Below are 144,179 nucleotides of genomic sequence, written 5' to 3'. Positions count from 1 at the left end.
AACACTTTAAACATTCTTATTTTTTACAAGTTCCTTTGATCTCCAAGTAAGATAGTAAATTGGTTTTACTTCTTCTTTTTTACTAAAAAGTGTAAATAGTACTCAAACAGTTTTCAGTTGTGTATCCAAGAGAGAAGGGAAACAGAAATGGAACAGAGACACCTTATATTTTATGACTGTACTATTCTATGGCCAACACAATTTGCCATTTAAGTACATGAAGAAAATGTCAAAGAAGTAAATCAGATTACTCTTTCATGTGTATATTCCTTTTTAAAATCTCTGGAAGTCTGCAGACTTCTGAAGTAAGTTGCATATCACACAAATAATAAATGGATATCATAAAGGCATAATGTGCCAAAATTTTGGACATTTGACTCTGTATGATATTGTTGTAGGAAAATGACTGAACAATATTGGAGTTAAAAGCTGCTGGAGAGGTTTACCCGTTTAAGTACAAATTCAGAATACTATTTGGTTTGGCCTCTTTTAGCTCCAAATGAAAACCTTAAGGGTGGACGTTGAAATCACAAGTCTTGGTGCTTCTTCCTGAGAAACAGATCCACTTGAAAGATTTATCCAGCTAAAGTTTAATTACAGGGGAAGCCTTTTATACATGATGGACATGACACAGACATTAACACCAAACGGCTCTATTATGATTACAAATAGATAGATAATGAATAGTTTGGGGAGCTATGATTTTAGTTGCGTCAATTATATTACTTTTTACTGGGCTTTTAAAGACTAGTGTCACATAAGAGTAGTAATAAAATATTCACAATCTAAGTTTTTAAACTTCTCTATAGTTGTCAGTCATTTTCATAGCAAACTTATTGTTGAATGAATTGGAACCGAAAAGGCAGAATTTGCTTTTAATGAGACATCTAGATTTTCCTTTTTGCCATTGTTTTATATTTATTTCAGAAGATAGAAATGATTATTTGAATTTGTAGTTATTTATTGATTACTACTATTTTTTTCAAATATATTACATCAGTTTTGCTTACAAAATAGGTTATTCAAAATAAAAACAAAACTAGAATCATCAATGCAGCATTTTTTTTTAACATCTTTATTGGAGTATAATTGCTTTACAATAGTGTGTTAGTTTCTGCTTTATAACAAAGTGAATCAGTTATACATATACATATGTTCCCATATCTATTCCCTCTTGCATCTCCCTCCCTCCCACCCTCCCTATCCCACCCCTCTAGGTGGTCACAAAGCACCGAGCTGATCTCCCTGTGCTATGTGGCTGCTTCCCACTAGCTATCTATTTTACATTTGGTAGTGTATATATGTCCATCAATGCAGCATTTTTTGAGAATCACTTTTTAGGTTAATTCATCATAACAATGCTTTTCAGATCCCTTCCTGAGTAGAATAAGATTTTCTTACACCTTACCTCTTCCAGTCTCATACGGTAGGTTTGGCACTCTGACGACACTATTAATGTGTCAGTTATAATTAGGTTGAAAATTCTTTGAGGACAAATGGCTTCCACAAAGCAGGTGGGGAGCCCTTATTGTAATATTTCTTGAGGCAGACTTCATGGTAGTCCCTATTTAGGTGCATTGGAAAATTCCATTATCTATGCCTAGGCAAACAGGCAGATCCTTTAGTACCCTCTGGGGTAGTTCTATTTTAAATTTGCAAAAATCAAAAATGTGTAGTAAATTTCTTCCTTTTAGAGTTATATATGTGTATGTGACAATGTGCATGCTCGTTTGTATATGTGACATATGTCAAACAGGAAGAATATATTTACCATATGTGTACCACTTGGAAATAATAATATAAATACCCAAGCCAGTTTAACAAATGGATGAGTACAAATATCACAGCAACCCTCTCTTAATCCCTTCATTCTATAGACTCCTGGAGAACACAATAGGGGTAGCATTTGAATCCAGATTTTAAGGAACAAAACTGCCACTATAACCCAGCCGATTCTTGTAGCTTCTACTTAGAAAAGAAGAGACATAAGGTATGTACTGAAAAGACAAAAGGCAGCCACACGAAGAGATTGATAGTCAAGTATCAAAGCTTATAATAAAGAACATTTTCTTCAAATCAGTGTGTATGAGAGAATTAAAAAAAATATTTGAGATATTCTTTTGTTCTAAATGTTAGAAATTTCTCCAAATTTTCATCACTATTAATTCCAAACACTGGCTCATTAAGTTTTCCTTCTGTTATGCAGTTGTCCTTTTTCTTAACCTTCTAAATGTATACTAATCAGTGAAAGAGATAGTATTTTACCATAGCATATTGTTAACCTCTCTACATGCCTTTATTTATTGTGTTGTACCACCTTATTTATTCCTTTTATTGCACTAATATGCTTTGATGATAAAAGCAAAGAAATACACGCAAAGATAATGAGCTTCTGTCCAAAGGTGAAAAATACACATTGTGTTCTTCTGCCTACCTGACATAGTAATTGTCAGCATTGTAGTAATTAGATCTTATTATAAGATCAGACTGCATTGTTTACATCAAAACAAGATTATATAAGACATCTAAAAATTTGACACATCTTTGAACTTATTCTGTGCCATAGGACAATTTTGCTTTAGAAATCCAATTCCTAATACAGTCTGCAAATGCGCAGTTTACTGATTTCAAGGGAGGCTGCAGGTAACTACTTGTTAACTTAAAAAATGACCATTCACTTGGATACGTTCAAAGATATTTTCTTCCTATGCCATGGAGCTTTTAGCGCCAACATTTTATCAATGTGTTTTCAATGGGAAACTTATTTTACACTTTCTCATAACAACACCTCAATAGCCCACACATCTCCAATTTGATAGGTCAGAATGTGCTGCCTGTGTGCTGCTATAAGGGGAAAATTCCAAAATGCCAGTTTGGATTTTTTCATTCTGGTGTACCGAAGATAGCATTTTTCCCTATCATCACTTATTGGATGTTATAAGTTGAACTGTAGAATAAAGGTGAGCAAGGGGATATTTATGTCAATCAGATCCTCAGAGCTATCCTACCCTGGCCATAGCAGTGTTTAATTAACTAAATAATAAAAATTAAGATTATCAAATCCTCCAGCAAAAGGCCTTTGGTTTTCAGAAAATATTGAGATTAAAATTAATATGGTTCATTGCTGCTGGGTTAGTGATAAGGAAGCTTGGGCTCTGGTCCAGGGTGCTGCTACTCATTAGCTGTTTGATTTTCATCAAGTCATTTAACTTTCCTAAGCTTCATTTCCTTCATGCAAAATAGTGCTACTAACCCCTGCTTTAGGTAATTCTAGACTTTTGTGATTCAAAGAGGTGATATTTACTTGAAAGTCAGGTAGCATATATTGTTTAACTTCACCACATCCAAAAATCAGGTAAGTCATGTGTTTTATCTCATTTAATCCTTAAACTGGAGCCATAGCTGGTAAATGACAAAGTAAGGATTCAAGTTTGATTGCCTATACTCTTTCCTGTCTTTGTGACTGGAGTTAGAATTTAATACCAAACACTGAAATGAAGAAAAAACGTCTCTAAGATCATCAGGAAGAAGAGAATTCTGGGAAAATGTCAACTGACTCTCTTTCATTCTCAATTCCAATTCATCTTTCTCTTCTGAGCCAAAGGACTAAACAAACATCTAAATCTATCTATCTATCTATCTATCTATCTATCTACAAATGCATATATTTTATAAATAATATATGTATATATAAGTTATTTATGCATATATTTATTATAAAACAAATCCAAAAGTTCATATTGATGCCTATAATTCCAACTCAAAGCCTCAGGTTTCTTTCTAGTCTTCTCCCTTTTCATGCTTCTATAATGCTTCTCTAACATTGAAAAACCTGACTCACATTATAATCAATAATTTTACTTAATATTTGATCATTTTACTTATTTGTTCCATGTTCCCAGTCTCCCAGTGAAGCCAGCCACCTCGTTCCATGGCCTCTGCACTCATTGTAAGCTGCTTCCTAGGCTGTCAGAGGCCTCCTTCATGGGTACCTCTCTGTATTCACCTCCCACTTGCCTCCTTGGTCACTGGCCACACTGACGAATCCTCATGGCCCACTCTCACTGTCCCAGTCCTTTCCTGCTAGGCACATTGTTGCCTCTTCACCAACTCCTGCCCTTACCACCCTGCTTTCTTGGTCACCAAGGACACTGATGCCTCAGGACGACATCTCCTTCCCCATCTCCTCTTCCTCGCCTGTCTGCCACCCTGATCTCCTGCTCTGCCACTCTGCTTTGTAGTCTCTGGTGCACAGATCCCTCCAGGAAGGGGAGGACAGCAAAGGATGAAGGAAAGGAAGAGAGAGAGAGCATGGAAGTAAAGAGAGAAGAATAAAGAGGGAAGGAGAGGGAAGAGGGAAGGGAAGAAGAATGGAAGAGAAAAGCAGTAAGGAAAGAATTCAAAAGTGGGGAAAACTGTAGGGAAGGGAAAGGAATGGAGAAGAGAAGAAGAAAAGGAAGGTAACAGACTCTTAAAAAACAACAAATAAAGCCAGAAGTTAAAATTCTAGATGAGGAACATAAATATTCAAGCAAAAGCCCTGCTATAAATGTAGAAATATCTGTTTATTCATGTAAACTTTCCCATGGCTTCTCATCACATTTAGACTGTGAACTAAAGCCCTTATTTGGGCTTATGACAAACTCCAGAGAACTTATAAACTCTAATATCACTTTATAGTAATACTTCAATAGCACTTTAAAACTCTAATATCATTTGATTCAACTTTCAAAGAAGAAAATACTTCCAGTGATTACACTTGGAATTGCTTTAAATACACACACCACTTTTTGGAAAATGGACATTTTTCTAAGTATTTAATTTTAAAATAGAGAATAACTATTGATTTTGAATACTTATTATCATTTCAGTCATTTAATAATTAATTAATTAATTTTAGCAGTAGTATTTTAGGACTGTTACCTTTTACTCATCTAATTATACAAACATATCTTCATTAAATTTTTTTAAATTAAAAACAACATATTTTAAATTGTCTGTGTTTAATTAGTATTAGTTAAAGACTGGTTGGATTCATCTAGCTTAAATTTTTATGTAAAATTATATAGACTAGAAAAGGGAAAACAGTAAATTCTGGTTATATAGTATATCATATATTATAAAACATGGTATAGTATAACATATTATATAGTATATGTTAAAATATCTTTTACATGCTACCTGAGACTTTTTATTACAGAAACTAATTTAGAATCATAAAGGGGATAAGAAAGACATTAAAGGCTTTTTATGACAATTATGTCATAATGGAGGCCTAGAAAATTTTATCAGGGACTAAGGTGGCCTAGAGTACAAGTCTCCTAATTTGAATTTCGATTCTTAGTTCACTGTGACAGCTCATTCTAACATGTAGTGAGATCACTATTTGACCATTTGAAAGACTAAAGTGGAATATATGTACATAATTTACATTTATCTACAGAAATATGACCACTGGGGTCACTCTCACCAGCACCACTCTGATGCATATGTATAACCATGGGAGCTAAAGCTGAAAAAAATGTAAAACAAGAGACACAAGATGCCTGAGAGTCAAATGATTCACTGCCTGACTATAGAGTTTTACATTCTACAGCCAATCCGTGAGTATCTTTGCTATGCCTAATGTTTATCACTGTTTGTGTGGGTGCTGAGGAAGCAAGATGAATATGACTTGTCTTCTCTTATTAGTATTTCAATGTATCTGGAAGATTACCAAAAATAATAGAGAAGCAGTTGGTGTATGACTAGATGCTTGGACTTTGTTTCTAAAGGCTGCTTTCTGGTTTTGCTTCTGTCACTTCAGGCCAAGTACTAATGGTAAAATCATTTACATTCTCCAAGTCCCAGCTTTGTCATCTTCAAAATGAGAACAATAATATTCATACTGATGACTCACAATAAATTAATGAGAATAAAACAAACAATGTGGATAATTATGAGAGAAAAGTAAGATCATTTTACAAGGTGATTTCAAATAGTTTTGGGTTTTAAATTTCAGAAGATGACCCGTTAGCTTACATAGCACTTGGATTTTGCAAACAACTTCAGCATGGGTCATCTCATTTAATATTCCAAAAACTTTTGTAGCAAAATAGGTCTCATTTTCTGAAACGCTTGGATTTGAACACCCAAAGATTAAATATGTAGTCAACAAAGAAACTGGGCAAGACCTAGGTTTTCTTACACCAAACCAACTTCTCTTTTCTGTGCTTCTATTCAGAGAATCATTGTTTTATAGTGTAGACCTTAATACCACTAGAAATAAAAAGTCACTTAACCTAACTATAGTGATTTTCTTTATTCCTCCAGGGAAAACTGATTACTCTGTAAGTACACAATTATATAATGTTAATAACCCCAAAGTACTTCTAGCAATTTCCAAAGAGTTAATTCATTGGCATTTTCACAATTCAAATACAAAAATGTAATGGCTTAATAATTCAGAATAATATATCCTACACTGCTCTATTTCTAATAACCCTCTGAATGTGCTTTCTATTTGCAAATTCATGTTCCATTTCATCTCTCTCCAACTCCCTTCTAAAGCTCTGATTTGAGTGTTTATCTGTCTGTTTCTGCAATGTTTCTTATTCTTTGAAGAAAGAATACATGTCTTATTCATTAACTGGAGTTGAAGGCAGTGAAGTCTCCCTGATCTCTTATTTGTAAACACTCTTTTAGTTTTGCACCTAGGATAATGTTTGCACATAATGAAAAAAAAAAGCTACTATTCATTGAGCAATCATACGTGTAAAGAGATGTTTCATAAATGAACTCAATCCTTATGACAACACTATGAGGGAGATACTGTTGTTATTATTCCTATTTTATAGATAAGAACACTGAGGCTCAGAAAGTTTAAGTAATGTCCCCATGTTCAGAATGCTTGTAAGCTTAAAACAGGATTTTCACCCAGGCCATCTAACTCCAAAGTATTTGCTTTTAGTTTCCATGCTACATTACTTCCTATGGTAGGCAATTATTACTTATTTATCAGATGTAAGAAATATTGTTTAAAACTGAAACTGCTCAAACCAAAGCCATGCCTGGCTGGTTGGTTTCTGCATTTGTTTGATCTAAAAATTTGATTAAATAAAAACTGAGAGCTAAAATGAATAGGGGAATTTGGATACTTTGTGTCAGATTCAATAGAGAGTGTACACATTGCACCTTAGGAGTTGATAAAACACATTTCTAACCTAATGTAATAAGAAAATTGCCTGAATCACAGTATCACATTTTGAAGTTCTCCATATTTCTGTAGATATTATTTATTACCTTAAATAAAGACTACAACATCAGCACCCCACACCCACATCCCTTGAAAGGAGATTATTATCATTTGCATTTATTTTTGCCCTTTTTGTAATGTGCTTACCGATCCTTCTGAGAAACAGATGTGCAAAAATGATTTTGAGTACCCTTCTTCCAATGACAATACTGTTGTTCCCCTGAGTTTCCTTTGCCACAGTTCACACCTTGGCCTCAGAAGTCACATGAATTTATTTTATTTCTGGCTGTGGGATTCTGAGAAAGTGCTCAGGTAACCAAATGGGAAGTGATTCCCTACCTGAGCGTTTCAGTGTAAGAAGTAAAGAGATCTGCCTGCTTCTGCATGGTGTTCCTCAACTTGTATTTTGGGGCCTTTTGGTTTGCTCTGGGTTGTTCTCAACTCTCTTTTTCTTCAGTACAGTTGGGTTTGAAGAATGACTTGGGGCCTTTCCCCTCCTCCAGATCAGGTACACTTCACACAAAAATTCTGATAACGGTTGGAATAAGGGAAGAAAAGGAAGAACACATTTGATGTTCTCCCTCTTTGTGTAGTTAGAAAGACCTGGTACTAATGCTACCTGGCTCTCCTTTTTTTCTTGTGCTTGTGGGAAGGTCAAGATTCAGAAAAATCATAGTTCAATCCCAGCTCTAGTACTTGCTATTCTAACACTATGGGAAAGTTACTCTTAAAAAGGTGTTCTAAAATCCAAATTCATTGAGATTTCTAAAAGTAGGTAACTGCTGGGAGTGGTCCATTCTTGACAGCACACAGTTGATTTTAATAACCTATGAGGATACCTTGCAAGTTTCCAAGTGTGTGATAGGCAGAATCCTGTTGTTAATTTTCTAAGAATAGATTCACCCACCAGTGACTCTACATAGCAAAAATTACTCTTTCCATAAGAAAAAAATGACACATGTATAAAGTATGCTGTAGTGAAAGAGCTTGGTGGAACATAGATTAAATGTCAACTTACTGGCCATGTAACTTTTGGGCAAGTGATACCATCTACCTCCTCCTCTTTTTACACAAATAAAATCACACAATTTTTGAGTTCTCTAGCAGTGCTCCTGCTCTTTTTCTAAATTAGGAATTACTTACACTTGCACATTATAGGAAAATGGTGCAATCTGTTTCACACCTGTAATTTATGTCAGTGCATTTCCATGAAATGCCTTTATGTGCCGATTTAACAATCATAATTTAAGTTTAGAGCTTGCCTTTTAATGCTTTTTGTTATGGTTTCATACAAAATTTAACTCCATGTTTTTTAGCATTTTGAATTAGTCAGTTCTGCAGTTTGCTCACATGTCACTCCCTCTAGCAGGATTGTTTCCATTATCAATGAGACTTTATGGGCAGCCCACAAATCATTATGTGGTTTGGCACAAACTCTTAGGTTAATGAGATAAATTTGATTTCCCTTGGTCTTTTTATATCTAAAATGTCTTTTCTCAGAGTCATATTTGTGAAAATGATTTGGCTCAGAAAATCTGTTTAAAAACATGAAGGTAACATGCCCCTTAGGTGAGGATGATTAGGAATATAGGGATCATGCAATTAAGTTTAATTGGATTAAGTGGAGCAGACTGACTTTCATAATTAATTTAGTCTCATGACTGGTCTTTGGGGGGACTATCCCAGATGAAAAAGATGATTGTGGCAAAAGAGCATGAATTACTGCAAGATATAAGCCAAACCACAGATGATCCAGGTATCAGAAAGAGTAAGCGATTATAGCAAGGGTATAGGATATAAGATCAATATACAAATGTGGGTAGTTTTCTTATATACCAGCAATGAACAATTAGAATTTGAAATTTAAAAATCTAGTAACGTTTACATTAGCACCAAAAAATGAAATACTTAGGCATAAATCTAAAAAAAAATTTGCAGTAAATCTATGTAGAAAATTATAAAACTCTGATGAAAGAAATCAAAGAACAAAACTGAGATATTTTGTATTCATGGATTGCAAGACTCGATATCCCTAATGTTCAATTTTTCCCAAGTTGATCTATAGATTGAATGCAATCTCAAAATCAAAATCAATTTGTGGATATCAACAAATTGTTTTTAAAGTTATATAGAGAAGCAAAAAGGACCCAGAATAGCCAACACAATATTGAAGAAGAAGAACCAAGATGGAGGACTGACACTATCGCACTTCAAGACTTAATATAAAGCTATAGTAACCAGGGCAGCATAGTGTTGGCAAAAGATTAATGACATATAGATCATTGGAACAGAATATACATCCCAGAAATAGACCCGCACAAACACACTCAACTGAGTTTTGGGAAAAGAGTAAGGGAAATTCAGTGGAGAAAGGATTTGGTACCCAAACAACTGGATACTGACATCCTCCCTAAAAAAAGAATCTAGACAAAGATGTTACAGTCGTCACAAAAGTTAACTCAAAATGAATCATAGATCTAAATGTAAAATGCAACACTATAAGACTCTAAGAAAAATAGCATGGTAGAAAATCTCAGCGACCTTGGGTTTAGCAATAACTTTTCAGGTACAATACCAAAAACATCATCTGTAAAAGAAAAAACTAATAAGTTGGATATAATTAAAATTAAAATCTTCTGCTCTACTGAAGACACTGTAGAGAAAATGAAAAGTTAAGCTACAGACTAGAGAAAATATTTGCAAGACACATATCTGTTAAAGGACTTGTATCCAAAATATACCAACGACCCTTAAAACTAATAAAACAAACAAACCACTTGAAAAATGGGCAAAACTCTGAACAGACACCTCCCCAAAGAAGATATATAGAAGATAAATAAGCATATAAAAGGATGCTCAACACTATTTGTCATTATCGACTTATAGGTTAACATAACAATGAGGTACCATTACACAGCTATTGTAATGGCAGAAATCGAGAAAACTGATAATACCAAACGCTGATGAGGATGTGGAGAAACAAGAGCATCTATTCATTGATGTGGGGATGCAAAATGGTACAGCCACTTTGGAAAATAGTTTGGAAGTTTTATACAAAATGAAATGCAGTCTTACCATACAATTCAGCAATCACCTTTAAGTATTTGGCTAACTGAATTGAAACCTTTTATCCACACAAAAAGTGTAGAGTACATCAATGTTTATAGTGGCTTATTGGTATTTCCCCAAACTGGAAGCAACCAAGTTGTCTTTCAATAGGTGAATGAATAAACAAACTGTGATATATCCAGGCAATAGACTACTATTCAGCAATTAAAAAAAAAAAAAAAAGAACTATCAAGCCAAGAAAAAGCACAGAGAAACCTTATAAGCATGATGGTAAGTGAAGGAAGTCCAGCCTGTCTAAAAAGTCTACATAACTGTATTATTCCAATTATATGACATTCTGGTAAAAGCAAAATTATAGATAGTGAGACTATCATGGTTGCTAATTGTTCAAGGGGAAGTGGAAGGGATGAATATGTGGAGCACAGGAAATTTTTAGGACAAACTATTCTGTGTGAAACTGTAATAAGGGATTCATGACATTATGAATTTGTCAAATCCCATAGAACTTTACATAACAAAATCAAGCTTTAATATATGCAAATTAAAAAGAAATAATTTAGGAAGTTGGGCATCCCAGGAAAGAATGAGACTATTACAAGAGAATCTAAAAATATTAAAAACGTACAAAAAAAAACTCATTGAAGGGGGTAGGGAATAAAGTGTGACATAAGTAACTTGGGAAATGAAAGGAGTCTGTAAAATAAGAGGCAGAAGGGACTGCACATAACCACTCTAGTCTGGTTGATATAGTTGTTTCCCAGGGAGTATGGGTTAACAATTCTGATACTGCTATATGCATATACCGGAAATAAACAATCAAGTAAATGAATGGCAGAAGCCAGGTTTTCTACTTTTGGTGTGGAAGGTTACAGTTCAAGGAGAGGTAGGCTAGAATAATCTATGTGGTAATAGAAAATAGTTGGAGACTTCAGTAAGAACTCATGTTTAATATAAATACAAACACAGTAATATTTATAGATATGAGTATATGCAGAGGTTAGTATACAAACATATATTTCTTTGCTCCGACATCTGAGGGGGACTAAAAAGTGACACCCCAGTAGCAAAGAAGACACCTAGCACTCAGAACTTGGTTTCTAATACCATTCCCCAATAAAAAGAAACAAGAATTCTTCAAGAAATGGCTGATTGTAGAATTGGGGCAGAAAATATACAAGATAAGCCTGGAGCATCTTGTAGAGTCTGGAGCATCTTATAATGCCAGAAATAAAGAATTTCTAAACAAATAGGCAAACAAAACATGAGCCAACTGAAAGAGTTCTGTTATGGGTTAAATTATATCTCCCCAAAATTCATACATTGAATTCCTAACACCCAGTACCTCAAAAAATGTGACCTTACTCAGAAATAGGGTTGTTGCAGATGTAATTAGTTAAGAAGAAGTCTTACTGGAGCGAAATGGGCCCATACTTCAATATGACTGTTGTCCTTATAAAAAGGAGATATTTGGATAGCTATAAGGGAACAAACACATGCTACCTTAAAAGAGCAGGGAATTTTGTTCACTTTTAGTTGGCCTAATGGCAAGACCAAAGAAGATACGTATCTTTTTTTTCACCAACAATTCATACTTCCTCAAAAGAGGATTTAATTTGCTCAAAAAGAGCACTCTTATTGTGTAGAGTTTCAACCAAGTCAGGTCAAAGTGGATGTCTTCTCTTATTTCAAATCTATCCTTATTTGCTCTCATCACCTGCATGAATCTTCAGTTGAATAAGCTGTGGCCAAGAATACATGTTTTATTTTGGATAATTAGCAACCTAAAGCCTGGCAGTTTTTGCAGGGAAAAAGCACTTTCTTGAGGTTTCTTGAGGATTCAGAGACTCTTCCTGGAGTCCAGTCAGCAGTATTCAAGCCAAGGAAACACCAAGACAGTCATTTTCATTCCTATTAAACTCTTATGAATAAAATATTATTGCTCAGTTTGATCACTATCTTTGTCAGTTCAATTCAATAAACATGTTTTATGGACTCCTGTATGTTAATCAATGCTCTGTGTCCTGTGGGAAGTCAGAATCTTGCTTGGGAGGTATAAAGTTTGTAAAAAATACCTATTACACAAGCAACATATGAAAATTCTCTACAGAGAAGTATAGTCTTACTGAAAATAGGGTGTAAGCTCTCATAGGATCATAGAGATATGAGGTTCTTGTGTAAAATTACTGGGATTTCTTGAAGTATAATTTTCTAATTGAGTATAAAACCTGAACTCATTTTACTGTGACAAGCTTACCAGAAATTAATATTAAATAATTGTCTCTTGAGAATGAGTTTATGCTTCCAAGGGAATCTAGAGCAGCATTTTTTCTCAGGGAAATGCAAGAATGTCCTTTTTTCCTGTTGCTAAGACAGAAGCTCTTTCTAGCAAGCAATGTCTACTTATTCCTGATGCTATCTTCTATTTTTCTACAATTAACCCTACCTTTGTTTTTCTTATGTGTCTCAGAAAATTCTGGGGAAAACATCTCTCTCCATCTCTCTCTCTCTTCTTAACCCTTTTTTTAACAGGTGCTCTAAAGAGCTATGAAAATAATGTCAGAAAAGTTTCATATAATTGAATTTACCTGCTGGGCATTGAGAGACTATATGAATATCATGAGGTGAAATCCAATATCATGTGGCAGTTTAGCTATAAATAGGTATGCTTCACATATATTTGAGAGTGATTATAGGTATACATAGAGAGATTATAGATACACATAGTGATACAGGATATGTTAGTTTACTCATTCACTAATCCATTTATTCATTTACCAAACCTTTATTAAGCTACTTAGAATGTGTAAGTATCAAGCTAAGTCTAACAAAGATGAATAACAAGATATTGTTCTTATTCAGGATATTCAGTCTACTTAGAAAAACAAAAAATATCAACCAGTGATTAATGTGTGATAAATGTTTGAGAGAACTTTCTTCATAGGCGGTAATACAGACTGAATGTTTGTTTCCCCTCCAAAATTCATACGTTAAATCCTAACACTCAGTATGATGGTATTTGGAGGTGGGGCCTTTGGGAGGTAATTTAGGTCATGAGGTTGAGCCCTCATGAGTGGGATCAGTAACCTTATGAAAGAGACCCCAGAGAGTCTTTGCGCATTCATGTGAGCAAAGGCAGCTATCTAACCAGACACCAAATCTACCAGGTGCCTTGATCTTGGACTTCCCAGCCTCTGGAACTCAATGAGAAATAAATGTTTGTTGCTTATAAGGCACACAGTATATGGTATTTCATTATAGCAGTCTGAATGGGCTAAGACAGGTGGCTTTAGAAGATGTAGAAGGAGGCTGAGTTGGCAGTTAGAGAGATTCTTCAGAAAGAAATAATGCTTTAGATTGAGTCTTGAAAGAAAAGTGTGAGTTGTCCAGGCTGGAGATGGGATGTGGGTGGTGAGGCTTTTGTGGGGCAAAGGATTAGTGCTGTAAAACAGCCTGATGGAGAAAACTCACTAGCAATATGGACTGACACTCTGTCAGAGCACTTGTCATAGTAAGTTGACATGATTTACATCCCTATCCTGCCTGATACCTGTTTCACCTGACTGGTACTGATTCAAGGGTAGTATAGCAGATGCTGCTGGGGGTGTCTTATTCTATTCCCGTGAAGACCCTTCTACCACCGTGATTGATGTGGTCAGTACACAACCTCTCCTCCTTGGTTAAAGGCTTACACCTGCAGTCTTCTTCAGACACTTTTTCATGGGCAACTGAAGATTCTAACTGCCTCATAGGGCAAGATACAAGGTCCTAGCACTTTTACCTTAAGGCAGGACCTACTGTGTTGCAATCCATACCTCAGAGATCCCCCTAAGGGTGAGCCTACAGCTAGGCTTTCTCTAACAGTTCTTTTTGCATAGCTTCTTCCCTTTCCTGGCTTATGCCCCTTCTACTCATACAATTTTTCCCCAAAAGCATTCTTTAATAAATCACTTTCTTAACTCTCCATATCTGGCTCTGCTTCTATAGGACACAGCCAACACGAGTGGAGTCTGTGTTTCATTCATCTTTATGTCAAAGTACCAAAAAGTAGAGACATGTTCTAAGCACTGAAAAATGAATTGTAAAGTAAATGGATCTGAAAATTATATTTGGTAGGATGCAAGCGTAAATAATAATTTGAAATCAGATAATAGTTAACATTTATTAAATATTTACTATGCTTTAGGCATCTTGTTAACTTGTTACATGTACAATCTCATTTAAGCCTCGAAAGATCCCGTGAGGCAGATTGAATATTATCTACATTTTACTGATGAAGAAACCAGGGATTAGAAAAAAATGATTCTTTTGCCTAAGACCGCCCAGGAAGAATGACCTATACAATTCCATTTAAGGTTTTTAGTATGTGTGTGCCGGTGGAAATCTGATAATCTGAACTTCGTTAATTGAAATTTAACTGGTTTTAGAAGTGTTCAAAAGCCCTGGATGTCAAGTGTGTAACATACTTTTTAAGACACTGGCAAAGGAGCTGGATGTACTATTTGAGTTATTAAAAAGACACTTTATTAACTTTATTTACATGGAAATAGTTAACATTTGCTCTAAGATTCATACTAAAAAATTGTCCTCTCCCCACCTCCTCTCCCAAACATGGGGTAACAGCACATTGTTCACAGGCAGAACCCTGAGTGTCAGTTTGGCATCTGGATTATGTAAGGCATAATTGGATTTACTCTATGCAATTAGAATTGGGATTTTTTTGCTGCCAAAGCACTACCTTGCAGTTTTTGCCTGGAAATGAATGTTAAGCATTTTGTTTGGTACTTGGAAAATCTGCCTTGACAGTGCTTCATAATAGAACCAATTATCAGGTGTGCTATTACACATAGCCTTCCAGACCCCAATTTAAATAGAAAGTAGTAACAATTTCTTTTGTAAAATCGTCTCCATAACACTTAAAATCAACCATAATGTGAAGACCTACATGCTTATCAAGGCGACAACAAGGGACCAAGAATACTTGTTATATAAACATGTATTTTGAGGTTGAGATGATTGAATTGCCAACTAAAGAGAATGACAGATATTAACATCCTCTTCCAAAGCCGGTTCATGCTGAATTTATTTAATAGCTATTACCACAGTTAAACTTATATTCTGCCTGTATTATTTCTCTAAATGAGAAAAATAATTTTATTGACAGAAGGCTATTATACTTTTACATTCTGAAAAAAAACATATTTTGATCTTCTTTTGTACATTGACTTATGTGAGCATTTAAAGAAAAACTGCCCATTTACTACAGAAGCAAGTAGAAATGCATGATAGGTACATGAAATTAAACACAATAATGAAATGTATTATTAATTTCTCTATATCATATGCAAGCAACATTCCCCTCAAAATTACTGGATACTTTGTGCATATGATTACTTATGTGTCACAAGGGACTGTAGCATTGAGGAATAGTTCTCAAATGCATATAAGCAAGCCAGCGCTTAAAGAATTATCGGGCCTCACTTTCGGAGATTTTGATTCAGTGGATTTGAAGTGAGAGCCAGAAACATGTATTTTTGTTTTTATTTTTAAACTCTCTAGGTGATTCACATGAATAGCCATATTAAAAACCAATAGCTTAGTGCTTAATATATGAAGTTATAAATTTTTTCAGATATGTTAATAAATATACTACATACTCTGAATACTAAAATATACAATTATCAACATACCTGAAAGTAATTATGAATATATTCATAGAATATACTGCTCAACTTTGAATTGAGGGAAGGCTTTCTTGTTTTTATTTATATATTGAACAGGTTTTGAGTATTGATCTTAGGCATTTTTTAAATAGTATCTTATGGCTGGAAAAGATTCCAAAATCTTGACATGCCAATTCTGATTCTATCACCTCAAAACTATTTTCAGGCTTCAGATGGATCCAGTAAATCCCATGCTGACTATAAGATCCTGATTATTTTAGTGAGCTGAAGTGAGCTGGCTAAGGAAAGCAGGAGAAAATGCAGTTTATCTTAGTGCAATGGGCATAAAACTAGCATATGCTTACACCTGGGAGAACATGAAAACATTCCAAGAGTTTCAGGGATACGAATAGTAGTGAGGGATTCAATGCCCAAATTCTCATCTTCTATAAATACTTTTGCCTACAACTTATCTGTCTCTGCCTACATCGTTATGCAGATTCACATTTTCCATCTCCTCTTTAAAAATCACCATTCTCACACTTCACACAACAATGGAAAACCTCTAATCTACTTCTAATTTATTATAGTAGATTGTGCTGGGATGTAAAAATCTCAGAGGCACCAAAGGAGCAATTCACAATATTGATGTAGGTGTTGAGAAAATGAATGATTAGAATAACTGTGTAACAAATCCTTTTGCAAATCAGTTGTTTTTCAATTTTTTATTTGAACAATATTAATGGAAGATCAAATTGATTTGTCAGTTCAGAGTTCATTAATAATAATTTTTGATGATAGGTGACCATGTAATTTGGGGATATAACAGGGGTAGTTCAAACAACTGAACAACAAATTTTTTCCTATCCATCTACTTGTTAATGTGAACAAGGGATATCATCATTTACATCTATTAAAATCTCTTGACATTTCTTCTTTGATCCATGTGTTATTAAAAGTGTGTTGTTTAATCTCCATGTATTTGGGTTTTTCCAGTTATTTTTTTATTATTGATTTCATTCCATTGTGGTCTGAGAGCATACACTGCATGATTTCTATTGCTTTATAGTTGATAAAGTATGCTTTATGGCTAGAATGTGGCCTATCTTGGTGAATGCCCCAAGTGATTTTTAGAAGAATATGTATTCTGTTGTTGTTTCATGAAGTAGTCTTCAGAAAAATTATCATTTTAAAAATTTCAATTAGTGTTGCTGGTATGTAGACATATTTTTTAAGTTGATTTTGTAGGAGTAATATTTGGAAATTCACTAATTAATGCTAATAGGCTTTTTATGTTCCATATGTACAATTATGTCATCTATAAATGATGACAATTTTATTTTACTTTTCAAAACATTATACATTTATTTCCTTTTCTGCCTTATTTTACTTCCCATATTTTCCAGTAATATGTGGAATGCAATGCTTCCAATAAATGGTCAGGGAAAAGGCTTGGAATATTTTACTACATTAGGGATTTATTTTTGCTGTAAGCTTTTTGTAGATATTTTAATCCAGATTAAAGATTTTATCTCATTCCTGATTTTTTCCAGTAGTTGTTCCAGTAGTTCTAAGAGTTGTTGCTCATTGTGATATCTTTAAGCATATATGGATTCTGCATATTGTCTAATTTTGTCCTGCATCTATCTAATGATCACACATGATTCTTCTTTTTTTATCTTAATGTGGTAAAATACATTGACTGATACTTTGAACTATAGACAAAACTTCCAGGCAATGAATGAAACTATTTAGTGTTGATGCATTATTCTATTCAACTACATTACTTTTTAATATATTTTGTTATATTTCATGTAACGTCTTGTGGAATATTTGTATTATTTCTTTTTTAAAAGTTTGAAAGAATTCATTGTAGAAGCCATCAGGGTCTGAATATGTGATTCCATTTTTATGACATTCTGGAAAAGGAAAAACTATGAGAAAATAAATTATATCACTGGTTGACAAAGACCAGGGAGTAGGGAATGTAATTAACTATTAAAAAGGATCTTGTTGGAATGATGGGAATATTCTATATTTTGACTGATGTGGTGGTAATATGGCTGTATAGGTTTAGTCAGAACTGTACAGTCTATACTATATACTTAAAAATGAATTTTACTCTGTAAATTATCACTACATGTGATTTATAAAAAATGTTCTATGCAATTATACTTCAATATCATACTTTAGTTAATTTAAATTTTAAAAAGTACATTCAACTTGAAGAGAAGTCATTTAGAAAGGAATGTTATGGAAATGTTGAATTTGAATCAAAAAATGAGTTTAATCTCAGCTTTGCTTATCAGCCATGTGAACTTGGGTAAGTCATTTAACCTACCAGAGCAATATAATTTGTTAGAAGAAACTTATATCTATATCATCTAACTCTCTTAAGAACTGCATTAAATACTATTTGAAAATATCAAGGACAAAGTAGGAATGCAACAAATGTCCATCAGGCTTAAATGTGGCATGTTGCTAAGTATCTTCATTATCTTTTCATTTTATCTTGAATAAAAATGTTAAAAACTCTCTTTTTTTTTCTGTTTGTTTCAATTAGCTGGATTTAAGTAATAAGATGGAATATAGCTTCTTAATTTAAAAAGAATTTCTGAAGAGTAATGAAATAGGACCTTATATTCTTTCATTATTTTTTTATTCAGTACATATAAGCTGTCTACCCAGCACCCAACTTAATTCTATTATTTAGTAACCTTATCTATGTAAAGTTTGAGTAGGAGGATATTCTTAGCACATTTTGCCCTGAATATTCCTACTTCAGAAGCCAGGCTAGCCAGATCCTTGCTTTTCTGTTTCTCCTACAACCACAGTGATGTTATTTAGACAACCCTGGATATGGACCTACAATCTAGCCTTCAGATTTCCCTTGATTCCTGCTAATTATCCAATCCTTTTATTGAGTCTAGTTGCCACAAATACTCTTTTACTAAATTTTCTCTTTTTATTTTATACTGGCAAGTTAGTTTATGTTGCCCACGATAATAACCTTGATATATACCACAGTGAACAAGAAACATCATTGTCCTCAAAGAGGTTACGGTTTGAGTTGGTTAGAAAATAAGACAACCTGCTTCACAAAGTGTAATTGATGATCATCTGTCAAGTAAGCAAATATATTGAAAGAAAGATGAATAAAAAAGACTTCCACTTGATCATGATGATGTTTCAAAAACCACATTTACCCTCAAGACTTAAAAACAAAATGACAACTTATATGAAATAATAGTTTTCAGACACTGGACAATGGGCAGTGGAAGACAGTGATCCCAGCAAAAGAGAAACAAATGAGGTGGGCTCTACATGTGCCCAATGCTGACATGCAGGAAAGGCATAACTAAGTAGAACCCAGCAGTCTCCCTGCACGAGGGTGTCAGAATTTGTGGAAGTCAAGTTGTCTAGAACTAATGGAGCAGAGTGCCAGAGAGAGAGAGAGCTGCAGACAGAGTGAGCACCATAGAACCAAAGAGAATTACTCTCAAGCCTTAACCTGTGTATTGATAAGTGCATGTGTATGAGGAAACATGAATCCAGGGAAAGACACATAGGAAGAATAAGGCAGAACAATCCCTGGTGTTCATATGGCACCAGGAATAATTTGTGTTCCGTCTAACGTGGAAAGACCTCCTAAAACAAGGAACATTGCTAAGAGTTCTCAGAAGGAAATTTCATCAGTAGTGGGGCATAATTTGCTCTTAATTAAATTCTGTTTTGGAACTACCTTAAGAAAGTTTAAAAACAAGCTTGGAAATAACGAATCAAATTGTCCCTGAGAAAACCATAATTCAAAAAGAGTCATGCACCACAATGTTCATTGCAGCTCTATTTATAATAGCCAGGACATGGAAGCAACCTAAGTGTCCATCAACAGATGAATGGATAAAGATGTGGCACATATGTGCAATGGAATATTACTCAGCCATAAAAAGAAATGAATTGAGTTATTTCTCGGTGCTTTGTGACCACCTAGAGGGGTGGGATAGGGAGGGTGGGAGGGAGACGCAAGAGGGAGGAGATATGGGAATATATGTGTATGTATAGCTGATTCACTTTGCTATAAAGCAGAAACTAACACACCATTCTAAAGCAATTATACTCCAATAAAGATGTTAAAAAAAAAAAATTGTTCCCAAGTAACTTAACTGCACAACAAAATGAAGCCTCAAAATATTTAGAGAAATAAACACACACACACACGCACACACAAACACAGCTCCAACGCTCAAAACAGAATTCTCGGTTTCATTCAATAAAGTTAACAAGCATGAAAAATAAGAAAATATGACCCATGATGAGAAGAAAAATCAGTTAATGGAAGTGGAACTAGATTTGACACAGATAATAGAATTAGAAAATAGGAATGATAAAAAGGCTATTACAAATATATTCCATATGTTCAAGTAAATAGTGGAAAAGCATGTGCATGCTAAGGGGAGAAATGAAAGATATAAAAATATCCAGATCAAATCATTAGAGATGAAAAATAAAATACCTGAGATGAAAAATATACAAGATCAAGAGACTAGACACTACACAACATTAGTGAATTTAAAGACATGGAAACAAAATATATCCAAAATGACAAACAGAAAAAAAGCTTGAAGAATAAAATAAACATAGAATCAGTGATTGTGACAAAATATTAAACAACCTAAAGTACATGTACTTACAATCTCACATAATTGTGACGTCAGCTGGATGGTAAGCTGAAGGTTGGCTGGTGTAGAATTAGTTCAGATGAGATGACCCATCTCTGGCCTACATGGGCTTTCATTCTCCAGCAAGATAGCCCAGGCCTGCTCAAATGATGGCTCCAAGAGAGTGAACAGGAATGTGCAACACCTTTTCGTGCCTACATTTAGACCAAGTCGCTGTCACTTACGCCTCACTATTTTTGCCAATACAAGTCCAAGGCCATCCTGGACTGAATGAGGTGGGGAAGTGGACTCCAGCTTTTGATGACATCACATTCCAGGAGTTGTTGTTGGTACAACAGCAGATTTGGGACATTTTTAAATAGTCTATCATATATGTTTTAATAATAATAATCACCAAATCCATGTTATGATGAGTGGCACTTTGTGGTCTCAATGTTATTCTCCAGCTTCTGTTTGAAACAATAAATAGGTGGTTCAGACATAGAGAAAAGTCCTGGTCTCAGTGATACTTTCATTTTCTGAGAGTTTATCCTGTGGATACATTTCCACTTTGAGTGGGAACTGTGCTCTCCACATTTTCCCTAATATTTCATATCCCTCTCTACTTAGAGTGTTGTTGTACCCTGAGATACTTTCTAATTTTCGTATTATCTAGCTTTTTTTTTTTTTTAAACATCGGTTTTTTTTTTTTTTTTTAATTTATTTTTATATTTATTTTTGGCTGTGTTGGGTCTTCGTTTTTGTGCGAGGGCTTTCTCTAGTTGCGGCGAGTGGGGGCCACTCTTCATCACGGTGCGCCGGCCTCTCACTATCGCGGCCTCTCTTATTGCGGAGCACAAGCTCCAGACGCGCAGGCTCAGTAGTTGTGGCTCACAGGCCCAGTCGCTCCGCGGCATGTGGGATCTTCCCAGACCAGGGCTCAAACCCGTGTCCCCTGCATTGGCAGGCAGATTCTCAACCACTGCGCCACCAGGGAAGCCCCTATCTAGCTATTTTGTAAACCGAAATTCTATATTGCTCAAACAAACATGCAGCCAATATTTGATTTGGGAATAATCAGATGGCATTTTAGTTTCTTTCCTAAGCAAAACCACTTTGAGTATAAAATACTACAGAAATGAGTTGTCTGAACAATATATAACATTCCAATGGAATGCTGCAGTGAGCTGATAGCTCGTGACTCAGATCTCTGAATGCCAAAACCCTCTAGGCTTGCCTTGAAAAGCTCCGTATAGACTATCATTCATGCACTGTAGAAAGATAAAATAGAAGAGCCCAAGAGTTTCCTATAATTATAAAATTTATTCTCTTTTTCTAAAAATAAAACCATTTAGAAAAGGAGTTTGAACATTTGGGAGAAATAACACATTTAAAGACTTAATTGGTTCTTTATTAGGATGTTACTTTCAGAGCGCTCTTATAATATTTCTTCATTGAGTGTTCTAAAATGGAGAGAACTGACAATCCACAAATGCTGAATAATTTGTCAATGTGGGAGAATTAGCAAAGAGATATTTTAATTATTATTTGAATATATATTACTTATTGTTTAACTTTAAAATATTTGAGCTACAAATATTTCACTGTGATTAAATCTAATGTATCTAATGGATTAATGGATCTAAACTCACATTTCCGACACCCAGCTGCAGAGTGTGTGGACATTCATTTGTTCAGCTACCCATTGCCTTTGAATATCCTATTTTCCTTAATTACCCAGTTTGTGAATCTCTTCGCAAGAGAGAAAACAGAAAGCTCAAGTAGCCAGGCTCCTATCAAAGTGGGATTCACACACGTGACTTAGGTTTTACCATCAGATGAAGTGACAAAACAGATTTAACATGAGAGAATAAATGATGAATTGACAAAATAAATTTAAATATGAGAGAATAAATCTTCTAACAAATGTATTGTAAAATCCACCAGATTCTTTAAGGGAGATAAGTCTATTGTCTATCTGAAATGCAGTTTTAGTTGGTGTCCTATATTTTTATTTGCTAATTTGGCAACCCTATTGCTTGGGCATTTCTGACCATTTAGCCTCAGAGTGGTTTATATTCTGACTCTGTGAGCTACCTAAAATAACTCCACAAAATTGCTTTTGGTTAAACTAGCTAGAGTTAATTTCATTACTTACTAAATAAAGTTGTGATAACAAATACTCTTTGATATAATATAGAAAGAACCTAAAGAGTTACAGAAATAGGAATACTTGAGTAAACTTTGCAAATGCAACCCACTTATCCTCTCTTCATCAGGGCAACAGGAATTACACTGTTCAGTGATGGCTAGCATCATTGAGAAGGGCTGTAGTTTCTCTCCTTTGTAAGCTAAGACCATAGTCGGAAGGTGGTGCCTTGAAATTGACTTTATGATTTTAATGGAGATCATGAACCTTGAGGCAGCAAAGGCCTCTTTGTCACTGTGGCTCTGAAATCTACTTGAGTAATTGTACTCACCTGGCCACTAGCTACTAGCGTTAAGCGCTACAAAGTGGGTGTAGTTATGCACGGAGGTTTCAGAGCCAGGGTGGCAAACAGAATGACCCAGGCCACAGTGATCTTTGGCTGCGGCTAATTAATCATTGGTCCCTAGCACCAAAGGAAATGGGATATAAGAAAAATAAATTTCTAAAAAATTTCTTTCTGCAAAAAGATCTGGCTGGACTCATTATTAAAGAGTCAGAGAATCTTGATAATTTCTAAAAGGCAGTTTGGAAAAGGGCAGTTTGAATAACCTTAAGGAACGAGTCTAGAATAATATTGCACAAACATTTTATAAACCTTCCAGCTAGCTTTGTCCAAAAGGACCTATGCCTATTTCCTAGGGTAATTGTGCTTAGAGTCAAGTCCACAGAATACTCAGTGATTGATACTGATTCTGAACTAACACTTTTTTTCAGGTTTGACTGGGTAAAACTGTGGCTTACAGGTTTCTGGGGGTCAGGTGGTAAATGGAGTTTGGCCCAAGTCTCCCTCAAAGTGGCTCAATTCATCTATAAATAAATTCTGTGTTTATATCTCTATTTCTAATGTACGGTTAGAAGAAATATAATCAGCAACTGATGGTATCTACATTGGCTCTTTGACTTATGGGATGGTATAACTAACCAAGTGGAAACTTCTGCACTATATCTTTTCATATCAAAATAGTAAGCCAAAATCAAGACTGCACCTCTAATAAAATGTAAAAATTGGTGCCAGCATCAAAAACTTGAAAGGTTCAGGGTTCATGATTCTGTTTATTTTCAAGCCTCCATAACTCTGGGATCTGCTAGTTTATAGTACCCAAGGATACAGCACAGTTCCGGTTACTTGGCAGCTAAAACTTCTGCCTGGTTATTTCAGACTTCCTGGCACTGGAATAAAAAGGAATAAAAAGATTATTGTGCTGGATAGGTAATTGATTTTGATTATCAAAGGGATGTAGGCTTTTTGTTAACCCAATCTGGGAAGAAAGACAAGTTAACCCAGAGAATCCTCTGAGGTACCTTCAAGTACTGTCATGTCTTTTGGAAAAGTTAATGGATAGTAAGAGCTTCATAATAAATGTAAAATAGCTAAGGACTTCCATAGGAAATTCAGTTTTGTGTCACATTTCCAGGTAAATAACATTGACCAGCTGAACCATTAGCTGACAGCAAAATGAACATGAAATACGTATTGGAAAAAGTAGTCTCAGTACCAACTATGGTCTTTAAAAAAAATTTATTCAAGTATTGGGTTGGCCAAAAAGTTCATTCGGGTTTTTCGTAAGATGTTATAAAAATCCGAACGAAATTTTTGGCCAACCCAGTATAAATATTACAATATTATATTATTTTCAGGTGTACAGCATAGTAATTTGATATTTTTATAGTTACACACCAAAGTTATAATTATATATATAAAATTGTAATTAAAAATATTGAATATATTTCTTGTGCTCTACATTACATCCCTCCATCCAACTGTCTATTTAAATGTTTCAATTTTCACTTTTTCTTCCCCTTCTATTTATATAGTATCTGTTGGGTAGAGGTTAAATTTATTTTGCCTGTAAGTTAAAATATGTCAGGACTCAGTTATGACTGCTCTGTAGGAGGAAAGGATATTACTCAGAAATCTTGGCCTTGTACATTCAGTAACTGAATTGACTTTATAAAGGGTGATCACTTCTATCTGTATAAAGAACAGTTATGTTTGTTTGGGCGCATGCTATTGTTTGGAAGCTTAAATAGGGAAGAAGTGTATGTATTGTGCATATTAATAATGTGTGGCCAATATTTAGATCTGTGCTCTAATGGACATTCATGATTTGCAGTGATATAACATTTTTATTTGTTGTTATATCTGTCTGTATTTGAAAATATCCTCATTTTGAACCTTGCCTTGCTAAGTCACAAGTCAGAAGATTTTTTTTTTCAAGAATCCCTTGCAGCTGAGGTGCAGGGTGATGATGCATGTTCTGCTAGTCAGATGTACTTAAATAAGATTTGGAGGTGAGCAAAAGGAAGTGATGGTCGCATGAGAGGTAATAATTGATCTTTCAAAGACGTGCTGATGGACATATCTGGTTCTTTGTAAAAGGCAGGGACTGTACTTCTGTGTACATTCTTAAGCATTATGGTTACCAAATGAGAATGGTTAAGAGGTGTGTATAAAGAAACCCAACAGTGACCTTGGCTATGGAGCCTACCTCTGTAGGCCTTCAGAATCTGGAATTTCCAATAATGCAGGTTCTATGAACAAGTTAGTTTCTTCTAATAAATTTCTTGTGTACTACTGTGGATTCTGTTGTTTTAAATTAAGCCAGTTGGTAATATGGATATCATCTGTTAATACTCAAATTCGGTTTACCCTAAGATGACTACACTCTATTATCTTTGAAACTAACGAACCCATGTTCCTGAATTTGCCAGATATAATAATGCCAGCAAAAGTTTAGAGAAAGAGTGTTTTAACTTTCAAATTCAACATCAATTTTTTCTCCTTTTCTGTCTCTCCATACCAATTGATACAACTTGAAGATTTCACATGTTTTTCCCTAAAAATAAGAGAACCATGTCACCATGGTCAACCACGTAGGGAAGTGTTCCAAATTATATATACACAGTGATATTTAAAAATTCTTCCCATATTTGTAAATTAGCACTGGGGTGGGTAAGCATAAAAGTAACATAAAACATAGCTTAAGAAAACGTATTAGGTTAAAGAACACCATGGTTATAAGTTTTGGATTCCATTTCTAGAATTTGTTTCTAATAGCAATTTTGCCACTTATGTGTATGCTTAAACAAATTCCTTAAAATCTTTGTCAATATCCTTATGTTCAATGATACTAATAATATCAACCTCACATAGTTGTCATAAGAATAATCAGATTTATAATTGTATTAGCCATCTAATGTGTAAAACCTAGAAGGAATTTGATAGACTCCTCTTCCCTTTCTCTCCCTTTGCTTTCCCTCTCCTATTGCCAACATTCTTCTTCAAAATCTTGTTAGCTTTTTCCTAGACTGTTGCAACAGGCTCTTGATTTTTTTTTCTGTTTTGATTTCTTTTCATTACTCAAACTATTGTGTCTACTTTTGAAAAAAATAAGCAACTTAAAGTACAGTTGTAATCACATTTCTCCTAGTCATTGTTTCCCCATTTTCTCATAAATAATAGTCAAACTTTTCTCTTTATAATTAGTGATTTCCAAAATATGGTCTCATTTCAAATTTCCAGATAAATTTATTTCTACTCCTTATGATTTGTCAAATAGGTCTCCAAACTTCTAAATTTTGTACCCTTCCTTACCTTCCTCCTTTCCTGGTGCTCTTCAGCTTTGTCTGTGATATATTCCACCCACTATCAAAGGTAAACCTTCAGGAAGCCTTTCTTAAATATCCCAACTCAATGATCTCTTATTCTGTCTTAGTCTAGTATTATGAGTATCTCTGTTTTTGGTTGTCATATCCATTATCTTGCTATTCTACCTTTGCTTTTCACATACAATTTGATGTTAAATTCTTAAAATTCTTAGACTTTCAGAATTAGAGAAGATTTTGAAATCATCTAGCCCTATTCAAAAGTAAATTCTGATCATTTCAAATACTGCATCTAGACACGAGTGCAGAGCTACTATGTGATTTGAGTATGAAGCCTACCTTTGCAATTATTCCAAAAATCATGCCTTTATAAATTCAACTGAAAATCAACACTCACTTTAACATGTATAACATTAACATCACATTTAAGTCCTGTATTAACTGTACAATTAAAACTAAAACATTTTTAAAAAATATAAAATTCATCACTTTACTATACACTCGAGCAGTGGTATTGGGCCCAGGTGGAGAAATGCACATTTTTTTCTGTTAAATGTTCTCTTTATAAAGGCATAAGAGGTTCTTTAAACTATAAAACATTTTGCAAATTACTTAGAAGACAATAAATAAAACACATACACAGATTAAAACCAAAATAAATATAATTTTAGATGAAAGATTAAATTAATTGTATATACTTAGAAAATTCATTAAACTGTGCTTTGAAATAAGATTAAATTAAAACCAAATAAATATAATTTTTAAAGGTATTTGACTTACTTCTCTCAAAAGGTTAGTTTTGAAATGCTCTACTACCAATGTCAATGTATTGAACGGTATAACATACATAGATCCCAGGTATTCCTAAAGGTGGTTGTGCTTGTAAATTTTCCCTCCTGCTGTTACAGTGATTCTTCAGTATACTATAGTTACATAACTATTTGAGAAGTTGAGAAGAAATACAATGGTGTGTTGGCCAGTTAGTATTCTAAATTTAATTCTAAAATTTAAGTTTATGGCTATCTGAGATGCTTTGATTTCAAAAGTTTACTGCATTTTTAGGACCCTCAGCCATCCTCTATTTGCAGGATTGACTCACTCTGCCTGGTCAGAAACAGTGAACCCCAGAAAGTGCTATTATTTTTGAGGAGGACAATAACACAAATGCTTGCATTTGAGTTGGCATCATTTCTGTCCCTGATCAATTCCAAAGGCTCCTGGTTATTAGACTGTTTAGAACTTCCCAGGATCCCATTTCCCAGGCCAAGCTGCAAAGAAAACTCATAAAAATGGAAATTCATAGAAGAATATCATTGTGCTGCCAATGTTCAGTGGGAAAGAATTGCTTGGTCAGCAGTCCAAACACAGGAATGAGCATTTTACAATATTGTATCTGTACTGTCCCCATCAATTTATATCGAGGACAGCTGGAGGAAAAAAAATCCCAGCCACTACCGCAGAGATGCAGGAATCTAGGCATTTAGAACATGTTTAAAGGGCTGAGTTGACTTTAAAAATGTATTTGAAAGACTTTAAATAGTGGCTTATTTAGTTAGCTAATATTTTAGAATTTTAATTAAATCAATGTGGCTCAGGGTTGAAATCTTCCCCAAGGATCCAAATTGGACACAGATAGCTCATCAAATTGACACTCTCTGATTCTTTTTCATTAATGAAAGCCTGTATATATGCTTTAACTGTCATCTGATATTCCTTCTGGGAAAGAGCAATTAGGAGGGCAAAGTAGCATATTTAGTGCTTAAAGGTCTGCCATGTAAAAGAGTGCCTTAATATTTCCTGCATGACTCTAGAGAACAGATCTAGGACCAATGAATTACACTGAGAGGGCAATCATGTTTGGCTTAATATAGAAGATACCCTTGTAATTGCTCATTACCTAGAATAATATGTCTTTCAAGGTCATAAGCTCCCTGTCAAAGAGTTGCTTAATATGTGTAAGATTTTTATATTTTTGAATTATGTGGGGACACTATAAAATTATAAGTCAAAATTTCAAAGATCTACTTTATTTTTAGCATGATTAAGCTAAATATGTGCAATTCTGATGAATGCCACATAACATTCTGATTTCATAAGCATCAAATACTCTTTTATTTGTAATATTAAACAGATTAGTTTTAATGCAATGCCCTTGAATTTATACTGAATGGGGATAAAACTTTGGATAACATTAAGTTATTTTCATGTATTGACCCAATTTATAATTAGGGCAAGATGGAAACCAATATGTTAGATAAATTTGTTTTTATATGCTTAATTATTTGTGGTATTATATGTATTCCCAGTTGTCTTATGATGCAGTCACACTTATACACATATAGAGCTTCCACATTAGTAAAATAATTTGTCATGAAGATCTTTAAGAAGAGAGGCTGCGGTAAGCTAAAAGGAATAAATTGAATGATAACAAGGCAATTATTAAAGGTTATTTTTTTCCCTTGGACTTCAGATTTTTTTTCAATAAGAAGTTATTCCCTTAGAGCTCAATTTCTCCTTTAACTTGGTGATCCTTTGATATCTTAGAACTGGATTCCATTTCTATGTGACTTTTCAGAGTTGCATAAGATGAGAGAAAGATGCATTTGATTTGTCCGTGAACTGGTTTTCATCAAAGGAGAATGACCGATGCATTTACTAAAAAAGTCAGAACAAACTTTGATCAGAGGACCAAAGAAATAGGAAAGATTACATGTAGACAGATTTGCCTCTGGAGGCAAAATTCTGACGGAAACAGCAGAATCCTCACACTGTTGTACATACTTCGCCCTGATAAAGTTATTCATTTTTTGTGTTAAAATCAGTAAAAATGGAAAAATAAAATACTCGATATAGTTAGATGTCTTTTTGGTGAATCAAAGTGAAGTCAAAGGCAGTGATACTGGCCTGTTCATCAGGGAATACAATTTAAGAATGAGAGGAATTCAGTCTCTTTGTGACTTCTCCATATTTCCATCATTTGCAATCATTACTAACTTCGAAACAAATTATCAGTGATTCTATAAAATGTAAAATTTGACTTTGTAATTTCATAGTGACACACGTTCCACATTAACAAATGTGATATTGGCTCATTTGCAGAAGATAAAACTCAAGGAAAGACAGAAAGAATTACTTTTTGGGGTGATAGAATTGTTGCAGATAATATTTATTTGTTTACTAGTTTAACAAACACTTCTACAGAATATACTCTGTGTCATACATTTTCAGCATGCCTTCACAAAGATAGTGCATCTAATACTCCTAACATCCTTATGAGGTAAGTATGATTTTTTGTTTTTTTGCTGGGGTTTCTTCTGAGGTCGTTCTCCTTACCTTGCAGATAACCGCCTTCTGGCTGTGTCCTCACATGGTCTTTCCTCTGTGTTTAAACATCCCTGGTATTTCTTTCTGTATCCAAATGTCCTCTTGTCATTGAGACATCAGTCAGATTTGATTAGGACCCCCCGACCCCGAAAAAAACCTCATTTTAACTAAATCACACCTTTAAAGGCCCTATGTGCAAATACAGTCACATTCCGAGGTGTTGGGGGTTAGGGCTTCAACATGTGAATTTAGTGGATAACACAGCTTACTTATACTCAAGTCTGTATTAGACTCTACTTGTCAATAACACAAATGAGAAAGAGACATGAATCATGGTTTTTAAGATGCATATAACGTAAAATAAACACATATTAAGCATGAATCACATATTGGTAATGACTGAAAGGATTTGTAGGACATGTTAGCGCATTGTGGATTTGGGCCATCATTTCAGCCATGGAGTATAGTTGCATTGGGTTTATGGGAAGTTATTTGCCATTTTGTCACATGGCCATAGAAACCTAAAGAAAAGAAAGGAATCTTAATTACAGCAGGAGAGGTTTTAGCTATGTATAAAGAGAATGACGTAGGTGACAAAATACTGAAAGAATTACTAGAGAAGTTGTGGAATTTTCGTCTTAGATTTTCAAGATCACAGCAAAATATCTACCCGGGAGGCTTTATATGTTTATGAAGTCTACAGATTATCGCTATTACACACTCTTTTGGACACTCTGAACATTTGATTGTATGAATATTAATGTCCACTGGAAGGACTGTAGATTTGGGCATTATCAAGTCAAAGTTTTGATTAATGCAAAAATATGCCAACTAATATGTTATTCGTGTTTCTTCTGATCCATTCTGTTCTCCATATTGTCACTAAAATAAATGTTCACTAAACTGCTTGGGAAATTACAAAGACTCTCACATGTTCCGTGACTGGGACTAAGCTTTACCAGGCACTCAGTTGTCTCTGTAACATGTTTCTACTTTATTTTATCTACCATTCACTCCAAAATCTAATGCCAGCTTCTATCAAACCAGCAACTACACTGTTCCTGAAGCAAATCACATTTAGTTTGTCTTTTGTGTTTCTTTTCTGGCCGCCCCTTCACATTTTCATGTACTCTTTATTGCCTAAACTGATTCTACTGCATTTTATGATACAGTGCAAACCGTATCTCTTTTATAACATTTTTCCTGAATTGTATTGCTATATGGGCATATCTTCCTCATTTTATAATATATTATTTTGCTGCACAAATTAGCACTTATACTATTTTGTATTACTTAATAGTTCATTAAGTATTATTAAAAGAGTTTGAAAGCTTAAAAGACATAATTTAAAATCATACAGACATAATTTTAATACTATTCCTGTCAATGATGAGCAATTTGGGGATATTCATTTAGTATCTCCAAAGCACAGTGTCCTCATAGCTAAAATTTAGAGAATGATATCTGCTTCATATTGTTGATTGGCTAAATATGATCACACAATGCCTGACATCATGTAGTAGTGTTCATCCCTGTTCTATTTCTCCATCTCTATAACTTCCTTCCCATTCCTAAGATTTTTTTTTAACCCACATGTAGCAGACACCCTAAAATTTTTTTCTTCAATATCCTGTTTGCATCAGTCAGATGCAATCTGGGAAATAGTGTAAATGTTTTAATCCAAAAGGGATTTAATATAGGAAATTTGTTATAGAAGTGTTAGAAATTAAAATGACTGGAGGAACAAAAATAAATAAGCAGAAAGTGATGTTACCCAGAGTATACTAAGAGAAAGAGTTGTTACTATCTCCTAGGCTTGCAAGAAAAAATGAGAGAAAGGCAGTGCTATCTGTGGATCACTAACTGTACGAACCACGGTGCTAAAGGTATAGATGAGAGAAAGTGGTATTCCTGGGAAACTTAGAACCCACATTTCTTATGACAATGAAGGAATCTAGGAGCCACAACTGCCGATGCTGTTTCCAGATACAGGAGAAAACTGTATTTTTGTCTTCTTTAAATTTTCTAATTTCATGAAGCACCTCCAACTGGCAGTAATTAATCAGAACCCAGCTGAAGGGTATTAGGTGAAATGTAATTTTTAGAATCTCAGTCTTGCAGGCATAGAACTATGTTTGTCATTTTTTAAGGTTATACTATAGTAACAAATACCCACAGGATATCAGTGGTTTACAACAGCTATGGTATATTCCTATCTCTGTTACATAGTGGCAGCTTTGGGGTGGTTGAAGCTGTCTTCCATGTGTCTTCTTTCTCAGGCTGCAGGAGTAGCGTATATTTGTGGTATGCCATTCTCAGTACAGGGTGGAAGGGCAAGATTGCTGGTGGGACCACACAATGGCTTTAAAAATTTCTGCTTTGAACTGGCCGCTGTCATATAAACTCACTGGTCAACCATGTCATTTGGTCAAGTTTCACAACATGATTGGTGGCTTTATCTTCCCCAAAGAAAGACACTGAAATTTACATGGTATGGGAAAGAATGCATGCTCCTTTCATAGGTAAACAGAGGAGAGCATATTTGGAAATAATAAGTCCATGTCCCACTGTCAACCTTCATGGTCACTAATATTCATTTTCATTCTTTCTCCCTCTTCGTGTAAAGTGAATGCAAGACTATTCCACAGGAGACAGTGTAAAAGCCTCATTCAACCACAGCAATGGGCTAAAGATCAAAGGTGTTGTAATGGTCTCCACATCAGCTGCATCTTGATTAAGAAACCTAAAATTTTTAAAGGAAAAAAAAAAAAATTCTGTCCCAAAACATCTGGGATACTTTGATAAAGCAGAGGTAAAATGGTAATAATGATTTCATTCAGCAACAGGAAGAACTAGAGATACATAGCATTTATATTGTCTATAAAAATTACTAAATCTTGCTCTTGAAAAGCCCACAATCTTGGGAGTAGGGAATGTTTCTTGATTAGGTCTTATTTCTAGTCCATGAGAACCGCTTCCCCCTTGGTTCTTAGCACTTGACTTCATTCTCAGAGAAGTGCTTTCTTTAAGACTAAAGGTTATTTAGTACTAAACTGTAGGTTATTATTTAGGACCTGAGAGATTTTCTTCAGCTTTCATTCTGCCATGGAAACTTGGCAGCCCAAACGTTATTTTCCATCTTGAACAGGATCTTTGTATTCAGGTTGGTAGCTTTTTTGGAAGTACAACTCACTCAAAAACTTTATCAACTACAAATGTATCTGATTGCTATCAGGCTAATTGTCCTAATACCTTGGCCTACAATTCTTTTTGAGACATACTTCTCTCTAAACTTAAGATCTGGGTAATTGGAGTTTATCAGTCTTTGGGGGGGCACCACACTCTGTCTCTTCTCCCTGAGGCATTTTGCTATCCAAAAGGATTTTAAAGGTGAATTAAGGATGCCATGTTTTTTCCTTCCTCCCTTCCTCCCTTCCTTCCTTCCTTCCTTTTCTTTTTCCTTCTTTCTTTCTTTCTTTCTCCCTTTCTTTTTCTTTCTTTTTTTCCTTCATTCCTTCCACCTTTCCTTTCTTTTCTTTTCATTCTTTTTTTTTTTTTCTAAACAAAGTCCTAGATTTGGTTTTTGCCCTGTGACTGAAACTTAATTTATCTTTTACCTATTTCATCTCTCACTTTGCAAGCCCTGAAATTTCTGGATCCTCCATGTTGCCCCTTCTTATATACCAGTCAACTCTCTTCTAAGCCAATCTGTTTCTTGTAGTAGCTTGTCAAACCTAACTAAAAACAACAAAGTCTCATCTGTAACATTACTTACACCAACCTCTTTAACAAAAACTCATTCAGAACATTGTCTGCCTTAACTGTCACAGGTGAGAGTTTCTCATATTATTTTACAATCTTTGTAACAAGGTAGGACTGTTTTTTAAACATTCGATAACAGTTTTGGCCTTATCTTCCCCTTAATACTACAAGCCAGTGCCACATGGTTTAGGCTTATCTTATGAAAGCATCCCGTTTCCAGTACCAACTTTATTAGGTTATGGTTCATTGACAAATTCCCATGGCTTAAAAATATACTGGTATATTTCTCATTCATATTGCATGTTATTAGGTGTGAGTTTCATGTGTTTTGGTTTCATATATCTTTCCTCACTCTGGAACTTGATATGAAAGAACAGGCCCTATTTGAGACATGTTGTCCCTGTGGCAGAGGGAGAGAGCAAGAGGGTTAGCAGAAATACAAGATGGCTAGTTGAACTTCTGCTTGGAATGGATTTGCATCACTTCTGCCTGCATTTTATTGGCCAAAGAAGGTCAAAGGACCACACCTGACAATGGAGTCATAAATGACGTTCTTCCACACGAAGACCTCATAAGTCACATGGCCAAGAGATGGATGCATATTTCTCTTACAAAGGAGGAGAAATAAAATTTTAAGGGCAAAAATGCAAACTTTTATTAGAGCACACTGTAGGAAGGGGCTTGAGGGCCTGAGAACATACAAGCAATAACCAGCATTTGATTTTTAAAATTTTGTGTCAAATTAAAAGTCTTACCAATACTGATTGTTTTGCAGACTGTTTCCTCAAAACTCCATGTGATTTTTGTAATTGGAAAACATTTGGGAAATCAATTTTTCAGTGAGTAGTTTAATGTGTAAGTTCATTTGAGTAAGGTCTTGGTCAAGTGGCAGTCAGTTGAATGAACTGGAAAAGATCACAGAATAGTGTTTGGCTAAAGCCAATTTATTTTATTTTACTGCTTCCATCTCTGGGTTCATAAATATTCATGACATCTGAACATGGAAAGGAAATAGGTTCTGCAGAGCTAGTGTTATAAAGTAAGTACTTCCTGCCATATTTATTCAAATAAAAACAGACAAAAGACATGATTGTGTTTAGATTCAATTCAGTTATTCTAACAGAAAAAAAAGTGAAAGGTAAAATTATGCTGCCCTTAAGGGTAAAAAATAAAGGGAAAATTACTTCTCTGTGGTGCCAATTCCAAGTTACTTTCACTCAAATTTCAATATCAAAATTGGATTAAGCATCTCCACTGGTTTAGTGGAGTTGTAGCAGATTCTATTTGATGGTGAGGTGTTTTTCAAGGTCCAAGGATAAGGGGCTCACTCTTCATTATGTAGCTAGAGCTACATAATATTTTTTTCCAATAAATACATCTACAGTACTACATGATCCATGGTTGGCTGAATCTGCAAATGTGGAGCTGCAGATACAGAGGGAGGGCTGACTGTAAAGTTATATGTGGATTTTCCACTATCAGAGTTGATGCCCCTAACCTTCAACTTGTTCAAGAGTCAATTGAATATCAATTTTAGTTAGTACAGATTCAATGAAATGCAAAGTACATGTATGCAAATGACGTATTGAGGTGGTAAATACACCTAACCTTTCAGCCTTAAATAACATAAGCAACTACTAAAATGCTATTCACATTTTGGGGTCCATCTTAGCATAGCAGGACACATATTTAGCCTATTTCCATCCATATAGGGTATGGATGGTTTTTAAAGTATGAACATGTTTTTAAAGTATCAAAATATTGTTATACTAGCTGGTAGTCATTATCCTGAGTTCCTTGAGTATCCCTGTTCTGGACTGAATGTGTGTGTCACCCCCCAAAATTTACATGTTGAAGCCCTAACCCATAAGGTGATGGTATTTGATGGTGGGGTCTTTGGGAGGTAATTAAGTTTAGGTGATGTCATGAGGGTGGGGTCCTTATGGTAGAATCAGTGCCCTTATAAGAAGACCCTAAAGAGCTTGCACTCATTCTCTTTCCACCATGTGAGGATACATCCCAGAAGGCAGCCATCTGCAAATCAGGAAGAGAATCCTTACCAAGAACCGAACCTGCCAGCACCTTGATGTTGGACTTCTTAGCCTCCAGAATGTTGAAAAGTAAATGTTTGTTGTTTAAGCCACCACTCTATGGTATTTTGTTACAGCAGCCCAAGCTGACTAAAACAGTCTCTTACTTTCAGACTTCTGACCCCATTCCCTTAGGTTTCCTAGTCATTAGCATGATAAAGTATGTAAAGAATGAATGCTTATCCTGGGGCAGGAGGTGGTGGCATCCAAGCTTCAGCTACAGAGCTATGACCAATTGTTATTATTATATTATCAACCTCTTCTGTTGATGTCTATGATGTACTACATTGATACTAAGTGAAGTCCCTTCAAATCATGAGTCAGATTATTCTATCTGTCATGCTCAAAAATCACATTTATTAAAAATGTGTTTAAAGCACTGTTAGAGTTTCCCTCATATTTATATACATTTTATAAATGTCTCACCCTTCTAAGACTGTCAGTTTCTTGAGGGCAGGGTCCATTATTTAGTTGCCTTTTAGTTCTCTCATGGTTAATGCAGTATTTTTCACTTACTTGCTTACTACATCTTTTCTGATTGAGGAAATCCACAATATTGATAATCAATGACATTGTTGCTTTGGCTGCTGAGCTGAAAGTTTGCTCACAATATAATGAATGTAAGTGGGGCAATGCAAATCATCCAAAAAAATGAGAGAATCATCACAAATATGAAAAACAAACAAAACCCATTGTTTCTACTTGCGTCTTTCTCCAATTAGACCAGGAAGTTCTGTGATAAGTTGGTCACAGTTCTTTGGAGAAGACAAGTGGCAGTGACTTGGTTAAAAAAGGAAAATTGTGTATGTGGAGAACGGCTGAATCAAATATTCTATTATTTGAAAAATATAGAGGAGCTTCAAGATGACGGAAGAGTAAGACGTGGAGATCACCTTCCTCCCCACAAATACATCATAAATACATCTACATGTGGAACAACTCCTACAGAACACCTACTGAACACTGGCAGAAGACCTCAGACCTCCCAAAAGGCAAGAAACTTCTCACATACCTGGGTAAGGCAAAAGAAAAAAGAAAAAACAGAGACAAAAGAATAGGGACGGGATCTGCACCAGTGGGAGGGATCTGTGAAGGAGGAAAGGTTTCCACACACTAGGAAGCCCCTTCACGGGCGGAGACTGCGGGTGGCGGAGGGGGGAAGCTTCGGAGCCACAGAGGAGAGTGCAGCAACAGGGGTGCAGAGGGCAAAGTGGAGAGATTCCTGCACAGAGAATCGGTGCTGACCAGCACTCACCAGCCTGAGAGGCTTGTCTGCTCACCCGCCGGGGTGGGCGGGGGTTGGGAGCTGAGGCTCGGGCTTCAGTCGGATCCCAGGGAGAAGACTGGGGTTGGCGGAGTGAGCACAGCCTGAAGGGGCTAGTGCGCCACAGCTAGCCAGGAGGGAGTCCGGGAAAAAGTGTGAACCTGCAGAAGAGGCAAGAGACTTTTTCTTCCCTCTTTGTCTCCTGGTGCGTGAGGAGAGGGTGTTAAGAGCACTGCTTAAAGGAGCTCCAGAGACAGGCATGAGCCGCGGCTATCAGTGCGGACCCCAGAGAGGGGCATGAAACGCTAAGGCGGCTGCTGCAGCCACCAAGAAGCCTGTGTGCAAGCACAGGTCAATATCCACACCTCCCCTCCCCTCCCAGGAGCCTGTGCAGCCCACCACTGCCAGGGTCCCGTGATCCAGGGACAACTTCCCTGGGAGAACGCACGGTGCGCCTCAGGCTGGTGCTACGTCACGCCGGTCTCTGCTGCTGCAGGCTCGCCCGCATCTGTACCCCTCCCTCCCCCCGGCCTGAGTGAGCCAGAGCCCCCGAATCAGCTGCTCCTTTAACCCCGTCCTGTCTGAGCAGGAACAGATGCCCTCAGGGAATCTACACGCAGAGGCAGGGCCAAATACAAAGCCAAACCCCAGGAGCTGGGTGAACAAAGAAGAGAAAGGGAAATCTCTCCCAGCAGCCTCAGGAGCAGCAGATTAAATCTCCACAATCAACCTGATGTACCGTGCATCTATGGAATACCCGAATAGACAACGAATCATCCCAAATTGAGGAGGTGGACTTTGGGAGCAATGATATATATATATATTTTCCCTTTTCCTCTTTTTGTGACTATGTATGTGTATGCTTCTGTGTGTGATTTTGTCTGTACAGCTTTGCTTTTACCATTTGTCCTAGCATTCTGTCTGGTTATTTTTTTTCTTTTTTTTTTTTTAGTATAGTTTTTAGTGCTTGTTATCATTGGTGAACATGTTTTTTGGTTTGGTTGTTCTCTTCTTTCTTTCTTTTTATTACTTTTTAATTTTTTTAACATTTATTTTTTATTTAATAACTATTAAATTATATTTTATTTCATTTTATCTTTTCCTTTCTTTCTTTCTTTTTTTCTCCCTTTTATTCTGAGCTGTGTGGATGACAGGCTCTTGGTGCTCTGGCCAGGCATCAGGGCTGTGCCTCTGAGGTGGGAGAGCCAAGCTCAGGACACTGATCAACCAGAGACCTCACAGCTCCATGTAATATCAAATGGCGAAAATCTCCCAGAGATCTCCATCTCTATGCCAAAACCCAGCTCCACTCAACGACCAGCAAGCTACAGTGCTGGACACCCTATGCCAAACAACTAGCAAGACAGGAACACAACCCCACCCATTAGCAGAGAGGCTGCCGAAAATCATAATAAGGTCACAGACACCCCAAAACACACCACCAAACGTGGACCTGCCCACCAGAAAGACAAAATCCAGCCTCATCCACCAGAACACAGGAACCAGTCCCCTCCACCAGGAAGCCTACACAACCCACTGAACCAACCTTAGCCACTGGGGGCAGACACCAAAAACAATGGGAACTACGAACCTGCAGCCTGTGAAAAGGAGACCCCAAACACAGTAAGTTAAGCAAAATGAGAAGACAGAGAAAAACACAGCAGATGAAGGAACAAGGTAAAAACTCACCAGACCTAACAAATGAAGAGGAAATAGGCAGTCTACCTGAAAAAGAATTTGGAATAATGGTAGTAAAGATGATCCAAAATCTTGGAAATAGAATGGAGAAAATACAACAAACGTTTAACAAGGACCTAGAAGAACTAAAGAGCAAATAAACAATGATGAACAACACAATAAATGAAATTAAAAATTCTCTAGAAGGGATCAATAGCAGAATAACTGAGGCAGAAGAACGGATAAATGACCTGGAAGATAAAATAGTGAAAATAACTACTGCACAGCAGAGTAAAGAAAAAAGAATGAAAAGAATTGAGCACAGTCTCAGAGACCTCTGGGACAACATTAAATGCACCAACATTTGAATTATAGGGGTCCGAGAAGAAGAAGAGAAAAAGAAAGGGACTGAGAAAATATTTGAAGAGATTATAGTTGAAAACTTCCCTAATATGGGAAAGAAAATAGTTAATCAAGTCCAGGAAACACAGAGTCCCATACAGGATAATTCCAAGGAGAAACATGCCAAGACATATTAATCAAACTATCAAAAATTAAATACAGAAAAAAAAATATTAAAAGCAGCAAGGGAAAAAAAAACAAATAACATAAAAGGGAATCCCCATAAGCTTAACAGCTGATCTTTTAGCAGAAACTCTGCAAGCCAGAAGGGAGTTGCAGGACATATTTAAAGTGAGGAAAGGGAAAAACCTACAACCAAGATTACTCTACCCAGCAAGGATCTCATTCAGATTTGATGGAGAAATTAAAACCTTTACAGACAAGCAAAAGCTAAGAGAATTCACCACCACCAAACCAGCTTTACAACAAATGCTAAAGGAACTTCTCTAGGTAGGAAAAACAAGAGGAGGAAAAGACCTACAATAACAAACCCCAAACAATTAAGAAAATGGTAATAGGAACATACATATTGATAATTACCTTAAATGTAAATGGATTAAATGCTCCAATCAAAAGACATAGACTGGCTGAATGGATACAAAACCAGGACCCGTATATATGCTGTCTACAAGAGACCCACTTCAGACCTAGGGACACATACAGACTGAAAGTGAGGGGATGGAAAAAGATATTCCATGCAAATGGAAATCAAAAGAAAGCTGAAGTAGTAATTCTCATATCAGACAAACTACACTTTAAGACAAAGACTATTACAAGAGACAAAGAAGGATACTACATAATGATCAAGGGATCAATCCAAGAAGAAGATATAACAATTGTAAATATTTGTTCATCCAACATAGGAGCACCTCAATACATAAGGCAAATACTAACAGCCATAAAAGGGGAAATCAACAGTAACACAATCATAGCAGGGGACTTTTAACACCCCACTTTCACCAAAGGACAGATCATCCAAAATGAAAATAAATAAGGAAACAGAAGCTTTAAATGATACATTAAACAAGATGGACTTAATTGATATTTATAGGACATTCCATCCAAAAACAATAGAATACACTTTCTTCTCAAGTGCTCATGGAACATTCTCCAGGATAGATCATATCTTGGGTCACAAATCAAGCCTTGGTAAATTTAAGAAAATCGAAATCGTATCAAGTATCTTTTCCGACCACAACGCTATGAGACTAGATATCAATTACAGGAAAAAATCTGTAAAAAATACAAACACATGGAGGCTAAACAATACAATGTTAAATAATGAAGAAATCACTGAAGAAATCAAAGAGGAAATCAAAAAATACCTAGAAACAAATGAAAATGAGAAACAACGGCAAAACCCATGGGATGCAGCAAAAGCAGTTCTAAGAGGGAAGTTTATAGCAATACAATCCTACCTAAAGAAACAAGAACATCTCAAATAAACAACCTAACCTTACACCTAAAGCAATTAGAGAAAGAAGAACAAAATAACCCCAAAGTTAGCAGAAGGAAAGAAATCATAAAGATCAGATCAGAAATAAATGAAAAAGAAATGAAGGAAATAATAAAAAAGATCAATAAAAGTAAAAGCCGGTTCTTTGAGAAGATAAACAAAATTGATAATTCACTAGGCAGACTCATCAAGAAAAAAAGGGAGAAGACTCAAATCAATAGAATTAGAAATGAAAAAGAAGTAACAACTGACACTGGAGAAATACAAAGGTTCATGAGAGATTACTACAAGCAACTATATGCCAATAAAATGGACAACCTGGAAGAAATGGACAGATTCTTAGAAATGCACAACCTTCTGAGACTGAACCAGGAAGAAAGAGAAAATATGAAGAGATCAATCACAAGCACTGAAATTGAAACTGTGATTAAAAATCTTCCAACAAACAAAAGCCTAGGACCAGATGGCTTCACAGACGAATTCTATCAAACATTTACAGAAGAGCGAACACCTATCCTTCTCAAACTTCCTAAATATAGCAGAGGGAGGAACACTCCCAAACTCATTCTACAAGGCCACCATCACCCTGATACCAAAACCAGACAAAGATGTCACCAAGAAAGAAAACTATAGGCGAATATCACTGATGAACATAGATGCAAAAATCCTCAACAAAATACTAGCAAACAGAATCCAACAGCACATTAAAAGGATCATACACCATGATCAAGTGGGGTTTATCCCAGGAATGCAAGGATTCTTCAATATATGCAAATCAATCAATGTGATACACCATATTAAGAAACTGAAGGAGAAAACCATATGATCATCTCAATAGATGCAGAGAAAGATTTCAACAAAATTCAACACCCACTGAGTGTTGCCCACTCTCACCACTATTATTCAATATAGTTTTGGAAGTTTTAGCCACAGCAATCAGAGAAGAAAAAGAAATAAAAGGAATCCAAATCGGAAAAGAAGAAGTAAAGCTGTCACTGTTTGCAGATGACATGATACTATACATAAAGAATCCTAAAGATGCTACCAGAAAACTACTAGAATTAATCAATGAATTTGGTAAAGTAGCAGGATACAAAATTAATGTACAGAAATCTCTTGCATTCCTATCCACTAGTGATGAAAAATCTGAACATGAAATTAAGAAAACACTCCCATTTACCATTGCAACAAAAAGAATAAAATACGTAGGAATAAACCTACATAAGGAGACAGAAGACCTGTATGCAGAAAATTATTACACTGATGAAAGAAATTAAAGATGATACAAATAGATGGAGAGATATACCATGTTCTTGGATTAGAAGAATCAACATTGTGAAAATGAATCTACTCCCCAAAGCAATCTACAGATTCAATGCAATCCCTATCAAACTACCACTGGCATTTTTCAAAGAACTAGAACAAAAAATTTCACAACTTTTATGGAAACACAAGAGACCCCAAATAGCCAAAGCAATCTTGAGAAAGAAAAACAGAGCTGGGGGAATCAGGCTCCCTGACTTCAGACTATACTACAAAGCTACAGTAATCAAGACAGTATGGTACTGGCACAAAAACAGAAATATAGATCAATGGAACAGAATAGAAAACCCAGAGATAAACCCATGCACATATGGTCACCTTATCTTTGATAAAGGAGGCAAGAATATACAGTGGAGAAAAGACAGCCTCTTCAATAAATGATGTGGGGAAAAGTGGGCAGCTACATGTAAAAGCATGAAATTAAAACACTTCCTAACACCATAGACAAAAATAAAAACTCAAAATGGATTAAAAAGCTAAATGTGGGCTTCCCTGGTGGTGCAGTGGTTAAGAATCTGCCTGCCAATGCAGGGGACACGGGTTCGAGCCCTGGTCTGGGAAGATCCCACATGCCACGGAGCAACTAAGCCCGTGAGCCACAACTACTGAGCCTGCGCGTCTGGAGCCTGTGCTCCACAATGGGAGAGGCCGCGACAGTGAGAGGCCTGCGCACCGCGATGAAGAGTGGCCCCCGCTCGCCACAGCTGGAGAAAGCCCTCGCACAGAAACGAAGACCCAACACAGCCAAAAATAAATAAATAAATAAGTAGTTGAGGAAAATACTCCATTAAAAAAAAAAAAGCTAAATGTAAGGCCAGACACTATCAAACTCTTAGAGGAAAACACAGGCAGAACACTCTATGACATAAATCACAACAAGATCCTTTTTGACCCAACTCCTAGAGAAATGGAAATAAAAACAAAAATAAACAAATGGGACCTAATGAAACTACAAGCTTTTGCACAGCAAAGGAAACCATAAACAAGACCAAAAGACAACCCTCAGAATGGGAGAAAATATTTGCAAAGGAAGCAGCTGACAAAGGATTAATCTTCAAAATTTACAAGCAGCTCATGCAGCTCAATATAAAAAAAACAACCCAATCCAAAAATGGGCAGAAGACCTAAATAGACATTTCTCCAAAGAAGATATACAGATTGCCAACAAACACATGAAAGAATGCTCAACATCATTAATCATTAGAGAAACGCAAATCAAAACTACAATGAGATATCATCTCGCACCGGTCAGAATGGCCATCATCAAAAAATCTACAAACAATAAATGCTGGAAAGGGTGTGGAGAAAAGGGAACCCTCTTGCACTGTTGGTGGGAGTGTAAATTGATACAGCCACGATGGAGAACAGTATGGAGGTTCCTTAAAAAACTAAAAATAGAACTATCATATGACCCAGCAATCCCACTACTGGGCATATACCCTAGAAAACCATAATTCAAAATAGTCATGTACCATAATGTTCATTGCAGCTCTATTTACAATAGCCAGGACATGGAAGCAACGTTAAGTGTCCATCGACAGATGAATGGATAAGGAAGATGTGGCACATATATACAATGGAACATTACTCAGCCATAAAAAGAAACGAAATTGAGTTATTTGTAGTGAGGTGGATGGACCTATAGTCTGTCATACAGAGTGAAGTAAGTCAGAAAGAGAAAAACAAATACTGTATGCTAACACATATATATGGAATCTAAAACAAAAAAAATGGTCATGAAGAACCTAGGGGCAAGACGGGAATAAAGACACAGACCTACTAGAGAATGGACTTGAGGACACAGGGAAGGGGAAGCGTAAGCTGGGACAAAGTGAGAGAGTGGCATGGACATATATACACTACCAAATGTAAAATAGAAGGCTAGTGGGAAGCAGCTGCATAGCACAGGGAGATCAGCTTGGTGCTTTGTGACCAACTAGAAGCGTGGGATAGGGAGGGTGGGAGGGAGGGAGATGCAAGAAGGAAGAGATATGGGGATATATGTATATGTATAGCTGATTCACTTTGTTATAAAGCAGAAACTAACACACCATATGAAACATGTATAACTGTAAAAAAAAATAAAGAAAAGAAAAATGGATTTCTGTGATTTCAGAAGCTCATGAAAAACATAAATAAATAAAAAGAAAAATGTAAAGGTTTTTTACTGCTTATTGAGAGGATTTTAATATTTTTTATAAATGAAGACAAAATTCTTGTATTATTTCACGAGATATATTTATCATTCTCTATAAGCTTTAAAATTCTAACCACATACTGTTATTATATTAGTATTACTCATTATAATGATAGTAGGACTATTTCTGTAAAGCATATAGCTGTAGATATGCTATATGCATATTCTGCAGGTGGTAAAATTACGTATTTTAATACAAAAGTTATATTTTGCTTCTTGTAAATAAGCTCTATCAAATAATATTTACATTTGTTAATATTAGAATTGCAAAGTCAGCTTTTCCTTTAGTGAAGAACTATCCTAGAAGGAATTGTTAGGCATTACTAGTTGGTGATAGTTAGGAAATAATTCTTGGCAGAGAGGGTAGAGTCCAGTACAAGATCAGTATGTTTGACTATCTTAACATGACCCAAACCTACTTTGCTCTCTCTCGCTCGTGTTCTCTGTTCTCTCCTTCTCTCTCTCTCCTCCTCCCCTCTCTTCCTTCCCTCACTCTTACATATATATGTTGTAAAAGATTAATTAAAAACAAAACAAAAACCTTGTTTGCACACGCCTGGGAACAATAAAGAAGACTTGGATATCAGAGGAATTCTCAGCCACAATGGTTTATGTTTGAGCGCTGGCCAATGATTTCATCTCAATTTTCTTCCTTCCAAAATATTTGGGATTTAAGCTATTTGTTCATTTTGTATCAGGTGCAGTTGGGAGCACAATAGAGCTATTGTGTTCTAGTTTATTTTTTGTTTAATTTTGTCTTGTTCTTACTTCCTTTAGCCTACAGACACAGAGGGAATTTAAATTTCCTGGACTCATACAAATGCACCTATAGCTTAAAGCAGATTAGTATCCTTACAGTTTATTAACAATGATCATGTTAGAAATTATAAAAGAAACATTTATCTAGAGCTTACTAAACACCCAACACTGTTCTGAGGGTGGATAAATATCGATACATTTTATTCTCACAATAATCCTATCACAGAGTGAGCTACAATCATTCTTAGTTTACAGATGAGAACACTAAAGGAGAAAGTTTGAGTAATTTGCCCAAGTTCACATGGCTGATAAGTGGCAGAGCTGTGATCTGAACCCAGGCATTTTTGCTCTAGGGTTCAGGTTCTTAGTAGCTGTAATATACTGTTTTTGTTTTTGTTTTGTTTTGTTTTGTTTGTTTGTTTTTGTCATGAATGAGCTATGTGTATTCTGTACTCCTAATGTCCTGCTTGCCCAGAAAGCTCTCTTCATGTTGCCTTTGTATCTGAGCAGCAGCCAGAGTTGAGCTCTGGGTCTCCCTGCCTTCTTCAGTCTCATTTGCTCTGCGTCTGCTGCTACCAGCTGAAACTGAACTCTGTACCACCAGAGACAGCACTGCACAGTTTCTTATGCCATATTATAATTTGATTGTTGATTGGTGAGAATCGGTCTTTTCTTCCCTCCACTTAATTGCTAACTCTTTGAAGCAAAGAAGAAAAAAAGCCCTTCTTTTCTCACCATGACTTCTGTTAAAGTGCTAACAGTATGTTTAATGCTGAATGTATACTTATTTACTACATGATTGGGGAAGCATGGATTCCTACACATAATTATAGCATCCAGGCCACAAAGCCTAAAATATTTACTATCTGATCCTTTACAGAAAAAATGCTGACCTGATGCTGAAATGTAGGCTGAGTTCTGTGCATTAGTTGAATTTTGTGAAATTATCAGCTAACACATGCTCTCCTTCTCTTCGTTCAAGACTAAATCTAGACATCTGCCTTTCTATTTACTGCCTTTTCTCCCATTATCCACTTGTTTGTTTTATCCTGAGGTACCATTAGCTCAAAAAATAAGCCTATCTAATAAAATTCAGCTTTACTTGGGGAAGGGGATGGATGCATTAGAACCATTAGAGAAGAGCTGGAACATGTGGGAAATACTAAGTGAAAGATTCAGTCTGTGTTTTCCGGGAAAAAGAGTTTCAGGGTCTATGCTTGCCTTTTAAGGAGAAAAGTAGATATATTGTAAAATGTGCAAAACTGAAATATATATTTCTATTGTCTGGTAATGAATCCAGAAAGTACTAAAAGAAGAGAAATGTCTATTTTCCCATTAAATTTCAATGTACTCACTCTACTAAAAAGCAAATAGGCTATCAAATGATTATTTCAAAGATTTCAATAATCCTGAATAAACTTGTATTGACTGAATATCAAAAGAACTTTGAGCTTTGACATGTATCTATACTTTACCTAATACTTTAGATGGAACTTAACACTGATCTTTAATTGAACATTTTCCCTAAATATAACTATAGAAGATGACATTTAGTAATTGGGATTTAGAGGCAATTATTATTGTAAAAGTACATTGTGACCTAAAATAGAAACTCTGGACAAAGGAAATAATGTCACCTTTAAAGAGTTTGCATCCAAACCTTCACAATATATATTGGGGACTCAATTTAATGTCAAAATTATACCTTTATTTATATCAGTGTGAATTGTTATCATATAAGTTCTAAATAAAATAGGTAGGTAAAACTAGAACCTTCCAAAATCTTGGTCATCTTTAGATACATACAGAGTTGAAAATCTACTTTTTAAATCATATTAAATGTTTGTAGATTTAAAATGGTTTAATCAGAGAGCCATGGCCTTTTTGTTTTGATTCTTTTTTTCAATATGTTGTCAAAATGTATAAATATATATATTTTTCAAAATTCTTTAACATGTAACATTATTACACATTATTTTTATTATTGTGATTTTCATTGGTGGGATGGCCAGTTCTTCTATTTTTCTGGGATGAAGTTCATTTTTCAAATTAATATCTCATGACTTCTTTTTCATAACACTTGGCTCATTTGCTTTTGTCCTTCCATTTCTATGCCTACATATGAGATAACTCAGGACAGAGGAAAAAAGAATAATGAGTCTTTAAATGGCACACTTGACCTAAATGTTAATGTCCAAATGTTAATGAAAGAAACAAAAAATATATACTCTCTGTCTTCCACCAGTGGTACACAAAATTTTATATCAAGTATGTTATAAACTATTTTGCTATAAGATAAACTTACATGAATATATTATTCCATGAAAATTACTCTCATCCCCTCAAAATGAATTTGCATATAATTGTTATTCATTAGAATGTAAAATGTGTTATACTTGTTCAAGGGCATTATATTTTTCTCTTTCTTGGAATTGGTAATAATTTGAGTAACTTATCTGCTATTGATCAAGTTGTTAATTATTATGCTACCCTTATAGGTATATATTTTACCTATAGCTCTCGTATATTTTGTAATATTTGACCAAGGGAAAATAAAAGTGGAAAGGGTTTATCATTCTGAAAGATGACCATATAATAAAAGGATTCATATATTATTATTTTAATGAATATTTTAATTAAATCATGAAATTGCAGAAACATTGTCTGCTCTAAGTCCTCCATGAGTTCTATATGTGGAATCCTGCATTTACCATTTTGATTATTGTATAAAACAAATTGGAAAAATTATAGCTATTAAAAGATTATCTAGCATACTTTGTTGCCAGGATACGCCATGAGCCATGGGTTCATTAATGATAATGCATTATTGTCAGCAAAGGTTTGGGATGGCTTCTAGGAATTTCATCTACTGATCCATGCTCAAAAGAAACAAAAATTTGTCCCTGTATTAGGAAGGCATAGGATATTGATGAAAACATTAAAAGTTATTTAACTTCATGTCTCTCATTTTAAAATTCATTTTAACAAGTCGTCACTAGAGATTTAACTGTAATTTATACAAATCGATTTATGATTTGTATGAAAAGGAAAAAATTTTATTAAACACCTAAAAATTGAAAATAAAATGAAAAATTTTATTAAACACTAAACATTGGGCAAGAAACTGATTATGTCAATACAAGTTGAACCATGTAGGCCCCAAACTTTGGGTTCCTCATGATCTGGTCTCCACCTACATGGGCATTTTCAGTGCCCTCGTCCACTGCTCCCCACCAGATACACATATAGTAACACTAGAAACTCCATGAGTTTCTTGAAATCACAGGCTGTTTGTTACATGATTCCATCTATGCATGATTTGATGCATTTTTTTCTTCCTCTTTGGGTGAACTTGTTTCCATGTACAGCCACCATCAGCTTTCCTATTCTGCCTTACATGTCAGCACCTTCACAGACTTTCAGATTTGCCCCATCCCTGTTCTAGAAAGCCATCACTAGACACCATCACTCCCCTTCCTGAGCCACTCGATTCTGCCTTCTGACTAATTATATGTGTGTAATCTGTTTGAATGTGTTTACCCTATTAGCTTTTGAACTCCTTAGGGCATTGTTGAGTCACATTCTTCCAGCCAGCTAGACCACACAAAGAGTGGGATAATTTGTTTTCATTGAATTTCATAAAGAGCTGAGGTAAAAGTGATTTAAAAAATAATGAGTGAGAAAAAAATAAGTGAAAGCAACAGGTTGATATTGATATGAAATTTTATTCTAAGGAATAGAAAATAAACTAAAACAATTTCTAAAGCAACATCTAAGTCATTGTTGCGATGACACTGCAAAGTAAACCCTACCTCATATGCTTTTCCTTCTATTTCTAACATGTAATATTTAATGTTGGAAACATATAGTGTCAAATATTAAATTAGTCAATCCTACAATTATATCTGAACACTTACAGTGTTGTTAATCCCATGGAATTATGTGCACTGGATGTGAAAATATGTAAGTCTTGAAGGAAATTAATGTATAGTGGGAAGAGATGAATGTGTAGCACAAGTGTAATGAGAGACATATGGACACAGCCATTAGGTAGGAGTAACAAGTTCCTTAGGCAAGGCACAGAGAGGAGGAATGACTCGTGTCCCACTAAGAGACCAGGAAAAGGCTCTGCAGTGGGGTGGTTATTACTAAATCTCTCTGTGCCTCAGTTCCTCATCTGTAAAATGAGAATAGTAATAGTACCTTCCTCAAACAGTGTTGTGAGTGTTAAATGAACTGATAAATGTGGACCTTTCAGAAGAGTGCTTGGTACATAGTACGTCCTCAGCCAAAGTTAACTGACATCATCATTACTACTGCTAAAACTATTATTCAAGAGGGAACTTGACAGGTACAGTCCAGATTTAGAGAGAAATTGGAAAATTTTTAAAATGCAAAAAATCAAGTGTATTTAAACAAATGGTGAAGAGTATAGTTGATAGAAACATAAACTGGAGGAATGGAAAAAAAAGTCTGAATTGGGAACTCTGGTTTGACAAGAATGCAGGTTTTAAAAAAAATGTATTTATTTTAGGTAGCAGAGACCTATGAATGTTTATAAACTTTGGTTGAAGCCCTTAATTTCCTCTATTATAGTACTTCTCAAGGTTCTAGGTGCACACACATCACTGGGGGATCTGATCAGATTCTGATTCAGGAAATCTGTGGTAGGGCCAGAGATTCTGCATTTCTAGCATCCTCCGTGCTGATGTCAGTGCTGCCATCCCAAACCCCACGCTTTGAACCTGCTTATTTACTTGATTGTAGACTGCCCCCACCTGCTAGAATGTAAAGTTGGTATATGCAGAGACTGTATCCATCCTGTTCATCATTGTATCTCTAGTGTCTGACACTGTGCTCAGCATGTAGTAAGTGGTCAGAAAATATGCAATGAATGGGTGAATAAATGGCTGGAAAAATAAATATAAAAATATGAAGACATGAAAATTTTAGATATAAGCGAGAGAGGATTGATAAATGGAATATCTTTCCAGGAGATGAGGAAGTGGAGCAGAATTAAGAATACAGAAAGTGCAGACTTAGTTTTGGTCAGAAAAAGAAAATTCTAACTTTTGTATAGAAAAAAGGAGAGAAAAAATAGAAGGGAACTCTTTTGAAGTAGAAAGGAGGGAAGAGAGTGGAAGTCTCATTGAACATTAGCATAGAAAATAAGATTCAAGGTTCTCACCACCTAAGCCCACTCACAATGCACAAAAGGCAAAATCGTGCTGAGTTTTGTGGTGTGAGCCCAGGAAGCTGATCTCAGCCCAGTCAATAACTAGTTGGGTTTCTTTTGTGTTTAAGTGCATATTCTCAAGCCTACTTCGAATCTACGGAATCAACTGACAGCTTTAGATGGAAGCCTCTGGAATATTTATTTACATAACTTTACAGTGATAGTATTAGCTAGTTTTTAGCTGAGCAGAAACTCAAAGTTATTGAAATGAATCTTTTAATTCTTTTACATTTTGCCTCATTGCCTTAGGAAGTGTTTATAATTTAACTAGTACTACTGCTAATACCCTATTGATATCGCTCCAAAAATTCAGTGTTCAAACCTAATAACATTAATCCAGGAAAAAAATTTAATGAGGGAGAAAAGTTGCATTTTACAAAATCCACTCTAAAGCAGAGATGCCATCTGTTTGTTTGTTTATGAATATTATAAAGCTTTAAGGACACTGTAAGCCATTTGATAAGGGAAAGGATGCCACATTGAAACAAATAATGTGTCTTGATAGAATAATATCTAGACAATAGATATTATAGAATAATATCTCTATTGCATAAAATTAGCCTGATATTTGAGCTTAAATTCTTCTAAATTTAGAAAAAAATAACCTAATCAGTGGAAATTTAAATATCTGAGAATGACTGTGATGTAATATTGAGGGCTGGATTGACATATTCCTATTTCTGAAGGTATTTTATGGCATTCATCTAGTACTGCTTGAAATGAACTTGGAGGAAAATAAAGAAGTTGTAAAATTGGTATATTTCTTGTCATTTTAGCTGAATTAACAAATTCCTGTTCTCAAGGAAATGCCAGGATAATACGTAGATATTGGTTCAATTAAAATGCTTTAAAGAAAAGGAATTGAGGAATAATGCAGGCAGTGAAATTAAAAGTTGTGATGTTTGAAATAATTGATTTAATGTTTTATCTTTTTACCTTTGTCCTAAAAAGAAAAAGTTATTTCATAAAACACAGGTGCTGTATTAGATTACATGTGTTTTACTGACTTTTCTGGGAGAATTAAATTCATACTAAAATTTAGGATCCTTGCTCCGTTTGTAACGTAAGGACACTGAATTAAGAAAATCTAATTAATAAAAACCCTGGCCTTGCCAATGGAGTCATCAGTGTAGATAACTTTCTTTTCCACAGTTTTCTATCCGTTTTTTCATATCTAAAATATACCAGTTTTTCACTAATAATTACTCAATGAGAAAATTTTGAACAGTGAATAATGCTATTTCTGATACTTCATTGATTAAGTTCTCACGTACTGCATCAGTAAAAATAAAATTTTGTATTAGAGACCTTTTTCAAATGTCCTTTGTTTAGAGAGAGTGCTTTATCAAATTTGACTCCAGAGAGTTAAATTCAGAAAACAAATTTAAAAGTTCCTTAATCACTACGAGTATGAAGAATATTTTTTTAAATCATTAGATTAAATTGATGTTGAATTATTTAAATACATCCAACAACTTATTCAGTTTTATCCTTGTTTTTTATCATTAAGTGTTTCATAAAACTACATGATTCCAGTAATTTACACTGTTGATTTTATTCAGGCAAATTTTTTCTCGCCAAAATTCCTATTCACATTATTTACATATGTTGTTTAAATTTGTTGAGTGCTATTTTGGATTTAATATTTTTCCAATGAGAATTACTTGAACAATTAGTGAAGTGATTCATGTTGACAATGCACCTTAAAATATATTTCATGTTTTAAAGAACATTTTGCATTTAATTAATATTTAGTATTTACTTCTCACTATTTCCTCTGTGCATTTAGTAGCTTTGATTGATGATGCACAAACCCAGGTTTTAAGTCATTGTCCATGTTTTCCTAATACAGATGGTACCCAACTTAGTGATGGTGTGACTTAAGATTATTCAACTTTATGATGGTGCAAAAGCGATAAGCATTCAGTAGAAACCGTACATGTACACTAAATGTTAAATATTTCTGGGCTAGTGACACGCAGTACCATACTCCCTTCTAATGCTGGGTAGTGGCAGCAAGCCTGAGCTCCCAGTCAACTGTGTCATCATGAGGGTAAACCATTGATACACCTACAACCATTCTGTTTTTCACTTTCAGTGCAGTATTCAATAAATTACATGAGATATTCAACACTTTATTCTAAAATAGGCTTTGTGTTAGATGATTTTCCTCTACTGTAGGCTAATGTAAGTGTTCTGAGCACATTTAAGGTAAGCTAGACTAAGCTATGATGTTCAGTAGGGTAGGTGTAATAAATGCATATTTGACTTAGGATGTTTTCAACTTATGACGGGTTTATTGGGATGTAACCCCATTGTAAGCTGAGGAAAATCTATATAAAGGGACTAGTAACTTGACATTTTTTCTTTATCGTTTGCTAAAAAATTTTAAATCATTGTATTGGTTTGCTAGGGCTGCCACGACGAAATACCGTAGCCTGTGTGGCTTAAAAAACAGAAATGTATTTTCTCACAGTTCTGGAGGCTAAAAGTTCAAGATCGTGAAGATCGTGATGTTGAAAAGCTTGGTTTTTCCTAAGGCCTCTCTCCTTGGCTTGCAGATGGCCTCCTTGCCACTGTGTCCTCAAATGTCTTTCCTCTCTCTACGCACGTTTGGGTCCTACTCTCTTCTTATAAGAACACTAGTCATATTGCCTCAGGGCCCACCCACTTGACCTCATTTTACCTTTCTTACCTCTTTAAACACCCTGTCTCTAAATACAGTCACGTCTGAGGCACAGGGGCTTAGGACTTTAACATATGAATTTTGGGGGACACAGTTCAGTCCATGATGATCATCTATAAGAGAATCTAGTCTTCTATTTGTTTTCAATATTCACAAAATCAATTTACCTTTATATGCCCAAGTAATATTGATTTAATGATTTTGACAGTGCCAGTAGATGCTTCTGCGGGAACAATCTGAATGTTATATGAAGCATCACGTTGACTGTTATCTGGTATTAATGGCTGTGTTCCTTTAATGACAGTAAAATTAATGGGTACATAGTGAATCTCTAAGAGAAAGGAACATTGAGACTACAGCTAAATGAGGTTTAATGTTGTTAAGTAGAATAACATGATGTAAAAGCAAAGCATTTAAAATGTAATTAAAAATTAGCATCACTTCCCCAGTTATAGGTAATTGTTTCTCCTCTGGAAGAACTGTTCAGAGCTGTTCCATTTTTAGAGTAAATTGTGTTCCACAACTCCCCTTTTTCTGTCTTTTAACACTCTGTACTTCCAGAAAAGGAGCCATTCTTTTGAAAATTGTACATTTTAGATCTAACAGTAATGTCTATTTTGATACCCACATAAATCTTATTTTTTCCTGTTGTTTTGTTTTCTTGGAGAAAACTAGTTTTTTTGAGTGAATTGAAGAATACTGCTTGAAAATAAAACTGAGGTTTCATTAGTAAAAAAATTGTAATTGATCTAATAATCTTTAAATTTTGTTCTTAATTAAAGAAGTAGTATAATTTCCAGTATGCTTTATTTGCAATGCCACTCAAATGTTGGTATGAAACTTGTCCTATCCCTGAAATTTGTACAGATCAGCAACAAAAGAAGTACAGAAATTGTGAGTAAAGAGTAGACATTGAGAAACCTTTATAGCCTTTGGACAGGTTAGCATTGTCGTTTCCACTAATAAAAATGGGGGGTACATGTTGAATTCTTTTATTTTTATTTTATTTTGCTATCAATTATTATTATTATGGGGTTTTTTTTTTTGATTTCACAAGAGTATAATTATGTGAAGGACTGAAAATTACAAGCAAAGCAAAAGAAAACAAAGAACATAACTTTAACAACGGGAGAATGAGCAGCTCTGTTCTATGGAGTAAAAGTAAGAGCTCTTGATATGATTCTGGCAGACCTGAATTTGACCTTACCTCTGCCACTTAAAAGCTATTGGGATTTTGGTCAAATAACTTACCATCTCTGAACATAAGGTCTAAACCAAGGTATTTCAAACTCAGCACTATTGATATTTTGGGCCAGATAATTCTTCATTTTTAACACCCCCTGTTAATAGGGGCCTGTCCAGGGCATTGCAGGATATTCAGCAATGTCCCTGACCTCTACTGCACCAACGCCAGTAAGCACCCCTCAAATTTGATAATTGAAGATGTCTCCAGACATTGCCAAATGTCTTGGGTTGGGGGAGGGGTGAATTGAGAACTACGTGTCTAACCTCAGCACAAAAGGAAAAATTTGCATATGGTTAACCTAAGTCTTGTAAATATCTTAAGAAATGTAGACATCTTGTTGAAGACCAACACACTTAACTCCAACACAGCTATTTGTTTCCTTCAGCATTAATTAGATTTCATGTTTTCTTTCCTTAAAAAAAAATTAACTGTTGCGTGTTTTTAGATTGAGCAGTAGATGAAAATTGATTCGTATTTATGAGCTAGTTATGTATATATATATATATATATATATATATATATATATATATATATACATATACACATGTATATCTGTATATACATATTTATATGTACACACACACCTAAAACACCCCCATGTATACTACTGTTTAATATGCCTTATAATATAATCACATATAACCACATATTTTATGATGTGATATAATATGATTTGCAAAGGGTACAACAAATACACTTTTCTAATCACTTCTCTCTCTAGAGTTGTGTTATCCAATACAGTAGTTACTAGCCACATTTTGGCCACTTGAAATGTGTCTAGTTTGAATTAAGATATGTTGTTCATGTAAAATAAATACCAGTTTGAAGACGTAGTATGAAAATATAATGTAAATTACCTCAGTCATTTTTATATTAATTACATATTGACATGATGACATCTTGGTAATTTTAGTAAATAAGATATATAATTATACACCTGAAACTAATATAATATTGTAAGTCAACTACACTTCAATTTGAAAAAAAAGATATATAATTGATTTGAACTCCTTCACTTTTGTTAATATGACTATTTGAAAATTTAAACTTATGTATGGGACTTGCATTTGTGTCTTAATATTTCTGTTGGACAGCACTGCTATATAATATATACTCTTTGATTAGAATGTTGGAATTTATCATCTTTTGCCCTTATATTAATGTTTTTCTTTCTCTTTTTTCTTTTTAATTCTGTATGGTGATGTGTTATGAGTTAAAGAAAGTTAAAGGCATATATGACAAGAATTTCAGGGCGAGATTTACTTAAACCAATATAGGCATGATGCAGAGAAAATAATAAGATCGGTAAATATTAACTGCTATTATTATTACTATTGCTATTATATAGTAAGGATTGTAGTTCTTCAATAAATGAAACAGTGGAAAGAAAGAGGAGGAAAACTTTTCTGAGTTCAAATTCGTTTTATGATACAGGTTGATAAGCCAGCTGGGCATATCTTTCATTTCTAAACAAGATGAGAACTGAAAACCTGAACACAGAATCCTTGAGTTTACGGCGAGGTCTATGCATTTGTGTGCCTCTTACCCTTGTCTCCCTAGCCCCACAGACTGCATAGGAGGTGCCCCATATATTTCTGTTACTTTACTGAAGAAAGAAATGTAAAGTTAGAAAACTGATGACCTCTTCTGAATTTTTTTAATTAATTTGTTCAAACATTTTGTATTAATGGTTACAATATTTGTGAAAAAAAATCAGTAGAAAGAATTTTTCAACCCAATTGTGTGTATAAAAAAAAATAGATGAGGACATTTCTTTGTGTGTTAAGCACATTGACTGAAATGATTTTGAGGGATATATGCAGACAGGATAAGAATGGTTTTACCCTGCATTTCTTTTTTAAAAAGATTTTAAAAGATGTACTAATAAAAACAAAAAATGTAATCTTTTTCAACCAGGATTCTTTGTGAGAAAATTAAATGAAGGCAAATGCCCTAACCACTCATCATATGTAATTAATTAGCTTCTTTCCTATGCATTTAGAATAGTACAAGTTATGTAACCACTTTGGGGAATAGAAAAAATAGTAACTCCATCATTTTCTGTGTTATCATTCATTGCTCAGTGAGGAACTTTAGGTATGTTTCTATAGGAATTCTCTACTTTTTCTGTATTTGAATATTTGTCTTTCTTTATGTAATCAAGCTTGAAGACATAAGCCCCTTAAAATTACCAAGAACCAAAGACAATGTGATTGATTGGTTTATTAATCAGAAGAAGTGAACACTCCATTTAAATTGTGATTACTATAAAATAAATCCCCAAAGACAGAAACAGAAGCCAAACATTCAAGAAAAAGGTAAAAACAATACAGGCAGCAGACATCCGAAGTATTTAGGAGCATCAAACTGAGGTTGCAAAGAAGAAATAGAATAGGAGAAAACAGCAAAAATGCAAAAATACCGTAATAGTAGAAAGCAGAGGTAATCTCTGGAGGATATTTTAAATGCCACATTAACATTTAAGGTAACTCCATGTATGAATAAAAGTACTGTAGCCTTTGGGAACAATTAGTGTAAGGGCAATCTGAGTTTGACTCTTCTCGGCTCTGTAAAGGTATTATTTTGCTATCAGTAGTGTCACATTAAAAGGAATACCAAACAATAACTTGCATCCACTTGAGAAAAGTTGTTTTGTAATTTTAGTACATGGCAAGTTCGGCTGTGATAGTGTGAATTTCCACTACATGAACATTGATCCATACAGAAGTAGACCCAAAACTAACCACAGTGGAAGGCACATATTTAAATATGAATCCTAAGAAAAAGAATATGAGCAAGATAAGAACATTAAAGAGGAAAGCAGAGACTTATAGGTAATCTTAAAAATAAATTTCAGGACAATAAAACTTAGAGCAGCTAAACATATTGTGTTTATTTTTAAACAAAATTGGAATTACTGAATTCTATGTAATGTTGGTATATATGATTAAGTCATAGTATACTGTATTTGTTTATGTTAATGGGAAAGATATGAAGGTATTCACAATTCATTAGTTCATGCATTCATTCAAAAATATTTATTGAGCTTCTGTTATATTCCAGGCATCTGAGTAGGCATTTGAGTGGTGGTCAAGATAGAAAATGTCCCTGCTTTCGTGGAACTTATAATCAAGTGTGTTGTGGATAATGAAGAAGTAAAAGCATAAACATTTACTCTCATTCAGGTAGTTAAAAGACTAAAGAGAATAAGGACACAGTATAAAGGGACAGAAAATAATGCAGATGTATTTCGATTATTAGATTAAGGAAAACTTCAAGGAAGTAATGATTGAACAAGGACCTGAGTGAACTATCTAAAAAGATATCTGAGAAATATTTGAGAAACATATTAATATAAAGCATAAGAAAGCCTGGGGTAAGATTGTTTTAGGAAGAAGAAACTCTAAATGCAAAGCCTTTGTGAAGGAAATAAAGTTGTGGCATTTTGTGAATCTCAAAGTGATCAGAGTGGCTGGGCTCGTCTGAGCAAGGGATATGAGGTTGGAGATTATTTAAACTATCTGGGTAACCAAAGCATGATCCATGAAAAATATTGCAAAGCTAGCCTTCACTGAAGTTAAAAATTTTACCCTGAGAAAGACACTGTCAAAGGATGAAAAAACAAGCCACAGACTAGGGGAAAATATTTGCAAAAGGCATATCTAATAGAGGACAAATGATCCAAAATATACAAAGAACTCTTAAAAATCAGCTCTATGAAAACAAACAACTGGATGAAAAATTGGGCCAAAGACCTTAGCAGACACCTCACTGAAGAAGACAGACAGATAGCAAAGAAACATATCAAAAGGTACTCCACATCATATGCCATTAGGCAAATGCAAATTAAAACAATGGGTTATCATTACACACCTATTAGAATGGCCAAAATTCACAACACTGACATCACCGAATGCTGAGAAGGATGTGGAGCAAGAGTAACTCTTATTCATTGCTGGTGGGAATGCAAAATGGTACAGCCACTTTGGAACACAATTTGGCAGTTTCTTACAAAATTAACCATACTCTTGCCATACAATACAGCAAACATACTCTTTGGTATTTACCCAAAGGAGTTGAAAACTTATGTCTTCGTAAAAATCGGCACACAAATGTTTGTAGCAGCTCTATTTATAATTGCCAAAACTTGGAAGCAATCAACATGCCCTTCAATAGGTGAATGGATAAATAATCGGTGGCACATCCAGACAATGGAATATTATTCAGCAACTAAAAAAATGAGCTATCAAACCACGAAAAGATATGGAGTAACATTAAATGCATATTACTAAGTGAAACAAGCCAATCTGAAAAGACTGATTCCAAGTATGCAACATTCTGGAAAAGGCAAAACTATGGAGATAGTAAAAAGATCAGTGGTTGCCAGGGATTGGGAGGGGAGAGGGATGAATAGGTGGATCAGAGAGGTTTTTAGGGCAATAAAATTATTCTATGTGATACCATAATGGTGTATACATAGCATTGTAGATTTGTCAAAATCCATGGAACGTACAACACCAAGAGTGAACCCTGGTATAAAATATGGACTTTGAGTGATTATGATATGTCAACGTAGGTTCATCAGTTATAACAAATGTACCACTGTGGGGGGCATGTTGATAATGGGGGAGGCTATGTGTATGTGAGGGCAGGGGATATAAGGGAAATCTCTGTACTTTTCTCTCAGTTTTGCTGGAAACCTAAAACTGCTCCAAAAATAAACTCTTTAAAAAATATGTAAGCGGAAGTCAGATCTTGTAGGATCTTATAAGCCAGGACAAGGATCTTCATTATTTTTCTAAATGTGAAAGAAACTCTGGAGGGCTATGAACACAAAAGTAGTATAATCAGTACTGGGAACAGAAAGAAAGGGAAAGACTGGAAGGGAGAGGGACTAATTAAAAAGCTGTGGCATATACCCAACTAATTGATGATGGTTATTTGGTTAAGGCTGGTTTCGGTGGAAACAGTAAGAAGTGGTTGGTGGTGACATGATTTATTCATGGACTGGATAAAGGGATAAAGAAAGAATCAAGGATGCCTTATAAATTATTGGTTTGTAATGGCTATATGAATGACATTTACATTATTGAGATGAGGGAGATTTTAGAAGAGTCAGGGAATCAAAGGTGGTTTAGGACACATTAAGTTAGATATTCCTAATGGAGTTGTTGAAGAGAGAGTTGTATATATGAATCAATCTCAGGAGAAATGTCTGGGTTTGAGATAAAAATTGGGAATCTTCAGCATAGAGATATATTTAATACCATTGGGCTGGATGAGATCATCTAGAGATATAATGCAGTTAGGGAGGAGAAGAACAGAAAAGTTACACTATAGGATACTCCAATATTTAAAGATCAGGGAAGGAAGGCAAAGCCAGTGGAGGTTACTTTACTACACTGAAATAGAATGAAAGTTAGGAAAATGTGGCATCCTCAAACCTGGTAAATTTAGTGATTCAAAAAGGAAGAGGAATCTGCTGAGTCAAACTCTGCTGAGAATGTTTGAGGCCTGATAAGTGACCATTGGATTTGTCAAGTCAGAAGTTGCTTCAGATCTTTTTTTTTCTTTTTTTTTTTTTTAACATCTTTATTGGAGTATAATTGCTCTACAATGGTGTTTCAGTTTCTGCCCTATAACAAAGTGAATCAGTTATACACACACATACGCTCTCATATCTCCTCCCTCTTGCACTCCCTCCCTCCCACCCTCGCCATCCCACCCCTCTAGGTGGCCACAAACCACCGAGCCACTCTCCCTGTGCTATGCGGCTGCCTCCCACCAGCTATCCACTTTACGTTTGGTAGTGCATATATGTCCATGCCACTTTCTCACCCTGTCACAGCTTACCCTTCCCCCACCCCACATACCCAAGTCCACTCTCCAGTAGGTCCGCGTCTCCATTCCTGTCTTACTCACAGGCTCTTCTCGACCCTTTTTTTTTTTTCTTAGATTCCATATATATGTGTTAGCATACGGTATTTGTTTTTCTCTTTCTGACTTACTTCACTCTGTATGACAGACTCTAGGTCCATCCACCTCACTACAAATAATTCAATTTCGTTTCCTTTTATGGCTGAGTAATATTCCATTGTATATATGTGCCACATCTTCTTTATCCATCCATCTGTTGATGGACACTTATGTTGCTTCCATGTCCTGGCTATTGTAAATAGAGCTGCAAGGAACATTTTGGTACATGACTCTTTTTGAATTATGGTTTTCTCAGGATATATGCCCAGTAGTGGGATTGCTGGGTCGTATGGTAGTTCTATTTGTAGTTTTTTAAGGAACCTCCATACTGTTCTTCACAGTGGCTGTATCAATTTACATTCCTACCAACAGTGCAAGAGGGTTCCTTTTTCTCCACACCCTCTCCAGGATTTATTGTTTGCAGATTTTTTGATGATGGCCATTCTCACTGGTGTGAGGTGATACCTCATTGTAGTTTTGATTTGCATTTCTCTAATATTAGTGATGTTGAGCATCCTTTCATGTGTTTGTTGGCAATCTGTATATTTTCTTTGGAGAAATGCCTATTTAGGTCTTCTGCTCATTTTTGGATTGGGTTGTTTGTTTTTCTGATATTGAGTTTGGTTTTTTGATATTGAGCTGCATGAGCTGCTTCAATCTTGACAAGAACATTTTTAGAGGTGTGAGGGGATAAATGTCTAAATAAAGCAGTTCAAGACACAATACAAAGGAGGAAGTAGAGAGTTCAGTAGTGGATAACTTTGGGTAACTGAAAGAGTTGAAAGGGATCAAGGGAAATTTCATTTTAATAACAAAAAAATGGAGCAAACCTGTATTATGAGAGGAGGGGAAATTGACTGTATAGGAGAGGGAGTATATGACTATATTTGAAAAATCTTAATATTGCAAAACAGGGAAGAAATGTTGAACACCATTGGTGAGTTTTAACTTAGATAGTAATAGGGACAATTCATCAATCCAAAAGTCAGAAGCCAGAGTGTGTGAGAACAGATGGAAGCAGCCTTGTGTTTTCTCAGTGGAGAGTCAGAGATGGAGGGTGATGTTGATAGTTTCAGAAAAAAGTAGAAAATTTGAAGTTTTTCTTTCTGAGAATGCGAGAGCAAACTGTTTAGGGAACAGTATAAGAACCTTAGGGGATTCTGAGGGCCCAGCTGATATTTGGACTTATAAACATAGGTTAAGTGTTATTTGAAATGTTAACTTATTTTCATGGATCCATGAAGTTGAACGAGATGTTTGTACTTTCAAATGCCTGACTTTGGCTTTGTTTAAAACTTAGATAAAATATTCATCATTTATTCCAAAAAATGGTTTGACCTGGGGAGAACTATTTATCTTCTCCATGACTCATCTGTATATTGGGGGTAAGGTTACCTGTCTTACAGGGCAATTGTGAGAATTAAATGATGTAAAACATTTAGCACAGGACCTGGCAATAGTAAGCATACATCCATTGTAAGCTATTGTCATTGGTATTGTTTCTGTTATAAAAACATCAATAACCAGCTAACTTCTGTGGACTAGGTACTTGAGATTCAATGAGGATATAGTTGTTAGGGATGCAACTGACATTAATAAACAGAAAACTTGCTTATAATATTTCAACCATATAGGGGTTTATTTTTCAATCAACATGATGAGAGTCAAGGGCTGGATCAACTGCTCAAGGATGCAATCTTTTTTATTGTCATCTTCACATATGGCTATTGCCCCAGGTGGCAAGATGGCTACTATCTATATAGGCTCTATGTCAAAGTTCCAAGTAAGAGGGTGAAAGAAACATAAAGTATGAATGGCCAATGTGGTGGCAGTTGAGAGAGTGTGTGTGTGTGTGTGTGTGTGTGCGTGTGTGTTTTAATTAGGTAAAGCAATAGCTTTCCTGAAAGAGCCATGCTGTTGACTTTCTTTTCCTTCTCATTGGCTTGAACTTCACAAGACACAAGGTAGCCTACAGAGGTATTTTATCAGGATAGATTGAATAAAGTTGGAGATCTCTTTTTAAAGGCACATAGAATGTATATTTGTTAGGCAGCCTATCACAGAGGGTAAATACAAGTTATTTTCCCTGGAAGAGCTCATTGTTTAGGGAGGAGACAAACACATACACCTGTATTCACACATAGAAATGTGTACAGAGCCAGGCAGAGAACAAAAATGAGTGCAGTGTATTGGATGGCAAAGCATAGAGCACATCACAACCAAAAATAACAAGAATTACCTGGCTCTAATAGACTGACGTAAGATCTGTGGACTCAACGTACTTAGCTCTTTCAACAGCAACCCGAATCTCAATTTTATGTTAATTCTTCCTTTTCTAAAAATTATAAACTAGATCATTTTTTTAATACATGACCAAACAAAATATCTATGGCCTGGATTCAATACAATTCACTTGTACATTTTGATATTTTAAATTATGATAAAGGCTTCAACAGGGGTACCTGCAAAATACAATTGGAACCTCATAGACCAAGGAACTCAAAGTGAAGGACTTTTTGCTTTCCTTTAACACTGCAGGAGATGCGGTGTACCACAGCATCAAAAATCTTTACAGTGGAAGGGATGTAAATACACCCAGAGAAATAAAGTTACTTTCAAGGCTACAGAATGAAGCTGTAGAATCCAGGTCTCCCGTTTCCTAGACTGGGGCTCTTTCTCCCTTAGCAGGCATCTTCATACAAGTCAGACAGAGGAGGGAGTTAAAACTGACAAGGCGATTGACCTAGTCCACCAGGCTTGTGATACAGAAATAATAGATAATGTTTTAAACACTCTTGTCAATTCAGGGATAATGCCAGGGAAGAAGAGTTTCTAGAGATTGTGAAAATAACTCGGTTGAAGGCTATTTCACAGGCTTTGAGTCAATAATTAATTCTGTCAACAGGTAGTTGTGTTATCCTTCTCTGAAGGTCATGCAATTGCTCATCTTTTATTAAGGTTTTTTAAGAAAGAAACAAATGAGACCAAGTAAGCTCACATCAAGGACTTTTTAAATATAGTTGAGCATTTGCATTGGGTTATTTCCAAATGATCCCATCTCTGAGTGAAACTGTATTTGAATCTGTAGAAAAATACAATATTAGAGGTCTTTATGTCATTGACAAAATTTTTTTAAATCTCTATTTTCCCAGGATCTACTATTAGCATAGGATAAATTAAGCTTATCTTATTGGGTTTGCTCAAGCAGGGAAAGCTGCAATAGGTTTTAGAAATATTTTCATCACAGTGTCTTACATTTAGAAAATAATTGATTAACTGCTTTCAGGAGTTCATTATTAATTTAAAAATTTATCAATTCAGAATACCTCATTTTTAGAATATTCCAGGTTACTGTTATTCATACCTTTCTCTGATTAACCAACCCATTAAGCCTCAATAATTCTCAGTGTAGTTCCATGCCATTTTCCACCCCGTTTGGTGATTTTTTTTATTTTTAAAATTTTATTGGAGTATAGTTGATTTACAATGCTGTGTTAGTTTCAACAAGACAGAAACAGACTTACAGGTATTGAAAGCAAACTTATGGTTCCCAAAGGGGAAACATGGGGGAGGGATAAATCAGAATCTTGGGATGAATAGCCACACACTACTATATATAAGCTAGATAACCAATAAGGACCTACTATATAGCACAGGGAACTCTACTCAATATTCTGTGATAACCTATATGAGAGAAGAATCTAAAAAAGAATGAATATATGTCCATGCCTTTTTTTAACACGCAAGTTTTGTCCTTAAACATATTCAACATGTTTCAGAACAAAACAGATGGAGGATACCTGTCAATTAGTTAAATAGATATTCTTCTGTTTAAGCTGAATAGTTCTTCGTGGCCCAATTCCTAACTCAGTTGGAGCTTATGATCTTTCTGTTTTTCAATTTGTTTATTTAGTTCATTTCTTTTCAACCTTGTTCTTTACGTGACACTAACACTGGTATAATTTGAGAGTTCATTTGGTTTTTCCCTCCGTAACTCTCCCAATTTGTGCTAGGCTCAGCACCACCTAAATGGTCATAGGCAGATGTATATCTAACTGCTGTGCGTGGGTTTTTTTTTAAGCTCTTCAGGGAAGAAGACTCCATAAACTACCTTGGTAACCAATTCTAGTGTTTAATGGAACATGTCCATTCATCTATAATAATATTTGTAATTATACAGCACATTTCTTCTGAGTAGCTCTTGGCACTTTAAAATAGTATTTCACTCCCCAAGACATTCCTAGAAGCAGGTGGTAAGCTTCATTATGCTCCTAGAGGGCACAAACAATGTCTTTATACATGTTATATTCAGTGCTCGGGACATTGGGAAGACTTTAGAAATGTTTAATAATCAGAATAGCAATTTTACAGATGGATGAATTGAAAGTGAATTTAACTACTCTCCCAGTGCCCACAGTGGAGGAAAACCTGAAAATTTCTGACTTACACACACTGAGGGCTGCAATATTCTCCTACAAGCTTCTGCTGCTTTTTCTGATGTTTGATTAGAAATTAGATACTTTTATGGATCTTAAGAAACCAAATACTCCTATCCAGGCAACTTCTACACAAGTCTGTTATCATCCAGTGAGTTATTATGAGTTTAAACATGCTGGAGACCAATAAACTGTGAATGAGATACATTTCATCATTATAACTTATCATTTTGGTGTCCCTTTTCTCAAGGGAACTACCAACTACATCTGGTTCCTCATTACATATTCCATATTGCACACTGGGCAAGCTCGCTCTAAATAGAATGCTGAAACTTTTAAACTTTTGCAAATTAAAATATTCCTGATTTGTGTCTCATGTCATTTATGTCCTGGTAAGTCTCCATAATGCTATTAAATAAATGCATTAGAAATTCCCAGTATGTCTTGGATCATTAAATATATTTGCATTTTAACAGGGACCTTTTGAGAGCATAGTGGTTTAGCCCAAAGAGTAAAAGAAGAAGTTTCAGGAAATTACCATGGGTCAGTGGGTAGAAATATCTGGGGGCAGATAATTTCCTTAGGGAAATTATATTGTGTAATAGCTGTCTATTCAACCTTTAAGTAGAAACAGTCATGGGCGGCTGTATTCATTTATTTGGAAGACTTTGTTCTCATTAGAGATGAAATTTTACTGCATTACAAAGATCAGTAAAACGGAAGCCTTGTTGTGCTTAAAGGAATTAGTGGGTCTAAACTTTATATTCTGTGGGACTTGGATGACTCAAATCATGTGACCAGTAAGCCAGCTTATTGGCTAATTTTTTTACACTTGGATATCATGTTTTCAAAAGCAAATGTTCTAAGCAGATTCTGAAAATCGGTCTGAATCTGGGATGGTCTTAGTTAACCTATTTTTCCTCAGCTGTTTGAAAATTTAAGATTAAATCTGTCTGGCTTGTTGGTTAGTGAATGTATTTCGATGAAATAAAAATAGAGGGGGCAGAAAGAGAGAGAGAGAGACAGAATGTTCGTGTGTCTGTGTGTATGGATGGGGGAGAAAGAAAAAGAAAAGAGACAGAGACAGCGAGAAGAACAGAACGATATGGAAACAGAGAGAGAGAGAGAGAGAACACGTGTGAGTGCTCAATCCAACAGGCTGAATTGTTAGACCACCGTGGACAAGGATGTAAATGGAACTACTTTTACCATCTCTCTTGCGAGCATGTATTATAAAACTATTAAGTATCCTTTTGAAGGATATTTTGCTACTGAATGGAAAATATTCTTTCTCTCAGACATATAGCCTCATACATACGATGAGGTATCAGAGATTCTTATAGAGAAACAGGGGAGGGAAAAGTTTCATAGAGATACTCTTGAAAGAAAACATTCATGATCTTCATCCAACTGCAGCTGTATGAAGCAGGTCGTCCTTGGGAGAGTTTGCTTTAGTGCCTGATGCATCAGGAGTCGGCTGGTGGTATAAACACTGTAAAATGTAGGGAATCACGCTGAAGAAAGAATGGAGAAAATAACAATTCAATGAATTATTTTTCAAAAACAGAATTAATTACTTTTAAAATATAAAATTGTGATGGTGGGCATGTCCCACATTTAAGGTCACTGCTAGCATGAATCTATCAGTGAATTTATAAGTGAAATAATAGAGAGCCTTTATTGTCCTGTCACTGAGCAATAGTACTAAGCCTGACATATAAACAAAGTTTGCCATCCAGACTTCTCATATGTAATCAGTAGGTTTTCAGGGAAAAAAAAGCATATTGTTTGGCATGTCAAAATTCATGCTGTAACAAATTCTTCATTTTTTAAAACCTACTGTTAAGTTGGTCACTGAATATTCATTTCACATAAAATATTCTATATATTAGCAAAACATAATTTAAAATATAAGATAGAGCACCTATAGGTTTCAGAAATAAACTATATTCTATTTTCCTAATTATATTTCTCCCTTGAAATATCCGAACCACCTACACACATCAGTGACATGGTACTAGCTTCTATAAATTGAAATGGTAGGAGTTGAACTTGCATAGATATTATTCAAATAATGGGATGCAGGTGTGAATGGAAGCATGCCATCTGATTGACAATCTTGGCACTGTGGGGAGAAAGGTGAGCTGTCAGCTATGACACTAATGAACTATTTGGCTGAGTAAATAGGTTTTCTATGTGCAATGTAAAGCATGTTCTTTTTAAGATATTCATAATTAGATGCTGCTAGTCATACAGGGCAATTTTATATACATTGCCTAAGGCACATCAAATAAAAATGAGTTCAGAGAAATAAGTTTCAAGTATCAGACTATGACTTTCATCATAAATATTGGTCTATTGTTTTCAATCTGATGACGTTGGCTAGATAATTTAACCCAGTTAAACTTCAGTTTATTATCTGAAAAATGGGAATAAAAATTCTTTTGTTATAGGTTTGTTGTAAGATGATTCAAATAGTGCTAAAGATGTACATAGCTTGTGTCTGTAGTGCGGTAAGAGTTCTGTAAATGGTAATTATTTATTAATAAAACTCAGAAAAAATACCTTTAATACAACACAGCAAAATTTTTCCCTAAACTGTAAACACTGTGTACTAATAGTAAGTTTTGTAAAATAAAACTTTTTCCACTGTAGAAGTGACAAGTCAGAATTTGTATATTTGTAATTATTTTATATAATACCTTAGAATAATAATAGTAGGGATTGCATATAAAAATCCAATGGCTCCAAATTCTCATTAAAATTCCTACAAAGACTGAAATCTTGAAAATTTGGGACAGGTCTAAAGAATTCCTATTAAAGATGACGATGATAATGATAAAATGAGTTATGCCCTCATATGAATAGTTTTATATTTTTGAAGGCCTTTTAAGTACCCTAAATTTATCTTTCTTTAATGTACATAGGTTAGAATACTCACAAGGAAAGATTTTAAAGAAGGTGGTTAATATAACAAAGCAGCCAATATAACAGCAATGACCAGAGGCCTTGTGTCATGTAGAACTTAGTGAAATTAATAAATTTATTGATATACTGATTTTTTAAAATTTAGTTGATTTATTGGCTAATTCAGTAATTCAACAAACATATATTGGATGATTCCTTTGTTCAAGGTATTATGATCTAGGTAAATGAGGAAAGTGATGGGTGTAAGCGAAACAGTAAAGGGAAGAACAAGGTCACTGTAGGAGCACATACTGAAGCATATGGAGAAGGGACATTCTTTTCTTTTGTTGAGAGTACGCTTCAGGTACAATGTGAGTATTAAAATTTGGAACCACTATCTCATGTTACTAAGTTCTGGCTTTATTCCACAATCTTCCATTCTGACTCAAGATGCTGAGTGTTTTCCTTAGGTTTATGTTTTATTTTTACATTTCAGTCTATCCTGGTCACTCCATGGAGGAAGTCTGAAATGTTTGGTTTCCTAATCATCCTATTCCCTGAACCATTTGAGGTTCAGGCCTCCTCCTCCACGTTTTCTGTAGCATATGCAGTAGCAGTGCCCCTACTGCAGCACTGTGGTGCCTCCCCTAGAATGTAAACTTCTTCAAGTTGAGGCCAGTGAGGTCGAGGTCTTATTCATTGCTGCATTCGCGGCAGGTCTATCACACTGAGAATTAACTCCCATTCAGCAGGAATAAGGAACAGCAAAGTCATTAATTAGCAAACACAGGTCTTCACATTTCTGTACCTACTTCCGATCTTTGTTTCCTTGTCTAAATTAAACTATTTTCAGAAAATCTGCCTTTTATATTCATTTTCCATAGGCTTTTCTAATATTTTCTTATATTTGTTAGATGGATAAACAGTTGGCTGAAACTAGTGAATGAATACATTTTGTACCTCCATAAGTAAGACGGAGAGACCATTGCAAAAATCAAAACCAAAACCGAACAACAAACAACCAAACAAACATAAAAACCTAAATATGCAAAAACTTTATATATGTGTAGGTAGAAGGAGTTGTCAGCTGGCTTTTAGAATAGTTGGGAGCTGGTCATTAGACTTTTTTGCTCTTTTGTGCCAGCACACATTGACACATTGACTTGCCTGGTGCCTGCCATTCTCCCTTGTTTCTTTGCCTGTTTTTCTTATGGTAATTTTTGGTGTGTGTGTGTGTGTATGTTCCCTGGGTGCCTGGCTCTTGGGTTTCTCTGCATATGCAGATTGGGTTGGGGAAGTCATACTTGTATCTCTTGTCTTTCAATTGATTCCAGTGTTTCAGGGCCCACATCTTACTCTTAGTTGGTAAGGTACATGGTGTTTCAGTATCACACCCCTCCAGGCCTCCACAGAACTCACGAGCTTCCTTTGCATTAGGTGCTTCTGATCCTTAACTTTGATTAACTGGCTGCATTAGTCATCAGTATTCTACCCTCGTTGTCTTCAATAAATTTTAATTTCTTAAAATCTCTTGTACGTGGATCCTCCTACACTTTTAGCTCCTTCTGTTCTGATAGTTTGGTACTTTTTATTGTTAGTGGCATTAGTTTATTATCATTGTAGTAGGTCTTGGGAGTGAGACAAGTCAAGCATCTATTTTGCTCAATCTCACATGTTATTCTAGAATCCCCACCCCTTCTCAATATTGTTTAAGTATCTGTTCAGCATTTGGAACGTGTGGGGGGATTATAGTAAAAAATCATAAACATTAGATTGAATATAAAACATGGAATTTATCAGTATTCTGATAATAACTGAGAATCTTATTTTATTTAGACCTTTTCTCAAAGCTTTTGTGCTGCTAAAACCAGCACAAAATTCTGTTCAGAATTTCAACAGACTTGGACTAGTTTCAGGAGATCCACACTGCTGATCTCAAGATTGGAGATCAACCCATGGCCAGAGAGTAAAATGTGTCCCTCTACACTACAGAGATCGGTTGTGCCTAACAAAGCGTTTGTGGGTTGGTTTGTTTTTAATTGACCCCAAGAGGCACAGTCTACTTCCTTGGGAAGGAGACCAGTTTACATTTCACGTAGCTATAAATTACATTCTGTGTGAATCAGATGTAGAAAGCTAAGCTACTTATACTTTACTTCAGATTTATTCCAGTGATGTTTTTCTGCTGCTTTTCATATCATGTCCCAGGTAGCTGATGCCTGGTTTTCTTTTCAACCTTCCAGCACAAAGAAAGGCTATTTAGCGCTGGCTCTTCAGTATATTTCTGATGCTCCAATTCTGATGGAAGTGACAAAATACCTATTTCCACTGTTTGTCAGTTTATTTTACCTCCTTCACAATCTCCCTTTCCTTTTGAAACCATGGCTTTCAAAAGAGCTTTCACATTTCTTTGCAATTGTAAAACAAGTACAATTTCAGGGCCATTGTGCATTGACTCATATGGTCCTAACCAACCGGACACCTTTTCATCCTGGCTCTTATTTGCACCTATGAAGAGCATTCTTATCGTTTAATATCCAGTTAAAATGTTATCCATCCATAAAACAGCTTCTGGTATTCCTAGCCAGAAATAACTACTTGCTTACAAGGGTCATAGGAATTTTTAGTATTATAACCAATGGAAAGATATCCAATCCCCCCTCCCAGATGGCAAGTCCCTCAAATTTCAAGACATGTCTCATTGTTTTTTATACTATATGTTTACTATACCATGATAGTAATAATAATAATAATACCAATAATTACACTAGCAAACATACTTTGAATGATTTCTGTATGTAGACATTTTCTAAGGGCTCAAGACACATTCTCTTGTTCAATTCTCATAACCTTGTGAATTAGGAACCAACACTATCCTTTTTTACCTCTGAGAAAACTGGGGCCTAGAAAGGTTACATAATTTGCAAAGGGTCTTATGGCTACTAGAGTTTAGAGCTATTTTCAAACCCAGATCTACCTTAATTCAACTGACCTTTTGTCCCTGCTCAAATATATAGACAAATATAGGGCTTGCACATAGTAGATGATTAATAAAAACCCTTTGCATAAAGCTATGAGTGAGTTATTGGCTTCTTAATGAGCAAATTAAATCAAAAGTTTTCCAGAGAACCAAGCAAAGTGCATTTTACCTAGTTTCTGTAATATTTCCTCCTTGCATTGAGTGGCCCAGGGCACACATTCACATCACAAAAAGTGTAATTATGTAACATCCTAGAATAGCCTTCCTGTCTCTTTATTCAGCGTATTCGAGTGTTATGACCCACCTGTTACGCTATGTAAGGTAAACCCCTTTTGACAGCACTCCTATAAACAGAATTGGGGGCAGATATATCTTTGCTTGCACAAATAGACCTTGTATTCTTAGGATATAGAGTTGCCATCTGAAGGCGAGACCCACAAAAAATCACATAAACAAGGTAGAAGTTCATTTTGCACTTACATGAAAGTTGAGTTGGTGTAATGGCTCAGCATTATGGAGTCATCAAAGACCTGGGATCTTTCTATCTTGTTGCTCTGCTATTTCTAAGGGGTTGTGCTTATCTGTATAACTCAAGATGATTCACTATCACTTATTCATAGCAGCCAGTAATGGATTGTGAAGGCAGGACTACATATTTTATCTAAAAGGGCACAATCTGGAATGTTCACCTGCCACTTCGCTTACCCCATTGCCCAGAACTTAGTCATGTGGCTATTCCTTGCTACCAGGGATGCCAGGAAATGTAGTCTTTAATCTAAGTGCACATATACTGAGGTAAACATTCTATTACAATGAAAAGAGAGGCAGGGGATGTATATTTGAGGAAAAATAACAGTATTTCCCACAGATTTGATCATATTATACTTGCTTTTATATACTGAAGATACTTGCTGGAATCTCTCCCATTTATTTTTCCTTTAATATCTACAATAGCAAACTTCCGGTGTAGCAGAGAATATAAAATCAATTGAAAATGTATATTATTCATTCCTAAGTACATCTTAGGTATTTATAAGTTGGATTTGTAATTGGTGCCTGATGTTGGATCGAAAAAAAGTGATATGTTACCTAAGAAATGTTTCCATGCCAGTGAGTCCTGCCTCCAACTGCCCCTTTTTTGAGGAGCCATTTCAGTTCATATGCATAAACTTTAATTATATTAATGGAGATTAAAAATTCCAAAAACCATCAAGAATGGCATGCGATATTTTGGGCATAGGATAAAATTTTGTCAGCACTGTAAAACGTGCTGTATGAATAAAATAACTTGGACATGTACAATAAAAGATTTTGTTAAAGCTATTAAACTCTCTTTTCTCTATTTCAATAAGAAGGATCAAATGAGCAGCCTCCTTTTGTCTAGGAGGAAAGAAAAAAAAATGAAATTTGTGCTGTGATCTGTGGAATCAAGGTTTGATGGACTCGTAGAAGAGAGTTCAGAAGTAAGAAGGAAAAGTGGATGTATTATCTAGGGATAGTAAAAAAGATTGTGAAAGGCAAAGTGATATTTCTAGAATTGTATGTGACTTTACCAAAAGTAAATGGATAATTTGATGAAATTAGAACTATCTACTCATAATGAATTGCCTCATACCTGTTTGTTATGAAAGTTTATTTCTGCACATGCCAACTTTCCTATTTCTAAATGATTTTATTCAATCAGTGCACCTCTTGTGAGTCATTCCATCTATATATATTTGGTAAATGAATTAATGAAAGATCATCATCAGGCTTGTTCAGTACACTACTGTGGAAATATTCAGTTAATGTATGATTATAGAAGTGAGATAATATTACTCCTCCACTCCCATTCATTTTTTTGTCTCAACATTTGATTTGAAAGTTCAAATATAAATGTATTTTACCGAGGATAATCAAACTTGGAAACTTCAATCGTATTCTTAATGGTGTTTTTAAAGAATCTCTTTTGGAATTTTTATTTTCATTTCTGCTGCCTAACTCATTTCTTCCTGTAAAAGTCTGGTTACTTGGCAACAACATTCTTTTTCCTAAATCTTAGCAAATACTTTTAAAAATAACATGATTGCAAACACTGTAATCTGGAAAATAAATGGACTAAGTTTTAATAAGTTGGCCTAGTTACAAAGAAATACATGGTCTATTTTAGTTATGCACTGTCACAGAATCAGAAGGTCGAAGCAGGGCACCTTAGAGATTTGGGGTCAAGTTCCCTCATTGCACAGATGAGGAGAGAGTCAATTGTGTTCGTTTTCATTTCCATTTCAATTTTTCATATCAGAATCAGAGCATGAAAAGCATAGGAAGAATCCAGAGATGGCAGAGTGGTTTGTTTCTAACATCATTGCTTTCATATGAATTCTAGCACTGGGGGAAGAGTTAACATAGTTTTCCTGAACTTGCCATAAAAGAAACTGATGGTTTCACTTTTTAAATTTAGTTTTATGTTTCAGACATAGCATATTTGTCTACAGCTCAAATCATATATAAGATAAAGGCAGAACAACTTAATTCATAGTCCTACCTGAACTGCACGTGGTAAGAAAGGGTAATTTCCCAAAAGGAAATCAGCATGATGAATAGGCACTGTCATGGGTCAGCTCTATATCAGTGTCAAGTCGGAATCTCAAATTCTTTTAAAGTGTTTAAAACAGAACTCCTGGTTTCCTCTTTAAATTGGTTGTTCAGGACACAAATCAAGATGTCATCTTTGAGTCTTCTCTTTCTCTCTTACGTCAAATCCGATTTATCAGCAATGTTTATTACCCCTACCTTCAAAATATATCCCAGATCCTGCCACTTCTCACCACCTCTGTCACCACTGCACTAGTCGAAGTCACAGTTATCACTCATCCGAATTCCCATAACAGCCTCCTAACTTCCCTCCCTCCTTACACACTTCCCCTATGCTCTTTTCTCTACTGAGAGGCTAAAGTGATCTTTTCTAGAAATATATCATTTCTTAGCATCCTCTCGGTTAAAGGGGAGAAATTCAGACACAGTTAAATGATAGATGCTGGGGACAGCGGGGAAGAAGTGGGAGAACAAACAGCAAATGTCCACTACAGGGTAGAGGGAATAAAGCCAATATCACTTATAATTTTAATGATGTCTCACTATGGAGTCTAGAAATACTGAATTCATTTGTGGGGAAAATATTAAAAGCCTCAGAATGTTTGATGAGCTGGTGGATTTTCATAAAGAAAGTTATGTGTAAAGGCAGCGAAAGAGAAATAAATACATTGTTATTTAATTATTTTTGAAAACAAAGAACTGCTTTGAGTTCAGGATGGGATTATACCCAGTGTTTAGATTCTGTGGTGTGATAAACAAGCTGTCAACTATCAATATTTTGGCCCCAGAGTAGCTCTAAGTTATTTGTAACGAAAGTAACTGAAAGAAGGATGAGCGCTCACCTTTGAAAAGCCAAAGACTTTTAAAACACATACGTGTTTGGTAATGAGAAAGAACAGACAAGCTTGGGATGCAAGCTTTGTGGGAGGCTGCCATTCTTCCCAATGACAGTAGATGGCGGTGGTGTGCCAGAAAAGAGCCTGGCAGGCTGTGACTGAGGCTTGCGTGAGGTAGTTTACGCTAGTGCAGGCTAAAAAAAGACAGTATTTTGTCTGAGGAACTGTAAATTGTATTCATGATTCATATATCATTATTAATTCATTTTGTATTCATTATCGTACAGCAGCTTCGTTTGACATTTAGGCAGATGTCAGAGTGTAGGCACTTCCGGGAGCTATCTGTGCAGGTTCGGACCACGCTGGCTGTGCACAGGTTTTCATGGATGCATAAGTGGGGAGAAGAAATGGTTTTTTTAAACCACGACATAATTTAGCTGTAGACTGTACCAGGGATTGCCCAGCTAATGACTTTCAGTATCTAATTCTGTGACTACTGTGTGTCATTACTTCCCTCTGCATATTTTTGGCAGATTAAGTATGGCAGATGAGAATCTCCCAGGTTGAAGAGCTCTGAATGAGATAAAAATTTAATAATCTTATTGCTGACCCAGCCACTAAGGGTAGAACAGATAATCCTTTAATAATGCACTTCAGAAGATTGGTTTGCATAGCCGGAAACTGGAGACAGCCTGGCATAGTGGAAAGAGAGCCTTTGAGACAGAAAAAAAGATGGGCTCTGGTGTTGGCTTGCCACTAACTAGCTCTGGGACTTTGGGAAAATCAATTAACCTTCCCAGGTCTTGGTTCTTAGTCTATAAAATTAAGGGATTGCATGAGATCATCCCAAAAGTCGCCTCCCATGCTAAAAATAGCAAAATTTCCTGATGGAAAAAAAAAGCACATACCAGATGGAGTTTTGAAACTCTAACGCTTCTTTGTGACCTACTTCACTCACATGAGTTGTAAAGCTAGCCATGAATTGTGAAATGTATATCATCTGTGAGTATATGCACCTCAAATTGTTACAAGTGTGATTTATCTCCAGGGCCTGGGTCAGTATCACATAGAAGTGACAGTACTTGGTCTTGAAACCTTTCTTAAATCTTAGAAATGACAGAAGAAAAACTTCATATATGAGGGTCTAACTTCAGGACTGCTTTCTAACAGATGAACACAATTTGACAAATTGTACAACATCCCATGGCATACACTTCCCAAATGTGCAAAGAGATGATTTACCTTGAAACATCTCCAAACTCGAAACCAGATTTTTCTCAGTGCTTAAGTCACTCTAGAAATGAAGCCGATGCTCAGAGTAGCTGATTAACTCTTTGAGGACAGCAGGCACTTCTCTCCACTGTAACATGGAAACTGAGTTCTCTGCTAGGGTTTATACATTCTCATATGCTCTCTGATTAACACAGGAAATAGTGGGTCAATTGGTGAATTCCCAAATAAAGCGCACTGACATTGAGCAGTTAAACAGATCTAGTAGGTAAAGATAAGCAGGTTCGTTAGGGGAAAACCATGTTTGACTAATCTATTTTTCAAAAGAGATGGCCAATAAACATGGTAAGTGCACGTATTTATAATTTCAAAACCTTGGACGGGGCTTCAAAAGAGAGTATTTCCTTTAAGAGCAACTGTCAGAAAGGGAAAGATGTTTTGTCACAGATCTCACACTTCCATCTCTTTGGTAATGAATGGATGAGTGAAGCATGAAAAGAGCAATTCCTCAGGCATCAAAGTTGAGACTTATTGTTTAGTCTGATTATCCAAGATCAGGTAGAGGGAGTCCCAGTGTTCCCTCATGTCTGCAGGTGATTCTAAACTCTTCAATGCTATTAAATGCTGGATCAATAGCAATAAGTTGCATGAGTATTTCATTAGATTAAAAGAGCTGAAAAAATGAGAAGGCACTTCATTTTACAAACACTAAGTGATTACTCCATGCTCAGAACTCTGTTAATTCAGGCAGTACGGAGATGTTCAGATACAGTTAAGAGAAAAGGTACACATATAATCAGAAACTTACCACGTGCCACTGCGATAAGTGATATCCTAAGAGATCTTGGAAGTAATAAGGGAGGGAGGTCATCAGGAGGTATTGCAGAGGACATCTAGAATAAAACAAGCCCAGAGTTGGTGACTAGCTGGAGGATGGGTAGGAGTAGTACAAGTTAAAAGGTGAGAAAGAGGGTGTGGGAAGGCACGGGGAACTAAGAGAACATATGGTATTTATTGAATATTAATTAGCATGGTATGACAAAGGGAAAAAAGATTCATGAGGTTAAGTTGTGGGAGATGTGGTTAGGGAGGAGACAAGGGCCAGTTCTTGAGGGATGATATACGTGGGAGCTGCAGATGCTTTTCAGTGAGACAGATCCAGTTTTGAATTCTTTCTTGTCATTTACTGTGAGTCTCTGGGAAAGTTGCTTAATTCTGAGTAACAGTTTCCTAATCTTTAATGTGAGGGTAGTGATGTCAACCTCAGAGGCTCACAGGACAGTTTTGAACTGGGTCTCTGCCAGTTATCTGTCTAATGGAGATCAACATCTCAGCTTTCAGGCAAGATCATGAGCTTGGGGAGACAGTATTGGATCTCTGTTAGCAATCCTCATGGCTATGGACTTAGTTGCCTGCTCTCTCACCATCCTTTGAATGAGTAAATGAGGTTGATAGCATCACTAGATTCGTGACTTTAGAGGAAACATGCCTAAGGAACATGATGACAGAGGAAATCCCTCCTAAGTTTCCCAGGTTGTGTCCGCTTAGCTCTGTAGTTTCAAAATAAAGGTTCTGGTCCCCTAAAGCTGTGGCTGTCCTCTCTAGAAATACCAACAGTCTATGAAAACATCTCTGCTCCTATTTCATGAGAACATTCCCACAGCCACAACTCTATTCATCTTCTTGGACCTCCAGCATACAGTTAGCTCTGGCCCCAGAAAGCTAAGAAATGAGGAGTTTGCAAATTAACATAACTTCTAACCCAAAATGCAGCCTTCTAAGTTTACTTCTTATTCTACTTTATATCTCAAATATGAACAGTCAGGTTATCCAATATACTGTGCAGGAAATATAGCAAAGTGTGTGAATGTTAGCACATGATTATTCCAAGGAATATAATTGTTTAACATGTTACCAATTAAAAATTTGAATACTATCTGCCATTGTCAAATTCATAAGAAAAAACCAAAGCCCAGAATCGGAACCCTCATTCTGTTTTTTTTTAAATTGGAGCATAATTGCTTTGCAATGTTTTGTTAGTTTCTGCTGTATAATGAAGTGAAGCAGCTCTATGTATACCTATATTCCCTTCCTTTTGGACCACCCTCCCACCCCACCCCCCATCCCACCCATCTAGGTCATCACAGAGCACTGAGCTGAGCTTCCTGTGCTTTATAGCTTGTTCCCACTAGCTATCTATTTTACGCATGGTACTGTATATATGTCCATCCTAATCTCTCAATTCATCCCACTCTCCTCTTCCTCCCCCTGTGTCCACATGTCCGTTCTTTATGTCTAGTCTCTATTCCTGCCCTGAAAATAGGTTCATCTGTAGCATTTTTCTAGATTCCACATATATGCGTTAATATATGATATTTGTTTTTCTCTTTCTGGCTTACTTCACTCTGTATGACAGACTCTAGGTCCATCCACATCTCTACAAATGACCGCATTTCGTTCCTTTTTATGGCTGAGTAATATTCCATTGTATATATGTACCACACCTTCTTTATCCATTCATCTGTCATTGGACATTAAGATTGTTTCCATGTCCTGGGTATTGTAAATAGTGCTGCAATGAACATTGGGGTACATGTGCCCTTTTGAATTATGATTTTCTCAAGGTATATGTTCAGTAGCAGGATTGCTGGGTCATATGGTAGTTCTAGTTTTAGTGTTTTAAGGAACTTCCATACTGTTCTCCACAGTGGCTGTATCAATTTACATTCCCACCAACGGTGCAAAAGGATTCCCTTTTCTCCACACCCTCTCCAGCATTTATTGTTTGTAGATTTTTTGATAATGGCCATTCTGACCAGTGTGAGGTGATACCTCATTGTAGTTTTGACTTGCATTTCTCTAATAATTAGTGACGTTGAGCATCTTTTCATGTGCCTCTTGGCCATCTGTATGTCTTCTTTGGTGAAATGTCTATTTAGGTCTTCCACCCATTTTTTAATTGGGTTGTTTGTTTTTTAATATTGAGCTACATGAACTGTTTGTATATCTTGGAGATTAATCCTTTGTCCATCGCTTCATTTGCAAATATTTTCTCCCATTCTGAGAGTTGTCTTTTCATCTTGTTTATGGTTTCCTTTGCTGTGATAAAGCTTCTAAGTTTAATTAGGTCCCGTTTGATTTAGTTTTTATTTTCATTACCCTAGGAGGTGGGTCAAGAAATGTCTTGCTGTGGTTTATGTCAAAGGTGTTTTTCCTATGTTTTCCTCAATGAGTTTTATAGTGTCCGGTCTTACATTTAGGTTAAAATTGAATAAAAAGATTTAAGTTAAACCCCAAAGAAATTAGAGTCCAAATGTGTCTTTTTTTTTTTTTTTTTTTTTCTCTTCAATCTCTTTCTCTACTCAGTCTAGTCAGATAGGTCTTGGTCAAATGCTTATGGGAATAGAGGTTCCCTTAGTGGCTATAGCTTGGGCCCATTTACTGGAAAGACTAAGTTTCATTCAGGACCTCTAAGATTCAAATACTTTTACTGAAAGTTTCTCACATGCCCTGGTTTTTGAAAGTTCTAGAATTAATAGGCCACATAAGATTTTCACAGCATTGGTTCCAAACCCTCAACATTTAGAAAACATGCAACACTAGCATCTACAAGACTTATCACATGTAAATAGTATTCTTATAACCCAGCACCCTTGAACAATGTAGGGGTTAGGGGTGCCAACCCTCTAAGCAGTCAAAAATCCAAGTATAATTTATAATTGGCCCCCCATATACTCAGTTTGCTGATTCAACCAACTACAGATCATGCAGTACCGGAGTATTTACTGTTGAAAATAAACTAATGTAAGTGGACCCACACAGTTCAAATCTGTGTTGCTCAGGGTCAGTTGTACTTGGTTCATATCAGACCCAAATTATTATTAAAGTCCAAAAACAGAGAGAAGAGTAAATCTCCTCAACCATGTCCTTACCAAAATTTCAATCAGCCTAGTCTAGTTGTTCGCAGTCTAAGACCTTGAGCTTAAAGTCTGCTCTCCAGCATGCTGGTGTGAATTATAGCACTATGCTATCAGATACGGACCCACCTAAGCAAACCGACTGCCATCTCCCAGAATGATACTTGAGACATTTGAGCCTTCTTGAAGGGTTTGCAAATTTGTACCAGTGGTTCTTCAGCTGGCTCCTTTTCTCTCTATCCTCCTTAATTTGAAATCTATTAAATTCCCCCTTGGACCCCAAGCAATGCTCTCTCCCCCATTTGTTTCATCTGCAGAGTCAGCAATAGCAGATCTCTGCCCTCAGCTGCTGCTGAGACTTCAGAAGGTGTTGCCCCAGGAGACCCAGTGAATGCTAAGACCTTGCTACATGTGCTCACCCTAAAAGTTGCCTTTCCTCTGCTTTGCTTCTGGATTTTTCAAAATTGAATTAACTTGCTCTTTTGTATTGGCAAAACACATCGTTTTTACTCTTTCATCTTTTTATGCTATAGTGGGCTAGTCCTCAGATACTTCGATCCTCTCCTGTTTCTCCTTTCCAGAAGGCCCTGCTAAGTTTATTATTAGTGTCATTATTATTGCTTCTTTGTCCTTAATAATATATCCACGATTGTTGCAAATTTTTGATTAAGTTCTTCCCTGCTCTTTTGTTTTCCTTATCACTTGCCACTCTCATGCTACATATTCCCTATTTATCTTATTTATTTTCCATCTCTCCCTGTAAAATCTATGCTCCATGGGTATAGGAATCTGTGGTCTCTGCTCCCTTTGTATCCCCAGAGGCAAAAGCATTGCCTAGCAAATAGTAAATGCTCAAAAATTATACGGAATCTACTTTTTTGGGGGGGGGGCAACATCTGTATTTTTAACTACCACAGTGATCTTGAAGCAGACCTGAAAAGGCTAAATGTATCTTATGATCTATAAAATTGTCCCCTCTTAAATGTTCAAATAGTCTGTAACTGCTTTGTATGGCTGTCCCAGTCTTCATGAAATGGTTTCCTAACTGCTGCTGCTATAGGCTTCCCATCTGCTGTTATAAGATGATGCTTCTCAATGCTTTCTTGGATATGAACTCCTTCCAGGGAAGTCACTCAAGCTCACTGCTGAGAAATTTTGCCATTTTCAGAGGAAGAGCATTTGGTGTAAATGTAGCTCAATTCCTCCTTCAGCCAGTTCTAATTTGATGGTAAAGACCTCAAAGTACCTCTTAGGTAGGTCCCTTTCTTTCTTCATCCCTTGAATATCTGGCTTCTGCTCTTTCCAAAGGTAAAACCATTGCCTGAGCCATTGTCATTTAAAACATATAAATTTCTCTATATTTTTATGCAAATTATCTGTAGACCTTATTTCTATTGGGTTGGTCAAAAAGTTCGTTTGGGTTTTTCCGTAAGATCTTAGAGAAAAATTCAAAAGAAATTTTTGGCCAACCCAATAAGATAAATGTAGGTATAACATTTCTTTGCTGAATTTTGAGTTTTAACTTTGTGATGATCTCCTCCAATCTCCCTTAAACTTAGGTTCAAGTAAAAGTCATTTCCAACATAACATGCTTCTCTCCCTTGTTCTTCATTATTTGTTGGTTAATAAAATCCACCATTCTTTGGTGGATCAATCCAGTCTCAACCTTGGACGTCTTATGCCTTCGTCACAGCACATTCAGTGACCAAATCAGAGTTAATTGGAAACTATATGGTAGGAGGTGGCTCTCAGAGACTGTGAATGTGTCACAGAGTCCAAGAGATAAGTTACTTGGCATGTCTCATCTTTACTCTTTTTGGAACTGGATGCCCTTTCAAGTGTGGCAAGAGAAAGGAATTTGAAATAGCCAAACTCATAGCCTCTATTAACGTCCAACACCTACAATACAAAGACTAAAACCTCACCCAGTCATATTATAACCCACATGGATATTAACTGTTTTTGCAGATTGACACCTCAGCCAGTTAACAATGAGAAACACTACAAGGAACAAAAATCATGTCATCCCTCAGTGCCTGAGAAGCCTGTACGAGGTGAGCCTTAACTGGAACTAAAAGACTCCCGTGCCCTTGATAATCTAATCCCTATCTCATTCATGCCTGCTTGGGTCAAAGCTGCATCTGCATCAGTCAAGGTCAGCTACAAAAGTCAGTGTGAGTCAGTCAGCCCTAGGCTACTTATAAAATAGCTGCTAAATGCCATAGACATCTGCTGCAATAAGCTGCTGTGACAAGGGCTGCGGTCCTGGAAGGTCAAGGACCCCAGCCACACAGGGAGCGTTGATTTACGTAACACCAACACATTGCTGGCTCTTTCAAGATTCCTGGCCAGTGTACCAGTATGTTGGAATTTTAGGTTCCTAATAAATAACAAATAGGTCTTTCCTTCATCCTGTGCTCCACACAAATTTGAAAAAGTAGACATATATGTTGCCAGGTGAATATTAAAATAGCAGGTTTATTATTGAAAGAGCAAGATTGGAGGAGAGACTTCAGTTGTCTGTTCATTGTAGCACTTTAAAATTCTATCCAATATTAATTGAATTTATCTACCTCAAAACGATAGGCTGCCTTGCAAAAAAACAGAGATTGCCTAAATGCACCACAGGAAGGAGCAGAGAATATGTATGTGAGACAGAGACCCCCCCACCCTAGAAAAATGTGGGAGGCTAAGGCACCTAACAAACAATCAAACAAGGGAGTGTGTAAGAAAGCTCAGTGCGTCACCATACTCTCCTCCCTCAAGGCTTGGCAGTGGGGCTATATTGGTGAGCAAAACTAAGACAATACATACCACCATGGAGCTGAAAGTCTAGTGGGAGAAATTGATACCAATAATTTAAACGAAAAATTCCAGGTAGTAAAGATGTAAAAGGAGGTAAGAACAGTTGTGTTTGAGACAATGATACTTAAGATGCTATTTTAAGTATGGCTAGAAAGAGATGTTCTATTTAACATAGAGATCAGAGCAGAGAAAATATTAGTGTCAGATTGTAGATGGAAACAATATGCTAGGAAGTAAACTGAGATAAAATTTAAAAAAAAAACTGACTTAAAAACACTGCATAAAAATTGAATTTACAAAGTTAATTTGGTGGTATCACCAACCCTTCTTAAGACGGTTCAAGAAGGACATCATCACTAATAAGAATCCATGCATTCACTGGTCTTACAAAGATAAAGGAATGATGTAACCATTCGAGCCTGGGAAAATGACAGTGAATAAAGTTAATACACATGATCTATGTATTTTTCATTCAGAAAGAATAGATTACTGTTCTTCATGTCCATGGACCTGGCTGCTTGTAATCTGGTTCTTTATTGAGGGCAAAGCTTTTCCAAGTTCTGCTGGCTGGACAGATGTGGCCTTGTGGATATAACACTATTCTAAGAAACAAGTGTGCAAGGTTCAGATTCTGGCTGACCACCTATCACATGTGTTACAATGATCAGATATTCAAACATTCTGAGCTGTCTTTTTTAAATTTAATATGAGGATAGTAATGCCCACTTTGCTTCATTTATTCAGTACTGAAGTACTCAGATGTTGTCTCTGACCTCAAAAAGATTTTATCCCAGTGAATGATAAGAAAGATAGTCAATGCACAGCATAAGCCCAATGACTGCTCAAGTAGGTTCCAAGACTTCTGGCCTTGACTGTAATTGTCTAACGTCTATATTTATTTCATGTCATTAAGATGATTTTTCAATCATTTTACCATGAAGGAAATTGAAACTTAAATAATAATTTTGTTTATAAATTAATGGGCAACAGAACAGGGAAGAAAGATATTTGTAGGCACAAGAATAAAACTCATCAAATTAAACTAAAGACATAAGAGTATATAGGGCTATATAGAGCAGGAAAGATAAAATAACATTAGCATTACATTAACAATTTTTGTGAACAAATTGTGTGATCATTACTTATTATTTGTGTTTACATCAAAGTTTGACAAATACTACAATGTGGCATAATAACAGAGGCAAGGATTCTGGAGTCAGACTTCAAGGCTCAAATCCAAACTCTGTGACCTTGGGTAAGATACAGATCTCTGTGCCCCTGTTTCCTCATCTATAAAATGGGGATGGAAGCAATACTAATCTTACAGGATTTTGTGAGAGTTAAAAGATTTAACATTATGAAACACCCCAAGCATTAGAACATTGTAAGCACCATGTGTTTACTTAATTGATATTATTGTTATGATGTCTGGGTTTATATTTAAAATCAGGATATAATCATAAACTTGACAAATATAAATGATCTCAGATAATAACTAAGGAATATTCTACCTTTAACATCTTAAGATATTGACACATTTTGAGGTCGTGTGTATTTTTCAAGGATCTAAAAGCTTATGGAAGGTCACATGGGATTAGAACGGAGGTCTTTCCATTCCCAGCTCAGTGCTTTACCCATTTCACTAGTGCTCTTCATTATGTAAATAGTAAACTCTGCTTCTCATCAGTGTGTTGAATGTATCACTTGAACAGTGCTTTAAGGGACAAAAGTGAGACTAGAATGACCTAGAACGTTTTACATCTTAAGAGCACACTGGTACCTTTCCTTAGAGTGATGTTGACAGAAATGTGCTCAAATAAATTAATGTTTTCAACTCTACTGACTCATTAGTTAGAATCAAGTTTGCCTGTCATTTGAAACAGAGATAGGAGGAGAATGGCTTTGTCAAGTTGACACATACAATTAACCATCACAGGTGGTGAGGGGAAAAAAGCATCTTCAAATGTGCCAAACTCAGAGTTGGTTAAGATAAACAAAACAAACAAGACTAAATGTGGCAAATATTCTTTCCATTGGTAGCAGGTCTTCACGTTTTTGTTTCCTCGTCTCATGCTTAAGTTAGTCTCCTTAATATTTTACTTGTGGAGTTTTTTGCAATTTAAGAAAGAAATATTTCTTTTTTCATGTCTATTAAATTTTTATCTAGTTTTCTGACATAAAATGTGATTAGGTAATTTGAATCCTTCAGCTTCTAAAACATTAGTAAATATTTATTGAATGAAAGTTGAGTAAATTCAAAATAACTCATGGGGCTTTAAAAAAATGCAAATTCTAGGACACCCTGTGCCCCATCTCAGATGTATCATACCAAAATCCCCAAATTTCCTAAGATATGGCCAATTTCAGTTAAACAAATAGAGGAACAAATAAAACCGACAAACAAGCAAAACCTCCCTAGTTAGGTGATTGTGAATAGAAAAACTTCTATAGTGAATTCACAGATTTGTGAATTTCTAAAAATCTCTGAATGTAAAGGATTTGCCATCATGTTAATATATATAGTAGACTGAATAAAACCCCCAAAGATGTCAATATTTGAATTCCTATAACCTGTGACTATGTTATCTTATCTGATACAAGGGACTTGCAAACATGATTAAGTAAAGGATCTTGAGATAGAGATATTATCCACTATTATCTAGGTGAGCCCCACAAGGGTCCTTAGAAGAGCCTGGCAAGAAGATGGAGGTGACATGATAATGGAAGTGGAGATTAGAGGGATGCAGGTAGAAGCCATGGAATGCAACAGCCTCCAGAAGAAGCTGTAGAATGTTAAGGAATAGATTCTCTTCCCTGAAGCCTCCAGAAGGAAGAAGCCTTGCAGATAACTTAATTCATCCCTTTAAGACTTGTTTTGAATTTCTGACCTTCAGAACGGTAAGATAGGTTTAAAAAATGTATGTTATTTTAAGCCACTAAGTTTGTAGTGCTTTGTTACAGCAGCAGTAGCAAACTAATGCAGTGGAGCAGTATCAGTGAGAGTTAACACGTGATGAGGGCTCACTTCTGACATCAGGCCCTCTGTTAAGCCCTTTATACAGAGATAATAAAATTTAATTTTGAAAATCATATGAGACAGATCTTATTATTATCTTTATTTGTACAGAGGATAAACTGTAGCTTATAGAGGTTAAGTCACCCATTGACTCACTGTTAGTAAAATATGACCCAGAATTCAACCTGGGCAGTCACGTTCCCATAACACCTCCCACCTCTATTCCTTCCCTCTTCATCTGTGTGTGTTTCTGAAATTCCTGGTCAAAAGCTGTGGGTGGAGTCTGCGGCCACAGGAGGTAACTGGTTCACATAAAGTTATAAACAACAATTAATTTGAAAATAATTGGGCAAATACTTAATAAGCACCCAATATATAACAGGCATTTTACTAGACAGTAGACCATGCAGGTAAGTAAGATAAACATGGCTTAAACCCTCGAAAAGCTTATAGTCATAGGAAAAATGTGACCCTCTTTAATGGGACTTATGATATTTCCAATCTGCATTCTGCACTTATTTTTGGCCTGCTTTTTAGCTGTTTTTAAAATCTTACTAAACGCATTACCAATGCTGGATCACCACAAATGCGGTTTTTAGAATATTGCGATTTGAAGCAGATGAGGAGAGGTGTTTTAGAAAGATGAACAGAAAACATGTAAATACAATTCTTCTTGTAATATTGCCATCAAAATCTCTGCATAGAAACATCCTTTACCAGTGGTGAAGCCACTTTTAATTTTCATTTCCTTTACACCCTGGAAAGCAAAATGAATTAAGCAGCATCCCCATTTGTTTTAAAATACAAAGGGAAGTTTCAAGTAAGGCATCTGGGAACATAGAAAAAATTTTAAATGAGACAACAGTGAGTTTAGGGGACAGATTCACAACCAGGGAGAAAAACATAAGAATTCTTTTACAAAACAATGGGTTTCTTTTTCGCTCCCTCTCATTTCCTCACTTTAATGCTTTTATGAGCCAAATCTTTTACAACCTATGTTAAACGGAAACAAAAGGCTTCATTGCATATTACTAAATATAGAATTATAAGAATAAGTAAATAAAAATATATTGCATTTGGATTTCCCCCAACTCTATTTTTTCCAGTGCATTTGAGCTCATTATATTCAGCTAGCTCTATTGATCCTATTTCTACAGATTGTAAGTGATTTCTTGCAGTTTATCCATTGTTCCCCTTTTAATGAACAGCGGATATGTAATACAGCAGTTGGCAGTATTTATTCTGTAATATTAATTCTGCACCTGCACAGAGGCATGGAGTTTTATGCTAAACAAACATACAAGCTAAGCTGTATGCCCTACAAGTAAAGTTCTGAAGGGTGCACTGTGGTGTGATTTCCCCAGAGGGAAACATGGGTTCTGCTTCTATCTGAATTAACTGAGTCACTTTAACTATGTGGACCTCAAACCCTGCATCTGTAAAATAAAAATCTCTAGGATCCCTTTCAGCACATGTGCATCGGATTTCTGTGGATGCCTTCTGGCTCCTGTTGAATTTTCCAGGGCACTCTGGAAAGAGCCAGCTTTGGGCTCTGTGAAATGCATAGGAAAATCTGCTTTCCATATGGGAGGGACACTGAAACTTTGGCCTCAGGAGTCTTCCAGGTGCCTCTTGGGAGTGACATGTTTGCTCACAAGCCCAATCTTGTCCTTTATCTTGCTTTCTTTTGCTTTGTTGGGTAACAAGTATCTCGGGGGCCGCCAGGTGGCAGAGTGGCTTTGGGTAATCCCCAAGGGAATTTACACACATCATCAATTCCCATTTTCTTCATTCCATTTTAGAGCTTTGAGTTTTAGAACCCTATTCAGTGTTTTCACAAAGTCATCAGCACTATGACTTCTAGATAGAGGAAGCAGTTTTCCTCCTAAGTGTGTCTCCAAAATCGTATATCCTATTGCAGAGCTTTCTTCATCGGTAGGGAGAGAAGAATGTAGGGCATTCTACAGGTAGTTTTAGGACTGGATGGAAATAGTCAGCAAAAGACTGATTTACAGTGACTTGAGGAGCAAAGGAAAAAAAGATTCTAGATTCCATGTAGTTAAGAATGCAACCTTTGGTGTGAAAGACATTAAAACAGTTTTGTACTGTCTGAATGCCAGCTTTCCTTTAGAGCTGTAACCAGGTGAGAGGAAACAAATAATAATAACAATAATGGCAATAATCATTTTAAACGTTGGTACATTTTCAAATCCCCTTCAAACTCCTCAGGCTTAATGCCTAGTACTTCTGTCTTTCAAATTATAGTGGTGAGTGCTCCCTCAGACCTAATCTGGTACTATTGACAGTGGTTGAGGTCAAGAAACCTGCTGACTTGGAGATGCTTCTTGAAAAACAGGGAACAGTCTCTCTCCCTGTCCCAACACAAGTTATCTTTTCTGATGTGAGAACCATGAATGATTATTTCCACTTATAAGTATTAAGGAAAAAATACAGATAATTATACCTTTCTTCCAGTATTGTTTTGGGTACCCAAAAAGAGGAGAAACATAAACGCTTAGCCTGGCATGTGGCAAGTACTCACAGAATAGCAGCTGTTATTTTCCTCTTGTAAAATGAACTAAAATGATTAAGGTTGCTCCCAAGCAAAGATCTGTATGACTTTTGAGTTTTTTTCTAAGCTAGCTCCTCTAGCCTCAAAGAGAAAAGTAGAAAGAACTGCAGATTGACCCTTTTCCACTCGGAGAGCAATGCCATGAGATAAGGGACCATACTGCTGTACTTCCAGAAAATAGTTATGAGACAAAAGACAGAATTAAAAAAAAAACCATTACGGTTAACTATGCTAAATGTAGCCTTTTAAAGGTAGAACGAAGAGATGCTTTCCTTATTGTACTTTTGGGTTAGAGGTGAAAGGCATCCTCTTTCATGTCAAGCACGAAAGATGGATTTATATTCTAAAATATAAATACCACATCGTATAAATTCCTATATGTAGCCTATCATATATACTTTAACTGATTAAAGAGATGCATCCTGAAAAAAATTGTATAACCTACATTTGGTAAGTGAAAAATGATCAAATAATAAAATATTAATAAAGAAAAAATTTGCCAGAAGAAAATTACCCTTAAATTGGGGAATATTTCAATGACTTATTAATACTGGAATCCAATATCCATTTAATAGTATCGATTTCATAAAAGAAACAAAAATAATTTTATTTGTCAATATCTGTAATGAACTATGTAACATACTTTATAAGGGAATATATTTTCGGACTAAACATCATATCTGCCGTGATGTTTTTCAATTCTCAGATGCAGATTAACCATGAAGCTAAAAGAGTTTAGCTTTAGGGTCTGTCATTTCCTGTACCCTGTAAATGCTGGAAGTTGTTGGGAGTCGTAGGGAATTGCAGGTGAGGAGAAAGTTCAGGTTTAATCAGAAATATTTCTACGGAAACATCACTTATAAATTGCCGAAAAGACAAAATCACAGAAAAAGGACTTGAATCTTAAAACACTCAGGTTACGATGTGATTTTTTTTCTCATTCTAAATATTCAGTTTATACTGCTACAGGCAGAATAATAGCCTCCAAAAGAGGCCCACATCCTAATACCTGGAGTCTGTGAATATGTTGCATGGGAAGTGGGATTTAAGGTTGCAGATGGAATTAAGGTTGCTAATCAACTGAACTTAAAATAGATTATCTGGGTGGGTTCAACGTAATCCCAAAGTCCTTATTGAAAATGTGAGTCAGAAAAGTCAGTGTCAGACTTATGAGATGTTAGAAGGACTCAACCAGCCATTGCTGGCTTTGAAGATGGGGAAACAGGCTTCAAGCCAAGGACTGTGGACAGCCTTCTAGAAGCTGGAAAAGGCAGGAAAATGGAGTCTATCCAAGCCTCCAGAAAGGAAAACAGCTCTGCTGACATCTTGATTTTATCCCATTTTGGGCTCTGACCTCCAGAATTAAGATAATAATTGTGTTGTGTTAAGCCACTAAGTTGTTGGTAATGTGTTATGGTAGCAATAGGAAACTAACACAAATACCTACTTTTGGATTGGCAATTTGTCATTTGTTTTCATAGAGAAGATCCTGAATTGGATAGGTTTATGAATTCATGGACCCTGGCTCCATCTATATCAATAATATACACGAATGTTGATTTTATTAGCATGTACATGGTTTTTCCACAACTTATATCTATTCTTCTCCCAGGGATATAGATATATTTTATGATGTCATTGGCCTTTCCCCTGGGGACACTGGACTCTCTTAATGTTATTGAAATTCCTTCTCTTTCCCTAACCCAACCATCACAGGTAGATAAAAGAATATTAAGTTATTTTGCAACACTTTTTGTCTTTTTGTAATCTTTAACCCAAATTGACCTGTTGGAGATATGTGCTCTCTGCTCCAACCTAATGCTTTTCTTAAATTTGTCACTAAAATAAAACCCCTCAATTTAACTACTGAGATTCTAATATACTTGCACTGTCTGTGAAACTTGTTAGGGCTATTGTTTTTCCCTTCAATAAGAGCTAGTGACATATTCCAATTTATAGGTATATTTGTCTGTTATCTACCCCCCTGTTGGGCACAGAATAGGATCAGTATGCATATCTTTAGAATATTTGTGATATTAGAAAAGTTGAAAGGAGAAGAAAACGGGAAGATTACATTGTTTGAGGGCTTACGACGTATATCAACCACTCTATTAAATGCTTTATATAACTTTTTGTTATTTCATTCTTCCAACATTGCTGTAGGTCAGATAGTCTCATGCTCCTTTTACAAATGAAGATATTGAGGCTTTAAAAAATTACTTGTTTTGATCCAGATCAAATAACTGATAGATAGCCAAATTGGTATGTGATTCCAGTTTTGGTTTGTGCGACTTGAAAACTCATAAAATTTGAAAACCCATATCACCTAATCCTACCTGTGTCTAAACCTGACTTTGGGATTCCAAGCTAGTGTGCCCTTGTATATAGTTTGTTAACTTATCTGAATGATCACAGTCTCTCCTTGGGTACAACATGGTCTCTTCCTGACTCCTGTTCCTCTCCTCAATTTCCTTTCCACTTAACCTATTCTTGATTCACTTCTTCTTCTAGTTCAGGAACATCTCCTCTTGAAACTTGCCTGACACTTTCCCCTAACTAGGCTAGGTGCTCTCCTAAAATACCCCATGATCCCCATGCCTACATTTCTCATAGTAACCATGCCAAAGGATAGGTGCCTGTTCACTCCTTTGTCTTCCTCACTAGACTCCTTGAGAAGAAGAGTTGTGTGGAATAAGCCTTTAAAGTCCTATGAGCATCTAGGATCTAGTCTAGGCTCAGTCAGTATTTGTTGAATTAATAAATACGTTTCCTGACTTTGATGTTTCTGTAAAATACTTTTCTAGAAACAGAAGACGCGAGGATTGTCCTTTGTTAGGATTAAGAAAATTTAAGAACATTAGCAGCTTTTTATGCGTATTATCTGTGTATCTTTTGTTCATGTTATCACAGTACTCCCCAGAATAACTGTGTAAATTGGGAGAGTTTTATCCTCATTTCACAGACGAGCAAACTAAGGCTAAGAGCTTAATTATCTGGACTCAGGTTGTACTGGTTCAGGTGATATTGCAACAGAGAATTAGCCATTATTATTATTATTATTGGTTGAAGGCATTCTTCAGGATGACACACAGTGGAGCAGGCTGATTTCCTCTGAGCATATGGACAGAGGCAGACACTTCAGAATACTTAGGTGTCCACATCTTGCTCCATGTGGGAGTGACTCCTGCCCTCCTTAAATCTAGCTTTTGAAATATTCTATCAGAGCTTGGCAAAGGTTGTGAAACCAGGTTAGAGTTATGTATTTCTAGCTCCCTAAACCATCACCCACTAATGCCTTCCCTGGCCAGTTCAGATGCTGGTCACCATGAAGGCAGGTCACAGATAGGGAATCTGCAAATATATTAAGTGATAACACTTTTTAAAATGCACAGAATTATGACCCAATAATTATAGTCTACAACTGGAAACAGTCCAGTTGTCCATCAATAGGAGCTTGGATAAAATGGAATGAAAAGAGACAAGCATACATAAGATTACATGGATGAACCTCAAAAACCTTATATTGAGTAAAAAAAAGTGTATTGGTTTCAGATTGCTGCTGTAACAAATTACCACAAACTTAGTGGCACAAAGCAAGGCAAATGTGTCATCTTACAATTCTGGGGCTAGGAAGGCCAAAATGGATCTCACTGGGCTAAAATCAGTGGTGTTGACAGCTGTATTCCTGCCTAGATGCTCTAGGGAATAATTCATTTTCCTACCTTTTTCAGCTTTTAGAGACTTCCTACATTCCTTGGCTCATGGTCCCCTTCAAAGCCAGCAATGTTCAGTCGACCCTTTCTTATGATGTAATTTCTCTGGTTTTGACTCTTCTGCCTCCCTCTTCCATATTTAAGGACGCTTGTGATTACATTCTACTCACCCAGATAATCCAGGATAATTTCCCTATTTCAAGGTGAGCTGATTAGCAGCCATGACCCCATATACTACTTTAATTAGGGTTTATGAGGTGGTCATTTTGGGAAGCCATTATCCTGTCTATCATTAGCAGTCCTACACAAAGGAGCACATATTTATGACTTCCTTTCAATAAAATTCTAGAACAGGCAAAACTAATCTTTGTGGAAAAACAAAATAAAACAGAACAGTGGTTGCTCTTGGGCTTAGGGGCAAAGATTGATTGGGAAGAGCCATGAGACAACATTCTGGAACGATGTTAATGTTCTTTATTTTGATAGAGATTTTTGTCACATAGGTATATAAATTTGCCAAAACTCATTGTCATACATATAGATATATATATATAAACACACACACATAATTTTTATTATATGTAAATTTTACCTGAAAAAGAAAATAAAGGACCCAAAGCAAATATCAAACTCTTGTAAATGGTGTCCATGCATAATTATTTAGGGGAAAGGACACTGATGTCTGCAACTTGCTAAGAAATACATTGACAATTGGATTAATGGGCAAGTAGAGGGACGAATCTATACATAGGTATGTGGTAAATCAAATATAGTAAAATGTTACTTGTAGGTGGTAGTAGGTTAGTTTTAGGTCTGTATGTTTACTATAAAATCATTTCAATTTTCTGTATGTTTAAAAATTATCCTAATAAAATACAGGGGGGAAGTGTATACGATTGGGGTGGCGAGGCTGTGTAACAGTTCTGGACCATATTCCTGCTTGCTCTCTCTACTTTCCTTCTGGTCACTGAGGTTGGATGGCATTGCAACACTCAGATTAAAGGATAGATTGCTCCTTACCGAGTTTAGGAGCTAACTCTGACCTGAAAGCTTTCTCTTGCTATTTTCCAAACTTAGATTTTGAGAGATTTTGGAAAAAGATTTAATCCTACTTCACATAGGTACCTCATTCAAACCTTTCTGGGCAAAATTAATCCTTTTGACTCTCAGCCCTGGTGAGATCGCAGGTGTGCATGAGGGTGGAGATGGGTGCTAGAGTTGTGTGGGTGGGTGTCGGGTGCATATGGATAGTCACGAATTTATTCTAGAGAACCCAACACACATCCCTACCACAGAAGAATCTCAAAACTGATGATGCAGCTGTGCTCTGATTAAAGGAAGTGATAGTAAAGCTGATTCCTATTACTCTCCAACAGAGATTGTATCCAGGAGGAGAAAACAGAGACCCCTTGTCTCTCCCATCATAGAAATCCCTGTCACTTTACTCCGTCCGGCCTCCTTGAGGCCCGCGTGCAAACCCATCCATTTGTCACATTAGGCTCCAGTAGAGCGTGTAATGGGACAGCGCATTACGCTCTCATGAAGGATACGAACCTTTTACCCTATCGCAGCCAGCTGTGCATTTGGATACGCCCTTCGGAAAATTCTAAAATGTGCCCTCAGCTCCAGAGCATCTCGAGTGATTTCTCCGAAGGCCAAGCATTTCCCTCCTCTGGGGGATGTACCCAGGCTTCTATACACACGCAGCTTCTCATCATATGTTTATAGGTGTTCCTCTATATATGCTGTCAGTGGGACTACATTCCAATCTGATTTTTTAAAAAAAGAACAGAGTTGTACCATTAATATATATTTTTTTGTTTTAAAACACATTTACTTTCATTTGTGAGATTTCAAGATGTGATCTCTGTGCCCCCAAAAATCTCTGTTCTAAATTAGGCCCTCTATGTCAAAACTACAAGGTCAGTAACATGGGGGTCCTTAAAACCACATTCTCATTTGTCTGCAACAGAAGCGACGTGCATCTCCCTCCTTCTCCAGACGATGACCGACTACAATAACTAAGATAACATCACTGCTAATAAGATGGGCCTTTTCCCTTGACACTGAGCTTAGCAATTCTCCATAGTCCAGATAAATTCAATATTTTTATGTGAAAACCCAGGCCCGGTAAAAACACAACCTCAGCATGTCCCTGGTGATGCTCTGGTTGGCAGTTGTTCGTGGATGATAAATTGCTTTGATTCCAGAGAATGGCAAAGGCTGCTACTTAAGTTGAAACTTATGAAAATACCAGAACCTACTTTGCTCACGTGCAGTTAACGTCTAGTTATTCTTTGCTGGCTTCTTTTTCCCTTCGTCCGTCCCTGTTTCAAGCAACAGGTTAGTTCTTCTATTGTTAAATTGCAAATCCAGCAATGGTGATATTTTTGTCAACTTCAACTTACCTTTCTTAAATGACTGATTACATTGTTTACATTTCTCCTCAAATTCCTTTATTCCCTTTGTTATTTCTTTGATTGGAGATTTATTGCTAATGAAACACATTCATTTTTTTTTTTTTTTTTTGCAGTTTACTTCATTTGTAAGAAGCTGAGAATAATCTAATGCTTGGATTCAAGCACACATACCTGGCTTTTCCTTGATACAAAAATGTGTATTCAATTTAAGTCACTGACTCATTTATTCTTTTATTGATTCAACATTCACTGTAACCTTCATACATGCACTTGCTGAGTATTTTCAGATACTTACAATTCCTTTCAATCATATTAACAATAAACCTAAACTTAAATAACTGTAATACTTAATAGAATATATTAGGTCATAAGAGAAAGAGTTTGTGTATATAAGAAAGAAAGGGCATAAAGGAAAAGGGTAAGAGAAGACCCTATATATATAGGCTTCAGTGATTATGGAGGCTGAGAAGTCCCAAGACCTAAGGTAGGCAAGGTGGAGACTCAGGGGAATGCACGATCTAACTGCAGTCCAAAAGTTGGCAGAATTGAGATCCATGATCTGATGTTTCAATTTGCGTTTGAAAGCAGAAAAAGACATGTCTGAGCTCACGCCATCAGGTAGGAGGAATTCCCTCATGCTTGCAGGAGGTAGTCTTTTTGTTCTATTCAGGTCTTCAACTAATTGGATGGCAATCACCCACATTAGGGAGTGTCACCTACTTTACTCAGTCTCCCAACTCAAACGTTCATCTCATGCAAAAGCATCCTCATAGACACACCCAGAATAATGTTTCACCAAATATCTAGGCACCCTGTGGCCCTTTCATGTTAACACATAAATTTAACTATCACACTCTCTTTGACATTCTTCTACCTAAATAACCTTTTCCAAGAGAAATCTCCTTACTCACTTTATATTCTATAGATCTAAAATTGATTTATTATATTCACCCCTTTCAATGTGCTCTTCTCCCTGTGTTCCTTATCTAGAGTAGTAGTTCTACCATTCCACTAGTCACAATCCATCATTCACTCCAAATCCTCCTCGTCTCCTATATAACCACTCCTATCAGTTCTGCTCCTTTGCATGCTTACTACTTATCCAGTAAGTCAGCACGTCATTACTTTTTACCTCAGTTATCATTGAAGTAGCTTCTTAATTATTGTCCTTGACTCCTTAATGCTCCCATTGTTTCCAGAATTATCTTATAAAAATAGTTTGAGACTACCTTGATGCTACTCAAGGTTCCAGAGAAAACAAAGCAAGAATCTTACATCTGAGGAATTATGCTGAGCGGACTTGCCTGGGACCTTGGTAAAGCATAGATACCCTTTTCATGGTGGCACAGAATAATCAAATGCAAAAGGGACTCCACATCATGTTTCAGGAAAGAATACCTAGAAGTGGTTATGGGCCATTGGTTAAAAGTGTGTAAAGAAGTTTTAACTGAGAAAGCAAATCATGCATTCAAATGCTGGGATGATGATATGTCCATGATGAATTAATACACATGTATTAGAGTTAGTACTGTGAACAGTGTGGGGTACAAGGCACTTGTAGATAAAAGGGAGGGTACAGCAAGGTGGAACATATAAGGCTCAGAGGAGCTGACAGGATCATGTCTCATTTGCCATACCAGCCATGCTAATTCATTGCTAAAAGACATATCCCACGCTTGTATCATGATAAACACATACATTTGCATTTTTATGCAGTTATCTTCAAATCTCATCCTACATATACCATTTCATAACTAAGACACTTGGAAAAGTTGCTTTAGGTCTCTAGGTCTATTACTTTATCTATAAAATTGGAATAATAATGTCATCCTGGCAATGTTGTTCTGAAAAAGTTCACTAAAATAGCCCACATGAATACCACTTCACACCCATTAGAATGTCTATTATACAACAAACAAAGAGAAACTAACACATGCTGGTGAGAATGTGGAGAACTTGTGCACTGCTGGTGGGAATGTAAAATGGTGCTGCCAGTATGGAAAAGAGTATGGTGTTTTCTCAAAAATATTAAAAATAGAGTTACCATGTGATCCAACAGTTTCACTTCTTGGTATTTAACCAAATAAGTGAATGCAAGGACTGGAACAGATATTTGTAAACTCATGTTTATAGCAGCATTATTTACAATAGCCAAAGTAGAAGCAACATAAGAGTCCACTGACAGATGAGTGGATAAACAAAACATAGTATACACATTCAATAAAATATTATTTAGTCTTAAAAAAGAATGGAATTCTGACACAGACTACAACATGAATGAGACTTGAAGATATTATGCTAAGTGAAATAAGCTAGCCACATAAAGACAAATACTGTATGATTCCATTTATATGAGGTACCTAGATTAGTCAAATTCATAGAGACAGAAAGTAGAATGAGAGTTTCAAGGACTGGGGAAATGGGAGATTAAGAAGTTTTTGTTTAATGATATGGAGTTTCACTCTGGTGAAGTGAAACATTCTGGAGGGATGGTGGTGATAGTTGTCAAACAAGGTATATACATTTAATGCCACTGAACTACATACTTAAAAATGGTTAAATAGGTAAATTTTGTTATATATATTTTCCTAAAATAAAAAGTATAGGTTGTATGTAATACATATAAATCTCTCTGAATTAAGACCTTACACACGCCACTCCTATCCTAGGCGTCTTTCATTCTGCTCTATACCCCATTCCCTTAATGGGCCATGTATGTTCATGGCTGTGTACATTCCCTCATGCTTTATTTTCTTTTCCTGCTATATTTGTGATCTCATTTCTCATGCTGAAATCTTAGTTTACTTTAAGGTCCCACGTCCTCAGTGAATCATTTCCAGACACTCGCATTAAAATCAATCAATTACTCCTTCATTTGTACCCTGTGCCATGCTTACTTATACCTTGATTTATATTGCATTTATTTTCCTCTTGTTATAGATGGTTGTTGGCACTTGGTGTCCTCCATCAGATGATCAGCTCCAGGAATGCAGGGTGTCTAATTTTTCTATCCTTCTCTTCCTGTGCCTAGCATGCAATAAATGTTCCACTCGAAATGGGAGTCTCACTGAATAACTCTTGAGATTAGCCCTTGCTTCCCCTTGCTTTGTAAGAGACAGATTAAACTCAACAGTAACTAAAGGGAATTTTCTCTGTTTGAATATAGTTTTGAAAAGGTTTTGCATTTTAATTTATGTGAAGAGTTTTGTTGTTCCCTACTTTCTCCTTTCTTTAGCCCTTAGACTTTAATACTATTTACATTAGTGCCACTTAAAAGACTAAAGGATGATCTTGTATTTTCAATTTGGAAAACTATGGAGACAATATTTTAGTTTTTGTATTTGTAGGAATTCACAGAGAGAACAATTTCTCTCAAGTGTCTTAGCCAATGTTGATGGAGTAAGTGGCAGTTAAAGAACAGGCAGGTTATTAAAGCATCAAATATTTAAGGTGAACAACACTGCTTAACTGGTCTCATTTTTACATAAATTGGAAATCTTATATAGATAATGATGCATGGCAGAGACCCAGGCTTTCTCTCATATCGCTCTACACACTCTTAATTATCTTCTCCAAGTTAACTGTACCCTGAAGGAGTAACTACACTACCTTTAACAACACTGGGTCTTGAATCTCACACCTGGCAGCATTTTGGTTCTAGACATACAGAACCACCGGGTTATTTCAATAGGAAATGCTTTGAAGAAGTTGTATCAACTAAAGGAAAGACTGCTGTGTACATTCGGGTATTTCTTTACCCCTTTCTGAACTCAAAGGTCCGGAGAACTCTAACTCAGCCGTGGGTAGCTTCCTCTTAAAGAACAAAAGAACCAATCGGAATACTGGGATCTGCCAATTCCATCATGTCCTCCTCACGAGACAGGCATAAATGCAGAATCTTTTTTTTTTTTTTTTCCTCTCTTGATTTCATTGCTGTAATAACCACTCATGTTCTAAAATCCACTATGTCACATTCTCTTTTCTCAGCTCCGTTTCTGGTGTCTTCTCATCCTCTGGAAGAGGTCCACATATTGGAGGAAGTGCCCCCTCTATTTACCCAGTAGTGGGTCAGAAGTTCTATACAGCATTAGTGATGGGGTATGGCACAGCCTCTAAGTCTCATACCCCAGACTGGCACAGACTATTAAAGACCCTTCACAATGCACTTGAGCCACTAAGGAAAAAGAATGACTCTTTTTCAGGCAATCCATGGTTCAATATTGACAGGAGCATTAGAAGAAATTTCAGATCGCCTATTTCTGCTGGCTAGAAAGTCCTGTAATTGTGGCAGGCAGGGGGCAGAACGCCTTTGGTGGCTGACAGTGAAAATACTTGATCGGAGTTCTCAAAGCTTTTGTAGATATTTCTATCCAGAGAAGAGCACCAGGGCTGCATTAGCTGAGTCCTTGAAATGCAATTGAAGAGGCAATGCTATTTTCCTTCTGGCTGAGAGTAATGGCAGAACCTCTTTGCAACAAATGATCATAAATTGCCTGAGTGTCTCCAAGGCAATGAAAGGGCTTGCATGTTAGAGCTAATGCAAGCTGCTCTCATACTTTTGAGTAGTGCTTGCTCTTGGGAAGAAATAAGGCCCTGAGGATACAGGTACCAGGACATGTCTGTATGCCTCAAGTAAATGCAATTGAGAATAAAAATTTTTCAGCTCTTAAGTTACTTTAAAAACAGATTCTCAAAGCTCAATAATCAAATCAAGAGGGGACCAAAGTCAGAAGCTAAGGTCGAGTGAAATCTGGAAATAAGAAAGTGAGAGAATAAGCAAGATCCCCAGCCAATGTTAAGCCTGTCAACCCTGTCTTATATCCATTTTTTATTTTTTTGTTTTTGTTTAAAATTCTGTATAAGGACATGTGAATAATGTTATAGAAAAGTGTATTCAAAAAGCTTGCATATATTTCAAGTTTAAATTCAGAGAAAAGTTCTTGTAATGATTGTGGTACACAATCTAGGTCATCTTTAAACTTCCTGAGCTACAGTATTCCCTAGTTCTTTGCAAATCATTTTATGATTAAACTTCACATGTACAGACGACTTACAGTAAGTGACTTTTGATGGACTTAGATTATGTTCATACCTGTGGTTAAAAATTTTCCTTAGAAACCCTGGAGTATATCATATGTGTTTCTAGAATGCATCTATAAGAATTGGGTCAGCACAACACAGACAGGATTTTGCTACCTGGTCATCCTATGCTTTTTTTTTTTTTTTTTTTTTGAAAGCCTAATTGTGTTTATTTATTGAAATGATTCACACATAGAAATATAACCCAAATTTTAAAGTAAAAGTATTCAGTCAAAGGGTACTATTTGGAAAAAATGCATTTATAAATCATTTTTATTAAGCTATGTTTCGACATACTGATAATGATGCTGATGCTGATGGTGGTACATGTCACCCGGGAGGTGTTTACTAGTTGCAAGATACTCTGCTAGTTACTTACCATAGGTTATCTTATTTAATTTTCTCAACATCCCTATCATGATGATTACTCATAGCCTTTGAAGAAACTGAGTCTCAGAGAGGATGATTAAGGTCATACAAAGAGTACGTGGAGGTTAATGGCCTTTAATTCATATTATCCTAATTCTAAGTGCAAAACATCAACAAGGAAAGAGAAACGGTATGACAGAAAGGGCACCAGAAGTTTTGTTAAGAGATTTAGAGTAAAGTTTGCAAATCTCGTTTCCCAGCTTCATTTGCTTTAGAGATCCAGCATATGGTCTTCCTTATTCTAGAAGAAATACCCTAATCTTGTGTAGCTAAAACACCACTTTTAATCATCAGTCATGTAGACTGAATGCTGTTGACTCAACTCCCAGCTGCAAGTATTAGTCCCCAATTGGCTTAGGTAACCATTTTCCTGGCTCTGAAGTTGGGTCAGATATTTGCCAGAACTTCATGTTAAGTAGTCAATCTCTCTCTTCCTTCTTCTGCAAGAACTACCAAAATATACATTGCTATTCATTGGATGGTATGATGGTGTGTGAAAATCTAAGGAAAATAAAGCAACTATTTGGACATTGCAGAAGAATGAATCAAAAGTCCCTGTGGCCATATTCCCTTATGGTGTGCTTTTTCCACATGTCTCATCAAGAGATGGACATTTTCCCCCTACCTACTGAATCTAGGCTGGTTTTCTAACTTACTTTGACCAATAGAAGATGAAAGAAATGACATTGTGCAACTCTGAGACTAAGCCTTTGCAGCTTCCATTTTCCCTTTTTTGGAACTCTGCCTAAGACTACCATGTGAGGAAGCCAGTTTAGTCCCTAGAGGATGATTAAACAAGGAAGAGATCCATGGTGATCAATATGGCAACGAATTTCAACTGTCAGACCTGTGAGTCAGGCCATCATGGACCTTCCAACTCAGCTGACCCTCATCTTAGTGAACGTACATGAATGAGTGCAGTAGAGGAACCATAGCCATCCAACATTATTGTGAGAAATAAGAGATCTTTGTCTTTTAAACCACTTAGTTTTGTGGTGGTATTAAACAACAAATGATTCAGTCACCACGGCTAGGGATTTAGATAGCCCAAGGAGAGTGATTACAAGGAAAAAAATGAACTCTTGGTGTTCTCACATGAGGTAAGGCAGGTCTCACATGAAGCCTGCCCTACATCTACACTTAGCATTTATGAGTGCTTATTCCTCTCTTAGGATCCCCTCCCTACAAATTGTTTTTTTGAGGGACTTGAAATGGGCGATGGTTGAAGCCAATTATACTTCATTAAGCTGCAATATAGAGTAATACATTATTCTGATAAACATACTCTCTTGTTGTCTAACTCTTGTCATCTCTGGGTCTGTTCACCATCTAAATAGAAAGACCATTATGAAAAGTAAAATTCTGAAGCCAAGATTATTCAGAGTTTGAGTAGGATAAAACTCTACTAGCCTTGGTAAAATTTTTCCTTTGTTCATTTCTGAAATGAGTAAGCCCTTAATTGACTCAACTAAAATTGGCCAGGTAGCAGAGACCTAAGTTATTTTTTAAAATAACCTGGTTGACAAAATTTTCTGCTTATGAAGCTGGAATTTTGAAATAGGTGATCACATTTGTTCTTTGTCTGTGTGAGAAGGAGGGACATAGTTTTCAACCTGAAGTCAGAGGTCAGCACTTCACCCACATAATAGGGCAGGTCCAATATCAGGTAAAAGGAGAGGACAGAAAGAAAACATGCACTTTTTAAAAGAACCAATTGTATTACACTGTAGATGTATATATTTCTGCAATACGATTAAAATGATTTTTGGAAATCTCTAAGCCTCTAGGCTTCATTATTTAGATTCTCGTTGACACCGAATTCTGGCTTTCAACTTGTCCTTGTTTCTAGACATTGGCTTCTAAAATACCCTATTTGCAAAAATATCTCCTTAACTGTAACATTGATTACAAGGATAACATAACCTGGGTATTAAAAATAATGATTAACTATTTATAGAAATGTTTGATTCCATAACTAAACTGAATAAAGCGATGTTATAAAGACCTAAAGTTTAGTTGTGTTTGTAAGAGATAATCAAAATTGAGGGTGGTATAAATCCTGTTCAGCCCTCTGATTAAAAGGTTCTGAGAACCATTCATTTACTTATTAAATTTATTGAGTACCTACAATATGTCAGGCCCTGTGCTGAAAGGAATGAGAAATGGTAAATTTTCTCAGCGAGCTCATAATCTCAGGGATGAGCCAGGCAATTTTTCAGACTGTACCATAAAGTGACTCAGGATAATGAGAAGTGGTCGACAGTGCTGGACAAAGAGACAGAGTTAATTGGGTATTCTCCTCAAAAGAAAATGTCAGCCAGGTTGCCCAGACTTGCCACCTTAGTAGGGGAGCACTTCATTCATAGTATCTATATTTCTGCACTGCTGCAAAGACCTATGCATGGGCTAGAAGTAATTATGAGAGGGAGTCATCAGTGCTAAATACTCAGACCTGGATCTTTTCTCCTTCCAGTCACTTGGTAGGATTGTATTTGCTGACCTTCCTTTGCACGGGTGTGATAGAGTGATGGCTTCTAGGCCATAAATTATGAATGGTAATATCTGATGCCACTCAGGTGTGGGGCTTTTAACTTAGAGAACAAATCTCTACAGAGCTTTCTCCCTTGGCTCTGGCACTGCAACTAGCAATATTCAAGATGGTGGCCACTCTGACTCACAGTGATAAGATGTGCAGAGCTCCCCCTGCTGATATGTAATGGACATGTAGAAGGAGTAAGGTAGCTACCTTTCTTGCTGTGTCACTGACTTTTTGGTGTTGTTTATTACTAGAATGACTGAATGAAATGGGTTTTTTTGCATACTTCTATAATAGTTTACTTATGTGAATTGACCGAGCAAAATAAAAGAAGTAGTTATGGAGTGCTTACTCTGAATATCTGTCCCTCTTTTTTCAGACTTACCTGAACATCCGTCCCTGCATTGTGAATTCCTTCTGAATAGGCCTCCAAAGTGAGAGACTGCACATACATGCGTGACTTGCATGTACATACCTACATATATACATGCACACATACATATAATTTACTTTCTTCTTTTTCTTTATATACGATTGTTCAAATGATGGGCTCTGAGGTATTTATGAGGTGTTTGCTGGTTGGATGACACTTGGTGTGATGACTATTTTAAAAATAAATAGTAAACAAAGTTTATTTTAGGACTTCAGGACATTCATTTTACCTCACTTAAGGCCTATATACTAACAGAAGTGAATACCTGTAGATCTTATAAAGAAGATGAAAGAACTGGAGAACTGACGCATAAGAGACTCATTGAACGAAAAAAATTGAGGATGGGTATGTCAGCTTCCTTCCAAACATGTTGAATGGTTTTCTAGAAGGTGCCTGACTTTGTACCTCCCAAAAAATTCTCTAGAGACTTTTTCTATGGAGGAAGATTTTATTACTAATGTAAGCTCCACTATGAGAGCTTCTCTTTTTATTTCTGAAAGTTTGTGGCATTATGTTTACATAAAGATGTTTTAGTGATGTTATAAAATGCTATAGCTTCTCATTATACTTATCTGTGATTAATCCTTCTTGGACTGGAGATGGGATGAGATTCTTTCCCTGAGAGTGCAACTTGAAGTTTCTGCAGTGTTCATGTAAAATAAGATTTGACAAGAAATGTAGCTTAGAGAATAAAAAATGATGACTGTTCTAAAGGTCTCAGGTAAAGAAACTAAACTAAGCATTCCATGTGTAGAGAAATTAAGTCTTAAGAAGCTAAACTCCCACAACATAAACTACTTCTTGAGAATATATAAGGCACTTCAGGAGCTATATTAATTCTTTCTAGATAAATTATTATCTCAGCATTAAATAGTTTCCTAAGAGGCCACATTTTTTCCTAGTTATTCAAAACTAAATAGATGGTTAGTTGGAATAGTTGGGAGCACAGATCCAAAAGAAACCTAGAATGTGGTTTTTCTACCATTTATTTTCCTTTTGAATGTAGAAGTATTTGTGGTTGTAATGTCCCTAAATATCTGTGTAATTCACTTATAGCACTTAATGTAGTTTAATGACATGTAGCAAACTTAACCTTTCAGTAGTGTTTGGCTCACATTTATTAAACACCTGCCTTAAGGTGACCCTTCACTTGAGGAATTCAGTCTAGATGTGCACAATTACATAAACAGGGGGTTTTAGTGCAATGCAGAAAAGCAGTGGTTGTGTCACATTGATTTTCCATATATTTTTCTGAAAAGGCATTATTTCCTCTTCGTTTCGAGGTTGAGGTATGTGCATATTTTTCAGTACTCTTGCACAGAATGAATTGGAATGTCACATGCTACAGAGACCAAAGGAAAAAGAAACAAACACAAAAACACAGAGAACTCAGCTATAGCACAGAGTAAGTACATTAGAATTTATGCCTAAATATATCTCTCTTTTAAGATACATTTAAGTTGATTGGCACCTGACCTTTTCTGAAAATGTTATTAACCAAACAGTACATGATGAAATAGTAACAATTTATATTCATTCTTATATACAAAATATTAATCTTTATGGCCGACATGACATAAATATCATTAAATGAATGATTCTGAAATGCCGAAATATAAAGTTTTGGAGCTCCTGTGCTTGTCTCAATTTTTTAAATCTCTGATTTGAACAAATTGTCATTTATATCTTCCAAAGAACACACTACCTCTGCTATGTGAAAGCCCATATGATCTGCACTGTCAGATTTTATTATTATTGTGACAGATACTTTAGCATATAAATCTTAAACTAATGAAAAAATGTCATCTTCTTTTTGGAGCTAAGTGTTCAAAGTGCATCAACTATTCAATTTGATAGACATTTCTTCAGAAAGCTTGGGAGGAATTACATATTAAAAATACGTTGTATGTGAAACTCTTATCATTTATATCTACCTCCACAGTGGATAAAATAATTGCAAACCACTTTTGAGAACTAGACTTTCTACAAAAAAAAAAAAAAGAAAACCAACTTTTACCTGTAGAAATGAAACTCTAGAAATGCCAAATGACACTTCTGTGATTTTCACAGTATACTAACGAATTTCTTTTTATGTATTGGCTTAATATCAAAAACAGAAGTGTCATGTGCGATCTTCCAAAGCTGAGGCAATACCTTATAAATCTTTGAAGGCATCATAATGAAAGCACATAGTATGTGGTCAGCTAAACTAATGAATAATTATGTTTTTGCTTGGTTTGTCCTTTGGACATTTTTAAAATGATAGTGACAATAACGCATCCTTAGGACAAGGAAAGCCTAGTGTAGTGTTTCTCAGAATACTGTGTGCATAAGATCACCTGGGCATTTACTAAAAGGTCAGATTCTCAGGCCACATCTTTAGATATTCTGATTCAGAAGGTCTCTGGTGGAGTCTCCATAAATAATTCTGATGTCCAGGTAGTTCAAGGTACACACTGGATAAAGAGTGATGCTGATCATTCAGATTTATCATTACATGATTAAAAAGTCTCAAGGTTGGCCTGAACTTCTGAAGTTATCTGAAATTGAATTTGCAATTGATTAAGACGACAAAGAGTAAGAGAATGCATATTTATTTAATAAATACCTTCTCCTCTAAAAGTTTATTGTTATTATTATTACTATTATTATTACTACAATTGTTTCTAAAGGGAAGAGTTGATCAAAGTTAAATGTCCAGAGATCAATAGCATTCTTCAAAGTCATTTTCTTAGAATGTTCTGCTAAATAATATAGCAAGATATTAGGGGACTGCAGCTCTGCACCATTCCTGCTCAATGTTCTCTATGTGTCTAAACATATATTATTCTGAATTTTTATTTCCATGGCCTTAGTGTCAGTGTAGTTAGCACTTTTCTCTGTTAAGGTACAGGCCAAATAATCCTTTGATAATACAGTAAGTAGTATAATTTTCTCCTTTGGAGAACTCATGACAAGTGTGTAGTTCCATTAGGAAGGCAAAAGTCACAAACCCATTCTCCTGACCTTCACTCAGCATACGCTCAGAAGGATGAGCATTTGGACCATTATGCTAAAAGAAGATGAGAGCCCTTTTCACTGCTTTAATCATTCCTAGTCATTTTAATATGGTGCAATGTGTATTTTCTTTTTCTAGTTGAATTACCTCACTCTAAAGTGAAATATATTAAATGATATTCTCCATGGAGATGGCATTTTTATCCTAAGAAAACTCTACATTTCCTTTCAAACAATATTAGTCCATACAACTTTCCCTCTAAAATGTGGTTTCATGCTTATCTGGGAGATTACATAACATACTGCTGCTTTTAAAGATTCACACAAAACATTAATCTATTGAAGATCTGCAGCTGTCTTGGAAATAAGTTCTCTAAAATTGCTTACATCGTCATTTTCCAAATTAATTTGTCTATATATCCCCCTTTTCATTTAATATCTATGGCTTGCACACAACAATCCATTGTGTAGTATTGCTTTCTCTTCTGTTCAACTATGACATATGCTTTTTTCTATTGGAATGTGAAGTCACAGCCCACACGCCTAGCCTTCACTCACTGAGCCCTCAAAAAGATGAGCATTTGGACCATAACAGTGAAAGAAGACAGACATTTTCATTTTTAAAAATCACTCTGTGCCATGTTAGTACAATATAAATATGAGAATGCTATTTTTGGAGATTTAATTGTTCACATTCACTCATTCCATCTCTCTATTCCTCTTACAAAAATTTAGACACCAAATCCAGGTGAATCAATTTTGCACTAGAATCCTCCTTCTCGAGTCTTAATGCTACATCTCTAAACCATCACTTCTCATCTGAAACCTTGTGGTCTCTTTCCTGGTGGTCCCTGTGTCTTTAATTTGCTTCCATATGATTCTACTTATAGGTGCTACTCGTAGTGTCATATCCTTATTTAAATATATTTGATGTCTCCTCCTTGCATGAAGAATAAAATTCTAATTTCTTGGAATTTTATTAAAAGTCCTCATGATGTCATCTCAACTTTCCTAGTTTTTTTGCCTTTTATACTTCTACATTCATACTTTATTACATCTAAAATGTCAGATGTTCAAATATTCACCACCTAGGTTGGCACTTTTATGGAGGTTATTCCGGATGTCTCCTTTTTATTAGGAACTGGAGCTTTTTATCCTACCCTGTTCACTTGGCTGCACCCATGGAACCCATGGAGGGGCAACCATGGAGGCCCTCTTTCTTCAATGTTTCTTTAAAGCTTTAGAAAAATCGCTTGGATTATGGATGAGACCTTAAGCAAAATGGACCAATGAATATTTTCCATTGGGAATTTGGAATTGAGGCTAAGAGATTCTAGCCCTAGTTTGGTCAAACTTAATGAAAGAGAAATAAATCCAAGAGCTCTGGAAATCATGAAGACAGGAAAACAAGGGAAGCTAGTCTTCAGCAAAACATACAATGAAGCAGACATACAGAAAGAAAGAGAAATATGAGGCAGGACAATAAACCTTGCAGTATTTGGACATCTGATTCTAGTTCGTTCCTGAAATTTTCCATACTGTATCTCCAACATGTAATGTTTGTCCTTTAAGCAAGCTCATATCAGCCTCAATGCGTTTGCAACCAAAAGATCAAGGACCACTATAATGTGAAAACCCACGCACATCCACACATCCACACACCCCACATTATTTTCCTGTGCTGGGAAAGTTTACCTCTCTGTACTCCCGCTTGTCAAAATCCTACCCATTATTTTAAACCTACCTCTTGCTTAAAGCCCATCCTAACCTGCCACATATAGATACTCACTCTATGTCTGTGGTATTCAAAATAATTTTACAACACATATCTTTGCATTATATATATTTGAGTGTAAGACCATGTCAGAGTTACCTTGTATAACCTAATGCTTATACCTAAAAACTTGTTTTAAATGTGGGAGGCATTAATAATAATAGTTTTGAATTGAATTGAAGAAGAAATAAGACTCTGTATATCTACCTATTTCCTCTACAGATATAAACCTCTTGATGGAAATTCTAGCTCCAAATAAACTTCATATCAGCCATCATGATCATTTCCTGGAGAGTACACTTGTTTTCCTATTGTTATTGCAGTGAATGACTCAGTCGCAAAGATGATGAAACTTTGTCTCTTTGTAACTCCCTAGGAAGGGTGAGAAATCACATCCAGATTGTTGGTATAAATATGAGAAATATCAAAGGCAGTTTTTTGCAAAAATCCCAGAGAACAGTGAGAGAGGGTATCTCATGGCTGAATAGAGTTCCTAGCTGTGTTTGAAATACACTTCCAATGCATAAGGGATAAATTGCTTTTATATAACACCTTTAAAATGTATGCATAATGCAAAAGGGTAAAATCCAGTAGACATTGGCAAGTTGATAGACGAATAATTGTTAAATATGCTTTCAAAACCTAAAGGTCATCTGAAATTATCATAAATGGTATTTAACATCTGAATTGATTTTTGACAGTTTAAGCAATAAATGAACCAAAAATGTGGCTCATTTGAAGAAATAAAATTGTTTACACAGAACCTAATGTAGAGACACAGCTTCTTACCTCTGCCCCTGCAATAGCACTTGCTGAGTTAGGGACAAAAGTCCACTCCAAGGGGGTAAGTCTTGACAAGAGGGGAAAAGACCTGAGCTGGAAGGATAGACAAAACTTGTTTCTTGCAGTGGACTTTACCAAGAATCCAATTAGCCAATATTTGTGTTTTGTAGCAGGCATTATTCTAAGGAAGTGGAAGGAAGGGAAAGGCAGGATAGGGAATGGGAAAGACAAACCATTTTTTACTATCTATTAGGTGCCAAGCAATGCATTAATTGCTTTACTAGTGTCTCATTTAATATTTTCAATGTAATCCTTCTGAAGTATACATGAAATTGAATTTACAATTGGAACCTATATGGGGTTTCATTATATTTGAGATGCTGATGTTGATCATCTAATAAATTAAACAGTTTGCCTCAGTTTTGCCCCACTGTTAACAATGGCTCCAAGATTTATACTGAAGTCCATGTTTTTTTAATTATGAACCTTGTGCCAAAATCCTGTTTTCCTGACTTTTACTTTATCTATCTATATCCAAGACCTTGGATGCTCCTATTACACACTGTGTGACAGTTAGTTTTGGGCTTGAGTACTATTTTTACCTAACTAAGAAGGACACAGGGTTTTCTCCTACCTATACACAAGATATGAAGCAAACAACATTATGGAATCAATTCCTACTTATATAGTTCCAGTTTGTAAGTTCTTTGTCAAATAACAGCATTGACAATGTTCCTCACATGGTGATTATGAATATTCCATAATAGAATTTAAGATTATGGTATTAAAGTGCCTAAGAAGAATAAAGAACCTGGAAATGCTCTAAATACAGGAGGTCAGGCTACTGTAATTTATGCTCCCTAAGTTCCTGAGATACTGTGAAATGATAGACTACAGATCTCTTTATTTTTATTTTTTTTAAACATCTTTATTAGAGTATAATAGCTTTACAATGGTGTGTTAGTTTCTGCTTTATAACAAAGTGAATCAGTTATACATATACATATATCCCCATATCCCCTCCCTCTTGCGTCTCCCTCCCCCCCTCCCTCCCTATCCCACCCCTATAGGTGGTCACAAAGCACCAAGCTGATCTCCCTGTGCTATGCGGCTGCTTCTCACTAGCTATCTATTTGACATTTGGTAGTATTTATAAGTCCATGCCACTCTCTCACTTTGTCCCAGCTTACCCTTCCCCCTCCCCGTGTCCTCAAGTCCATTCTTTACCTCTGCATCTTTATTCCTGTCCTGCCCCTAAGTTCTTCAGAACCTTTTTTTTTTAGAGTCCATATATATGTGTTAGCATACGGTATTTGTTTTTGTCTTTCTGACTTACTTCACTCTGTATGACAGACTCTAGGTCCATCCACCTCACTACAAATAACTCAATTTCATTTCTTTTTATAGCTGAGTAATATTCCATTGTATATATGTGCCACATCTTCTTTATCCACTCATCTGTCGATGGACACTTATGTTGCTTCCATGTCCTGGCTATTGTAAATAGAGCTGCAATGAGCATTGTGGTACATGACTTTTTTTTTTTTTTTTTTTTCATGACTCTTTTTTGAATTATGGGTTTCTCAGGGTATATGCCCAGTAGTGGGATTGCCGGGTCATATGGTAGTTCTATTTTTAGTTTTTTAAGGAACCTCCATACTGTTCTCCATAGTGGCTGTATCAATTTACATTCCCACCAACAGTGCAAGAGGGTTCCCTTTTCTCCACACCTTCTCCAGAATTTACTATTTGTAGATATTTTGATGATAGCCATTCTGACTGGTGTGAGGTGATACCTCACTGTAGTTTTGATTTGCATTCTCTAATGATTAGTGATCTTGAGCATTCTTTCATGTGTTTGTTGGCAATCTGTATATCTTCTTTGGAGAAATGTCTATTTAGGTCTTCTGCCCATTTTTGGATTGGGTTTTTGCTTTTTTGATATTGAGCTACATGAGCTGCGTGTATATTTTGGAGATTAATCTTTTGTCAGTTGCTTCATTTGCAAATATTTTCTCCCATTCTGAGGGTTGTCTTTTTGTCTTGTTTATGGTTTCCTTTGCTGTGCAAAAGCTTTGAAGTTTCATTAGGTCTCATTTGTTTATTTTTGTTTTTATTTCCATTTCTCTAGGAGGTGGGTCCAAAAGGATCTTGCTGTGATTTATGTCATAGAGTGTTCTGCCTATGTTTTCCTCTAAGAGTTTTATAGTGTCTGGCCTTACATTTAGGTCTTTAATCCATTTTGAGTTTATTTTTGTGTATGGCATTAGGGAGTGTTCTAATTTCCTTCTTTTACATGTAGCTGTCCAGTTTTCCCAGCACCACTTATTGAAGAGGTTGTCTTTTCTCCATTGTATATTCTTACCTCCTTTATCAAAAATAAGGTGACCATATGTGTGTAGGTTTATCTCTGGGCTTTCTATCCTCAGAGACCTCTTTAAAATTAGCAGACCTACAGCAATAAAAGTATAGGAGGTGGGTCTTTTGAAAAAGATGTTTTAATAAATTTCTGAAAATAGGAAGTGAGTAGAGGAATGATGAATCAGATTAAGAAAAATTTAGGTATACCATAAAAGCAGAGCAGACTACATTTATGTTCTAGGGAGCTGATATTCACAGATACATCTCAGAAAGGCCCAGAGCCTAAGATTTTAGGTAAGAGAGAACACAGTAGTGAAACATGGGACTGAAAGTGGGGTGTTAATTGAAACTATACACACAAATGTTGATACACACACATAATCACAATCACATCCTTCCCATTACACCACTTTTCAATACACAGCAGCCCAGCATTTGCCAAATTAAAAATAATAATAAATAAAATAGTGGGGATTCCCTTTTTTGGCAACATGTTTGTCTAAACATACATTAATTCCTCAGAGGAACACACCTAAAAATATTAGACAAAACATGTTTACAAAAGGCTTTTTATATGAAGAGCTGAGATGGAAAAAATAGTAAGGATAATTTTCTGTGCCAAGTAGAGGAGAATAATAATGCTTTTAGATAAACAGGTTCTGAATCTGGCCTCTGTCCTGAAAGTTTCTGCTGGCCCATGTTATTCTGATGGCCCATGCTTGGTGTGCTAGAAACAAAGCAGAGGGCCTGAGTCCTGCGGGAAACGGTCCTAGGGATCCCACACACTACCAAGAACCACAAGAGGATAAGCTATCCATGAGTGAATTAGGAGGGAAAAAAAATCCACTTACTGAGGAAGACTGAGGAATTGTTCTTACTCCAAATCTCCTTGGATGAGGTAAAACAGTACACCTTGAAAACTCGTAATAACAAGCCAGTACTCTCAAAAATGTGACACTCTCTATGTAGCCTGAAACTCTTAAGGAAGGAATGTTGTTGAAAGCGATTAGCAATTCCTGTGTCCCCAGATGTCTGGCAGAAACAATAAAAGTAAATGACCTACAGCTCTATGTATCACATAAAAAAGTATGTTCTATGAAAAATAATTGTCACAAAAGAATACATACAATATGTCTCCACTTAAGGAAGCTTACAAACATGTAAAACCTGAGAGAGAGAGAGAGAGAGAGAGAGACTCTTGTAACCTCTGGAGAGCGGCATGGGTTGTGACGCTATTATCAAAGTCACTAGGAGCATCAAAAATATTTAAACATTCTAGTTTTTTAATCAGGTTGGTGCTGACATAGGTGTTCTTTTTATTATGCTATTTTGTATACAGGATATGCTGTAAGTAATTAAAAATTAGTTGCCCAAGAGTTAAGGATATTAAAAAAAAACAACTGCTGCCTCCATAGCTACCTGCAATAAAATTGGGCCTGCCAGTCAAATACCCTCCCCCACATACACAGAGCCCTGCACTCAGCATGCCTCTTGCTTTATTTGTAATCATGATCAAACTACAAAGGTTGTCCAGATATAATTGATAAAATGCTGCAACCTGAAAAAATTTGGCCTAGAAAAGTAAAGAGAAAAAATGACCCTGGGGGGCATGAGAAAGAGGTAATTAAATTTAATCAGAATAAAACATTTAAAGACTAGACTGTATTAACATCTTCAAAAATTAATAATAAAATAATCTATAAAGTGAGATTGTCCTGAAAAATTAGGCCACATTACAAATTAACACTGTTAATTGTTGAAATTAAATAAATGTGCTATATTAATGGTTGTGGCACAAATCTGATATAATCTCCTAGAAATTAAAACATACCAACAAGAAAAAATATAAAAGTTAAAAGGCGAAAAAGACCAAGCCAGATCCATCATTTTATTACTGTTAATTACCCAGAAAAAAATAGATAAGAAGGATCAAAGGGAATTATCACAAAAACAATAAAAGAGAAGTTCTCAGAACTGAAGAAGGATATAATCTTCAAGCAGGAAAGACCCATCCAGGATTCAGAAAAAAAAATCAAAACAAAAGGATGATCAACAAGAACCACACTTAGATGTAGCATTTTGAAATTTCATATGACATAGATAAAGAAATTACCAGAAATCCTTGAACAAAAAACATAAACTCACCAAAAAAAGAAAAGAGAGAAAATCATACTGGAATCAAAATTTCTTGAACCAAACTAAAAGTAGGGAAACAATGTCTCTAATGTTCTCAGGTGAAAGGGTTTTTAACTTAGAATTCTGTACTAGTTCAATTGGATACTACTTAGACAGTTAACTGCTTTCATATTCTTTTTTAGGGAATTATATGAGGGTGTGCTCTAGAAAAAACAGGGAGAAAATCACAAAACAAAAAGACAGGGCATCTAAACAACAATGAAGTACACTCAGGATATTAGTGATGTGAAGTTTTTGGAAAACAGGTGTGAATCTGACCCAAAGAGTGATCAGTGTAAATGAAAGATAAAAGCTGAGAGACATGAGTTTTTTGAGGCAAGTGTATGGCAAACAAAGGAGAATCAACAGTTTTGATAATGTCTGTAAATATATGATGATGGTAGAGAGTGCAAGGGAATTTAACAATGGAAGAAAAATAAAGCCATACAGGCAAATAAATGTAATCATAGTACAACACTTGGTTCTGTAGTAAAGGTCTTAGTAAAATCCTAATAATGTAAACATTATTTACAAGTTTTCCAATACAAACCACAGAACAGAAGATAAGTATTACCAACTTGGTGCTGTAAAGTTAAAAGGGCATGTAATGGGGAACACTTTTCCATGAATATTAATTTCATGGATTTCACCTCACATCATTGATTCTTGTTACCTTCCATCTCTGCATGAGGTTTAAACTCAAAGGTAGGGAGTTTTCAACTAGGACAGCAGGCTTGACTAGAATGAACACTTCCTCTGTAAAGTATAGAAAATATCAGTGGCAATAATGTGTCAATGAAGCTAGCATTAGAAGGAAAGCATATATGACTAGAGAAAGTCAAAGGAAAGTTTCTACCTAATTTTGGACATGGAGAGTTAATATATTAGAAGAAGCAAAAATAAAGACTGAGACAGGAAGGAAGGAAAATCAAATATTCATAATTATTCATCATTCATTTAACTCATATTGATTGAATGCATATTATGTTTTAGACAGGGTTCCAGGTGCTGAGGTATAAGCACCAAATAAATTGGACAGAAATCTCTCCTCTCAAGGAGTTCAATTCTAGAGAGAGACTAGTAAGAGTTAACACTACATTTTACTATGCATGAGACATTATTCACAGTACTTTACATATGCCAACTTGTTTGATACTGACTTTCCGCTCTCTAGGACAGAACCAGGATGTAGTGATGTGAGTATAAGATACATTGGAGGTAATACTGAAGGCAGGATCTCTCCCCACTCCCTATCCAGGAGGAGAGGGATGTGTGAACATTCCCAAAATAATCCCTCACACCTTTACCAATCCAATGCATGGCCATACTGGCATGGCTGGCAAAAGAAGGCAACTTAGTTCTCCAAGTCCAATCTCATTTTCCTTGTGACATTGTTAATCCGGACAGACTAAGCTACACTCAGAAGCAGTCACCATGTCTCAGTGGTTCAGCACAGCAAAAATGTATTTCTCATTGTTGTTTCACTTGCTGCATTAAGGTCTCTAAGGCATACAGTCACCCAGAGACTACGGATGGAGCTTTAACTCACGCACGATCCTGCCTCCCATCAACTCCCCTCCTCACAGGTCCTCAGCAGCCCACTCTCCGCTGCCTCCCAGATGCTGCTGCCCTTGGCTCCTGGTGGGGATCTGGTACCAATGTCTGGGCTGGATGCAGGGAGGGTAGAGGGTGAGAGTCTGCTCTCACCTGACAAATATCCTTTGCCTAAGGGAAGGCACATTATATAGCAAATAAAATACACCATGACATACTGAAAGATTGGTAGAGAAAGGCAAAAGCTATTTTTCTTGCATTTTGAATAAATGGTCTTACATTTTCATTTTGCACTTGGCTCCACAAATTATGAAGTCTCTGTGTTCAGATATTTATGGAGATAAGTGTGCATTAGGAAAACAGGAATGCCCGAACATTTTGAGGACTATTGGATACAGTATCTGAGTTGCCATTTAGGTCATGAAGTGTCATCATGGTATCATTGCTAGTTTGGGGACATATAAGGACCAGGAAATAAATGGAATTCTGGACTAGAGGCAACATATACTTGGTTTACTGAGTCTGCAGCCCCACTTGGTGGTCATTTCCCAGCTCCCTGAAATGTATAATTGGAATTACCATTCTTAACAGTAACCTCCACAATTGCATCCTTGTCTGTGAGGTAAGAAATATGGTGAGGGGGCCAAGTGGAAGCTACAGAAATGCCTCTTCCTTCTGGCCAAGAGTGTTAATCAGAAAAAATATCTCATGAGTCGGGGCATGTCTGTATGGGGGGTAGGGACCGAGACCAGCACCATCACAAAGGGTCCGAAGGATGCAAACATATGGTTCCTTAACCCATCTCCTTTACTTCACCAGACTGGTCTCTGACTCACTACTATAAATCATATAGTACTGCAGGATGATGTACCACTACTGTAAAACAACTAAAGGAAGTCCCAACTGCAGCTTCTGTGCCTGAAAATTAATATGGCATCAAGGTTAGTAATTTAGCAGCACTGCTGTAAATGTATGCTTTTCTATTCTCAGGAGAAAAGAGGATAAGCAACAGTTAGTATTCATATGGAATAGATAACAATGATTATTTCCAGTTTTGCTCTAAGGATATGTTAACTCTCCTATCCTCTGTCTAGTATGGACCAAGTTGGACCTCCAACAGAGAGCATCATAATGATCCACAACATCAGGCTGAATCAAGAAAGAGAAGTTACTAAGTTGCAAGCCTAGATAACATACACATACTCTTGAGTGTGGGAGGTAAACCCTACAAAAATTCAGGGGCTTGACAATCATTAAACATTTCAGGGTTCTGTTAACAACAGGTGTAACAGGACATGGTCTCCAAAGCAAAAGATGAAATATTGCATCTTGCAGGTCCGACCAATTAATGTTTAAGGATATTCTGGAGATGGTATTTTCCAGCTGGGAAATTGATCTGACCCATATACTGGGCGACATGAAAATCTGCCATGTTTGAATGAGGCACAGAGCAGGACAAGGCTCTGAAGCACATCCAAGCCCTGATGCTTGGGCCATACAATCTGGAATATTCTATGGCTTTAGAACTACCAGTGGATGAAACTATGTCATGTAAAGCTTAGAGTAAGCCCCAGTGGGAGAATCACAATGGTTAAGTTCTGGAGCGAGGCCATGGCACCTGCAGCAGAAAATGATATAGGCCCCGGGAGGGGCAGAATGCTTGATCATGTAAAACCAAATGACCACAGATCTGGAACTTCCCATTGTGATCTGGGTTCTGTCAGATCCAGGAAGATCAGGAGGGCCTAGGAGCAATCCATCATATGATGGAATTGGTGTATCAGAACTGATCAAACAACACACTCAAGCTGCGTCAGTAAGTGGCTGAGGTTCTTGCTACCAAAGCACAAGTATACCTCCCTCAGCTTATACCTATATATGAGGGATCCCTTAGAATCTGTTGTAGGAGGAGAAAAATGATGCCAGAGCATGGTTTGCACATGGATCAGTTTGGTATGTTTTGGTGGCAGCCAAAAACAGATGGTGGCTGCGTTGCAGGCTCTCATACTTGGGAAACAGTAGAAAAGGAAAACCCTCCCAACCTGCCCAGCCACTTTGTGTGGAAGCAGAAGGGGCCCTCCAACTCTGGACTAGCAAATTGATATCAAGCTAATTATGAAGATGTGCATGTAACTGAGAAAAACTAAAAAATAAATAAATATGATTGCTACTTGAGGTTACAAACTGGTTTGTATCAAGAGGCAATGATAAATCATTATCTCTGCAAATCATTATTATTTAAATATTTTACTACTTGCCTGAATTAGACTGATTAAAACACATACACATGCACACGCACATACACCGGCACAGCACTCGCCAGTCACCTTACCTTCCTCATGCCTTTCCTATTCCCCCAAAGTGTCACAAATTCTCCTTTGATTCTTACTCCATAATATACGATATCACTCTTGTCCACTATTGAAACAGCTTTCTAACTAGTGCTCCTGTAGGAAGTGCTGTTTCCATTTTATAAATGCTCTGAACGTCCAGTCTCCTCATTGTAGCTAGAGTCATTTTCCAAAACTACTTTTGATCACAGTGCTTCCTTGTTTAATACCTGCAGAGCTTTCTCTTACAAATGAAGTCCAAACATAAAATATATGGCCCACGCTCTGCTTCTTTTTCGATGTCCAGCCTTAGCTCCCAATCTTTGGACTGATCTCTCCTCTCCAGTCGTACTGAACTGCTTTTTTTTTTTTTTTTTAATTTTTATTTATTTATGGCTGTGTTGGGTCTTCGTTTCTGTGCGAGGGCTTTCTCCAGTTGTGGCAAGCGGGGACCACTCTTCATCGCGGTGCACGGGTCTCTCACTATCGCGGCCTCCCTTGTTGCAGAGCACAGGCTCCAGACGCGCAGGCTCAGTAGTTGTGGCTCACGGGCCCAGCTGCTCCGCGGCATGTGGGATCTTCCCAGACCAGGGCTCGAACCCTTGTCTCCTGCATTGGCAGGCAGATTCTCAACCACTGTGCCACCAGGGAAGCCCTGAACTGCTTTTAATCTTTGGAATGTGTCATTTAACTTGCACCTCTCTGTCCTTGAATATGCCATTTCTTCAGCCTGGAATATGTTCCTCATTCCCTCTGATTCCATTTAATTAGGTCCTCAGTTAAAAGTGGCCTCGATCCAGGACCGTCTTTCCTCTGCAAGACTGGGTTGAAGTGCCCTGCCAGTGGTCCCTGAGCACCCTGTACATTCCAATGAGTGATATGTCATGCCCTTTAATTACTTGTGAAATACATATCTCACTTCTTAACAATAAGCTTCCTGAGGACAGAAGCAACTGTGTCCGTATATGTGTATTATATATTCTTATACATATTGTATATATTTACATATCTATACACATATGTTCATACATATTTATTTTGCATGTGTTTTGATTGCTTAGAATCAATAATAATTCAGACTAGGTTTTGATTTAAATAGTTACATAGGACCACTTGAATCCTTAAAAGAAGACTTGACATAAGAAGCAGAGATGCAATAAACATAAAGGATTGCATTTTAGAAGAATTATCATGCTTTCCAAATCTGTTTAATAAGTTCTAGAATAAAATATATTAATCTTTAAAAAATGGTGTGCTTAGTAAGTTTTTGATATTTAAAAACTCCATAGTTTAATAGTTAAATTCTCCTGGTGGAAAAGTAGCCATATGGAGAAACCCATTTTCAAGTATCCATATGGAGAAACCCATTTTCTAGGTAAAGCAAAAACTTTTTAGTAATATTATGCTGTATATAAATTACCCATAATGCCTTAAGCGATGAGTAAACCAAGTATTTTTATAATGTTCTTCAAAATAAAAACAGTTTTATCTTCCTGGAGGATGTGACTGGTAGGTATAATCACATTTAATTTTCTTGCTTCACTAAAAATGGAGAAACACACACACTCCTGCCCACAGCCAAAAAAAAAAAAAAAAAAAAAAAAGAAAAGAAAAAAAGAAAGAAAGAAAAATCAGCAATATTGGCCTTAGTTTCCTCACACCAGGAGTCCTCAATTATTTAAATGGATGTTTCCAGTATGCAGTACTTTCTCTCCATCAGAATCCCCCCACCTCACAGGCAACAAGCAACAGCAGCGCTTTTATTTACTTTGATTCTATTACATGGCTCATCTCAATCTGTATAAAAAAGCCTTAGAGAAATGCGTGGGCATCATCACTAATGCTCGTTATTAGAGCCTCCACTTCTCTTTAGTTTGGTAAAACAGCTCATATTTATTTTCCTCGTTATGTTGCATACATAGATATTATTAGACATATCAGATGGCAAGATTTATATTTTATCGTTTCTTCAAGTTGGTTTTTAATATCTTGCATCAATTTGAGTTCTGCAGTCTTACCTTGTCTTTCTGGGCCTGTACTGACTCCTACAAAGTGGACCACACAAAGATATGTCAGAAGAGTCTTCAGTGAAGTTCCCCTTCAGTGGAAATTTTAGCTGGGTCTTGCTTTGTTTTTGCTTTTTTTATATAACATGTTTGCAAGATTTTTTAATTGAAGTTTATGATTTTAGGAAGTTACAACATCCTTAGTGATTATACTGAGCTCTGATCCAGCCTCATGAGTCTGAGGTAAGATGTGTAAAGCAAAACAATTTCTAATACATTTCTTTAAAAGTGTATTTTTCACAGCTAAGGCAAAATTAAAATCTGAGCAGCCAATTCAATTTCAGGGAGGACTGAGACAAATGAAACTACGGCCATTTATGATTTTCTTGAGTGCTTATTATGTTTCCAGTACTTTGCTAACAATAACTTTTGATAGGATTTAAGCAAGGCCGATGGTCATTCTGCAAATGTCAAGACCCCAAAGTGAACAAGCTGATTTGTATTTTTGGAATAGGCTACTGAAATATTTCTAGAACAGAAGGTAATTTGTGTCTCCACTTCAATGTGTGTTACATAGAGATGGCTTTGGGAACATTTAACATGAAAAAAATCCAGCTCTTTAAAAAAAAAAATCACACAAATTAAAGTAGTTACTCTGAAAGAACTCTATGGGAATACATTTTGGGGTCTTAACATATCCTATCTACTCTGAGAATCAATAAACTTTATGATGTCACAGTCATGATACTATATGGGCATTTCATGAAATATAATGAAAGAATATGATTATGAAAGGGAAACTGAAAGTAGAATCAATAAAATGTCACTAAGTCTGGCTCATTCACTTAAAAGGTCTTAGGGTTATGTGACAGTTAAAGGTCATTGAGCCTTAGTGTCTCCTTATATTAAATGGGGATATTATCACCTAACTCCTAGAGCACTTGTGAGCATAACTTAAATGACATAATTGTGTCAGGCTCCTGCTTAATGATAAGTTGTTCAATAAACATTAATACTCCTCACCAGATTCATTGGTTGCATTCTTCTGGAAGTCATACAAAGGAATTCTAGTGATTTGGTGATTTTCTTTGAAACTGATTTTTGTTTTCATGTAGCTCTTTAGTGACTTCCTAATGCTGCTTCCTGCTGGAATAATGTATTGCTGTATGCATTCTCATGTGCTTTATCCAAGCACTGATATATTAGGTGTAAAATAACTTTAAACTTTTTCCAGGTCCAGCTGGGTTGGGATCAAAATCCCCTAGGAACTCAGCTTGTAGTAATCTGTAATTCATTATAGGTATCAGACCAAAAGTGACTCCAGAATTTATAAAATGGCTTTCTACATGTAAGCATCAATTTTATTCAACTATTATTTATTTTATTTATCATGTGTTTCAGAAAGTACTTCATACGAATATTAGAGTTATATTTTAAATATTACTCAGAGGTGCCATGGATTCACCTGTCTCCTTCTTATCTCAGTTTCTTACAGGAATGGAGGAAGGATACAAGAGTGAAAATACCTGAATGACAAAAGTTAATATGTAAGTCTACTGATGTCTTTATGTTCCTGTGAGGTGGCTGTAATAGTAAACTCATCATTTAATTAAACTCCACTTTTCATTAAAGCACTTTTTCATTATACAAGTACTTAAAAAAAAACAAGTGATTAATAAGTATCAAATATTTAGGAAGTGAGTTCAAATGGAACCAGAGGGATTGACAGTGACAAATGGTATGCGACTAAGGTTAGGACAAACATTCTCCTAGGATTATGTATATATAATGTATGTATGTATGTGTATTTATATGTAGTGTGTGTCCGTGTTTTTTTTTTAATATTTATTTACTTGGTTGCGCTGGGTATTAGTTGCAGCAGGCGGTCTCCTCAGTTGCAGCTTGCCAGCTCCTTAGATGTACCATGCAAACTCTTAGTTGCGGCATGCACATGGGATCTAGTTACCTGACCAGGGATCGAACCTGGGCCCCCTGCATTGGGAGCATGCAGTCCCATCCACTGTGCCACCAGGGAAGCCCCGTGTGTCTGTGTTTTAAAGGTTTTTCTAAATTTTTACTGATATAATCTGTATAATTATTTTCTTATTTAAATCTTACAAAATATTTGAGTCATCTAAAAATTTCAGATTTTGCCATTGTTAGATTTTATTGTGGATATTACTTTTACAAAATTCAAAAATTTTCAGGTCAAAACTTTTAAATCTATCCCTTGTAAAGAATACTATATTGAAAAAAAAAAGAATACTATATTGTCCTTGAAAAATGTAGGCAATAATAATTTTATTTTGTACTCTATATTAAATATAATCAGTATCATTCTATGTTGATTACTTTTATGTAGTCTAATTTTTCTGGGATCATTTTTGTAAATTTTAATTGCAATGAATGGATATAGATATATTTATGTTTACTTTGATAGTATATTTTATGCATTTTAGCTATTGTGATTTTTTTGCTATTTATTTATTTATTTATAACATCTTTATTGGAGTATAGTTGCTTTACAATGGTGGGTAAGTTTCTGCTGTATAACAAAGTGAATCAGCTGTACATATACATATATTCCCATTTCTCTTCCCTCTTGCGTCTCCCTCCCACACTCCCTATCCCACCCTTCTGGGTGGACACAAAGCACCGAGCTGATCTCCCAGTGCCATGCGGCTGCTTCCCACTAGGTATCTATTTTACATTTGGTCGTGTATATATGTCCATGCCACTCTCTCATTTCGTCCAAGCTTACCCTTCCCCCTCCCCATGTACTCAAGTCCATTCTCTACATCTGCGTTTTTATTCCTGTCCTGACCCTAGGTTTTTCAAACCATATTTTTCTTTTTTTGTTTTTTTAGAATCCATATATATGTGTTAGCATACGGTATTTGTTTTTCTCTTTCTGACTTACTTCACTCTGTATAACAGTCTCTAGGTCCATCCACCTCACAGCAAATAACACAATTTCATTTCTTTTTATGGCTGAGTAATATTCCATTTTATATATGTGCCACTTCTTCTTTATCCATTCATCTGTCGATGGACACTTAGGTTTCTTCCATGTCCTGACTATTGTAAATACAGTTGCAATGAATATTGTGGTTCATGACGCTTTTTCTGTTTGTTTTTTTGTTTTTGTTTGTTTGTTTCTTGTTTGTTTTTTACATCTTTATTGGAGTATAATTGCTTTACAATGGTGTGTTAGTTTCTGCCTTATAACAAAGTGAATCAGCTATACATATACATATATCCCCATATCTCTTCTCTCTTGTGTCTCCCTCCCTCCCACCCTCCGTATCCCACCCCTCGAGGTGGTCACAAAGCACTGAGCTGATCTCCCTGTGCTATGTGGTTGCTTCCCACTAGCTATCTATTTTACATTTGGTAGTGCATATATGTCCATGCCACTCTCTCACTTTGTCCCAGCTTACCCTTCCCCCTCCCCATATCCTCAAGTCCATTCTCTAGTAGGTCTGCATCTTTATTCCCGTCTTGCCCCTAGGTTCTTCATGACAAGTTTTTTTTTTTTTTTAGATTCCATATATATGTGTCAGCATACGGTATTTGTTTTTCTCTTTCTGACTTACTTCACTCTGTATGACAGACTCTAGCTCCATCCACCTCACTACAAATAACACAATTTCGTTTCTTTTTATGGCTGAGTAATATTCCATTGTAAATATGTGCCACATCTTCTTTATCCATTCATCTACTGATGGACACTTAGGTTCCTTCCATGTCCTGGCTACTGTAAATAGAGCTGCAATGAACATTGTGGTACATGACTCTTTTTGAATTACGGTTTCCTCAGGGTATATGCCTAGTAGTGGGATTGCTGGGTCGTATGGTAGTTCTATTTTTAGTTTTTAAAGGAACCTCCATATTGTTCTCCATAGTGGCTGTATGAATTTACATTCCCACCAACAGTGCAAGAGGTTTCCCTTTTCTCCACACCCTCTCCAGCATTTATTGTTTGTAGATTTTTTGATGATGGCCAATCTGACCGGTGTGAGGTGATATCTCATTGTAGTTTTGATTTGCATTTTTCTGATGATTAGTGATGTTGAGCATCCGTGCATGTGTTTGTTGGCAATCTGTGTATCTTCTTTGGAGAAATGTCTATTTAGGTCTTCTGCCCATTTTTGGATTGGGTTTTTGCTTTTTTGATATTGAGCTACATGAGCTGCTTGTATAATTTGGAGATTCATCCTTTGTCAGTTGCTTCATTTGCAAATATTTTCTCCCATTCTGAGGGGTTGTCTTATCATTTTGTTTATGGTTTCCTTTGCTGTGCAAAAGCTTTGAAGTTTCATTAGGTCCCATTTGTTTATTCTTGTTTTTATTTCCATTTCTCTAGGAGGTGGGTCAAAAAGGATCTTGCTGTGATTTATGTCATAGAGTGTTCTGCCTATGTTTTCCTCTAAGAGTTTTATAGTGTCTGGCCTTACATTTAGGTCTTTAATCCATTTTGAACTTACTTTTGTGTATGGTGTTAGGTAGCGTTCAAATTTCCTTCTTTTACATGTAGCTGTCCAGTTTTCCCAGCACCACATATTGAAGAGGCTGTCTTTTCTCCATTGCATATTCTTGCCTCCTTTATCAAAGATAAGGTGACCATATGTGCGTGGGTTTATCTCTGGGCTTTCTATCCTGTTCCATTGATCTATATTTCTGTTCCTGTGCCAGTACCATACTGTGTTGATTACTGTAGCTTTGTAGTATAGTCTGAAGTCAGGGAGCCTGATTCCTCCAGCTCCATTTTTCTTTCTCAAGATTGCTTTTGCTATTTGGGGTCTTTTCCAAATAAATTGTGCAATTGTGCAATTTTTTGTTCTAGTTCTGTGAAAAATGCCATTGGTAGTTTGATAGGGATTGCATTGAATCTGTAGATTGCTTTGGGGAGTATATTTATTTTCAAAATGTTGACTCTTCCCATCCAAGAACATGGTATATCTCTCCATCTGTTTGTATCATCTTTAATTTCTTTCATCAGTGTCTTATAGTTTTCTGCATACAGGTCTTTTGTCTCCCTAGGTAGGTTTATTCCTAGGTATTTTATTTTTTTTGTTGCAATGGTAAATGGGAGTGTTTCCTTAATTTCTCTTTCAGACTTTTCATGATTAGTGTATAGGAATGCAAGAGATTTCTGTACATTAACTTTGTATCCTGCTCCTTTACCAAATTCATTGATTAGCTCTACTAGTTTTCTGGTAGCATCTTTAGGATTCTCTATGTATAGTATCATGTCATCTGCAAACAGTGACAGTTTTACTTCTTCTTTTCCGATTTGGATTCCATTTATTTCTTTTTTTCCCCTGATTGCTGTGGCTAAAACTTCAAAAACTATGTTGAATAATAGTGGTGAGAGTGGGCAGCCTTGTCTTGTTCCTGATCTTAGTGGAAATGGTTTCAGTTTTTCACCATTGAGAACGATGCTGGCTATCAGTTTGTCATATGTGGCCTTTATTATGTTGAGGTGATTTCCCTCTATGCCTACTTTCTGGAGGGTTTTTATCACAAATCGGTGTTGAATTTTGTTGTAAGCTTTTTCTGCATCTATTGAGATGATCATATGGTTTTTATCCTTCAGTTTTGTAATATGGTGTATTACATTGATTGATTTGCAAATATTGAAGAATCCTTGCATTCCTGGGATGAACCCCACTTGATCATGGTGTATGATCCCTTCAGTGTGCTGTTGGATTCTGTTTGCTAGTATTTTGTTGAGGATTTTTGCATCTATGTTCATCAGAGATATTGGCCTGTAGTTTTTTTTGTGACATCTTTGTCTGGTTTTGGCGTTAGGGTGATTGTGGTCTCGTAGAATGAGTTTGGGAGTGTTCCTCTCTCTGGTGTATTTTGGAAGAGTTTGAGAAGGATAGGTGTTCACTCTTCTCTAAATGTTTGATAGAATTCGCCTGTGAAGCCATCTGGTCCTGGGCTTTTGTTTGTTGGAAGATTTTTAATCACAGTTTCAATTTCAGTGCTTGTGATTGGTCAGTTTGTATTTTCTATTTCTTCCTGGTTCAGTCTTTGAAGGTTGTGCTTTTCTAAGCATTTGTCTATTTTTTCCAGGTTGTCCATTTTTTTGGCATATAGTTGCTTGTAGTAATCTCTCATGATCCTTTGTATTTCTGCAGTGTCAGTTGTTCTCCTTTTTCATTTCTAACTCTATTGATTTGAGTCTTCTCCCTTTTTTTCTTGATGAGTCCGGCTAATGGTTTATCAATTTTCTTTATCTTCTCAAAGAACAAGGTTTTAGTTTTATTGATCTTTGCTTTCATTTCCTTCATTTCTTTTTCATTTATTTCTGTTGTGATCTTTATGATTTCTTTCCTTCTGCTAACTTGGGTTTTTTTTGTTCTTCTTTCTCTAACTTCCTTAGGTGTAAGTTTAGGTTGTTTATTTAAGATGTTTCTTGTTTCTTGAGGTAGGATTGTATTGCTATAAAATTCCCTCTTAGAACTGCTTTTGCTGCATCCCATAGGTTTTGGGTCATTGTGTTTTCATTGCCATTTGTTTCTAGGTGTTTTTTGATATCCTCTTTGATTTATTCAGTGATGTCTTGGTTATTTAGTAGTGTATTATTATTTAGCTTCCATGTGTTTGTATTTTTTACAGCTTTTTTCCTGTAACTCATACCTAGTCTCATAGCATTGTGGTCAGAAAAGATACTTGATATGATTTCAATTTTCTTAAATTTACCAAGGCTTGACTTATGACCCAAGTAATGATCTATCCTGGAGAATGTTCCATGAGCACTTGAGAAGAACGTGTAATCTGCTGTTTTTGGATGGAATGTCCTATAAATATCAATTAAGTCCATCTTGTTTAATGTGTCATTTAAAACTTGTGTTTCTTTATTTATTTTCATTTTGGTTGATCTGTCCACTGGTGAAAGTGGGGTGTTGTAGTCCCCTACTATGATTGTGTTACTGTCGATTTCCCCTTATATGGCTGTTAGCATTTGCCTTAGGTATTGAGGGGCACCTATGTTGGGTGCATAAATATTTACAATTTTTATATCTTCTTCTTGGATTGATCCCTTGATCATTATGTAGTGTCCTTCTTTGTCTCTTGTAATAGTCTTTCTTTTAAAGTCTAGTTTGTCTGATATGAGAATTGCTACTCCAGCTTTCTTTTGATTTCCATTTGCATGGAATATCTTTTTCCATCCCCTCACTTTCAGTCTGTATGTGTCCCTAGGTCTGACGTGGGTCTCTTGTAGACAGCATATATATGGGTCTTGTTTTTGTATCCATTCAGCCAGTCTATGTCTTTTGGTTGGAGCATTTAACCCATTTACATTTAAGGTAATTATCAATATGTATGTTCCTATTACCATTTTCTTAATTGTTTTGGGTTTGTTATTGTAGGTCTTTTCCTTCTCTTGTGTTTCCTGCCTAGAGACGTGCCTTTAGCATTTGTTGTAAAGCAGGTTTGGTGGTGCTGAATTCTCTTAGCTTTTGCTTGTCTCTAAATGTTTTAATTTTTCTGTCGAATCTGAATGAGGTCCTTGCTGGATAGAGTCATCTTGGTTGTAGGTTTTTCCCTTTCATCACTTTAAATATGTCTTGCTACTTCTTTCTGGCTTGCAGAGTTTCTGCTGAAAGATCAGCTGTTAACCTTATGGGGATTCCCTTTTATTTATTTGTTGCTTTTCCCTTGCTGCTTTTAATATTTTTTCTTTGTATTTAATTTTTGATAGTTTGATTAATATGTGTCTTGGCATGTTTCTCCTTGGAATTATCCTGTATGGGACTCTCTGTGCTTCCTGGACTTGATTGGCTATTTCCTTTCCCATATGAGGGAAGTTTTCAACTATAATCTCTTCAAATATTTTCTCAGTCCCTTTTTTTTCTCTTCTTCTTGGACCCCTATAATTCAAATGTTTGTGCATTTAATGTTGTCCCAGAGGTCTCTGAGACTGTCCTCAATTCTTTTCATTCTTTTTTCTTTATTCTGCTCTGTGGTAGTTATTTCCACTATTTTATCTTCCAGGTCATTTGTCCGTTCTTCTGGCTCCATTATTTAGCAACTGATTGCTTCTAGAGGTTTTTAAATTTCATTTATTGTGTTGTTCGCTCTTTAGTTCTTCTAGGTCCTTGTTAAATGTTTCTTGTATTTGCTACATTCTATTTCTAAGATTTTGGATCATTTTTACCATCATTACTCTGAATTCTTTTTCAGATAGGCTGCCTATTCATTTGTTTGGTGTGGTGGGTTTTTACCTTGCTCCTTCATCTGGTGTGTATTTCTCTGTCTTCTCATTTTGCTTAAATTACTGTGTTTGGGGTCTCCTTTTCACAGGGCACAAGTTCATAGTTCACTTTATTTTTGGTGTGTGCCCCCAGTGGGTAAGGTTGTTTCAGTGGCTTGTGTAGGCCTCCTGTTGGAGGGGACTGGTGCCTGTGTTCTGGTGGATGAGGCTGGATCTTGTCTTTCTGGTGGGCAGGACTGCATTCGGTGGTGTGTTGTGGGGTGTCTGTGAACTTATTATGATTTTAGGCAGCCTCTCTGCTAATGGGTGGGGTTGTGTTCGTGTCTTGCTAGTTGTTTGGCATAGGGTGTCCAGCACTGTAGCTTGCTGGTTGTTTAGTGGACCTGGGTCTTTGTGTTGAAATGGAGGTCTCTGGGAGAGCTTTCGCTGTTTGATATTATGTGGAGCTGGGATTTCTCTGGTGGACCAATGTCCTGAACTCGGCTCTCTCACTTTAGAGGCTCAGGCTTGACACCTGGCCAGAGCACCCGGACCCTGTCAGCCACTTGGCTTAGAACAAAAGGGAGAAAAAAAAGAAAGAAAAACAAAATAAATAAAAGAAAGTTATAAAAATTAAAAAAATTATTAAAAATAAAAGAAATTAAAAAATAATTTTAAAAAAGAAAGAAAGAAGAGAGCAACCAAACCAAAAAGGAAATCCACCAGTGATAACAAGAACTAAAATCTATACAAAAAAAAAAAAAAAATTGGACAGACAGAACACTAAGATAAATGGTAAAAGCAAAACTATACAGACAAAATCACACAAAGAAGCATACATATACACACTCACAAAAAAGAAAAAGGAAAATATATAAATATATGTATTAAAAAAAGGAAGAGAGCCACCAAATCAATAAACAAATCTACCAGTGATAATACGCTCTAAATACTAAACTAACATAAACATAAAACCAGAAACAAATTAGATGTAGAAAGCAAACCCCAAGTCTGCAGTTGCTCCCAAAGTCCAATGCCTTAATTTTGGGATTGTTCGTTGTCTATTCAGGTATTCCACAGATGCAGGGTACATCAAGTTGATTGTGGAGATTTAATCCACGGCTCCTGAGGCTGCCCGGAGAAATTTCCCTTTTTCTTCTTTGTTCGCACAGCTCCTGGGATTCAGCTTTGGATTTGGCCCTATCTCTGTGTGTAGGTCACCTGAGGGCATCTGTTCTTCGCTCAGACAGGACGGGGTTAAAGGAGCAGCTGATTAGGGGGCTCTGGCTCACTCAGGCCGGGGAAGGGAGGGGTACGGAAGGTGAGGCGAGCCTACAGCGGTAGAGGCCGACATGACATTGCACCAGCCTGAGGCGCACCATGTGTTCTCCTGGGGAAGTTGTCCCTAGATAATGGGACCCTGGCAGCCGCAGGCTGCACAGGCTCCCAGGAGGGCAGGTGTGGATAGTGACCTGTGCTTGCACACAGGCTTCTTGGTGGCTGCAGCAGCAGGCTTAGGGTTTCACGCCTGTCTCTGGTGTCCACACTGATAGCTGCGGCTTGCACCCGTCTCTGGAGCTCGTTTAGGCGGTGCTCTGAATCCCCTCTCCTCATGCACCCCGAAACAATGGTCTCTTGCCTCTTAGGCAGGTCCACACTTTTTCCTGGACTCCTCCCAGCTAGCTGTGGTGCACTAGCCCCCTTCAGCCTGTGTTCATGCAGCCAACCCCAGTCCTCTCCCTGGGATCTGACCTCTGAAGCCTGAGCCTCAGCTCCCAGCCTCCGCCTACCTGGGCGGGTGAGCAGACAAGCCTCTCAGGCTGGTGAGTGCTGGTCGGCACCGATCCTCTGTACAGGAATCTCTCTGCTTTGCCCTCTGCACCCCTGTTGCTGCACTCTCCTCCATGGCTCTGAAGCTTCCCCCCCACCTACCCCCGTCTTCACCAGTGAAGGGGCTTCCAAGTGTGTGGAAACTTTTCCTCCTTCACAGCTCCCTCCCAGTGGTGGAGGTCCCGTCCCTATTCTTTTACCTCTGTTTTTTCTTTTTTCTTTTGCCCTACCCAGATACGTGGGGAGTTTCTTGCCTTTTGAGAAGTCTGAGGTCTTCTGCCAGTGTTCAGTAGGTATTCTGTAGGAGTTGTTCCACATGTAGATGTATTTTTGATGTATTTGTGGGGAGGAACTTGATCTCCACATCTTACTGCTCCACCATCTTGAAGATCCCTGCTATTTATTTTTACAGTGATATTTGCTAGGCATTGGACAGAAGCTTATATTTTAATTGTTGGAACAAATAGCAACAAACATAAACAGGACAAAGGCATTCAATATGGACATATGGTAGGGTCAAAATATATTGCTATAGGAGAGATATGTAGGGACATCATTTCAGATTATAGAAAGGGCATGATGAAGTCTAATAAAGGGAAAGAATCATCAAACCAATGAAAAGAGAAAGGGTGAGTAGGTAAAGAGACCAACAGAAAAGAAATAATGAGGTTGTACCGGAAAAACAGGAGACAAGCTCTGTTGGAGATAGATTATTAAACATTTCAAGGTGGCTTATAGAGTTTGTTAATAATAATAGCAAAATAGGCCACGTGAGGAACAGCCTGTGCTGGTAACTCTGCAAACTCTTCCTTCCTTCATAGAAATCTGAGGAGAGGTTTATAAGCAGTATTTTTGGAGTACAAAATTTCCTTGGAAATACAGTCCTTCTATAAATATGAATCAGTAAAATAAAGTGTTTGCTGTGCATCTTGTGTGGGAACTACATATTTCTGCCTGATTTATTAGGAGTGCTATGTCCACATAGACTAAATAAATCATATGCAATCTTTAAACATGATTTGGAAAGGTTTGTAGAATTTATATATAGAAAAAAAGTAAATCTATTATTCACATGCGAAATTTAACAAAGGTGAAAGCAAGCATTTTTAAATTTCACATTTTTCTAATATAATTAGTTGTGTGTGTATACGTGTGTTATGTGTGTGCACGTGCAAGCATTTTGGTAACGAGAATTGCTGAGCAGCGATTTAGTCAGATAATAAAATGTACTGCTTGCTCTTAAATTCTTGATTTCTTCAATGAATTTTTACATGCTCGGCAAACCTTACAGTTATGTGTATTTTGATTATATTATAAATACCCAAGTCACTCCTGATGCTCTCTAGCATCAAAAGAATAGGCTCAGCCCTAGCTTAAGCTGGACTCAGAGAAATGTATTTCCCAAAGATTTGCAGCTCAGTTTCACTCATTATTGAGTTTTTTCCATAATCACCTGTAAATTTTTATTCCTTTTCATTATGCTACTATTGTTAAAAATTTTCAATAAAGAACAGTATAACCTATTACAAAAATAAGTAGAAGGAAAATAATCTGATGTTCATTTGGCATGTAGGAGTTTAATGTTCTTCATAAATTCATTTCATCCATTCATTCCTTCATTTGAAAATATTTCTTATACACAAAAAACTATTCTAGGCACTGAGGAGATGGCAGTGAATAAAACTGACTAAACCCCTGGCTTCATGAATGTGAAATCCTACTTGGATGATACAGAATATAAACAAAGAAAGTAAATATATTAGTTGATGATAAGTGCATTGGTGTGAAAAAAAAGAAAGGAGGAGAGGGAGTAAGTTTTAGGAGGGGCCATTTTATTTCTCACTGAAGGATTAATTGAGAAGGTAGAATTTTAACAATATCCTAATGGAGATCTGGAGCAAACCACACATATTTCAAGAAAGTATATAAAGACAGTGGAGAAAACAAAACATAATTTTGGTTCAGAAGCATGCCTGATCTGTTTGATAAAACAGCTGTTGTAAGAATCCTGGAATTTACTCTGAGATAGGAAGGTGTTAAGAGTCTGCACAAAGGGGTAAAGTGATGTGACTATTTCAGTGGGCTTGCTCTGGTAGCTTTATGGAGCATAGTCTGTTGGTAAACAAGAGCAAAAGCAGATAATTTAGCCAGGTAATGAGTCATGGACATGGCCTGTTTCAGTGTGCTTATATGGGGGTAGTGAGAAGTGGTCAGAATCTAAATATATTATGAAGATAGAGGCAGCTGATTATCTTGATTGGGAGAATGAGAGAAAAAGCAAAGATGATTTAAAGTTTTTTCTTTTTTCCCCTGAGCAACTGGAAGGATAGAATTCCCATTAACAAGGGGGAAAAGCCTATGTATTAGCAGGTTTGGAGAGAAAGACCAATATTTCAATTTTGGACAAATTAATTCTGAATGCTCAAGATGAGATAAATTGAGGGAATAAGTAAAGATATCATATAGGCAGTTGAATATACAAGTTTGAAATTTCAAGGGAAATCCAGGCCGAAGGTATAAAGTTTGGGGTCATTATTATCATCATCAGATATTTAGAATCAAAGTCATTATATTAGATAAAGTCTTCAAGTTAGTGAGAATGAACTTTCAAGTGAGCAGAAATAATCTAAAGAGGTACAAGGACTCATCTGAGAATCAGAAGACAAAGAATAACCATTAAAAATAATGAGGAGAAAGAAAGAATCCTAATCCACTCATAGTCACTGGTTACTTTTAAATTGCCAAGCATTTTAATTCATGATTTAATTTATATTTTAAGTAGCAGATATTGTATTTGGATTCTGGTGTTGGGATTTCAAGTCAAGTGAACTTTGGACTATTCAGCTAACCCACAGTCCCTTCAACATTTGTGTCTTTGGGTTCACTAGATGAAAATATCAACTCTAAACAGTGGCTTAAGGGATAAGGCAAAAGGGATACAGTTAACATCAGCCACAAGAATTTAGTAAACATCATTTCAACCTAATCTGAGGTGATACACAAAACCAATAAGTTCGGAAAGAGTTTGAGGTGCGTAAGGAGGATGGGAGAATTTCAAACAAGGAAAGGTCATTAGGCAAGAAAAATCGAAAAACTGAGGCTCTGCGTATTAAAAATAGGCTTAAATGAGTTGCTCAGTAGAATTCCTGGGCTGTCAAAGATCAGGATGAGGCACTAAGTTCCTGACATATACAATATGAACAAATGTAATCCTATGATGTGGACACATCTCTTGCTTTTATTTTTGTTTATTTATATATATTTTTAAAGAAGACTGTTTTTTGGCCATGCCACAACATGTGGGATCTTAGCTCCCTGACCAGGGATCGAACCCGTGCTGTCTGCAATGGAAGAGTGCAGTCTTAAACAATGGACCGCCAGGGAAGTCCCATCTCTTGTTTTTATGTTTCCTATTAATCCTCAAGTACCATATATCTCTCCTTGAAGGAATTTCAGAATCCCCATTTTATCCATTTTAGAGCTTCCTCATCACTGTATTTCATGTCAATTTTTATAGATATAGCAGTGAACTAAGAAGAAAAAAAAGAAAGAAAATAACCTTTCATTTAACCTTTTTCTATTCATTGCTAAGGATGTCTTCTAGTCAGAATAACTTAGAATGCTAATAATTTCCATCATGGATATATTTTTTTGAATAGAATTATTATACATCTTATAAATACACATGTGTTTAGAACATAGACACAAATGGATGCCTGTATGAAAAAGAGGAGTTGGCAAAGTTATATCTTATTTTCCCTCTCTCATTTGATTGATACCTATGTATAATATTACCACATTTTATAATATCACTTTCAGATATATGTGTGGCACAACGATGTCTGGTAAGCTCCGTTTATCAATATTTATGAACAGATTCTATAGATCATAAAATTTGCTGAAAGCTCATAGGTACTAAATACAGTAAAAACATTTCAGGACAAAAGTGAAATCACATAGGCAAGCTATGCTACTGAAAAGTTCCAGGGCTGACTGAGAAGTAAATATGATTCCGGATTTCTTAAAATCCTAGTGAAAGTATCTGTGAGTCATGATGGACCCACAACATAGGCGATCCCATGCAACTGGGAGCACCATGAGAAAAGTGCTTGCCTACTCTGATTCTGCTTGACAGTAGCCTCCACTTGAAATTATATTATCCCTGATTTGGCCCTACTTATTTGTATCAGTACAAAATCCTGGGAACATCATTTGACTTCCAGGATAAAGAAGGGAGACTCTGGAATCCTATCTGTCTGCTGTTACCCTTGCTATTCATGAGTACTTTTTTGTTTTAAGCCAATAGTGCATAGTTCATAAGTGTAGTTCATGAATACCTGGGGGTCCCTGAGATAATTTCAGGTGATTTGAAGATCAAAATTTTTTTTCTATAATTATATGAAAACATCGTTTGCCCTTTTATTATGTTGACATTTTGATGGCACAAAAGCAATGGTGGGTAAAAAGCTTTTGTATTTTACTTTCTGTAACTTGAAAAAATGCCTGAAAAACTGTGGTTACTCAAACGTGGGATTTTGATGCACATTTTCTCCAAATGAATGAAGTGATCTTCTCAACCTGCAGTAATTGTTGATACAATTTGAGCTTTCCAGTGAAAATTAGAAGTTTGGAAAACTTGACTCAACCACTGTGAACTTGACAGGTTTTCAGCACATGTACCAGTTTTTTATGTTGGAACAAATTACCACAAACTTAGTGGCTTAAAATCATAATCATTTATTAACTCTCAGGTCTGTGGAGCAGAAGTCTGGGTATGGCACAGCTGAGAGCTGTCTTACAAGGCCTAAATTAAGATGTCAGCCAGGCTGCATTCATCTCTGGAAACTCATGTGTTTGTTTGTAGAATTTTCCCTAGCTCATGTGCTTGTTTGTAGAATTTGTCCTAGCTCATGTGCTTGTTTGTAGAATTTACCCTAGTTCATGTGCTTGTTTGTAGAACTCAGTGGTTACAGGACAGACTCTACTTTCTTACTGGCTCTTGTCCAGAGGTTACTATCAATTCCTAGAGGCCACTCTCAAGTCCTTTCCATGTTCCCTTCCCCTCCAACTTCCAATCCAGTAATGGAGAATCTTCCTCCTGTCAAATCTCAGTCTTTAGAAAGAGACTAGTCTTTTTTAAGGGTTGACCTGATTAGGTCAGTCTCACCAGACAAAATCTTCTTTTCTTAAGGCCAACTGTGCCATATAGCATAACATAATCATGGTAGTGACTCTCATCCTATTCATAGGCTCAGCCCATACTCAAGGAGAAGGAAATGTACAGGGTGTATACTGATGATTAGGTATCCACCACCTCATAAGCTCAGAACCACATTATTCCTGAGCATAGAGTGAATTTACATCTTTAGGTCTGGATCACAATTTCCTTTCAACCTTCAAAATACAAATGATCTTACTGTATCACTTCTTCTCACACAATTGGGTTATTTTCCAATCTCTGAAAAAAATTACTCTGTGCCTCGAGGAAGCTCATTTCCACCCTTCTGTGGAGATTACCTACCTAATGATGAGGCTAAAGTCCACAATGCTCAATCTTACCCTGCCTTTGAGATAGGGTTCTTTTCAGTAAGTTCATGATAATTTTCTGCTGTGTTGCTATGAAAAAGGAAAGGACACGATAAATAAGTGCTCTTGCTGTTAGAATTCTTGAACACAAAAACGTATCTGAAGCAGTCCCTGCTTCCCCCAAGAATCTTAAAGTATGGTAGAGGGCAGAACTCTAAACCTAATTCTATCACTAAATTATCCCTGTTCTAGTTGCCATACTGGTTCCCAGAGTTCCTATATTATATGGAAATGATCTGTCCATGCACTGCTAATACCATTTATTGAGCACTCCCATTTTGCTGGGTGCTTAATAATGACAATGAGGAAGATAATATGAACCACATATATATCACTTACTTTCCTCAGCATTATATCCCAGTGCAATATTACTGTGGTACTAGTATTATTCTAATTTTATAAACAGGGAAACTGAGGCACAGAGAAGTTGCATACCGTGTACAACATCCTGTGGTCTCACAGATAGTAAGGGGCAAAGCCAAGTTTACAAGTAAGATAGTCTAGATCCTGAGACTGAACTCTTAGTCTTTACACCTTGCCACCTCTCTTAAATTTCTGAAAATTATTCAAAAATATAAACTTCAATAAGATAAACACTATATACAACTGTTATTTATATCAAATGTCCAGTAAAGGACATAAAGAGTTTTCCTATAACAATTCTGAGGTATCCTTGTGAGTTCCACTTTAATGGGAAGAAAAATGACACGATAAACATATTTAGCTATAACCATTTCTTGTGCACCTAGCTGGGCATTTCTATATGCAATTTCCAGAACAGCTAATAATCATTCATTCATGAACAACATCATCTGTTAATGTCCTTGAAAGTAATGTAAGGCTAAGGGTCCAGATTTATTTTATCTCTCTCCATCCCAGAAGTGAATCAGATAATCTCTTCCCAGGACTTCAAGGATAGATCATTTCCTATACAAATCATTCCTCTTTATATCACCCCGAAGCAGCATTTTTCACTACTAGTCTCTTTTCTCATGTAAGTCTCTATTGTTGTAAAATTAAGGTCCTGGATGTTAACATGTTAACTGGCCATCTTCAGAAAATGAGAACACCTCCCCTCTCCGTTCTCTCTTTCAGCATGAAAGAATAATTTTGTTTTGATTATTCAGCATAATTAACTGTCATTAGAAGAGGCTCTGAAAGCCATGTGGTCAGCATGACTTAATAAAGACACTGAGTCTGAGAGAGTTTAGACGAGTTGTTAAAGTTCACACAGCTAATTAACTGCATAACGTGGATTAGAATGCAGAGCTCCTGATTCAAAGTCTAGTGGTCTTTGTCAGGATTATGTGATACCCAACAAAGCCAGTATGTATTAACATAATCATATTTCATGACCAATCTCCACTCTGGTATCTGATAACAGGGACTAGATTTTTAAAATTTATTCTCCTTTCCCTTTAAGTTTCTTAACAAAGAGTGGAAGTGAAAGAAAATCATATTCTTTTTTTTAATATGAAGCTTTTGTTGACTTGAATAGCAGCCATAAAGCAGTGAAAACAGAAGCTCTTCTTAAACTTAATTATAGATACACTAGTAGTTCTTTGTAGTCAACTCTTCATTTGCATGTCTAATGTCTTGCATTATCTTTTCACATTTATATTTATTAAGCAAAGAAAAAATGATTGTTAAACAGTCTACATACATTAAGCAAAGCTTTTCTTCCCCTCTGCTTTGAAAAATATCCTACTCGTACTGGGGTTTAAATAAATGGCAATATTTATTAATTCACAAAGACATATAGCTTTGTGATTATGAACAACGGAAAATATGAGAAAAGGTAAAGTTGGCAAAAAAAAGTCTTTACAGAAAAATTTCATGTCAGTCAAAAACATTAAAGCTTGATGCTTTGAAACTCCAATCGCTAAGCCTTGGGCATAAAACAAGAAAGCGACAAGGTTGACTGAATAAAACACACATTCACCAACAGTTGGCAGGTTTTGAAAGTGCTAAGATATGAATGTTGGGTTTTATATATTTATAAATATGTATTAATGCTTGTCTATAGGTATTTAAAATTATTTAGAGGTACGATTCTTCAGGAAAATAGGAATATAAAAAATATTCATAGATTGAAAATGCAATAAAAGAAACACAAAATGCAATATTTGGGAAAAATATTGACACATGATGGCCATTAAATATCTAAAAGATGTTTAAAAGTACGTTCTTAACATTGAATATTTAGGTGGAGTTTGAAATTTAACTTTTGCTTTTACATTAAACGCAGAAAGGCATTTTCTTTTTCTTAATCAAATGCGGTGTTTTGCCTACCAAGCAATGCTCAGACAAGGCAGAGCTGTCATCAGAAAGCTGATTCAAGATGGGGAAGGATGAATTTCTACTTACAAAGAGAGGACAAAGGCAGGATCTTGCAGCCAGGGTTTTAGAGTTGGACCTTGAGTGAAAAGGGTCATTAGAGCCATTATCAATTCAATGTCACTTTGGAAGATGTCAATTAGGACTGCAGTTCTGAAGGGATCTTTAATTTATTTATCTATGTATGCCATTTATTAAACTAAAAAAAAATCAACTAGACCTAATGTGATAGTTTGCAATATATAAAAATATTGAATCATTATGTTATACACCTGAAACTAATATAAATTATATGTCAATTATACCTCAATTAAAAAATATTAAGACAGCTCTAGAAAAGTACGATTTTAATTGCTTTCCCTCCAAAGGCAAATTTTTTTTGGACCAAATCAAGAAAGCTATAAAAGGCTTTAATTGTGTGGGAGTCTCAACGTGCATTGGACTGAGCCCTCTTGATTCCACTGTTCTTAATTCTACCTGGTTCACTCTTATCTTCCTTCTTAAATGTACCCCTATTCCACTATAATATTTTATCCACTATAACCATATAGCTTCTGAGATAGTCTCCTGTTTGAACTAATCCTCTCCTTCCACTGTCCTTAAACAATGCTATTAGGACCATATTCCCAGATATTCAATGGCGTGAAATAGTGTAAGTTAAAAACAAACAAACAAACAAACAAAAAAACATATCATAGATGTCCCCTAAATGCTAAAAGTTTGCAAGTAGACTCAGATGAATGTGTGCTATGTCAACGGCCTTTAGTATTTTTACACATTTTACTTCATATAATTTCCTATTCAGCACTGGTGTTTAACAATTTACAGATTAATTAAAAGGAGGATTTCTAGATTTAAACAACAACAACAACAAAATACCTCTGTCTCTGAATCATATCTTCACATAGGTGGAAAAGACATAACTCATCTAACCTATCCTCTCTCCGAAGTAGAAATACTTAATTACCTCCTGAAGTGTCACCAGCCTTTTCTTGAAGGGTAAAAATTATGGAGAGTTTAGTACTTCTCAAGACAGCCCATTCTGTTTTTAGCTCAATATCTTTGTTAGAGCATTCTCCCTTTTATTGGTTTAATTCTAGAATTTCTGTTTATGATTATGCGTCTATCAAATAAAACAAGATGCAACTGGAACACTTTTACACTGATTATAGTTAAAATATCTCTATTTACTTCTTGAATTTTTCCCTAAATTAACATTACCTTATGCCTCTATTGTTTTTGGTATAATGATGCAGTGATAGTTTTATTATAATTATTTTAACAACTGGCACAGTGCCTCTCAATTAGGAAACTTTCTTTACTTGAAAAAAAAAAAGTACCTTGAGCTAGGAAGGACCTCAAAAGCAATGTTGACTAGGGGCCAGTTGAAAGAGAAATGTATGTGGCTAATTTGCACGCAAGAGAGAAATGTGTTTTACCCAAAGAATGAAGTTTTTGTTGGGTGGAAGAGGAAGCAAGACTGAGGGAAGCTGAAAAAACTTTCCTCTCCTTCCCACTCAATGCACTGAATGCAAAAGCCAAGAGACATTTTATGAATCATGATGACTCTGTTGCCAGAGAGTAACAAAGGGGAGAAGGGATTTTTGTCCTCATTTAGCTTTGATGGTTAGTGTCCTGCCGTAGGTTGGTGCATCATGGGAACTTCTTATCTGCAAGGCTAATTTTATTGTAATGAGGGCACAACGAGCAAAAGGTTGCATTTGGATGCCAGAGATTCCTGCCTTTTCCCAACTTTCTTTGCCTCTAGGACCCTTGTCACCCCAAAATGTGTGGTTTCCTGTCAGTCTGGAGGTTCCTGCTTTTCTTTTTCTGCTAAAGCATCTCCGTTGTTCACAAGGTGTATGGTTTCCTGCCATTTGGCCTATCCCCCCTTCTCTGCTCACATCTAGCTAGCTGCCTACTCTAACAACTTCAGTTCACATTTCAAGACATTTGCAGATACCACGTAAACCTGCCTCCCATTGCCACTTGATATCTTCTTTAAATTCTGCCATTCGTTCCTATGTAACGAAGTCATTGATGTTTTGTGAAACATGAAGCAGGTGCTGAATTTCACATCTGGGTATATTTTATGCAACAGGCAGAACACACTCATATCAAGAAGCTTGAGAAAACCATATGAATATGAGTGCACTGGGAAATTGGAGAAATGTTATGAGTATGCTAAATTGTCATATTCCATGGAATTACACCTAGATTTTTTAAAAATGTAAGGATTATACCTAAATAATATTTAAAAAATCCCTATTTTCCTTTTCTGCATGTAGCGTAAAATGTGCTCCCCAGAAAATAATGCAAAAGTGAAAAAAATGAGCCAACTGTTTCAGAGTTCTCATTTACTCTGTGGTTAATTTATCTCATTTATGTTTCCAGATATTGAACTCTAAAAAATTGAAATATACCCCCCCCCCAAAAAAGCCTAACAAGTTCACATAAATGCCCTCTTTCTGTTTTGAAAAGTTCTAATTTACCATTTTCAGCTTCAAAATAAGTTAGCATCTCTCACAACATAATTTAAATGATCAGTGGGTGAGTTATGCTTTGAGAAATTTAAATTACCCATTTACTCGTTCAACAAATATTTACTGATTGCCTACTATATGCCAAACACTGTTGTAAGAGTTAATTTTACAAAAATGAAAAAGACATATTCTTCATCCTGCATACACTCAGTAACTAGTGGAATGACAAGTAAACAAATTTATTTTTTATTTTTAAGCAAATTAAACCAAGTTTCAAAACAATATGTATAGTACAAACTGATTAAAAATTTAAAAAGACATAGACATAAATCCTTGTATGAAAATGCTGGAGATACATAAAACACTATAAATAGTGAGAATAGGAGCAGGACGGGAAGGGATGAAATCGATTACTTTTTATACACCTTATATATTTTTGTACTGTTTGGATTTATTCTATTTATTTATTTTTGCAGTAATTTCATAATTTTAATATGCATTATCTGCAGTAATACTGTGATAGTTCCATACCGTGGATTGGCACACGATACTTAGAACAGATTTATTAAATTTGTCTTTAGGTAAATAATACATGTTTTAAAATTGCCTAAATATACCATTCTGAGTCATTTCACTCCACCAGGAAAATAAAGAGCTTTTCCTCTCTTTAAAAAAATTAAATACCAAAGCAACTACCTTTAAATAAATAATGTTATATTGATTACATTTAAAAATTCACAATAAGGCCAAAGTTCTCTTTCTATTAGCATGGCTGCTCAGTCATGATTCCCGGAACACTCTGCAAAGGTGAGTGGTCTTCTGGAGGAGCATGGGCTGAGGCCAGGTGGCGCCTCCTACTTTTCAACCTCACCTTTGTTTCCTTTTCCTCTGCTTTTTATCTTTTGTAGGAGAGAAGGCAGCCTTAGTACTGGATTCAGTTCTGAAAGGTTGAGGGGAATTTCCTATTACAAGTCAGGAAACGACCTAGGTGTTTCCAGAGCTTACCTGAAGGGTGCTTCCTTCCAAGATCCTTGTAGGAACAGGCAGCTTGTGCTCCATCCCAGCAGCTGCTCCTGCCACGAGTGGGACAAACTGCAACATAATCCGGTGGCATCATGCCACAGCCAGCTGCTCGGAGGATGCCTAGAGCTGGTGACGGCTGGCACCTAAAATACGAACGTGCCAAGGAGAGATCTGTGACATTCGTCTGGTGTATGATAACAGATTAACTCTTTTTCCCCCAAATGAAGTAGTATTAGTTCTGTCCTTGTAAACATACACAATACGTAGACTTGTTTTACTTAGAGCGGAAAATTATGCAGTTAAGTGCAGAACCAGGCGTCCGGCAGCAAGGTCTTTCCGTCAGTATTACACGCAGCCCGCGGGTGTCTGTCTGTCTGACTGTCCTACACCCGTAAGTGGAGGTGGATTAAATTCATCAGGCAACTGCTCTAACTGGAAAATTTGCCGATGTCACCAAGTAGCTCCACCTGACTTTATCTGGACAGACAGAAGTAAATCATTCCACCGGCTAAAAACAACCAACCAAAACAAAGAAGACTACGTTGTTCCTTCTCCCCAACTGAAATCCACACAAAAGGATCCTTAGAATTCCCAAATTTCCAGAGTAGAAATGGAGTGACCTGAAATGTCAAAGGCCCCATTGTTTTGTAAAGAAAGTACACCTCAAAATAGTCTAATTCCACATGGGAGCAACAAAGTACTGTTTCGGCCTCAGCGCCGGGGGGCGGTGGCTCCGCTGGGGCCCAGCAGCAGGTCCGCGGGCACCAGGCGCGTCCTCCCCAGAAGGACCAGGAGGCTTCACTCTGACGGGAACCCGAGTGCTGGACGGCGAGACCCTATCGGAGCCCGAGCCTGCTTTTGTCGCGGGTGGTTTTGCTCAAGAGTGACTTCTGTCTTTAAGGAGTTTTAAGGCCGCCTGGGTTTTGTGTTTTCCGTGCTGAGGTGTAAAGCGCAAGCGCAGGGCCCTCTACCCACTGAGAAGTTGCGCTCCGAGCATCGCGAGAGTCAGTGTTTCCTGTGGGCGCCGCGGAGTTGATATTCAAGTAAGAAGAGCTCTCCCGGCCGTCGGTTCTGGACGCCCTCTGCTCGCACGGCTGCTAGCCTGTGTCCACACTCAGGGCAATGACCACGCTCTCTCCATCTGCGGTCTTGACCCGCTTCAGCTCCTAGAACTGCTCCAACGGGTCGTGCACGGTTTTGGCGTTTGGCCGGCAGGGAGGCGGCGGCAAGGCGTGTGTCGCCATTACGTGCAGAGGACTCGCCATTGCAGTGTTCACTTGGAGGAGACTGGCGCCACGTGAGTCCTGCGTTGCGTTACATATTTTATTGCAAGCTGGTGCAGACCTAGAGGTGCCTGTTGCACTGTGGTGATATGGTCATGGCAGGAATAGGTTCTTCTTTCACTCTTTGACGTCTGTGTGGTCTCTGTTCTCTGGAGGCTCTGCTGTAGGAGGGACCAGCACCGCCGCCTGAGCCACCACGGGCTGCCCGGCGACGGTCCTTTGGATTTATTTTTGATGTGTGTGTACGTGTGTAAGTGCACACATCTATATATTTATTACTTATAGTATAAGTTATATATATAAAGAATAATATATATAATAATATATGATATTTAAATATACAGAGAATCTTGAGCAAGTATTAAGCAACTTTTAAAAAATGAATTAAAGTCTGTATTTTACTCTCATTTCCTTAATTTTTTTCCAATGTTCTTTTTTCTATTCCACAATATCGTTCAGGGTGTAAAAATGCATTTTAGTCATTGTGTCTTCTTAGGCTCCTCTTGGCTGTGATATTTTCTCAGACTTTCCTCTGTTTTCGGTGATTTCGACAGTTTTGAGGATTACTGACCAGAAATTTTATAGAATGTCCCTCAGTTGGCATTTGTCTCTTTTTCTTTTTTTTTTTTTTCATGATTAGACTCAGGTCATGGATTTTTGGGAGAAAGCCACACAGGTAAAGTGCCATTCTCACCACACTATGTGTCAAAGGTATATACTGTTAACATGGCATCACTGTTGATGTTAATTATCTTGCTGAGATGGTTTTGTCAAGTTTCTCTACTGTAAAGTGACTCATTTTTGCCCCTTTCTACAGTGTACTCTTTGGAAGGAAGCCAGTATGCACAGACCACACTTGAAAACCTGGGCAGTTTCTGACTGTGAAGCCCAGGAAAGTGTGTGTTTGGGGAACTAAGTGTGTGTGTGGCAAGAGGGCTAAGACTGTGGCTCCCAAGAGTTTCTCATTGTCACTGTAGGCCACACTAAGCCTCAGGCAATTTGGCAAAATTGCCATTTCAGTATTTCTGCTAGTTTAGGGCTCTAACAGTTCTTGCTCTGTGTAAGCAGATCTCAGCTCTGACTCTGGAGTCCTCTAGCTTTCTAGATTTCAGGTTGCAGTTTCCCCTACAATCTCAATTTTTTTGATAGGTCTGAGAAGAGTCGTTGAGTTCAGTTTGTCCAGCTTTCTCTTACTGTAAGGATGGTGTATTGATTTGCTAGGGCAGCCATAACGAAGCACCACAGACTGGGTGGCTTAAGCAACAGAAATTTATTTTCTCACAGTTCTGGAGGCTAGATCAAGGTGTCAGCAGGGTTGGTTTCTTCTGAGGCCTCCCTCCTCAGATCATAGATGGCCATCTCTGTCTCATCACTGTGTCTTCACATGGTCTTCCCTCTGTGTTTATCGGTAATCTCCACTTCTTATAAGGACACTAGCCAGTCATATTGGATTAGGGCCCAGGATCTCATTTTAACCTCGTTACTCTATCTCCAACTACAGTCACATTTTGAGGTACTGGGAGTTAGAATTTCAACATATGAATCTTGAGGGGATACAGTTCAGCTCATAACAGATGGTAATTACAATTTTCAGCTTTTTACATATTGGAGCTGAAACAGGGAACTGCCGATAAGCAAACGTTTAATGTCAATGTTTAATGTGCAGTGGTTGGGTGTACTAAATATCATTAGCAACAGGTCTATGGTGAATTATCACTAAAGGGTCTATATTAGTCAGGGTTTTCTAGAGAAACAGAACCAATAGGAGATCTCTATCTATCTATCATCTATCTATCTGAAGAGATTTATTATATGGCATTGGCTCACTTGACTGTGAAGGCTGAGAAGTCCCACCATCTGCCCACTGCTAGCTGGAGATTCAGAAAAACCTATGATGTAGCTTGAAGGCCTGAGAGCCAGAGAGCCGATGGTGCAGATTCCAATCAGTGTTTGAAGGCCTGAGAACCAGGAGTACCCAGGGCAGGAGAAAATCAGTGTCCTAGAATTAGAGCCAAATAATTGGTGCTTATTATTAACAAAGCCAAAGAGGATGATCTCTTAAAAAAAGGAATATGACTCTTATACTGTCAGGAGCTCAGCTGATCAGAGAGAGCAAGAACTGAGCTTCCAGATGTCAGAGTTGCCAATTAAAGCAACAAGCCATAAATGAAAGGATTAAGCCTTTCATTACTTACTATGATTGTATAAGCAAGAATTATAAAAAACTTGAAGAAACGCCGATTCCATTGTCCCCTATTGAATGACACACCCATCAAGGGTCAGGTAGATTAGAACAGACGTGGTGGGTGGTGGTCATCTTACTTTTGAGGGAAACCTGAACAAAAGGCTCCAGCAGTTTTATGGACTATAGGGAGTTGTAACGGGGAAGAGGTAGGAGTGGAAAAGTCCTGGGTGCTGAGTCAGAGTGGGGGAAAGTTTAAGGTTTCTGCCTTCTCCCCAATAAGGAGGCCTCGGGAGGTGCCAAGAAGACCTTTGCCTGTGACTTCAGATGTAGAGACCTGGGAATGAATGCCTGGGCTAGAAATGGAAATATGTGAAAGCCTGACAGGCTAGGGGGCCTGTTTCCTTAATTGCAACTCCCTTCAGAGACTGCTGTGCGCTGCTGTGCACCAAGCCTGGCATGGGAAGGTCAACTTTCCCCCATGTAGCCCGACAGATAATTGCCTAGGATTAGGCCTGAAAAAAATCACAGGTAGGTTTTTAACCATGAGTCAGATTCCTCATATACTGAGTTATCTCTAAAGAAATTGTAACTTCAGAATAAAAGCAATTGTAATCTTCAATATTATGATGGTTAAAAATAAGAAAACAGATTTTAAAACAGTTTTTACATTGTTTGAAAATCTTGGTTATACTGCATAGGATGCCTTAATCAATGGCATGTAATATGCATTCAACTATTGGCAAATTTACTAAGAATTTCAGAATATTTATCTTTAATTCAATGAATATACAAGCTGATTTTCATTTGAAATGGTGAAAGGAAATTTGGGATAATTGTAGAATCACTGAGGAAATGAAGTGAACTCAAACAGGGATCTTTTTATTGCAGTACTATGAGTAAACAATTAAATGATTTATATTTCAAAAGGCAGTAGTTCTTAAACTTTACCTACAAAATGCTTACACACATGCTTACTGTGGTAACAGTTTCAGACTTTCTGATTTAGTATGCTACAGGTAAAGCCTAAGACTGTTTTTAACAGGCTGGTTGAGGTAATTCTTATATACATGGCTTTGAGATTAGACTTTGAGAGACATTTCTATATGATTACTTTGAAGGGAAAATTTTTATTGTAAAATGAAGGGAAATAGTCTGATGTGGTGAAAAAGAAAGTCAGGGAGTTTGTTTTTTTTTTGGCTTCTATATGAAATTAATGTTTTGTTTTTTTTTTAACATCTTTATTGGCGTATAATTGCTTTACAATGGTGTGTTAGTTTCTGCTTTATAGCAAAGTGAATCAGTTATACATGCACATATGTTCCCATATCTCTTCTCTCTTGCATCTTCCTCCCTCCTACCGTCCCTATCCCACCCATCAGGGAGTTTTTAGTAGTGTCTGATCTGAGGTCTGCCAATGAGTCTTGCTAAAAATTACATAGGTAATCTCCCTAGCTCTTAGTTTCCTCATTGTAAGAATATGTGCATTTAATTGCACAACTTCAATGTATTAATCAAGTTCCAAAATTCCATGTGGATAACTAATTTA

This window comes from Balaenoptera physalus (assembly GCF_965194825.1).
Source record: "Balaenoptera physalus genome assembly, chromosome: 5".
NCBI lineage: Eukaryota > Metazoa > Chordata > Mammalia > Artiodactyla > Balaenopteridae > Balaenoptera > Balaenoptera physalus.
The sequence above is the reverse complement of the archived record's forward strand: the minus strand, read 5'-3'. Positions refer to the sequence as shown.